This window comes from Apodemus sylvaticus, chromosome 3, assembly GCF_947179515.1.
Source record: "Apodemus sylvaticus chromosome 3, mApoSyl1.1, whole genome shotgun sequence".
Classification (NCBI taxonomy): domain Eukaryota; kingdom Metazoa; phylum Chordata; class Mammalia; order Rodentia; family Muridae; genus Apodemus; species Apodemus sylvaticus.
In genome coordinates, this window is record NC_067474.1 from 138867142 (window position 1) to 139011320 (window position 144179).

Below are 144179 nucleotides of genomic sequence, written 5' to 3' on the forward strand. Positions count from 1 at the left end.
TGAATTTTGGCCCTGAGGATCTCAGCTGGGTGTGGTGGACTCTTCTTGACAGAACCAGGATGCCCGGCCTTGTTTTCTTCCCCCACCCGCTCCTTACCCAGGGTCTGGGGCTGCATGGTGCTTGCTGAGCGTAGCCGGTTCTAATATATACAGGAGAGAAAACAGAGCGGCATAGCCCAAAGATGGGGCAAGTCATGTTCTGATCCTGCGGCGTACTTAGCAGAGTGTGCTCCTGGACAAACTGCCTTTCTCCTCTGGGAGTCTCCTCACCTCAGCACCCATGGGATGCACCCAGCTCTGGAAATCAGTGTTTGGCTGCAAATTGGCTCAGCTGAAGGACATTACAGGAGGAGGGTGTCCACCCAACCTTTGGAAAGGAAGAAGAGGTGCCCTTTCCTGGACTGTCTGCGGCTGCACTTGGGAAGCTAGTGGGGATTTCTGAAGGTGCCCTCTGGCTCAGAGAGACTTTGACACCCACTGTACATTTTGCAGGGTGACAAGCCCTGGTCACATCCACGCTGCAGACTGCCTCTGAAGCTCTTCGCAATGATTCTGTGAAGATCCAGGTCTCAACTCTGACGCAAAATGAATGTGCCGCTCATCTTGCCGGCTCAGAGCGCACCCGGGCCAAACTTCTCGCTTGGCTTTTATGGGGCTAATACATCTGCAGAGTCAGTCGCTGTCGCTCTGCAGACCGAATGTATTATTTCGGGAAAACTTTCTTTTCCCTTTCTCCTCCTGTCCCCCGTGTCCCACCCCCCCCCTCCGCCCAGAAAAACTTATTCCTTCGGCGGAAATGGTTTCATCAACGTCTTTAAAAAAACCACTCAGATCTTCTTGGCAACCCCGACTACCATGAGAGAGTAGCAGAGAGAATGCAAACGAGGCAGAGGGCATTAAAAACCCTCCTGCTCCACAGCTCAAGTGGAGAAGGGCCCGATGATGGATGGTACCTGGTTTTCTGCTGAGCGATTTTGCTCTTTTTACAGCTGCCAATGGCTGATGTATTTCATCTTTTGTTTCCTTTATTGCCACTTAAGCAGCCGCCCTTAGGCGAGGGGTATGTCTCTGGGCACCCACTCATCCCACCCCCCACGGGAGGACTTCAGCCAGCTGTTCTGCAATTGATGCCTGATTGGGGAAGGCTCAGAGTGGCCCAGCTGGACGGGGGTCCCCAGGGAGCACCCCGCCTACACTGCTGAGCTCAGCTGATGCATCTGCTGAGGAGGTGGGAGCACTTGGAGCTTTGGGGGACAGACATCTTAGTTCTTGCACTTGAGTTAAATGAGGCCCATTGTGTGCCAGCTTTTGGGCCATGCATTGTGCTGGGAGCTGTGTAGATATAGAGACTTGGTGTTTCAGTCCTGTCTCCAAGATCTAACCATAGGATGTTAAGATCCGTTACTATCTGTGTGGTGGGAGCCTTCCACAGGCACCCATTCCCGTCCTCACACATGCACACCAGCACACATGGACCCATGCCATGCAGGTGCATGAACCAGCATGCACAGAACAACAACCAAGCCCTACCTACTCTCTAATCTGAGGCTACCCATATTGTGCGCGCGCGCGCACACACACACACACACACACACACACACACACACACACATTTATGAACACCCTGGGGTAAAGAAGCTGAAGAATGAAGCAAAACTGTGTTATCCACAACCAAAATTCATGTGTAGGCAAGAAAGCACCCAGGAGGTGACTGGAGTCCCAATGTTGTCTCCATGAAGTCTCTTACGGCCATGCAACCTTGGCCAAGACTCTTAACCTTGCTGCAACTCAGTTTCCCTGTTTGAAATTGAATTCCAGATATAAGAAGCCATGGTTTTGTGAAATCAAAAATTCAAAAGCCAACGTGGGCTGGAGTGATATTCATGGTAGTACTTAATAATAGTCAACCAAGTATTAAGTACTAGGTCCTATGGGTAACACTATGTTAAGTATTTTGTATATATTATTTCTTTTAATTAATCTTCTCAATAAATTTAAAACTCAAACACTATTATTAACTGTGTTTAGCAACTGAGAAAATGGGGGCTCAGAGAGGCAAAGTTATTAGCCCAAGGTCATAGCAGGTAATGGTGAAGGAAGTCTGTATTTGAGCCCAGCCGGGTTGACTGTGGAACTGAGACTCTGAGCTGCATCACATACATACCAACTTGGCTCGTTGCTGGCACTGGGGATCAGAAAGGGGACCACACACATTTGACCTTGAAGGGCATACTACTCAGTGAGGAGGTCTCTAGGGGCCACACAGTTAGAATGAGCTACTTGACTGACTTGAGAGAGACTTGTGCTCCGTGAACATCATACCCACTAACAGTAACAAAATCAAACAGTTTGGAACTATACAATAACCACTGAAGTCATTAGCTTAGCCCCTTAGCCCAACATCTGAAGATGAGCCAAAGAATCAAGCCAAGGGAACAGGTCTTGAATGCCAAAGAGAGACTTGGAGGTGTTCACCAGGCAGTGTAGGCCTCTGGAGGAAGGAAGCAGAAAGTTAGTCTCTGGTGTATGCGGGTGCATTGGGCATGTAGGCCTGTGTGTCTTGGGCATGCTGGCAGTGTGCGTTGGGTCGGCTGGGGTGGGCAGTGTTCAAGTAGGCCACTGTGGTGCCGGAAGGTGAAGGTATCCTGGGAGGAGATGAGGAAAGTGACTTCAGAATGAGCTGGAGGAACTGTCTGGACCCGTGGACAGCTGGCTGCTGGGGAGAACCCAGAACTGTGAAGGCTTGACCTTGAATTGATGGTAGCAAGGCCATAGCTCTGGAGGCTGTAGATCAGTGGTGTCTGGGAATGTGCCTCAGAAAGAATCAAGTTCCCCGAACTTGTCCTGTCTGGATGAAAAAGCCAGTTCTGTTAGCTTCCATGGGGCATTGAGTCCTCTCAAGACAGTCAAGGGCAGGGTTGAAACTGCTGTTTTGGGACTTGGCCTGCCCTCTCTGATGCTCTCCCACAGGACAAGGGTGCTTCTTCATGCCCCGTTCCCTGGGCAACCCTCTAAGAATTATCTTGCTAGCCTACTACTCAGGACTCCAGAGATTTGGAATTGTGAGACCAACACAAAAACATGGCTGAAGGAAAGGGCTGGGACTAAAGGTCTAACAGATATGTCCAAACTGTGACCCTCAGGACTGCAGGTATCCCGGGCTAGTGACCGTGGCTTTTGTAGATCATTACACAATGATGTCAGAAGGTTGCATGGGCCTGGTAGCTGCTGTCATTTGTAGGAATTCTTTTGTGAATGGTGGGAACGGAAAAAGGATACAACAGCAGCAGCAGCAGCAGCAGCAGCAGCAGCAACAACAACCAACCAAAAGCCTTTAGCCAGCTTCCCTCCATATTGCTGTGGAGGACAGAGGAGAGATGTACTTGGGCAAGGCGCTTGATTTCTGAAGGGGAGAGGCTCTGGGGAAAGGCAGAGGGGTTGGGAACTCTGAGAGATTCCAGGAAAGATCAGGGCTCCTTTTTAATTGCTTTTGGCCACTGGATGGTATCTTTGAATGTAGAATCAAAGTAAGACGGGCCCCATGGGCAGGGAATTCATCTGTGCTGTTCTGGAAAGGCTCCCCAACCCTTTTCTCACCTTTTGTTTGTGGAAACAGGACACATGAGGTATAGATGCACACATTGTTAGTAAATTAATGATGGCATTTAAGATTAATAGAGTCAGAAAGAACGGGAACACAGGCTTCACACTTGGGCTGAAGGGACAGAAATCTGTTCAAAGCTGCGGACGCATAAAGAGGACTTGACTCTAAGAATGTGGGGGTGCTCCTTCCAGGGGAGACTTGAAGTTGCAGCTAGGAAGCCCCCAGTGTCCCTTGTCGCTTGCTCGCTGCCTCTCATGACCCTGTCTTTGCCTCCTCTGCTCCCCTTGTTCTTGCAGCACGGGGGATTTAGCAGTAATGGCGATGCATCTTCCTCCTTTTCTAGTTCTAAGGTTTTGGAAGAGCATCGCGGTGGCAAGTAAGGGTTGGGTAGGCTCAAGGTCCCCAAGCAGGGCGTCCCTAACTCCAGCCAGGATTGTGACAGACTTCAAAGATGCGGGCAGGCAACCTGGTGGTTGTTCAGGGAGATAGCCCTCCTTAGTCGAGTGCTTAAGTACTATGCCAGCCTAAGATCAATAAAATTCTGATTTTCCTTGTCCTTGAAGGCAGAGCCCAGAGCATCCTCTGCCTCAGCCCTGCACTCGGTGTCCCACACAGCCTCCTCTGGCCCAACCTGGGCTCACCAGGAACCTTTGAGTCTCTCTTAGGATCCTCCCACTGCTCCTGGTGGCAAGACTGCAGGGCAGGATGCTGTCCAGAGGGTCCTGTGCTCCGCCCCTCCTTAGTGACTAACTCCTTACCCTGGGGCTCTGTGGATGCTACTCTCCTCTCCATGGGCTCACGGTTTGGTCTTACAGAGGCATGCTGGGATAGCTTTGGACAAGGAATGACCTTGGTTCCTCCCTTGCTCCAAGTATGAACTTAGGACCTAGAAAGGGCAAAACCTTTACCTTCCATGAATGGCCTCTTCCAGATGTTTCTGAACCCCCAAATCCAGAAAGCAGATATTTAAATCTTAAAGAAGGATAATGGGTTGGGTGTGGTGGTGTATACCTTCAGCCCCAGATCTCAGGTTAAGGCTGGAGAACTATGAGTTTGAGGTTAGCCTGGGCTACACAGTAAGACCCTGTTTCACAAAGAAAAGAAAAGAAGAGAAGAGAAAACAAAAGAAAAGGAAAGAAAAGAAAAGTCATAATGGCATTTACTGGGCTTTGGCTCTGCACCAGACTTTGTTCTAAGTATTTGATTTACTCTGTCTCTGTTCCTAGCCACCTTGTGAGAACATACTCTGGCACATTCATGTCCATTTTTAAGATGAGAAAACCGAGGCACAGCACACAGGTGATGTGCCCAAAGCCAGATTTAAATCCAGACAGCTTGGCTCCAGAACCACCGTATATGGCCTTTCTTAGTCCTAAAAGTTTTGTGGAAAAAAAGAATCAGGGGTTGGGGATTTAGCTCAGTGGCAGAGCACTTGCCTAGCAAGTGCAAGGTCCTGGGTTTGATCCTCAGCTCTGAAAAAATAAACAAATCAAATGTTATTTTCATATCATAATGGGGGTAGGATAGCACAGAATGCCTCTGGGGTTTTGTGGGGGAGGGAATCTAAATATCCTACCTTGAACTTACTCATTTTCCTCCTTTTTATTTCTATATGTGTGCCTGTCTGTGTAAATGCCACATGCGTGCAGAAGAGGGTGGCGGAGCCCCTTGTTAGAAGGACCTGAGGATTTTACCTCTGGCTCTCCTCACTGTGCTCTTAGAATATTCTTAATCTGGTTCAAGGTCCCAGGCGGGGGCCTTACACTGTTCTGCCCGGGCCTGGCTGGCCTCCAGGCTTTAGCACTGACAGGATGAACTTCAATCACGCGGTGTCAGAACCTTCTGGGCCTTCCTGGTAGGCGGATGGGGTCAGACACAGCTCCGTTCTCCCACCCTGCCTGCCAGGAGAGGCAACAGCTTCTGGAAAAGAGGATCCCAAAGCCAGCTCACACCGCCTCCCCTGGCTCTGCTCCCTCCTGACGGCCCTTGTGGCGGCGGCGGCAGCAGATGGCTCAGCTTCTCAATTGCAGAGGAGGCGCTGCTGCTGCTGCTGCTACTGCTGGTGCTGGTGCTGGTGCTGCACCAGAAGCAGATTTAACTTTGGATTTCAGAGGCTGAGGCTGAGGGGCAGGTGTCGGTGGGAGGGGCTCCCCGGGAGGGGCCTGTAGTGGGAAGCACGGAAGCCTAAAACAGGGCCGGGTCTGCCTGCTCCAACTCAAGGGGACTTCTGGGGGCGAGCTGTCTCTGGCCTCAATGCCTCATCTGAACAATGGGAACAGCAGTCTTTGTGGATGTGTGAAAATGAGAGCTGGATTCCAGTCTGCATAAGAGTGAAGATTTACTTAATGGTCGCCAGTATTAAACCCAGTGGGAGGAGCTAAAGGCAAACTCAGTGGGAGGAGCTAAGGGCAAACCTAGTGGGAGGAGCTAAGGGCATGTTATCCACTCAACAAACACACATTGTGTCTACACAGTGTATAGTGCTGATTGAGCAAAGCTACATAAAGCTCTTCTAAGCTCTTTCTGTATACAGCAGTCCTCCCTTTTTATGGCTTGATTTCCCTGCACTCTCGCTTCCACGCGGTATCTGGTGTGGCAGCACATTCTGTAATCCCAGCTCTTGGAAGGGTGAGAGTGGCGACGCAGTACTCTGGAAATATCTCTTACATTCTAAGAGACTGGAGCTTTTGCTGGAGTGCCTTGGATTTCACATGCAATCAACTTTTATAACCCAAGCCAACGCAGTGCTGCAATTTTAAAGTGATATACTCTTCCATGTCTCTAACTTGGAGTGATGCACGTGTACTATTTGCTGAAAGTGGCAAATACAGAAGCTGAAAGCAACTGCTTACAGTCTTCCATAAAAGTTGACAGCATCCACTATGGATATCGGTTGGTAAACAATGATGTTTGTTTTCTGGGTCAGTTGGGATCCCTTGGAGCCAGCGACTTAATCCCATGCGAAACTCTGATAAAGATTTCTGTGAAGTATTGATTCCTTCCCCATGTGCTTTCTGTGCAGTTCAAGAAATACTGAGCAAAGCCCTTCATTAGGGACAGACACACCACTCACAGGCTGGACACACACAGCTCACACAACAGACAGAACACAATCACACACACACACACACAATGACACAGAGATAGGCAGATACCACTCACATTTACACAGACATATACCAGACAGACAGACAGACACGTGGGCAAATACTACTCACACAGATAGACACAGCACTAACAGACAGAACACACACACAGATAGATACCACTCACATACATGCAGTCACATCTACCAGGTAGACAGACACATTACACACACACACACACACACACACACACACACACACACACACACACAAGATGGATAGACCTAGCTCCTACAACAAATAGGCAGACACACACAAACTCAGGGACAAGGAGATTCGCAGAACTGCCTCCAGGCAGGCACAGGGTCAGACCCCGGGGAACAGGACAAGAGGACAGAAGACACAGGGATCATGAAATAGAGAATTCAAACCTGGACTCGCTTTAATTTCTTTCCTCAAATGGGACACCTATGATTTATTGTTGACTTAGAATAAATCGCTAATGCACATAGTCTGTGTAGGCAAGGCTGGAAGGTCAGGAACACAGGGTCGGCCTCCTGGGCACAGCAAGTATAAGATGAGCCGGGGCTCATGAGATCCTGTCTCAAAAACAAATCAAAACCAAAACAAAACAAAAAACAACAAACAAACAAAACAAAACAAAACAAACCACCACCACCAACAAAAAACCCCAAACCAACCGCCACTACCAAACCCCACAGCAGCATTTACTAAGAGTTATTTACAGATTTGTGTGTATGTGCATGTGTGTGTGTGTGTGTGTGTGTGTGTGTGTTTATCTATAGAGGCCAGAAGCACTGGATCCCCTGGAGCTGGAGTTACAGGTTACAGCTATGAACTACCTGACATGGGTGCCGGGAACTGAACCTGGGTCCTCCGCCAGAGTAGCACACTCTTCACTACTGAGCTATCTCTTCAGTCCCTGAAGGATTAATTCTAACAAGTTTTAAGGTCTACTTTCTATTTTATAGGTGTCAAAAAAAAGTGAGACCTGGAAGAGATTGAGTAATTTGTACATGGTCACGCCGTTGGTGGACACCTACTTCTGGACCTGAGCGCCTAACTGGGGCTCTGGAATTTGTGTTCTTAAACCTCCCACAATGCACCTGTGATTGAGCCCGACCTAAGAGCCTCACTGTCCACATGGAGGGAGACTGTATCTACTATAGGGCAGGGATGTAGCTCAACTTTCAGAGTGCCTGCCTAGTGGGCACAAAGCGCTAGGTTACATGTTCAGCATGGAACAAAGCAGACATGGTGCCTGTCTATAATCCCAGCACTTAGGAGGTGGAGGTGATTGGGTTAGGAGTTCAAGGTCAGCCTACAGTTTTAAGACCAGCCTGGAGAGGGACCTTATCTCAAAACCCCAAACCCAAACCAACCTGATTACGTATACACATCATTGCACATGTACACGCATATAATGTATTTTAGTTTGCTGTAAGGGCTATCTTGGTAATACACAAATACCCTGGAGCAGAGATTAACTGGGAGAACACTCAGACCACAGGTTATAGTAGTCAGTTCTTATGGGGTAGCCCATTTTCCAGGTGAATATAGTAAGGCTTTGAGAGGTCAAACAGGGAGTCAGTCGGAAAGGACTGGACAAGCTACCTGGATTCAGGGGTCTGATGTCTGTTAGCTGTGACCTTGATCCTGCTCTGAGCCTCACTGGGCTGACTTTGTTCAGGAACTATTCTTCCTGTCTCTCACAGGGCTTAGGGTGTGGTGAATCTCTTCATGGGCCTGACCTGGCTCTTTGTGCTGAAGCATTGGGAGGAAACTGTCTTTGTCTCTGCCTCTCTTCTTAGCAGCCTTCAGAGTCTGGTGTGTGCACAGGTGTAGCATGTGCACCTGTGAGTGTGTGTGTGTGTGTGTGTGCATGTATGTGCTTGTGTGTATGGTGTGCGCATGCTCATTTCCCTGCTCACTCATGTGTGATGGTGTGTCTGCCTCCTCTTCCCTCAGCCTCCTGCTCACATAGATCAACTTGACCTTTCATTGGGTCACTTCATAATTGATGGAAATGTCTCTTAACTCCAGGGTGATTATGACAATTAATGATTATAAGAGAGAGAGAGAGAGAGAGAGAGAGAGAGAGAGAGAGAGAGAAAGAGAGAGAGAGAGAGGAGAGGGGAAGGGGCTGGGGACTGGGGGAGGGGGATTGGGGAATTGCTGGAGAGCCAGGCAGTGCCGTCATTAAGAGACATTGTGTGAGATTGTTCCCCTTCAAAAGGCAGCTGTGAAAGGAGAGAGTGTCTTTTTTTTTTTTTTTTAAAGGCCCATTATGCAGGCAGCACAGGGTGCGGAGTGCTGGCGGGAGGACCGTGGGGTGTAATTAGGGCAGTGACAGCTAGAATTACCCAGTTGTCTCCACTACGGTGGCACCTCTCTTGGGTGGGAGGGGGAGCAGGAACAGGTAATGGCTGCAAAGCCCTGGACCCTTGCCACGAACGCAGGGCCCTTTGGTGAGCCAGGGTGACCTAGGATTGAGCGAGCGGAAGGGACAGGGAAGAGTTAGGGCACCACAGCTCTTCATCTCTAGACCAGGGAGGCGGCCTCTGATTTTCAGAAGTCTTTTACAATGCTCACCGCCCCTTCCAGGCTTTTCCAGCGTTCTCACCCCAACAGGGAGCTGGCAAAGGAAAGCCAATTGTGTGGAAAGAGGAGGCGGATAAATCATTTCAAAGCCTCCCAGCTCAGGGGCCCTGGCTCCTCAGCAGGAGGGGCAGCCTCAGCTTCCTGCTGGTCTATCCTGTCCCTGCCCCTGGCTGGCCAGGCTGGTGTTTATCTACAGTGCCAGTTTCTGCCTCAGTGGTCCATACAACATTGCAGAGTGTTGGCCAGGCAGACAGAAGTAATTGTTACTCCAGTCCTTCCTAATCTACAATAGAGTGACTAGTGACTCAGTTTTGCCCATTTGCTTCTGACTCAGGCCTTCCTTCTGGACCATCCCTAGCCTCTCTTCCTATGCCCTCCCCGTCTCCCAAGCTGTCTGGGATAAAATTCCTGTCATTTAGTGTCAGCTCAAACTTGGAGCTGACTTCTTTGTCCCTTGGTTTGGTTTTCCCACCCGGGGTGAGAGGATTCTAACTGTCCTTGTGCAAACAGACTGTTCTGAGAATTACACAGGTCACTGCACACATGTCTTTTCCCTTCACTTTTGAAGAGGGTTCTCTCTGTGTGGCCCAGGAGGGATGCAGATTGGTGATCCACCTGCCTCAGCTTTAGGAGTGCTAAAGCCACGGTGTCTGCCTCAAAGGAAAATTTTCCTTGAGGTCAGTGCCTCTGAATCTTCTACAAAGATGACACTCTCTTGCAGAGAAGTGGGATTGGGCAGTTTCTCCCAGGACCTCAGCTTGGCTTCCTAGAGTTGCCTGCCTTAGCTTTCTTCACTGTGTGTGTACCCAGTGCCTGCAGCATGCCAGTTGTTACATGGGGCACGGCCTTGTCTGCAGAGCGTTGCAGAGGAAATTCTTGGCGACTTGAGCCTGGTTTGTTCAGAATCTCTGTCTAGAGGTTCTGCTTTGAGAATGCACAGTAGAGAGGGGTTACCTCCCATCCCCCAAGGCATGATCTTCTTTAAGAACAAATGGGGAAAGCTGATATTTGGTAAGGAGTGAATGGCAGGCACCCGAGGGCTGGAACTTTGTTCTCCTTCTGGGAGTAGCCAAATAAGGAGAGAGAGGCTTAGCACCTCAGACCCTGGGTCACTGGTTTGGGAATAAGCAAGCGCTTCCTACCACATCCATGCTCCAGCCCCAAACAAGCTTTAGCCCATAGGCCACCGGGTCACTGCTATCCTTCAGAGCAGACCTTAAAAGCTATTATTACTTAATAATAAATCTTAAACTTTAAACAGGCAGAGCCAGAACCTCAGTTTCCTGGAACCCATTGCGCTGTTGTTTAGATAGGTTTAAATGAGCTGTGATTAAGCTAATTTTGAGGTAATTAACTTGGGGAAGGAATCCTTCACTTCTTAAAATTCTAAGTGACTGTTCGCTGTGAGAGGGAGCCCTCTCCGAGCAGCCTCGTGGCTTTCAGGAGTCCCGCTTAATTAAAACGTAAGGAACTCAGCCACAGAGCAGGAGTTTAACGTCATTAATGAAAAATGAATATTCTTTATCTAATTACACAGCATAATTAATTGGAGTCTCCAACCACAGAGGCGGAGGAGGGCAGGAGAAGTCACAAGAAGGCAGTCTCCTGCTCCCATACACCTCAGGAAGGCTCAGGCCTGCTGCCTGAGTCCTATGAGGTCTCATGGAGAGACAGAGCCTCCCCAGTGGTGCATGGCTGTGCCCAGAGCAACTACATGGTCCTTGAGTGCTCCCAGTCACCTGCGGGTACCTGGGGTCTCTTTGGTGGCAGCTGAAGCCCGTGTCAAGCAGCCCAGTCTTCTCTCTTTGTACATTTAACACATTTATTGAGGACTCTTGTTCTAGATGGAATAAAAGTTTAAGCCTCGTCCTCGGGAAGCAGGCAGGGTTGACTCCTCACTCCAAACCCACTAGCTGTGGTAGATTCTCTACGTCTTCCCTCTTTCATCTGTGAAATGGGATTGACAAGAGCCCTTGTCACGGGCATGAAGGTTTACATGGATGAATGAATATTCAAAAGGCACGTGTGACAGTGCCAGGCATACCTGGAAATTAACTAAGCATTAACTATGGAAATAAATACAAGCGAGACAGGGTAAAGGCATGGGGGAGAATGGGATGTAAGAGGAAGCCTTCTCCAGAGGGCTGGTCTTGGACGTAAGTGTTCAGAGTGGAGGGTGGGGCCAGAGTGGCTGCTTCTGCACCCCCCACCCCTGATCACTGCTGCTCTGAGTGCTGTGGGCTCCACTTTCACATTGATATTCCTCTGGGGGCTTCTTAAGTCATCACTAGTTACTTTCTCACTGGTGAGACAAAATGTCTGACAGGAAGTAACTTAAGGGCTTAAGAGCTGCTGAGGTGACTTCTGTGGGTGGAGGCGCCTCTGTCCTGCCTCAGGATCTCAGCTTGATGCTTGGGATTCAGATGGTGAAAGGAGAGAAGTGACACACACACACACACACACACACACATGCATGTGCATGCATACGCACACATACACTAAAATGTAATGAAAACAATTTTAAAGAAACAATTTTTAAAAAGGAAGGGACTCACTATGGCTAGGAAGGCTCAGAGGAACATTGTCTGATCACATTGTATCCAAAATCCTGAAACAGAGACAGAGCAAACACTTTCCACAGGGATATAAAACCCCACTGATTGGCTCCCTCCTGAAAGTGCCCCAGCCTTCCCAAGCAGGGCCACCATGTGGGGGCCAAGTATTGAAACACTTGAGCCCAACGTGGACATTTCCCGGTCATCCCACAACAATGCTCGTTCTGCATTTTCATTACATTTCCCCCCAGTCAATCCAAATTTTGCTCTAGGCAGGCAGTTAGGTTAAAGCAACATCTACCTGTAGTGAGACTGGTACAGAGTCCGTGTCTCGAGATATATACCTATCAGCTTTCGGTTACTAGGACAGAGTACCAGGAGACACAATTTAAGGGGGAATTTGGGCTTATGGGTTCAGAGAAGTCAGCTGGTGGTGCTAATTGCTTTGGCCTAAGGTGAGGCGGGGCATCGTCACAGCTGGATGAGGAGGGTGCTAGCTTTGTGGCTGCTAAAAGAGAGATAAGTAGATGGATAGAGAAACAGAGACACCCAGAATATGAGGACAAATTATATTCTTAAGGCCACACACCCTCAAGGACACACTCCCTTCAACTCCTCCAGTCCTGTCACCTCCCAGCAGACCACCAAATTATGAACCTGCCAGTGGGTCAATCTACTGATGGTGTCAGATGATACCAGTTCCCCACTTGCTTCTAAACTCTGCCACACTGGGGACTGCTGCACCTTCAATGTGCAAGGCTTTAACATGTGGTGGACACTTCAGATCCAGACCAGAGCAGGACATCTTGGAGATGATTCCTTGAGACCTAGGTTATGACGAGACAGACGCCTGCGCAGTCGTCTCTTCTGATGACTTATGATGAGACACCCAAGGCTCAGAAACACAGGCTTCCCTTCTGGGTCTAGCTTTAGCTTCAGTTCTCTCTCTGGGTCCTCTCAGTTTGCTGGGCTGTCAGCTCGACCCCTGAGACCTGGTGCACTGGCTGGTTTTGAATGTCAACTTGACACAGGCTGGAGTTATCACAGAGAAAGGAGCTTCAGTTGGGGAAATGCCTCCAGGGGGCATTTTCTCAATTAGTGATCAAGTGGGAAGGGCCCCTTGTGGGTGGTGCCATCTCTGGGCTGGTAGTCCTGGGTTCTATAAGAGAGCAAGTTGAACAAGCCAGGGAAGCAAGCCAGTAAGGAACATCCCTCCATGGCCTCTGCCTCAGCTCCTGCTTCCTGACCTGCTTGAGTTCCAGTCCTGACTTCCTTTTGTGATGAACAGCAATGCAGAAGTGTAAGCTGAATAAACCCTTTCCTCCCCAGCTTGCTTCTTGGTCATGATGTTTGTGCAGGAATAGAAGCCCTGACTAAGACACCTGGCCATCTTGAGGGTTTCTTTGTCATGTGCTGAGGGATCTGTACCATCCCATGATTCCATTCCCCACCCCCACCCCTGATTTGGGGGCATGGTAGTGCTGGGAATCAAACAAAACTTTTGGGTACTACTAATGCAGTTTTTAGTCTGACTTCAGGAAGTTCCTCCACCTCTTCCTCCTGTTCATGTCCCCCACCCCCCAATCTGTGTAGAGCTATGCACAGAGGGAATCACTGCAGTTTAAAGACCAAGAAAGCTCCACCCGACCCTGGGCAGATGTGTTCAACCTTGTTGTAGCCTTCTCTCCATCACCAGATCCTCTGGCTTAGCCAGTTCTGAGGCGAAGGAAGGCAAGCAGCTCCGGATGGTGGCCCTGGTCACATCTCAGTCTAGCTGAAGCATCCAACAGGAGAAGGTAGTTGCCAGGACGTCAACCTGGACTGGGCAGGCTGCCTTCTAAGTGTGCACACTGGCTGTCCTAGAAGGACCCTCCACACCTGCTGGAGCTTTGCTGGGGCTGCCCTCAGTGCCTTCCAATGAGGACATGTCTTTGGGGGAGGGGCAGGAAGAGGGGTGGGAGGCTTCCAACTGAGCTAAGCCGATTACACTCCACAAACTGTATCCATTTAATCTCTAAAGTGTTTTGACTTTGTCTTTGGGAAGAGAAAGAAGTGGCCCCGGGCGGGCGTGGGGTGGGGGGTGGGGCAGGCTACTTGTATATGTGTGTGTGTGTGTGTGTGTGTGTAGCATTCGAGAAATGACAACAGATGGTAGTGTGTTGCTGGCTGTCTCCAGAAACCCACTGCTACTAAAGGGTACTTTGGAATGTCCCCAGCATCTTGCAAAAGTCCTTCACTCCTGGAATTTTGGGGACACCAGAACCTTCCCAAGGGACCAGTCTTGAAGGGTCCAAGAGAGGACCAGGGGCAAGGAGTGTGTGTCAAGGGTTCCATGCATAGAAATGTCTGCTGTGCAGCTTAGGTGTGGCTAAGGAGACAGTCATGGTTTCCAATTTCCTTCCTGCATCTGGGTTTCTTCGCTGTTTATTACACAGATCTCTATATTGTCCCCAAAGCCATGGTCATTGTCCTGCAGTGAAAGACAGCATTTTAGCAACAAGGACAGAGTTCACTATGGAAAAGGGGGAGCCTCTGCTCCTGGTTCCAGGAGAACCAGCCTCTTCTGAAGCAGCTACAGAGAGGCTGAGGCTGGGGCTGAGACAGCCTCTCCACTCCCTGTCAGGCCCAATGTCAGGCCTAGCTGTTCTTAATTTGATGTTTCTTGAGATAGCAGGAAGCACCTCAGTCCTGTTTCACCAGCTCCGGTTTTCGTGGAAATCAAATCGACTGCTCTGTTGTCCTTTCAATCACCTGTCTCTGAATGGCTTGGCTTAACTCTCCAGTCAGGATGATGGGGTTTCAATCACTGCTCATCCAAGAAAAAAAGTGCACGTAGGGGTGTGTATGTGTAGAGAGGACGTTCTTCCTCAAAAGCACTTTGCATGTTATTAAATAATAGCAACACTCCCCAATTCACTGGGAGCCTGGGGAGACTCTGAGAAGAGGCACACAACACATCACAAAGCTGTGATTTATCTTGTCAGTTTCTTTCAGATCCGCTTTGCAGCCCAGTTAGTGGAAGGACAAGTGACACTTGACTTTGCAGGTGGCAGGAGAAGGTCCTGGAGGCGGCTGGGGGAAACACTGGTCAGATCCGACAGTGTGATGCTGCATTCCTTCCTTAATAGATACTTTATGGAAACAAGTCCCATCGCTCTAGACCGCCTGCGGGATCTTCCTCTGGGGAGACACAGCTCTGCCCTTGGAATCTGTCAGAGCCGGGTCTGAGTGTTGGCACTGCTGATGTCTGGTTATAGAGGCTGACACGGAGTCACTTTGCCGGATGAGCCTCCGTTTTCTGTATTGTCCAATGGGGAGAACAGTGTCCTGGTGGGATGAATTGAGGCAGAGAGTAGAGTGGAGAAGTCACAGAACACCTTGTGCTGAGGCATTTACCCTGGAGCTGGGACTAGAGATGGTATCCCATGCATGCAGGTGATGTGTAGAGTTGTGTCTAGAGCTACCTGGAACAAAGCATGCAGGGAAGCCTGCACTGTGCAAACGGTACACAGAGCCCTCACTATGCAAATGAGCTCCAAAGCCCTAGCTGGACCACGAGCATCTCCCCCCCCCCTCTTGCTTCCCGGTCCACAGGGATGTGAGCAAGTTGCTGCCACAAGCGCCTGCCCCGCCCCGCCCTGCCCCACCCCAGGATGGGCTACGGCTCCTCAAAACACACTCTGTACCCCCTTGTCGACTCCACAGATGCTGTCAGAATCCAATCTACTGACCTGATGATGGTCAGTAGGGGGCTAGGTTTACTGACACAGCACCCACGTGTGGGCGTAAGGAGGCGGCTGGAGCATGGCTGACAACGGCTTTCTGCTACCAGGGTCCTGTGGTGGGAGGGGTGAAGTGGAACATGCTATCAGATCTGGGGGCAGCTATGCACCCCTTCTTGTCCCTGCTGAGCCATGTTACATGTTGAGCAGGTTACAACCATCTTATATGAATCTGCATTCCTTTCTGAGTCTTACTTTTCTCATCTACAACACAAACTTTTCTTCTTTTCCTTTCCTTTCCTTCCTTTTCCCTTTCCCTTTCCCTTTCCTTTCCCTTCCCTTTCCTTCTTTCTTTCTTTCTTTCTTTCTTTCTTTCTTTCTTTCTTTCTTTCTTTCTCTCTCTCTTTCTCTCTCTCTTTCTCTCTCTCTTTCTCTCTCTCTCTCTCTTTCTCTCTTTCTTTCTCTCTCTCTCTCTTTCTTTCTTTCTTTCTTTCTTTCTTTCTTTCTTTCTTTCTTTCTTTCTTTCTTTCTTTCTTTCTTTCTTTCTTTCTTTCTTTCTTTCTTTCTTGTTTTTCAAGACAGGGTTTTTCTGTGTAGTCCTGGCTGTCCTGTAACTCACTCTGTAGACCAGGCTGGCCTCGAACTCAGAAATCAGCCTGCCTCTGCCTCCCCAAGGGCTGGGATTAAAGGCATTCGCCACCACTGCCTGGCCAAACTTTCTTTATCTATTAAAAAAAAACAATAACAACCATCACCCCCTAACTCTGCCCCGTCAAATCCCACCTCAAACTATAACCTAAGCAAACCTTTGCCGTGTAACAGAACCCCTGCTCCTTTGTACTGTGTTTCCATTCCAACTCAGCCGTGCTCTGCTCCAGCTCACTGACTCCCGTGGAAATACTTTAACAGATTCCCTTGCTTTGTTTTTTTCTATCCACAAGCACACTCGTGTCTCTGCCCAGTTCTCTGTTTCAGGATACAAAGATGCAGCAGTCCTCTGGAGGTGTCCACTTTGTATCTGTGACATCAGATTGCTTCAAGGAATAAGAGGGAAGCCTCAGGTTCAGGAGCTGTCTCCTGCCAGGAGCCTCAGCTGTCTGACTTCCACGTTTGGAAGGTTGTGGGTACATTATCGTTTCTATGTATTGAGTGCCTGGTGCAGATAAGGTATTTACTCATTTGAATACATGAAATTTTTATGAAAAGGAAATTTATACATAGCCTTGAAATTTTACTTCCCTTAGCTCTGTCTGGGACTTGTGAGCTTGAAAAACTGAAAATTGGGACATGGGAACCTTTGGCAGGGGCCAGGGCCAGCGAGAAGAGTCAGCAAGCTTGCGCGCCTGCAAACGTTGGTTAGCAGTGTTTGTGTTGGATCGTGGCCATGGCCAATATCTGCATATGCATGTGTTGTTTGTGTCTGCCCCACCTCCTCCCTGCATCTGGAGCAGTGCTGAGAGACAGCAGCAGAACAAGGCTGCAGATCATGACATATTTACCATCTAATCCTTTATAGAAAAAAGATGGGGGGGGGGGGAGAACAAGGAAGATTCCTCTAGGCAGGTGCCAGGAGAGGAAAGGTGCTTACCACAACCTCAAGAATGGAAAGCCAGGGTGAGTGAAACAAAGAAAGGGAATTCATGAGTCAAGGAGAGTCTGGAGACATGGGGGAGGGGTGAGTACGGACAGTGTTCTTTAGCCTCAGCCACCCTGTCTTAGTGTCATGGTGACCCGAGTGGCCTTTCTACCTCTCATTTTCCCTTAGGCTACAGTTTCAAGACCAGGCCTCAGTAGTAATCCCTACATCCCTGCTTGCTCCTTTGAATCCTGCCAAGGAAACACATCGAGGCTGACCCGCTAGTTCTAAGGCATGGCAAAGAGCCACTGAGGGCCGCATCAGCCTAAATCATCTGGCCAAGCTGACCCGAACACACAGGCAAGCAAGCGTTCTTCTTACTGCTGGCCCACTGGGTTTTGGGGAAGTTTGTTACACAGCCGTAGCTGACTCAGCTGTGTGAAGAACTCTGAATCGGATTTGAAGTGCAATTGGATGTCATGGAAAGGCCTCACCAAAAAGATGTAGAGGTTGTCAGTGATCTCCCTGCATACTGTAAGGAGAGGGAGGGATGTGGAGAAAGTGGGAGGCTCTTCTGGGCTGTGTGCACCAATAATGAGCATGCGCACGGAGCAATAGCACCACTTGTCACACATGGAATGGACTGACCCTTCCCCATGCCTCCAGCATCCTCTAAACATCCTCCTGACCTTGATGTGCCAGGGTCGGTAACCTTTATCCCTAGATGATAGAATTTCCAAGGTCAGGGACTTGACATGACCTTCTCCGTGTCCTCTGGTTCTCCATAGAGCCAGGTTAGCACATTGGTTTATGGTCACCCTGAAATGGATTGCTATAGAAGCTCTTATGGCTGCTGTGCCCGAGCTGGGTTTTCACCTCCGCAGTCATGTACAGACCCACACTCTGAGTGACTTCTGCCAGGTCGCAGCCTGACTATCTTCAGAGCCTTCTCAGCAGACAGGGACCACATGAGAGATTCCCCTTGTCCCAGTGTCCTGAAGAGGACGCTATGGAGCCAGCTGTGCCGAGGCACCGAGGAGACTCTGATGGCAAGGCTGAGGAGCTGGGCAAGGCCTGTAGCCAGAGCTGGGCAAGGCCTGTAGCCAGAGCTGGGCAATGCCTGTAGCCGGAGCTGGGCAAGGCCTGTAGCTGGAGCTGCTTACAGACCCTTCCCAGAAATGAGTGAGGCGACCCACGGCTCCCACCAGGTGACACTCTTTCTGTGCAGAAGATTCCTAACACATTTACCTACAGCATCTCTGGGGAGAAGAAAATCTGTCTGTATGTACACAATCCAATTTAAATCAGGAAGTTGATACGTTTGGGTTAACTCTGTCCGCCCTGGTGCTCACACTATTCACCCAAGAGACTCAGGATATGGAACCAAAACATTTCATAACAAATACTGTGGTTCTGCCCCAGAGGAGCAGGCCCTGGACAGGGCTAGACTCTGGTTTCATTAGTCCCTGGAAATGTCACAGAAAGGGACGAGGGAAAATGGCAGCAGTCCCCAGCCAGCCTCCAGATAGTGGCTCGTTTCAGAAAACAAATTTGAACCAATTCAATAGAGCAGCCTGGTTCAGCAGAATTGGTTGGACAGACACCAAATCAGCACTCCTCTCTGGGCTAGGAGGCGCTAGGCGGCCAAGAACACCATTGTGGAGCCTGGCATAGTAGCCCTTTCCTCTCATTCATTAAAAAAATAAAATTAATGTATTCATTTGTGTATTGGGGTAGTGGCTAGAGTCCCATGACGTGTGTGTGTGTCAGTCAGAGAACAAGTCTTAGGAGTCTGTTCTCTCTCTCCATCATGTGGATCCCAGAGACCGAACTCAGACCGTGAGGCTTGGTAGCAAGCACCTTACCCACCGAGCCATCTCATGACCCTCTCAACCCTTTCTTATTAACGTATATATTTCTTTACAGAGTCTCAATGTATCCTAAGCTGGCTTTGAACTCCTAATCCTTCTACTTCCACTTCCTAAGTCCTCAGATGATGAGTGTGCGCCACCACACCCAGCTTCATTTTATAGTAATGCATATTAATTATACTAAATAATTGGCCTCATTATATTTTCTACATCTCTGTGGTGTACTTTGGTCAGCTCCTCCATAAATCTCTCATTTCCCCCACCACCACCACCACTGCTTCTGGTCCCTCTTCTGGTCCCACCAATAAGCTCTTCACATTTTCATGTCTTTAAAAACAATTTATACTCAGAATACAAGAAAAAATGCAATATTTGTCTTTCTGAGTCTCGCTTATTTCAATATCATGATCTCTGATTCCATTCATTTTTTTTCTATAAACGATACAATTTAGTTCTTCGTTATGGCTTGAATAAACTCCACAGCAAGCATCTACCACACTCTGTTCATCCACTCAGCCACCGATGAGCTCATGACACCGCTTGAAGATTGGGAATGTGGTAAAATCACGTTGAGAGCAATTACTGGATATAAGTCAGCTTCTCTGGCTGGGCTGACTGTAGGCTGTGCTCCCTGCAGCATGCCTGCGTCTCTCTGTAGAGTCTGACCGTTTGACTGTAAGAGCTCACTATAATCTGTTTTACAGTGAGGTCTAATTAGCATAGTAAAATGCAGGTTCAGATGAGTTTTTTTTTTATTCGATATATTTTTTATTTACATTTCAAATGATTTTCCCTTTTCTGGCTCCTCACTCCCTGAAAGTCCCATAAGCCCTCTTCCCTCCTCCTGTTCCCCCATCCACCCCTTCCCACTTCCCTGTTCTGGTATTGCCCTATACTGCTGCACTGAGCCTTTCCAGAACCAGGGGCTACTCCTCAGTTCTTCTTGGACATCATTTGATATGTGGATTATGTCTTGGGCATTCCAAGTTTCTAGGCTAATAGCCACTTATCAGTGAGTGCATACCATGATTGATCTTTTGAGACTGGGTTACCTCACTTAGGATGATGTTCTCCAGCTCCAACCATTTGCCTTTAACACAGGTGTTCCGTATACCTAACACCTTAATCAAGATCCACTGCAGTGTTGCCCCTGTGTGTGTGTGTGTGTGTGCTAGAGAGTGTGCTAAGATCTCATGTAACACAGGCTGACCTTGAATTTGCTGTGTGGCCAAGGATGATGATGATGACCTTCTGATCTTCCTGTCTCCACTTCCCAAGTGCTGGAATTATAGCTGTGTACCACTGAGCCTGGTTTATGTGGTGCTAGTATTGAACCCAGGGCTTCCCGTGTTCTACAAACTGAGTCACATCCACAATTTGCAGTTACATTTGGCTGTCCTCTCATGTCTGAACTATTATCCCTTAAATAGGTAGTCAACATGAAATTTATGACTGAACTAATAGTCTTTTGGTTATCAAGATCTTTGCAAAAGGCTTATATTTTATACTTAAAGCCACATTTTGGTTTAGGCCAGCCATACAGGAATAGCCACTTGCTGCTGTAGGCTCTGCTGTGGAACACCACTGCAGAACAACACGATTAGCTCAGAAAGCACGTCTGCTTGTCCCTTACATCTCCACGCACCCAGATTCAGCCATGCTCAGACTCCTGTCACCACAGCCTCACCCATCTTACCTCTCTAGACCCTCACATGAAGGAACTGCAGCCATATGCAAGTTCCTTTTAGGGTCCTTTCACTCCATGAAATGTCTTTGAAGTCCCGTCTACGTGTTAGTTCTTCAGGCCTTTGTGCGCATGTGTATGTGTGCCTACAGGAATGTGGAGGTCAGAGGTTAACGTCTCCTATCTTTCTCGGTCACTCTCCACTCTGGCTTTTGGACAGGGTGTCTCACTGACGAGGTGAAGCTGCTCAGTAAGCAGTGGGGATCTGCTTGTCCCCAAGGCCTCCCCAGTACTAGGTTTACAGACTCACTACAGGGCCTGGCTTTTTTTTGAGTGGCTACTGAGGATCCACACTCAGATCCCTGTGCTTTCACAGTGAGCACTTTGCGGGCTGAGCCATCTCCTCACCCCCTCCCTGTGACCCTGTTCCATTTCCTTGCCGAGTGGCACTGTATAGCACGCTGAGGTTCTCTGTACATGCGTGTGGTGGATAAACACTTGCTTTTGAGTACCAGTGTAATGTGGTATGGGGCATGAAGACACATCCCCACCATTCTACTCAAGGGCAGGAAGATAACCAGAATTTAAAAGGATGACAGATGGTCTAGGTCAGTGTCCCCAGAAAGGGAACACTTTGGTTGGATAGCCTGGGCTAGAGTCCTGGTGGAGAAGGGAGACAGATGATGGATGATGGGTGATAAGAGTGACTGGGGGACAGGTTTATGGGGTGATAGCCAATGATGGCTGTCTAGCACTGACTCTGAAGGTCATCAATGCTACCGTCAAACAACCTTCTAGAAGCATGACCAGGTGCAGGTCACAACCATAGGTCAGAAAGATCTTCCTAGAAGAGGAGATACTTGGTCTGGGTCTCGAAGGACAGTCTTTCCTCCTGTGTCCCCAGCAAACCTATGTTAAGTCTCTTTGACTTGTGTTGGTCTGTTTCCTTTACCTAGACTCTCCTCTGGCCTTCTTGCACACAACATGGCTTCTCCCTGTCCTTCTTCCTGCCCCAGGGTTAATTGCCTGCCACCCTAGAGTTTCTCAGCTCAATACCTACAGTTTCTCATGCTATACGCCAGCCCAGCCTGTCTCCTGTGGGGAGCCATGCCAGTTGTCACACCTGGCCTGCTGCTGGACAGAGGTCACCTTAGCTAGAGCTGTCTCTAGTGTTCTAGATCCTGTCTATAGAGGGGACAAGGACTCTGGGGACTGCCTGGTCTGGGAACCCCTCACTTTTTTTTTTTTTTTTTGAGACAGGGTTTCTCTGTATAGACCTGGCTGTCCTGGAACTCACTCTGGAGACCAGGCTGGCCTTGAACTCAGAAATCTGCCTGCCTCTGCCTCCCAAGTGCTGGGATTAAAGGCGTGTGTCACCACTACCCAACTGAACCCCTCACTATTATATCTGCATATGTTACAGCCAAGGTGACTTTGTATAGAGGTTTGAACTGTACCATGAAATCTATTACTACATTCCTTCAGTGACTTGAGCTGACCTGGAGTACACTTGGTCTCGTTTCTCTACCAGTGTGGCAGAGATGGTAAAAAAAAAAAAAAAAAAAAAAATCACTTTTTCCAGAAATTGGGAAATCAGCTTCAACTTGTCCTATGGAAAACAGATGGAGGCCCCCTCTGGATCCGAGGTGTCCTGGCCTCGCCCACAAAGCAGGACCCCCACTCCCTGGTAACTTCTCTCCAAGACTTACCTCCTTAGAGGTAACTGATTTCTTTAAACTCGGGAAGAAGAAAAAAAGAAAAAGGGAGACTGTGAAATAGATTTATGACCATGTTAGAAACATTGGATTGAAGAATTGATCCCTACGGCTAAGTCATTTCCCCCTTTCGTGTAAAATATAAATAAATCTGGGTGACTTAGCCTGAGCGATGAGTCGCCTGCCAGCTGGGTGGCGAGACACGCATGCCCTTCAGAGGCCAAACCTCCTTCCCTTGACCCCATCAATTAGCTGTTCTAAATGGCTCTGGCTTTCTCCCTTAGGGGATACTGGCTGTGCCTTTCCCTTCGCTGGCCCACTGGGTAAGTGAACACGTTGATGGGTGCTGAGGACACCTCAGAGGATTCCGTCCTCAACCTTGGTGGACCCGCTGAACTTTAGACTGTAACTGGAGAGCTGGTACAATGACTGCGACTTGGCTCTAGGCTCAAGGTGGCTGAGCAGCTCGAGTGTGTGATTGTACAACCTGCAGCTCCTCTCCCTAAAGGTTTCCCAGATTTCTGGGCTGAGGCAGCCAGCGAAGCGAGTCCTAAATTACTCCGGGAGGGAGGCCACATTCATTGTCCAGGTTCTCACGGTGGTTTAATTTTAGCACACGCCCCTGGGGACCTACTGGGAGGGAGCGTGTTGGCTAACTCCCGCCGCTTCCCCTCTCCCACTAGCGCAGGCTCTGCCCCGCTGCTGTTGGTCAGAGCCCTCTGGGCTTGGCAGCCCGGGAAAGGATTTTGTAAAGTGCAATTTTCCAGAAGAAAGACGTCTTGGCTTCCTCCATGTTTTTCTATCAGTTAAGAACACAGGCATACAGATGGACTGATGCTAAGGGGTGGGAACCTGGGCCCCGGGGCCCCAGGAAGGGGCGGAGTCTGCCTCAGGCTGGGCAGAAATGGCTACATGAGATTCCTCCGTAGGCAAATAAATAAATAAATAAATAAATAAAATAAAAAAAATTTAAAAAGTGCAGTGGCTTCTAGGGTAGGGATGGGAGGCAGGCTGGGTAATTTCTGTCCTCTTACCTGTATTCTGCAACCTCTGTTCTGGATCACCGCAAGACCCGGGGACAGAGGCGACTATGCAGTTTCTCCAGTGATTCTGCCAGGGGCTTTGGCCTTCTGCCTCCACAGGATGCTGGGCTCAGACGGATGCTTGCCTCACTGGCACGCAGAGTTCTTGAGGCTGATAAACTCAACCTTCCAGATCATAATTTTGAGCTTCCCGCTGCTTGTAAGCAGAGGATCTTGATGGGCAGAAATGGGACCAAGGAGCTGGATCGCGTATGACCTGGGTCTACATGTTGGTCTATTTTTGTTACTTAGGTGCTTCGGACTAAAGCTAGATCTTCACCACATGCTTTCCCACTGAGATGTAGTCCAGTTATCCTTGTGGGTCATCAGAACTACATTCCCATGCTTGGAAAGTTCACCAACTTTTGAGTCTTGGGCATGGGGTGGGGTGAGTGGAGTGGGGTGGGGTAGGGGAGGTGAGGGTGGCGGGGGAGGGGTTGGGAAGCCCACAGGCTCAGCAGAATCTAAGACGGGCTTCCTGCCGTGAGAGCAGAGAGAGGGGGGACACACCCAACCTGTACTGTGACCAGGGAGAAAATAGCAGGGACCCACATGATCTGTTTGTGGGAGGGCAGCAGATGCAGGTGACTGAATTTGGTTTCTGTGGGCATTTGGTGGGGGTGTCCCACAGCAGCAGGAGGGAGGTGACTTGTAGACCTGAGGAGGAGACACTCGTGGTGGTGGTAGTGATGAGGACTCTCCTCCATATCCTGGAGCCAGTCAGCATTGGCATCAGTCATGCCCCAAGGCCTGTTTCCCTAGAGATGTGACCCTGTGTCCAACCCAGCCAGACCCCCTGGGGAAGAGTTGGGAAGGTGGCCACAGGAGGAATGGGAGGAGCCTTGAACCCAGCTTTGCAGGGAGGCTGGGAAGCAGATAATCCTACTGCAGGGTCTCTTCTGCAGCTGCTGGTTGTCTGAGGCCCCGGAGAACGAGGCCTCAGAGTGAGCCCAGATGGTCCCAAGAGATCTCTGTCCCAGTTTGCCACTGGGTTTTGTTCCCATGGAGTCTCAGGATCCTATCTCCAGATCCTTTAAAGCTCTTCCAGAGCAGGGTCCCGACAGAACAGAGAAGAGCTCTCCCTTCAGTGTGTGTGTGCACGTGTGACATGTGTCATGGCATGCATGTGGACGGAGGTCAGAAGACAACCTGCAGGAATCAGCTTTCTCCTTCTACCATGTGGGGGCCTGGGGATGAACCCAGGTTGGGAGGCTCTGCGTAAGGGTAAGCAAATGCCTTTGCCTTCTGAGCCATCTCACCAGCCTCCCGTCCTTCCACACCTCCTTCCTTTCCCCAAGCTTTCTCTCTCCTGTCAGGATTTCACCATGTAGTGCTAGCCAGGTCTCAGCCTCGCAGTCTCTGCATTGGTTCCTATGTGCTGGGGTAACAGATACATGTTTTCAGGCCTGGTTTTAAATCTCTGTTCTTAAGACTAGGCTCTGTAGTCAATCCAGTTTGTTTTTCTAACCCCAGATCTCTGGTTATGGTTTAATCAGCACCAAACAGAGCAGGTCTATCACCTTTTGTATGGATGTAATACCTTTAATAATGGGTAACACCTTTAATAAAGTTTCTGAGCACTGTATTAGTTTTGCGAGTTGGTCCATGGAGTTATACAGTCATTACAGACTTAGAACGTTACTGGAATTAACCCTTCTTTTCAAGGGCTGGGAACTCAAGTCTGCTCCTGTGCAGTTTGTCTTTGGAAATGGTAGAGTCTGCCTTCAGGGCTGGTCTCCACCCTGTCTGTTCTCTAGGCTCGCACAGCTTCTCCAGCACAAAGCTGGGTCTCTGTGCTTCATGTCGCTTGCTCTGGCTTTCCATGGGAATATAATTGGAATTTCACAGTCATCAGTTTCTTAAATGATTTTTCTGAGCTGTGCAAGATGGTGAGTCACAAAATATCGTCAGAATATTTTCTGAAAAGCTGCTGACAGAAATGAACCTGCTTTCCGTTAGCCTTTTTGGGGAGCATTTGATAAGCTCCTACTGTGTGTGTGGGGGGGGGTGGGGGAGCACTGTGCTCCACACTGAAGGAGGAGGGGAAGGTATAGGAGACACAGCTGGACTTCATCTTGCTGCAGCCTAGAGGGTGAGATTTGGGTGAACTTGTGTTGAACTTCTAGAAGTGCAGAGCAAAGCCGTGGATAGACCAAGGAGTCAGAGGAGAAGTGGGTGGAGAAGACCCGGGGGCTCCTCCGCTTCATCTGATAGAAAGCAGAGCTTGAGTTTCTAGGCGCCACGTGGAGAGGTGTTTTCTAGGCACTGGATGGCTGCAGGATATTCTGCCTGGAAGTTGAATATGACCCTTCTGAAATCTGACTCTCGCTATTGGTTTTCTCTTAAGTCCGCCCTGCTTCCTTCTCCTTGTGGTGGTCTGCTGCTCAAATGGCCGTGCCTCCTGATGGTCTGGACAGATCCCCTCTGAGCTCGGGCTGTAGGGAGAGCTTCCCACAATGTGACCTTTTGTGATGTGGCCTCCTTGTTTACACCACACAGACAGTTCCGGACCCTTCATCTCTGGGCTTTCCTGACTCCTGTGTACCTGACCTGCTGACTGTGCCACACGGGAGATTAGAGCCGAACCCGGAGCCCGCTATAACCGAGTGATAATGCTGACATTGTAGATCTGTCTCGGTCATACCGTGTGTCCCAGATAAGAGCGGAGGAGTCTGCATGTCACCGCTGTGGTGTGTCCTAGACCCCCAGTCTCAGACTCTTGCTGAGGAAATGCCAGATCAACTCAGAGATTCTGAGAAACATCCTGTAATCAAGCTGACTGCAGCCCTGCTGAAAAACCAGGGTCATGACCGTGAGAAACGGCCGCAGAGTAGCTGAGGCCGGGGCATCAGACCATGAGATGCCACAGGGCTGCTGGGTTACAGTCTGAGCAGAAAAGGACATTCACAGAGAGTCAGGGACAAGTCACGCTGTATCTGTAGTTTAGTAGGGCGTTGCATGTACAGAATTATTACTGTTATTGTTGTTATTATTTGAGATGGGTCTCATGTGACCCAGCTGTGCAGCTGAGGATGACCTTGCCTCCTGATTCTCTTGCCTCTACCTCCCAAGTGCTGGAGTTAGAGCATGTGTCAGCACACCCAATTTTATTTGCAGCTGGAATCTAACCCAGGACTTCATGCATGGTAGGCAAACATTTTACAAGCTGAATGGCATCTCCTTATCATCATCATCATCAATATTTCTCACTGTACAGTGCAAGCTGGCTCAGAACTCACTATATAGCCAAGGCTAGCCTCGGACTTGAGATTCTCCTTGCTCAGCCTCTCATGTTCTGGGACGGCACTCACTGCAACTGTTTCATTTCTTAAATTTTATTTATGGCTACAGAGATGGCTCCATGCTTAAGAGCACTTGGTGCTCTTATCGAATATCTGGGTTCAGTGCCCTGCACACACAGGGCAGTCCACAACTGTTTGTAGCTCCAGTTCTAGGGGATCTGACAGCCTCTTCTGGCCTCTGCCGGGTACTAGGCATGCACATGGTGTGCATGCGTCTGTGCAAGCACACACTCATACACACAAAATAAAATAAGAACATTCATTTGCGTGTGTTTTGGTGTGTATATACCATGGTGTGCCCGTGAAGGTCAGGTGACAACTTGAGGGAATTGGTTCTTTCCATCGCGTGGGTCCTGGCCTTCAAGCTCAGGTCAAGTAGCTTGGTTGTGAATGCTTTTATCTGCTAAGCCAGCCCAATCCAGCTGACTTGTTCCACTTGATGACTTTACATGGGTGGGAGGGCATTGTCTCTGGGAAGCATCCTCTCAGGGAGCACCTTGGGGGGAGCAGGGTCTCAGGGAGCACTATACTGCATTTACATCTTGTCTATAATCAGAGCTTATTCTATAAACTAAAGGCTGGCAAGATGGTTCCGTGGCTAGGCCGTTCTTGCTGCAAAAGCCTAACGACCTGAGAACTCACGGTGGAAAGAGAACGAACTCCAGGAAGGTATCCTGGAGATGCCACCTCCATGAGAGGGCCATGATGCCTGTGCACACCCCCAACAATAAAATAAAACTTGTTCCAAAATAAAAACTTTTAAAGAAGAAAATGAACAGATGTTATAGAAACGTGGCTTCAACTCTGTCCCCCACCCCTAGCTGTGTGGCCTTGGGTAGGATGCTTCAACTTCTGAGTCTCAGTTTCCCAAGACTAATAATGGAGCCATCAGTGGGGCAGAGGCCAGCACAGTGGGGCAGTGAGCCTCCCTGGCACCCAGTCTACAAGGGGTGTGGCCCACAGGAAGCAATCGATAGACTTAGTTGGTGTTATTGTTATTGATGAAGGTGCAAGTGCAGCTTCTAAAGGCTGGGAGGGCTGAGGAATACTCGGGGTGACAGGATTCAATAAGCTTTGAATAATTCAATGTGATTCAAGTAAATGAATGTCTATGGATTTCATTTGTGGCCTGGGTCATGTCCTGGAACCTGGAGAGAGAACTCGGGATTCCACTGTGTGTCTAGGAGTTAGGAGGTGCGGAGGGTGAGGAGGTAGAGTTGGTTAAAGGCATGGTCAGGTGGCTGTGGAGTCACAGGAAGAGCTCAGCTGAGTCTGAGGTTGCAGGAAGGATCCAAGAGGAATTCAGGATGTGGAAGGCCTTGGCTGGAAGTGCTTCATCTTTTAGATTGGGTTTTGACATTTGTATGTTGTGGATCTCCGGGTTCAGGTGAGGAATCCTTCAGTCCACATACCGGGCATCTGTGCTTGGTGCTGGAGTGACCACACATCCTCTGAACAGCTCTACATAGGGCTGGGGAGGCTTTATCCATGGGTTGTGGGTAGCTGCCATGGACTGTCGTCTAGGTGGGGCGTGGCCAGCACCATCTTGACATCAGGATGTCTGGGATTCTTAGAGCTCACAAGGTCCTGATAGGATGAGTCTCTCTAACCTTCCTTTGAAGAAGGAAGCAGAGACAGTCACAAGGTCTTCACCAGAGAGATTCCAGCCACTCACTACTTCCTGAAGCCCTCTGCGAGTTGTGTACAACTCTGTAACAGCCACAGGGGGCCTCAGGAAGTGCTAGCAGGCATGGCCAAACTTTTAACATTATCACTTGATTTACCAAGTTCATGCTTTTTAAAAGTGATGCTAAAAATGTTTTAAGTAAGCTCAGGGTTTTGTGTTGGGCTGTTTCCATAACTACCCTGGGCCAGGTGTGGCTCTCAGCCTATGTGTTGGACACACCCATCAGATCAGTGTGAAAGGCGAGCTGAAGGGGGGGACTCTGTCTGTGCAGCTTTCTGGTCCACTCTGATGCTGAGGTATTGACACAACTGTTTTGTCCACACTCCCATAAGAAACTCCAATAAATATCCAATGAGTGTCTCACTGCTTGTCTAAGCTAGACTTAGGAGGACTCGTTTCTTTGGTCTCTATATTTGCTACCCTATCTTGGGTGAAAAGCCAGCTTTTCATCTCCCTAGGAAGTCATATAACAGCAGAATCTCACAGAGGCACGGGCTCCCTGAATGGCAGAGCACCGGCTGGAAGAATGTGGGTCCCAGCTCAGGCTGATGACTCAGTTCTGGTCATGGTGTACAGGAATAAGGCACTGCAGGCTGAAGGCCCGCGTGCCACCGCATACTGCATTGGGGTGTCTAAATCCTGTGGTGTGACCTAATGTCATTTGTAGTGCGAGAAGAGGGATGGATGGATGGGGAGACAAGTGGGGTGCGGAATGTTGGACTCTACTGTTGTTAGTCCTGGCATTCAGGTGCCATGGCTGCCCTGCAAGTCTGGAGATGGAAGCCTTGGTCGCTAGCTGAAGGCTGTTCTGTGCTCTGTGTAGGGCACTGCTGAGGTCCCCATGCCCCACTGTAAAAGGGACATGGAAAGCCCCATACTGCGGGGCCAGGAGAGCATCCGACAGGGTGGAAACACCTCCCAATAAGATAGAGATGACTCAAGGAACTGCAGGGGACAATGGAGGGTGGAAACACCTTTGATTAAGAGATGGCACAAGGAACTGCAGAGGACCATGGAGGGTGGAAACACCTTTGATTGATTAAGAGATGGCACAAGGAACTGCAGGGGGCCACGGAAAGGCTGGGCTCACATCTCTCCGGTTGCTGGCTTTGGCTCTTATGCTGCCTGCTTTTTTCTCAGAGCCAGGATTCTTTTTAGGCAACCAGCTTTCCACTTCCCCCTTCTCCCTCTCCCTATCTCTCCTCTCCCTCCCTTCTTCCCTCCCTCCCTTTTTCTTCCTCCCTCCCTTTTTCTTCCTCTCTCCGTGGTGTTTCTCTCCTCCTGCCGTGTGTGTGTGTGTGTGTGTGTGTGTTACTGAGGTGAACCCAGGGCCTCACATATGCTAGGTGAGCCCTCTACCACTGAGTTGCATCCTCATCCCCTTTTAACTTTTAAATTCAGAAGCAGGGTTCCATTGAGGCTGACTCTGAGTATCACTCCTCCTGTCTCAGACTCCCAAGCAGCTGGCATCACAGGTGTGCACCAGCCAGTCCCCTTGAACCTCTGTCTGGTCTTTGTCTAAGTGTGCAGAGGCTCCTACCCCTGCCTGATGAGACCCTAGAGATGAGGCTCAGAAGCAGAGACCATGTCCACTCCTCAGGGATTTGTCTTGTGCCTGGACCATGGGGCTGACACTGTTGCAGATCAATAGGAGACCTGTCTTCTAACTGCTTACCTGTTACCCCAGACCCATGTCTACTGTGGGAGCATGGGAGCACCGTGTCCTCGGATGGGAGTTACCCTGATTAGGGCTTCTGTGTGGGTGGATGCTGGTTTCTTTAGGTGGGGGTAATGATGCTAAACTACAAGGAATGCTTGAATTTGGGATTTGCTGGGCTCCGAGTCCTTGGTTGTAACATCTGATGCTCATTACAACACAGGCAGCTGGCTTTGCTCTGAGGATGCTGACCATGTAGACTGAGGCAACTGGTGCCAATGGAGACACATGTTGGAAGCACAGGGCATTGCCACAGTCTCCCCTCCCCATGAGGGACCCATGAGATCTGGTCCTGAATTCTCCATTCACTGAACGAAGGTGGCCACTGGTCACTGCAGCCACTCTCCTTAGTCAATCGCCTCCTCAGCCCCTGACAGAGACAGCTGGCCCCAGAGCTACTCCACACTTTCAGTGTCTCCCCTGTCCTTCCTGCGGAGTCCAGAACTGAGGCGCTCTGTGGGCTCAGGTCTCCTTCCTCCTTGGGTCCTGTTGGCTGTGAGGCATCTCAGCAGCCCCAGGAGCACCCGGTGTTTTGCACAGATCAGGATATCACCAGCCTCTGCATTTGATTTCTATCAGAGTGTTCATGTCAGTCAAAACTCACTAATATTTATGTATTATGTATACAATATGTATGTGTTGTATAGCCAGCATAGGGGAAAATTACCCTTTTCTTTAAGAAAACAAAAACAAACCCACAAAACAGCCCACTTTTCTGCTCTCGGCTCTTCTTACAGCTTCTCCAGCCTTCAGGAAGGGGTGCCTTGAATTATTCAGCCTGCAGCTCGCCTCTCTGGAGAACAGAGCCCGGCGGCCACTTTAATCACTGGATAGGTTTCGAGTCAGTTATAATCAAGCCAAGTCCACGTGGGAAGGCGCTGCTGCGGCTGGAAAACAAGATCAAAAGCAGGCAGAGAGGGAGATGAGATCGGAGGGAGGAAGGGCTGGTTTCTGTCCAGCCTGTCCTTGGGGGTGACTCTTGCTTTCCGAAGGGGCTTCACTGTGTCACTCTCTGACCTTTGCTAATGTCCCTGTGAAAGCAGAGACAGAGCAATGATGGGACTTGTGTCTAGCGGGGATTGGGGAGGGTGATGGACTTTTAAGAATGTGGAGTCGGGGCTGGGGAGACAGTGCAGGTGGTAGGTGCTTACCGTGCAAGTGTAAGGAACTGAGTTCAGAGCCCCAGTGCCCATGGAAAAAGCCAGGTGTAATGGTGTGTACCTGTGATCCCAGGCTGGGGGGGAGATAGGTGGGTCCCTAGAGTGATGGCCAGTCAGCTAACCAGATCTGTCTCAAAAAAATGAGGTGGAGGGAGACAGAGGAAGACAGTCACATCAACTTTTGTCCAAACATGCATACACCACACACACACACACACACATACACACACCACATATACACATACACTCATACAAACATACACATATACACACACACACATACATACACACACACCACATATACACATACACTCATACATACATATACACACCACATATACACATACACACATACATACACACACCACATATACACATACACACATACACACACACCACATATACACATACACACATACACACACACCACATATACACATACACACATACATATATACACACACCACATATACACATACACACACATACATATGTACACACAGACACACACACATACAAGTGATGGAGAAAGGAATGGTGTGTCTTGGGGGCTCTCTCTAGAGTTTACCTGGGGTAGGATATATCTAGACAAGTGCTGGGTCTATACAGGGAATGGAGAGTTGGCTGTAGGGGACCAGGAGAGGAGGCCAGAGCGGAAAAGGAGCCAGAAGAGAGCAATGTGGAGGTTGTTCCTACTTGGTCTCAGGGGAGGGTGATTTGGAGTCCTCATTAATGTTCCCCTTGTGGGAGAGTGGGGATAGGGAGGCATGCAAGAAGCAGCAAGGAAAGGGTGCTTGAAGAACTCTCGCCAAGGTACAAGAGGCTCCAGATTGTATACTGTTGTTGGGCAGTGTGACACAAAGGGCTGGGACTGTGCTCAGCTTGTTGAGGGTACTTCAGGGTGATAGAGCAGAGGATGTGTGGAGGCTCCATGCTGTTCGTTCCATTGATGGAGAGATGGTGACAGACAGGTCTCCACCTGCAACATAGGGGCACCATTGAGACAGGAAAAGACAGTGTAGAGGTTCCTTCATCTTGTATTCTTGCTGAGGCCATTTTTAATTTAATTAGCATTTGATCTCCTTGATGGGAAGGTCTGTGGGAAATTACTTGACTGTATTCTAGGAAGCTGAGGTCAAGATGACCCAGCTAACTTAGCTCAACTTCTGTTAAACTGCTTACTTGCACAAAACCTCTCTCTGTACCAAGATATGTGGGGTTTTTGTCTTTAAAAACCCTTTACTCTAAACCCTTTAGACTTGGGTCCTAAATACCTGAGTGTGGTCTCATCTGGCTGGAATAAAGATTTTTAGTTAGCTGTAGATTGAGTCTGAGTGTTCATTTGGCTCCCATATTGCCAGAGGCTCTCAGGTGCCGCTGTAGGAGTGTGACTTTATTTCTGGTATGTGGGCAGCAGGGCCTTAGTGACAGATCTCACAGACAGGAGCAGATGTCGGGGTGCTAGCTGGGAGGGTGGTCAGGATGCAGGAAGGGCTTTGAATGCCGAGTGGTTAGAAAGCGTATTCAAAGACACAATGAACAGAAAACACTTCTTAATCCTAGAGGACACACATATGCAATATAAGAAAGTCAAAAGTCAGGCTGGGCATGGTGGTAAACCCTTTTAGTGAGGTCAGGTGTCAAAACTTAACAAAATAGCAAAATTACTTAAGGGTAAGTGAAAGTGATACAGTGTGATTGCAACTTTTAAAGACACACATGCATTTGTGAACACACACATACACACACACACACACTCCTGAAATAATTGTGCTAAATGCTAATGATGACCATGTCAGGGTGGTGAGATTGTGAGGTGGTGGTGGTGGGTTGTGCAAAGTTTGCTTCTAATGTGTATTAATGCTTTAGCCAAAGAAAAGAATATTTGTCTTAATGTGGGGAGGGGGAGGTGAGGGTGGAGGAGGTTTGGCAGTTGGAGGACAACTTGCCATATTCTCCCCCTGCCATTGGCTCTAGAAGTCAAACTCAAGTTAATCCATTTTGGCCGTAAGCACCTTTACTGGCTGAACCATCTTGCTGGCCCCAAAATCATAATTTTTAAAGTCTTCTGTAAAAGGGCTTCCTTTCTCAGTGATATCCCCAGAGGCTGTAAAAAGATCATTTTATCTTTTTTATTCTATAAGTCTTTCGGGAACTGCGATGTATGGTAGAGGTGAGAGACAGCAACAGAAATAGACGTAGAAACAGGAAGATGTGTCTGTCACAGTAACAAGAGAGGAAAGATTACCGAACAATGTCAGATTGTGCGGACTGTGATGTCTCGGAAAGTAGAGACAAGGGAGGGGGGCTGGTGGGAGATAAAGGAGAGGAGATACAGAGGAAGGCTGATCCTGAAGTCCTAATAGCCCAGGCTGGCCCCCAGCCCTTGGCAGTGCTCCTCCCACGTGCTGGGCTTGGCTCCTTCGCCCTCCCCTCTCTGGGATCCTCTGTGAGGACAGCTACTTCATTGGGCAATCGGCTCCCTTTGCGGTGTAACTGAGGGGCGACCCTTTTCAAATCTGTGTACCTCGTTGTTTCCAGAAATTGCATTTGGAGGCACAAGTATCTATTTGCATAACATCAGGCGGGCCTTTCTTTTATTTGTCCCGGAAGTGTGTATTCTTGAGCTTCAGAGTGCAGCTTGCTTTTAAAAGTGATCTTTAAAACCTTGTTTACAATGACAGCCAGCACCAGGCAACTGTTAGGTCGCAACCCGAGAACAATTACCAGATCCCTGTAAATTTCTTGGCCTCCTTTTTTTGCCAATTCGGGCAGATGACCTCTATAAACATCCCAAACGAGCAATGATTGAGGTCAGGGAGGGCTAATGCGATTTCCCCAGACGACACTTTGTTGTTTAAAATAAAGTAACTAAGAGAGCGTGTGCTTAATAGGAAAGTCTTCCTAACAACTTGAATTTAAAGAGCCTTTTCTCTTTTCGGAAGGGTAATTGTGGGAAAATCCTCAGGATTTTTTTTTTTTTAAAGACTAGATTAATGGAAGCCTGGCTTTCCGTCTGCTGGCTGTGAACTAATTTATTTAATCATTGCTCTGTTATTGGACAGTTCAATTATACTTTTCCCCAGGTATAAATAACAAGGCACCTCCTGGAACTGGCTGGCACTTCACGGACTCTTCCCTAGGGACAATCTAGGGTCAGATCATGCCTCCTTCTGGTCCGCCATGGGTGATGTAAGGACAAGGGTAGTCATGAAGGTGGCCAGACGTAAAACTGCAGTTTTGCTCCACACATTATGACACGTCTTTGGTTTATTTTGGGAGGTAGGAGGGTGGGGGAGTGGGAGGTTGGGTGAACTCTGTAGGTGATGGCAAGTCATGATGTAATGATAAGGTTGGACATTCCTGGAAAAATCTGGATAGATCCTGTTAAACTTTCCCTCCAAGACCGTGTGCCAACTTCTGTCTCATTGTGAGTGGTGGCGAACTGTAACAGTAAAAGGGGTGTGTCTCTGAAATTCATGGGGGAAATGCTTCTCAGGGACTCAGAAAGAGTGATCCATGTGGAGTTGCCAGAGCTCACCTGTTCCAACCAACTTCCCAGAGGCCTTGGATATCTCCAGCGATGGACAGCTCCCTACCCCAATAGGAGCCCTGGCTAAAACTGGAAGGTTCTGGTTTGAGTTCAAGACCCATCCCCCACAAGACAAATGCTCCCCTTCGGGCGGTTGCAGCGTCAAGCTCAGCCTCACACTTAGCACGGGCGGGCGATCCTTTCATCCTTTCGTAATATGAGTTGCAGGAGGGCTTAGACCGAGCATCCCGTCCCCTCCCCCCTCCCACCCCCGCTTGGGTGGTGGTGGTGATTGTAGAGTGTGGGCACCCGGTCAGGGCCTGAAGAGCCCTCTTCTGTATCCCTATCTTGTCAATGAGTCCTGCTGGCTGTTGGCAGTTGCGTCCATCCTTCTCTTGTGTCTGCCCCAGACCTCTGAGGAAGGAAGACAGCAGGGGATGGATGATAAGGGTGGTCTATGCTGGTCTTCTCTGGCTCTGACAAGCCTAGCCTCATTTCTACTCTGGCCTCCTCATTGAGCACAGAGGGCGGGGGATGACAAATGTTCAAGCTACCAGTAAGATATGTTCTCCATCAGTGGCCTTCTAGGGACCTACCTTTCTCCACATAGACTATGAAGTTTGCAGTTCCGGGACAGGAACAGCACTCTAGTGTCTGTGCTGCACACAGTAGCTTAGTTGTTGAGAACAGGTGATGCTATTTCCTGCCTTGTGCTGAGGCTATGACAAAGGCCGACTCAGGGCAATTGGTTGGCCAATGAATGGGGTCTCTGAGAGTCAGGTGTTCTCTCCTTGACCAATCAGCTGCTTACAGGTCATTCAGTACAGATCATGGCTGATCCCACATGGTGCATTTTGTGAGTGTCAAAAATGATGGAACTGGGTGTTAGTTATTTGTCTCTTTGTTGGGATAAAATGCCGGACAGAAGTAACTGAAGGGAAGAGGCGTCTGTTTTGGCCCACAGGTTCAGGGTACAATCGTGGGTGGGCCGTCAGGGCAACGAGAGCTTGAGGCAGAGCTGGTCATGCTGCATCCTCAGTCCGGAAGCAGAGAGAGATCTGTATGTTGACGAGCTTGTGTTCTCATTCAGGTCCCCAGCCCATGGAATAGTGATGTTCACCGCAGGGTGGGTTTTCCCATCTGAGTTAACATAGTTTAGAAACTCACGCTCAGAGGGTTGTCTACCAGATGATTCTAGATCCTGTCAAGTTGGCAATGTTAACTACATCACGATGTCTTAAAAATGTTATCTTCTGTGTGTGTGTGTGTGTTTTGTTTATTTGTTTTACATGAATGCATGTGGGTACCCCAGGCTCTGGAGAGGTCAGAAGAGGGTGTTGAGTCTCCTGCGACAGGAATTACAGACGCTTGTGAGCTACCATGTGGGTGTTGGGAATTGAACTCAGGACCTTTGGAAGAGCAGTCAGTGCTCTTAACCACTGACCCGCCTCTCTAGCTCCCACCACAATGTCTTTAAATAAAGGAATAAATGCCAAGTAGCGGCCAGTGAGATGCCTCCCCAGAGATCATGCCTGGGTCCTGTTTCTGTTGCTAGGAGATTTATCCAATACTTTTTTGTTGTTTTTGTTTTTGTTTTTTGTTTTGTTTTGTTTTGTTTTGTTTTGTTTTTCAAGACAGGGTTTCTCTGTGTAGCCCTGGCTGTCCTGGAACTCACTCTGTAGACCAGGCTGGCCTCGAACTCAGAAATCCACCTGCCTCTGCCTCCCAAGTGCTGGGATTAAAGGCGTGTGCCACCATCGCCCAGCTTGGTAGGAGATTTATAGAGCTGAGGATCCAACTGTCCTTTGGGAAGGATCAGGAGGAAACCCTCTTTGGCATGGTGGGGTCATGGAGAGATCTTGGGGAATCTCGGCCTCTTTCAAGCCTGCCCAAGGTGCTTTCCGTTGGCCTTGTGCTGAAGCCCCGGTATGTAGAGTATTTCTATCTGCAGCTTGGGTGAGGCTGAGAACCATGGCCGCCCATAGGAGTGTCTGAGCAGAGAAGGAAGCACTGGCCTCTAGGTGGAGCCAGGGATGTGGTAACCACCCAGGAGAGTGGCTCAGCACCCAAGCCCCGCCCACCACCCAGGAGAGTGGCTCAGCACCCAAGCCCCGCCCACCACCCTGGAGAGTGGCTCTGCTCCCAAGCCCCGCCCACATCCTCCTGCTGTCTTCTGTGGGAACAGTGATGCCTGAGGCAGGTAGAACAACCTCTGTTTGCTTATCCAGTACTCCCTCACTTACTCCTGAAGGGGCAGAGGCAGGGGAGGCCTTAGGAGGCTGAACAGGAGCTGCGGGTTGGCTGATGAATCCAGACATCTGGGACTTCGATTCTTCCAGACCTGATTGCTTTGTTTGATTCTCGTGGCTACCTACTGGAACTTTCCCTGCCTTCTGAGGGAGGGGCGTGATGAGTGGGTGCAGTAGAGAAAGCATTGCTCAGAGAAGCAGGGACATGGGTTCAGGTCTCAGATTTCCCAGCTTGCTGTGTGGTCTCAGGAGAGTACCATTCCCCCTAACCCCATCCCTCACACCTGAGCTTCAGGTTTTTACTGGACACTGAGGTGTTGGAGTGACAGAATTCATCAGCATATCCCTGGTTCTTCAGGAATGACCCTCCCAGACCACTGCTGGTGTCTAGTCATCGCTTCCTGATTCTGACCCGTGTTACCTCAACACAGCACGTCACCAGAGAGGAACTGAGAGCTCAGAGGTGGTAGATGACAAGTCCAGAGACATGGAGGCCTGGAAAGATCAGGGCCTGTCTCCTTCCAGAGTTTCGGCAGACCCTTTGCTAGAAAAGAGATGGCAGCTGGTGTGGGGCGGGGAGGCAGTGCTCAGTCTGGAAGACAGATGTCTTTCCAGCTGCTTGTAGGGTCCGGGTGCTGTTCTAGCCACTGGGCACAGAATGGAGCTAGCACATCTGATAATACACCATAGGTGTGGGTCATCTACACCACTGCCGGGTGATGGACAGCCCCGGGCCTGACAGGTCTTTAAGTACCAGAACTGGATTGGTCTCCACTGTCCTTAGTAGGAGGTCCAGTCTGCAGAACTGCAGTCAGATGTCTTCCTAGCAGCTCTCTTCTCAATGCCTCCGACATACCCAGTGGCCCCTTCACGCCCTGCCCACAGCCGGAGAGGTTTGCTCAAATTAAGAATTTGATCCATTCTTTCAGTCCCCCTCCAGGGGTTCCAGAGAGAAGAGGAAACGATGCCTTGTCTAATGTGCAGGTGCAGCTCTGCATTTGGAAGGAGATCTTGACAAGCTTTAGGAAAATAAAACTGTCCCCAGATGACCCTCAGTTCTTGGAGAGAAATACTAACTTGTGTAAATGTCGAAGGGTCTATCATCCCCAGAAGCCCAAAGCCTGCCTACTTGAGGGTCAATGACAAGAGGAAGGACACATGTACGGATGGGGATGCATACGTGTGCGTGCCCATGCATGCACGTGTGCACACACCTGTGTGTGTGCGCGCGCGCGGGTGTTCTGGGTGACCTTGGGGTCTCCTTCACAAGGACAACCCGATGACTCTTCCAGGCTCTGGGGGTCTATCTCCTGTCTTGCCAGGGCAAACCTTGTAGGCTCTTGCCGAAGAGAAGGATGGTGGAGAGGGAAGGGAGGGGCAGTTTTGCCTGGCTTTGAAATGAATGTCCATCAGTACTGGCCACATAGAAAAACGATTTATTCTTTTGGCAAATGAGGTTTAGAATTTTAGATTGCTATGATGGGTTTTATAGGGCACATCTGTGGAGGTCAGAGGACGCTTGTGGGAGTTGGTTCTCTCTTTCTAGCAGGTGGGGCTCGGGGCTCAGACTTAGGGCATCAGGCTTGCAAGTACCTTTCCCTACTGAGTCATCTCTCCTCCTCCTCCCTCCTCCCCTTCTTCTTCCTCCTCTTCCTTCTCATCCTCCTTCTTTTGAGACAGAGCCTCATTCATGTAGCCCAGGCTGGCCTCACTGTGTAGCTAAGGACTCACAGGCATGCACCCCCGCCCCCTTCCCCCCGCCCTTGTGCCCATGCATCTCATTTTGTCATGGTTTCTCTGTCCTGTCCTCTCCCTGCAGGGAGCTGAGTGCTGTCTTGGCTGAGGGACAATGGCTTTTCTACATTTATTTCTATAGATTTCTTCCATTTGTAGAACAATAAATATTTTTACAAATATTTCTCTAACATTTTATTAGACAGATACTGGTTGAGTACTTGGAGAGTTCGAAGCCTGGTCTGGGGATGTAGCCCAATGGTTAGAGCTCTTGTCTAGCATGTCTGACGCTCTGGGTTTGGTCCTCAGCACTGAAAAGAAAAGAGAGAGAGAGAGAGAGAGAGAGAGAGAGAGAGAGAAAGAGAGAGAGAGAGAGAAAGAGAGAGAAAAGAAAAACAGTTCATGGCTTAGTGAACAACAAATAAACAAATAAAAAAATCAAAAAGATATTAACAGCATGATAATTACTGGAATAAACACTGGCACCCAGTGTTTTGAGAACACAGTGACCAGCATTTCCCAGGGTCGCTTGGGGAGCTGCATGGAACAGTGGACACTTGAGGAGGGTATTGAAGATGTACGAGCCTGTCCGACAGGGGAGGCTATGGCGTGACCAGAGCAGCATCAGCAACACCAGACTAGAGCGAGCGGCCTCCTGGGGGAGGGGAAATGGAGTGCCTTAAAGCTGCGGTCAGCTCTGGCTCCTTGCGAGGGGACACAGATGCCGTGCTCAGGAGTTTGAATGCTGTCGTACAGGTGACAGGGCCTTGAGGGTTCTTCTCTGGAAGAGGGACATAGCAGATTGACGTGGCTTGTGTGTATTTGGGTGCACACCATGTTCTAATGCCTCCCACATGGTGTTCATCTGTCTCCCTGGCATGGACCAGCGTTGACAGGATCAGGCCTGTGCTCTGCCTGGGGCTGGCCGCTGTGTGCTGAAGACGTGGTGTGGTTACGGATTCTGGAGGCCAGGAAGTGTCCTAGTATAAAGACGGGCACGCGGCTCTGCAGAGGTCCCGGCTTCCTGTAGGTCCCTTCCAGTCAAGCCCAGATGGGTGCCTGCTCTGCCGTTGCTTGGTTCCCTATGGATGTAATGGCTTGTCCAAATGGTGGCTCTTGGCTTGACATCATCATCTGTCCTGGAGCAGCCTCGATGGGAGTGGGCACCGTGCCTCTTCTCATGGTTTTAAGAAGGATGGAGAGGAACTGGGAAGACAGCTCAATGGGTTAGCGCCCATGCAGTGCAAGCATGAAGACCAGCGTTCAAATCCCCAGCCCCCATGTAAAAAGTCAGCGATTGACACACACAGCTCTAGCCCTGGGGCTGTGGGAGGCAGAGACAGAGGAAGCTTGTTGCCTGCTAGCCTAGCTCGGTCAGCAAGAGATAATAAGGGAGAGAGAGAGAGAGAGAGAGAGAGAGAGAGAGCCTCTTCTAGCTTCTAAACACACTTATGTGTATATACCGGATGCACCTCGCTCTCTCCCTCCCCCTCCCACTCAGAACTTTTCCTCGTCTCTTGTGCAGAAATCCTCTCATGACAAATAGGGTCCTTTCCCTTGCTTGTGAACTCCATTGATTTTCCCTCTGTCAAAATCCCTCAGGCATTGCCAGTGGCCTAATGGCCACCTAAGGGCCACAAGGGGTCTCTGTTGTTAGCACTCTGAGCCACATCACTAGCTAGCTCACTGGTCACATGTAGGCAGCTATGTGAGCTGGCTCCCTTGAGGTCTGCCATACACCGGCCCTGCCTGCCTCCCCCACCTCCCAGCTTCCCTTTGAGATCTGGTTCACAAGGAGACCACTGAGATCCTGAGGCAGGGGAGTTTCTTGGAGCAGCATCAGCAGTGGGAACATGGTTCCTTGTTCTCCACAAAGGCAACATGTCCCCAAGAACCACAACCTGCACTCTGGGTCTTAAAGGACTGTGGCCACACTGGCCACTTGAACAGTGTTTTTCCATGAGGGTCACTCTGAGGATGCGGGGATGGGGGTAGGGGGCAGCTGTGTGTCTGCCTGCTGCTCTGTCTACACAGGGATGAGTAGACATGGGAAGGCAGTCGAGAGGACTGACCCCTAGCCACAGGAGGGCTGGCTTGGGATCTGGAGGAATGATAATGGTCAGATGCCAAGGCTAAGAGTCTGAGATGACAATCAGGGGTCATCTGGCCTGGATCTTAGACATCTCATGAGGGCTGGGAGGGGACACTAGTGTCCCCTCCTTGTCGCCAGTGGAGCAACGCCCCTGCTTCCATGCACACAAGCCAGGCATGCACTTGTCTTTTGATTTAGTTTTCCTTCTCCTTCCTTCCTTCTTCTCTTCCTCCTTTTCTTTCATATGGAAATAGAGCTATTGTTTTTCTGAAGGTAGGAACTCATGCTGTTTGTAAAAAGGAATCAGGCCATACTGTTGTTTAAAAACAAAATTAAGTAGTCTACTACCCAACTGTGCAGAAAAGCACCCCAGGACCATTGGTGGAAGCCCTCAGACCTTTTGTGGATGCAGGAGGCACTCGGATTTGAAGCTCGACTCCCACCCAGGCTCCTGCCTGCAGTGTGTCCCTCCTCTTCATTCCTCCAGTCTTGGTCTGTGATCTGCCAGTCACTCTGTCTGCCGCACTGATTTCTTTGGGCTATACTGGTGTCTATTGATAATTTAATTCCCACTAATACATTTTCTCCTCTGAAGATCAGATGCACACCTCCAGGACCTGGGTGTGGCCACTTCAATGCAGCCCAGCCCCTCTGCCCCACTCCTGGATGGAGAATCCAAGTTCTAGCCGAATGTAGAGAATCAATATCCTCTGAGTAGGCTGTGTGCCAGGAGGCCACCTGTGCAGGAGGTCCGTGCCTTGCTGTGGGATGCTGAGAGGCTTCTGTGGGTAGCAGTGCCGGGATTGGGGCAATGAGCAGAGCTTGTCTGATGACTGGACACTGCCGCTGAAACAAATCCCTAACCCTGAGAGGAGACAGCTGACTTCCATCCATCCGTCTAATCTGCATCTGAGTCCACCTTGTGTGCCAGGCTAGCTGATTCCAACCAGCTTTTAAAGGTCTAGGGCAGGCAGAAGATGCTACCCTCCAGGAATCCCTTTGACCACAAATGTGGAAAGTGGCCAGAGAGAAGAAACTGAAGGCCCCACCCAGGATCTGGAGAGTTGTGGGAGGGGTCAGAGCCAAGGTTCAGCCCTTGCATGGAGACAGGGAGGGTCAGAACATAAGGAACTACTGAGCTGGAGTCTGACTTGGGGACTCGAAGGTAGACGGAAAGGTGTTGGAGAGATGGGAAGATGACTGTCTATCTAACAGAAGAGGCTGCAGAGCTGAGGTCCCCAACCATCCTAATACCGCAACCCTTTAATACAGTTCCTCATGTCGTGGTGATCCCCAGCCAGAAAATTATTTTCATTGATACTTCCTAACTGTAATTTTGCTACTGTTATAAATCGTAATTCAAAATACCTGTGAAAGGGTCATTCAATCCCCAAGGGGTCCCAACCGGCAGGCTGAGAGCCATTCTTCTAGAGGCTGAGGCACAGGGGGTGTGTGGGAGTGGAGAGTAAGGGGCATCAAGAAGGACACAAAGTACCAGGGACCTGCCACTCCACCACCAGGAACGAGGTCAACACCAGGAATGAGGTCAACAGACTACCAGCCTTAGCCTGATTTTTCTTTCTCTCCCCCTTTCCCCTTCTTATCCACCTTAACCCCCTTTTTTCCCCTCCATTCTGTTCCCTTTCTTTCCCTCCCCTGCCTTTTTTTTTTTTTTTTTTAACCTTGAGATAGGATCTTACTATGTAGCCCAGGCTAGCTTTGAACTTAAGAGTCTCCTGCATCAACTCTTGCATGCTTGGGATGACACAGGTGTGTGCTTCCACACCTGGCTGGCTGTTTGATTTTTGTTTCTCATAGACGTGGTGGCAGTGGTGGCAGTGGTGGCGGCGGAGGTGGTGGTGATGGTGGGGACTTATTGATCTCTCCACCTACTCCCTTATTTAATGGATGAGGAAACAGACCCAGGGAGGGACAGCAGGGATGCTGTGGTTCCCAAGATGGGTGGGATTTAGCACACTAGGCACCATGACCAGGTATAGTGACAGCAGTGGATTCCAGAGCTGGATTGACTACCGAGACCCCAAGCCCTGGTGTTTAATTGTTGTCCACATTGGGCAAGAACCCTGAACCCTGTGAGCATACCTCCTCATCTTCCAGGGGTAGGGAGTTCAACACTTTGACAGCATTTTTTTTTAAAGATTTATTTATTATATGTGTAAGTACACTGTAGCTGTCTTCAGACACCCCAGAAGAGGGCATCGGATCTCATTACGGATGGTTGTGAGCCACCATGTGGTTGCTGGAATTTGAACTCAGGACCTCTGGAAGAGCAGGAGGTGCTCTTAACCACTGAGCCATCTCTCCATTTCCCTGACAGCATATTGATAGGGACTGAACAGGATAGGGTTTGAGAGCTGCCTACTGTGTGCCAGGCTCACAGTAGGTGCTTCATTAAGACTGTCTCCTGGCTGCTAAGTTCAGCTGTGAGGTGTCTAGCTTCTCATCTTAATCAAGAGCTTCTGACCTTTCAGAAACAACCAGGTTTCCAGTTATTAAAACTGCACACAAAAATTTCCTTCTTTAAGTTTCTACATTTTAATATTTAAAATAGAGAAAATATCACCTACACCCCAGCACTGTGACCAAGATGTCTCAGGGAAGGCCCCTGCCATCTACCTGGATGGCCCCAGCTTTGCAAATGCCAGCTTTCTCTGATGGTGGCAACATGACCCCAGGAAGTCTCACAGGCCCTGGGGTGCCCTTGGTGGGACATACCTGCCTGGAAAACATTATCAAACTCTGAGCCTGGCATTTCCCAGACCTTCTGGGGTGCCCTGAAGCAGTTTGAAAGGCTCATTTAGGAAGGAAATTCCCTTGCTATATCTCTTTTTCAGCTCATTTTAGTTTGATTTCTCAGCTTGCTGCTACCGTGTACGGATACCTGCCTCTGTGATCTCTACATTAGCAGCTCAGTGTCAGGAGAGGCGGTGCTCATTGGTACGTTTTTTTCTTTCTAACAGTGAAAATAGAACTTTAACAATATTTATTTTTATCATTTCACTTTTGTTCGTGTGTGCCTGTATGTGGGTATATGCACAAGAGAGCAGGTGCCTGAAGAGGCCAGAAGAGGGCGCAGGATCCCCAGGAGCTGGGATTGCAGGCCATTGTGAATTGTCCAACATGGGTGTTGGGACTGAACTGGAGTGCTCTTAACCACCGAGTCATCTCCCGCCCTGAATATAGCGCTTTTTACTTTTATTTGGGCCACTATATTGTTTTTTTTTTCTGGGACCAATAGAATCAGAGGAGACTTTCAGGGTGACTTTGAGCCTCTGGACGCCTAGATTATCATGGACGAACTTGGTGGGAGATATTGATGTCTCCTACTTTGCTTTGGGAAGTGATCAGCACTCCACACAGAATCCAAACTGAACCCTTCAGTCAAGTTCTTTCTCAGCCTTTGCACAGGACATTTCTGCTGCCAGCAATATTTTTCAGTCATAATTCTGCAGCTTGCTCTGGGTAATGATTTTTTAAAATAGTGATCTGAATTATGAGCATTATTTATACATAGTTTATATTTCTTTGTTTTCTAAACAGAGAGGCCTCTCCTTAGCACCTTATTGAAATACTCTTCCCAGCACCCTGTCCTCACTCTGCTGTTTCTCCTCTAGTACGTATTAGATCTGCTATGTCGTTGTGTGCGTCAGTACAGCATTTTCAGAGGCCGGAGGAAGGCATGTGGTCGCTCAGAAGCTTTAGTTACAGGAGATTGCAACTTGCTCAATGTGGGCGTCCTTGGAAAAGTAGGAAGCTCTCTTAACTGCTGTCTCTCTAGCTCCTGTTACTATTATTATTTTGGGGAGACAGTACTGAAGACAGAGTCCAGATTTTGTGCATGCTAGCTGAGTGCTCTTCTGTGGGCTACACTGCCAGCCCTGGCCTCCGAGACCTTCGAATGTAGAGATGGTACCTGGTTTTTACACTCATGATACCATCCCATCTTAGAGTTAGGGGGCTGTGTTCCAGCCCAGCGGTCTAAAAGGTATTGTCTTCTACCTGGCTCTGTGGAAGAGCCTCGGGCTCCTGTGCCTGGAGCTACCCGGGCTCAATGAGAAAGGCTTAGGGCTCAGGGCTTTCTTAGTTTTTCCTACCCAATCCCCAGGCCCTGGAAAGATGGGGAGGCAGTAGACAACTTCTTCTTTGCGATAGATGAAACACAAGGGTTGCTTGGAAGCCAGATATGACAAGAATCAGCTGAAGGGAGTACTGGATCTGAGCTCCCTCCCTTCCGTTCCCATCCACTGATCTTAGATGCTATGGCGCTTGTAGAGCAGGTCTTTGGCTGGCAGCTCTGCCTTCCCTTATCCTCATTTATATAATGAGTCTCGGCATCATTGAAAACAATTGTTCCAGGCTCTTGGCACTGCACTGTGTGGATTAACCCACTTAATCCTCCCAGTGGCCCTCTGAGCCAGGTACAGAGGGTATCTCCATTCACAGATGAGTGAACCAAGTCACAGACCTATAAAGCACATAGCTAGTTGATGGTATAATTGGGATTTGAACTCAGATAGTTCTGGCTGTGGACCAGAAACCTGGCCTTAACCCCTGTGTTAGAGCCAGAGGGAGCAAGAAACCAGCCCTCTTGGGATAATGGGACAGGACTCCTTTCCTGGTTTAAAGCAGGATCTGGATTCCATGACCCCAATCTAGACTCCAGTGTCATCATCCACTGACCATTTAGCCACTGACTCCAGAACTCTGCTGGGCTCAGAGACCTAGAAGCTGAAGCACCTGACCCGGTGTATTAGTCAGAGTTTTACTGCTGAGAAGAGGCACCATGACCAAGACAAGTCTTATAAGGACAATATTTAATTTAATGGGGCTGGCTTACAGGTTCAGAGGTTCAGTCCATTATCATCAAGGTGGGAACATGGCAGCATCTAGACAGGCATGGTGCAGGAGGAGCTGAGAATTCTATACCTTGTTCCAAAGGCAAATAGAAGACTGGCTTCCAGGCAGCTAGGATGAGGGTCTTAAGGCCCAGCCCCACAATGACACACTTCCTCCAAGGCCACACCCACCCCAACAAAGACTCACCTCCTAACAATGCTACTCTCTGGGTTAAGCATATTCAAACCACCACACCCACCACACTTGACCACAGTAGGTACCGAGGAAGCAACAGGGCCACCATATTCCCTGTGACCACCCTTTACTCCTTGAATCTTTCCTAAAAGAACTAGAGACCCTGATACCAGCCTCTCTGCTTTTCTGGGTCTGGGAAATGGCAGCTGATAGTGGCTTAACTAAGAAACACCAGAATGGCAGATGCCTAGGTCTAAGGCTCCAAACTTGAAGCACCTGCTTGCTCAAGAGTTTTGAGGCTGCTAGTTCCAGGTTTGTATCTCCTTGCCCCTGGTGGCTCAGAACACCGGGCAGCACGTCGCTGTGCAATGGGCTTGACACATTAGTACCTGCACGGATACAGGCTCAGCTTGTCAGCTGACTGGAGGCAGGCGGCCCGGCCCCTCTGCAGCCCTGTATCTCCAGCTTTCCAATCATCTTCCTTTTCAAAGGTGAGGATTCTATGCGGCAAAGTAAGTCGGAGCTTCTCAAAGTTTCCCACCAAAGCAAAACCCAACCACAGAAGAGAGTAAACAGGTGCCCTGGGGGCGGGGAGGCGGGGAGGCGGGGGCGGGGGCGAGGCGGGGGTGGGGACGCAGCTTAAAACAACCAGCCACAAGCTCAACATTCATAGAAGTCTCACCACAGCTTAAAAATTCATGGGAATTTTGCATTCAGCTCCATAATGCATCTGCGCTGTTCCTTTTAACGCGGAAGACAGCGTTTCAAGTTGCTCGCCACCGGGTAATCTCAATGCCAGCAGGACCGGCCATGTTTGTCGTGTAGCTCATATATTCTTCAGCGCACCGATCGGAGTCCCCAGGGATGTGTGTATCCAGTTTAAGAAAGATTCGTGTAGGTACAGTGCTCTGGAAGGAGCAAAACACATTAGATAAAGGTCAGGGAGTTTGGATGTGAGCCTTGGCAGTAATGGGAACACATCCATCAGAGAGCGAGATGTATGTATGGAGGACAGAAGAGAAGGGAAGGAGGCACTTGGGAATGGGGAGGCAATAGGAGAGAGGGTGTGGGGAGAAGGAGGGGATGCTGCCCAGAATCCAGCTATCAAGGCAACTTCTACAGAGTGACCCCAACTCAGCACCACTGAGCCCTTGTGAGCCGTGTACTCTTCAGTCCTTCGGCTCAGGGTAGCCCCAGCACCGCGTGTGGGCTGTTCTCTTCCTAGTCCGTCCTTGCTTTTTTTTTTTTTTTTTTTTTTTTTTTTTTTTTTTTTTTTTCAGGCATTTCTGAGCCATCAACGCTTGCTGGAAGCTTCTGCAAGTATCCCAGAATGCCTCAGGTGAGTTTGCAGATGGGACTCCACTGGGACCCGAGCTGTAGACGCAAACCTTTGTCATCTCCTTTCTGCTCTTCTTAAGTATCTTTTTAAAATTGCAAAGCTCCCATGCAGAAACGCGAGCTCTCCATGATATTACCAAATGTCTGAGAGCAAATATTTCCCAAGGACTGTGGGGGTGCGAGCAAACACCCTCTCTTTTTTCCCCCCTCTGTTGTTCCTGGGTGGAAGCAGATAATGAGGTACCCTTTTCACAATCACTGCCTGCTGGATTTTTGGCTACATTATTGGGAGCAAATATAAACAGGGTAAGTTAAAGGCGTGGATTATTGCAAAATAAAATTGGGATACATGAAGCTTAAAAGTCTTAATTTTAAACCACTCCTCACAATAGGCCAGAAACTTGATCCTCTGTAATTCTCCACTAACAGCGTTTGCATTTTATTATTGAATGCGTCTTCTCTCGGCCTGGGATGAGATTTGACTCATGTTTTCGCATAAATATAATAAAAGGATGCTTCCCAGCGAATGTAGATTTAGGAAATAGTGTTTACTTATTTCTCTCAATTCAAAAGAGTGCAAACTGGAATTTTTTTTGCTTGTTTCAGTAATTTTTCTTTTAAACACAAAGGCTATGTATTGTTTCCTCTCAGAGACCACAGCCAATCTGGGGGAGAGTTGTGGTTTTGTCTTTGTTTTTTTTGTATTTCTCTCTAGGGAGTGCATACCATACTGTGAATCTACGAGTCAGCAACTAAGACTCTCTACTGCCTAGCTGTGGGCTGCGGATATTATGAGCAGGTACCCGAGGGTCTGTTCAGGCTCTGGACAGCAGCCAGTCAGTGTCTTCTGGGGCAGGGTCCTACAAGAAGCCCAAAGATAGGATCAAGCCAAAGTCTGAGGCCAGCCGGCTTCTATGGGTTCTCTTGGTGTTTGTGTATGAGCCTTTTCCAGAAGCCCACAGAGATAATAGTCAGGGGCAATTGCTGGCTGACTCCGTTGCTTCCTCTGTTACTTTTCTGCTGTGATGAAATACCAGGACAGAAGCAATTTCGGGGAGAAAGGGCTCATTTTGGCTTACAGTTCCAGGTCATGGAGGATGTAGTGGCTATTCCTGGTTGTCAACTTGACTATATCTGGAATGAACTACAGTCTAGAATTGGAAGGCTCACCTATGATCCTAATTTGGAGGCTCAGAGATATAAGTTTCTGACCTGGATCTTGGTATGGAGATCTTGAAGCATAGTGGCTATGAATTCCAGAAGATTAAGACAAGGAGATCTCCGAGTTCAAGATCATTTGGGATTAAAGTCATGGATGCACATACCTTTAATCTGGGCTACACCCTCTGCTGGAGACCCACACGCCAATAATCTGGGCCACACCCTCTGTTGGAGACCTACAGCCTTTAATCTGGGCTACACCCTCTGCTGGAGATATATAAGGACATTGGAAGAAGGAAGATTCTTTCTCATTCTTCCTTGCCTGCTTGCCTCATGGGACTGAGAAACTGCTAGATCCTTGGACTTCCATCCACAGCTGCTGCTGACCATTGTTGGGGAGTTGGACTATAGACTATAAGTCATCAACAAATTCCCTAACTATATAAAGACTGTCCATATGTTCTGTGACTCTAGAGAACCCAAACTAATACAGAAGTAATCACAATGGAGGGGACTTAAGGGAGCTGGTCGCATTGCACCTGCAGTCTAGAAGAGAGCAAGGAAAGCTTGCCCTCAGCCACCTTTCACCTGTTTGCGTAGTCTGGCAGCCTAAGAAATGCCGCCACCCACAGTGGGCGTGCCTTTTCTCCTCAGCTGACCTAATCAAGTTAAGCCCTGAAGGCGCATGCTCAGAGGCCTGTCTCCTTGGTGATTCTAGATTCTATCAAGTTTGTAACACTAGCTATCATGGTCAGCTCTGGACTTTCTTGCATCGGGATGTAAGAAACAGTGAAGGGCTGGAGCCAAGCCAGAGTCAGTTTTTTTTTTTTTCTTTCTGTCATTCCCGGGCATGGGATATTACCTCTTGGAGCCTCAGTTTCCCCATCTGCAAAATGGGGTAATAATAGGATTTGCTCTGAAAGATTGGTGTGATGACCTGCCAGAGGGAAGGGAAATGCATATTTAGAAAGCCATGGATGTATATGCATATATAGAAAACCTGGCCAGTTAGAAGTTGTTCAGACAGTGACACCCAGGGTTTGGTGGGGCTGGGCTCACTCTCGGACTGCCTTGCATTAGAGCCAGCTCTCAATGTCTTTTGTTTGGAGAATAGTGCTGAGGACTGAACCTAGAACCTCACACAGGTATAATTAATTTTCTTACCCAAGTCCCCCCAAATGTCGTAATTGTAGTTAAAAGCTTTCAGAAAGATTTTCAGCCCAGATCAGATTCTCAAAAACTAAATATCTGTGCCTTAAATTTCACTACATTCGATTTTTTCCACAAGTCAGTTATTTGTGCCACCTGCTGGCTTCCGTTGTATCAAGGCTGTTTCTGCTAGGGCGGGATCCAACTCTCCACACACCTCTCTGAGCCAGCCCTTTCCCCCTTTTAGAATACTCTTCCTGCAATACATGCACATCGCCACCAGGTGGCAATAGACTCCCAGACCTCTTCTGGGAACCTAGCCATAGCAGAGGTATTCTTGTTCCCGGGGAAACAGTTGAAAATGGATTTCTATTTATTAAACCAGTTCAATGAGATTAACCTACTTACCACCCCAACTTTAAGCATGGCAAGCGTCTCTGCGGCTAATGAGACAAAATACAAAGTGTTTGGTACACTCAATTATCTCTTCTTAAGTAATCCCTAAAGAACGGCTAATCCGTGCTCCTTCCCCAGGGAAGGCTCCCTCTCCTGTGTCTCCCCCGCTCCCTAGAGCTTCCTTCTGCTCCAATGCACAGTCGCTCATTCAGTCCCGCTTATGGTGCCTGCACTCTGGGCAGCCCTACACTGGGGAAAGTTTAGCCAGAGAGGGGAAAGGTGGAGTTCTAGAAACAGCAATGGGTCCCAGAGCCAAAAGGCAGGATAATGGGGATGCATGTACCAGGCTGAGAAAGAACTGGAAGAGGGTCTGAGGAATCTGAAGACTTAGGGCTTCACCTAAAGAGGTCACAGGTGTGCAGTTTATTAGGAGTCATGTGACCTGGCATTGGCAAGTTTTTGTATTCTTTAAGATACATTAAATATATAGATTAAACACACACACACACACACACACCCTGACTTGAAAATCTGGACCAGATTTGGCTCTGGATGAGTTTGAGGCTGTGAAAGAGGGGTAGGCAGGAAAGGGCTTAGCAGATATGCAGGACAGCGGGTTTTGTCCACAGACTCTGGGAACCCATAGGAGGGGGCCCCAACTCTGACAGATAAATCCCTCCGTCATCATCCACTCAGTAAATATTCACTCTACTCCTGCTGGGCAGAGCTCTGTTCTGAGTGCTGGCCATCTGTAGGTGGTAAACAGCTTCCAGCTCCACGGAATGCTGTGCAGCCTGACCAGAGAGACAGACGCCACGCCCCGTGGCATTGTTTGGTTGTGGGTTGGTTATAGAGTACCTGACAGTTACGTCCTCAGTGCCTTTGAGATGTGGGTCAGAGAGGGCTTCCCCAAGGAAGCCGTGATTGGCCTGGCGTCTGAGGGGTTAATGGTAGTTTAACTTGCCCACTTGCTAGGCCATCCACCCCTTTTCTAGAGGTCACTGGGTGCCCAGTGGGGAGGGTCTAGCTCAGACAAAGTTGTGAGCTAGAGAAGGAGTTATTGATGGTCAGTCAGGACGGAGCCCCAAGGGTTGGAGTCTTTCATCTGTGCTTCTCCTGTCCCCAAAGGGCCATGTGTATCAGCTGCAGCAGCAACAACAGTTGCCCAGGCTGGCAAAGGCGAGGCCTTGGGAAGAGTCAGGCAAATGGTGGCCTCAGATGAAGGCTCCCAGCCAGCATTTTGGGAAAGATGCTTTGGGTAGCTGGTGGCACAGACTCCTGGTTCTCCCCTGGCCCCAGACATCCCAGTCTCCTTTTATTTTTTGGCCTTGAACTTACGATTCCCCTGTTTGAGCTTCTTGAGTGTCTGGTTCTTGGGTCCCATTAAAAATTTTCAATTGCTTGTTGATTGTGAGACAAGGTCTCATGGATCCCAGGTGGGCTCTGCAGACAACCGTGAACACCTAATCCTCCTGCCTCTGCCTCCCAAGTGCTGGGATTACAGCCATGTGCCACCACACCTGGCTTCTGCCTCTGCCTTTGAAAGTCTGAAATTACAGGAACACACTACCACAATCAGTTTGTTCTGGGCTTGGGGATCAAATCCAGGGCCTTGTGCGTGATAGACAAACACTTTACCAACTGAGCTACATCCCCGGCCCATTCTGGGTGTGATATCTCAGGATGAGGAGTGAGGCTCAAGATGGAACTGAAAGCCAAAGTCCCTAAGCACAAAGGAAGGGATCAGGGGCCAGAGTTAAATGAGGAGGCTGTGCAGGCTAGTTTTATGTCAACTTGACGTAGCCAAAGTCTTCTGAGAAAAGGGAACATCAATTGAGAAAATCCCTTTATAAGGTCAGGCTGGAGGCAAGCCTGTAGGGCATTTCCTTAATTAGTTACTGATAGGGGAGGAGGACCCAGCTCGTTGTGGGTGGGGCTATCCTTGAGCTAGTGGCCCTGGGTTCTATAAGAAAGCAAGCTGAGCAAGCCATGGGGAGCAAACCAGTAAGCAGCATCCCTCCGTGTCCTCTCCATCAGCTCCTGCCTCCAGGTTCCTGCCCTGTGTGAGTTCCTGTGCTGGCTTCCTTCAGTGGTGGACTACAGTGTGGAAGTATGAGTCTAATAAACCCTTTCCTCTCTGACTTACTTTTTGGTCAAGGTGTTTTGTCACAGCAATAGAAACCCTCACTAGGACAGAGAGCTTAGGAGTCAAGACCATAGTTTCTCAGTGTCTAATCAGTGGGGGCAAAAGCCCCAGGTCTGTTCCATATTCCTCCTGTCCCCCACCCCTGAGAAGAGGAGCTGTGTGATCTTCATACACAGCTTAGCCCTGAGCCTGGACGTCCTCATGAACTGGAAATGCTGGGTTTGCCTGATGGAATCGGGTGATGGAGCAGTGGCTAAGACCAGGAGCCCAGCACTCTGCCTGGCCTACTGGCAGTGCTCCCTTCTGCTGTCCCCTCTCCTTCTCAGGCCTCAGCCGTGCTCCCTCCGGCCAACCCCAGGGTGCCTTGCCTTTGCTTAAGGCCACTGGACCTTGTTGGTGGCCACATCCCTCAACTCCTGTCTTGACTGGTCCTCGTGCTGGCCAGCTCTTTAAAAAGAAGTTCCTAAATATCTGACAGAAGACACAACCACACATTTTCCAGAATACCCTCATGGGGACTGAGAAAAATAAGTCACTGTCAGCCCCTGCAGTGAATCTTTGAGGTAAGTGTCTAGTGCTTGAGGCTTGGGTTGGATGCTGGCTCTGAGAACTCCTCTCTGGGTGACCTTGAACATGACAATACAGATGAGAGTCAGAGAAGTCACAGATACTACTATTTTTATTTTGTTGAATGTTTGGGGGCAGCAGGGACTTTTCTGGCTACTTTACTACCCACTCCACCCCCCACACCCTGTTTAAGTGGAGGATTTGGCATTTTGCACCGAGCTGGCTGTTTAATTAATTTCGTGTGTTCTCCATCCATCAGTGCGCCAGCGCTGCCTTTGGCTTACTGGGCTTCAGGCTCCAGGGCTAGAAGCAGGCACAGGAGCTAATCTTACCAGCACCTTCCTTCCAGGGGCCTCCTGGAGATCAGCCTGCTCAATTCTGCTTATTGGTTGAGGGACCCAGGGCGTTTGGCTGCGTAGGTCTGAGTCTTTTTCTCTGCGGAGGATTTGGTGCTACTATCAATGTAAAGGTTTCATAGGGCTTCAGGAAATAGCAGCTGATCATGATGACTATAAATGAGATCATGTGTGAATCACATATATGGGCTTTACTCAGAGTAAGGGATCTATTGATCCCTGGCTGCCGTTTCTCATAATCATGGTCATAATCATGATAAGAATGCCCACACGGGGGCTGAAGAGGTGGCCCAGCAGTTTAAAAAGGCCCATGGTGCTTGTGCAGAGAACCAAGTTCAGTGTTCAGTATCCTCCGTTGACAGCTCGCCACCGCCTGTAACTCCAGCTCCCTGGCATCTGACATTCTCTCTTAGCCTTCAACCCCTCTGCACTCAGATGCACACACACACACACACACACACACACACAATTAAAAAGAAAACAAATACCTTAAAAATTCACATACGAATGCTTTGCTAGCCGCGAATGCTATCTTTCCCATTTCTAGCTCCTAGCGAGCCCCTGCATGCCTCTAAGGGGTCAGAGTCACAAGTGTCAACCAAAGCCATAGAAGTCTGCGCTCTTCTGTTCATCTTCCAAGAGGTCTTGAGGAATTGTGGGAGAACCCACCCTGTCCCTTCTCAGTCATATTTGTGAGCACACTATCGTCCAGGATTCTTCCTGCCTGTGTCTCCATACTTAAGAATTCAAGCATGCCCCACAGCCAGGCCTTTGTTCGAATACGCTTGTGTTTCTTCAAGTACACCTACGTCCAGGGACACATACGTGCTCAGGTGCCGGCACACACAGCCTCACCTCCCCTATGCAGAGGCAGGCAGATAGCTGCTTGTAGCTTGGTCGCCCCTGCGTTCCGCAGCTACCCTGGCAATCTGGTCACAGTGAGGGTCTGAGCACAGCCTCCCACAGCCTCTGCCTTCCATACTCCCCAAGTGCTACAGCCCCTTCCCCTCTTGTTCTATACAGACCCCCCTCTTAGCTCTTCCCAAGGACAGACTTAGGAAGGTGAACCCCACACAACGCACACCCCCACAACGCACCCACCTGACTGCAGCTCTGGACTCGTCCAGGTCTCTCTTAACACTCTGTCATCCTGTCCACACTTGCCGGCCCCTCGCTTAGGAGCTTCAGAGACAGGTTTTGGAAAACAGTCTTGGCTGTGATGGAGTGTTTCCTCCGGGCCTCCTCGGCTTGTAACAGATTAAGGTGAACAGGCATTTGTCACGGGGAAGTGTACCCAGTTGTGCAGGAAAATGGACTTTTCGATGAGCGTGAGAGTTTGAACCTGTCACAGAGGGGAGAGTCTGTGTTATTGCAGCCTGCCGGGCTGCTGTGGCCGTCGCCGGCTTATCGGCTGTGGCAGGCATCACCTCCAACTGAAAGGATCCCATTACGGTAAGTAATGGCTTAATCACAGCCAGTTTGTAATGGAGATGACCTCTCTGAGTCCCGCTGGCCTGCTCGGATGGATCGTGCCTCTTCTCACCGTGACTAACAGCTCTGGTTCTCCGCTCTTCTCCTGAGAAAGGTCCATGGGCCACCAGACTAGGAATCGGACATCTTGGGGGAGAGCTGCAGTGAGCAGGCAAGGGCAGCAAGAGGAGGAAGAGCCCAGGTACACCCCTGACTCACCATCCTGTCAGCAGGGAACCTTGGGCTGGAGAGGGCAAGAGGTCATATGTCCTATGGGGTTACCACACCTTTACACAGAGCTTGGATGGACTTGGCAAGCCTCTCATTTCCTCTCTCTCTGTGTGTGTGTGTGTGTGTGTGTGTGCTATCATGCCAGCTCTGGCACTAGTACTCCAGCATCCTTATGCTATGTCAGAGGAGACTGTAATTCAGAGGCTTAAAGGACCAAGGTCGGAAGCAACACTAGGTCCTGACCTTCCAGCGTGGGAACCTCTGAACTCAGTGTCTATGCCTTTCTATCCAGAGATATTCCCATCCACCCTCTCCTCTTTTCTAAGCAGACCACGGCCAAGCTTCCTCCACAGTTGTGCCCCTCGGCAGGGCAGGCAGCGACTCTGTGTATGCCACAAATTTTAGCATCTGGCTGCAGCAGCCCCTGGGAGGGACGAAGGTCACTTCAGCCTCAGCTCAAGGTTGGGAGTTCCTAGGTGCAAACAGGAATCCTGTGGACCGCTGCCCAGTGCATGTGTCTGCCCAGTGCATGTGTCCCTGCGGCTGACTTGGGGACCTGGGCTCTGAGCGAATGGCACTGTCCCCTTTCCTCCGTGCTGGCTTGCTCCCACTGCTGGCCCTGGGAGGGACACTGGCGGTCTAGGAGGGAATAGGACTGTTCTTTCTCTGCCTTCCCCTCCCTTCAGCACTCTCAGTCAGGGTTTCCATTGCTGTGAAGAGACACCAGGACCAATAAGGGAAAACTTTTAATTGGGGCTGGCTTACAGTTTAGAGGTTCAGTCCATTATCATCGTGGTGGGAAGCACGGCAGCGTCCACACAGACATGGTGCTGGAGAAGGAGCTGAGCGGACTACATCTTGATCCAATACCAGGAAAAAGGAACTGTCCTTTCTGTGCTGGGTGGAGCTTGAGCATAGGACCTCAAAGCCATACTCCCATACGGTACACACTTGTTCCAACAAGTCCACACTTATTTCAACAAGGCCACACCTCCTAATAGTGTCATTTCCTGTGGGCCAAGCATTCAAAACATGAGTCTATGGGGGCCAAACCTATTCAAACCACTACATTGTATTTCCTGCCCCCCCCCCGCTTGTTCAAACATCAGTCTGCGGGGGGCCATCCCTAGCTATAGCATAATGAAAAATACATTTGTCTAACTTCAAAAGTCCCCATAGTCTATAGCAATCTCAGCAATGCTAAAAGTTCAAAGTTCAAAGTCCCTACTGAGATTCATTCAATCAGTGATCTGCAATCCTCTATAAAATCAAAATAAAAAGCAGATCATGTACTTCCAAAATCAGAGGATATACATTACCATTCCAAAACGTCACAGTGAGGAAATACTGGAGCAAAGCAAGACAGAAAACCAGCTGGACAAGCTCTAAACTCTGCCTATCCTTGTCTGATGTCCAAGCGCTCTTCAGATCTTCAACTCTTTACATCTTTGCTGACTGCAACACACTTCTTTCTCTTGGGCTGGTTCTACTTCCTGTTAGCTGCTTTCCTCAGCTCTGGCATCTCTAACATGTTGGGGTATGCAAGGCAACTTCAACTTCACAGCTTCTTAATCCAGTGTCTGGGATCGACACATGATCTTCTGGGCTCCTCCATAGGGCTTGGGTCATGTCTCCAGATATGTCTTCTGTAGCATGCTGGGCTCTGGTTGATTCTACTCCATTGCTGCTGCTGTTCTTGGGGGTCATCCCATGGTAGTAGCATCTCCAATACGCCAGGGTCTTCTGCTATAACTAGGCCTCACCAATTGCCTCTCATAGGCCCCCTTCATGGTAGCAAGCCTCAACTTTTTTGTATGGCGCCCTTGGCTCTGGGCCATCAACTGCAATTGAGGCTGCACCTTCACTAATGGCCTTTCCTGGCCTTTCACAGTGCCAAGCCTCAGTTGCTCTTCATGACCCCTTCATGCCTTCAAAACCAGTACCATCTGGGTGACTCTTACACATTACCAAGTCCAGCTGGAAGTACAACCTTGGTTATCTCTGGAATACAGCTTCTTTGTGCTCTCAGAAAACACTTCCCAGAAGATTTCACCTCAGTGATGCTGGTCTCTTCTTAATCACTGCTAATTTCTTAGTTCTAACTAACCAGTATCAATTGTTCCAGTAACCCCTTCTATTCTTGATTCTAAAGCCAGAGCCACATGGCTGAAGCTGCCATGTTCTGCTGCTTGCTGGGGCTGGAACATGGCCCCCCTTGTTCTATTTCATCGTCACCAGCTTTCTGTTTTCTCATTCCTTCACTGCCTAAGCTTGGCTGTCCTGAAACTTGCTCTGTAGATCGACCTCGAGCTCAGAGACCTCATGGCTCTGCCTCCTGAATTCTGGGATTAAAGGTGTGGCTCATTATGCCTGGACCTAAGCTTTTCTCTGGGACTTTCTCTGTACCAGCCTGGTTCAGAGCTCAGAGATTTGCTTGTCTCTGTCTCCTGGGATTAAAAGCATGTGCTATCATGGCTGGGCCTAAACTTCTAATGGCCAATGTGCCTCAAGATGCAGATGAAAAGCCCGTGTCTTCCAGCCTCAAGATCTGGATCATAGGTGTGCCTTCCATTTCTGGATTGTCGTTCACTCTAGATTAAAAGTCCAAATGAAAACAATAATCAGGTAATAATAACACCTAACAGGATATAACTATCCCTTGTTCAATTGCAAACAATTAAGCTTCTCTGAGTGGGATCCGCCCTGAGGTCACCACTCCCTTAATCTGCTTTTCTCCTTGAACACAGGATTCGGTTCTATCCCACCTCTTGGTGTCCCTTGAATACATGAACCACACATTATGTAGTTGTCCTATCTCAGCATGCTATGCTTGATCAAAACACTCCTCGTAAGAGTGACCCACAGGACAGAGTCCAAACTCCATCCGGAGACTTTGTCAATGCAATTAATTTGAATCTCTTCACCTTAGCCTCAGGCAGACTCTTTGAACAAGGGCAAAAAGCAGCTACATTCTTCACCAAAATATCACAAGAAGATTCTCTAGGCCACATGCTAAAATTCTTTTCCTCTGAAATATCTAGAGCCAGGACCCCACAGTTCAAATTATCTTCAAGAACAATGTCTTCCATGTCCTTCTAGGATGGCCCATTAAGCCCCACTTCAGCATTCCACTGTCTTCCAAATCCAAAGTTCCCAAATCCACATCTTCCAAACAAAAGCATGGTCAGGTCTATCACAGCAATGCCCCAGTCCCTAGTACCAACTTTTGTCTTAGAGTTTCCACTGCTGTGAAAAGAGACTATGACCAAGGTGACTCTTTAAAAGGACATATTTCATTGGGGCTGGCTTACAGTTTCAGAGGCTCAGTCCAATGGTAGAAAGCATGGCAGCGTGCGGGCAGACATGGTGCTGGAGAAAGAGCTGAGTGTTCTACATCTTGATCCAATGGCAGGCAGAAGGAGACTGTGCCTTCTGCACTGGGTGGAGCTTGAGCATAGGACCTCAAAGCCATACCCTGACACAGTACACACTTCCTCCAACAAGACAGCCCCAATTCCAACAAGGCCACACCTCCTAATAGTGTCACTCCTTGTGGGCCAAGAAACATTCAACCACATCTGACATGGGCACCAGGAAGAGGCTGTTGGAGTCCTGGTTCACTGTCATCTAGTAGACATCCTTGAACCTCCCAGCGCCTGCCTGGAGATTCCTCCCCTGCATGCCGCCTTCCTCCTACTAATCAATGTGAGGTCAAGATGGCCTTGAGTGAAGGGCACAAGAGAGCTCATACCTGGTTGGCACTCAGAGGTGACAAACTCATAGCAGGGCTTGGAGGAAGGGCCCAGGATCCTGCTCATACTATCTAACTAAAAAGTGGGATTCTCAGAAACTGACCCAGACTGCTGCCCTAACCGATGTACATGTCCGTTTGTGGTTCCTAGGGCACAGTGCTCTAGCTTTGGACAGGAACTGGGGCCATGAGGACAGTCATTGAGCCTGTCCTGTTTCAGGAAGGCCTTAGAGAAGAGGTGGAAGGCCCTGGATCTGTAGACGCTCACTAAATAGGGCATCAAAGAAGGCTGGGGTGGGAAAGCCCAGCAAAGATGGGGTCTTGCAGGGCATCATGGGTATGCTGGGGTTGGCAGACTGACCTCTGTCACGCTGCTGAATTGCAAGGCTCCCAGGACTCGCTCGGACGCTGCTCATGAGAGTAGAGAGGGAAGTAAGCTCAGGTTTTAATTACTCAGCAGAACACCTTCCGTAAACATTTATTAAGTGGCTGTGTACCGGACCTGCCAAGATACCATGAGTTTCACTCACCTGATCATATTTATTCAACAGACAGTACCCACTATCTGATACGGGTAGGGCCAGGCACTAATGGTTCTGTGGTAAGCATGACAGACCTCGTGGTTAGCCCAGGAGACAGATAAATCTGAGAGGCATTATGGAATATGCTGATGGAGGATGCACTTTGGCTGGACAGGTTTGTCCCTGCATGTCACCGTCTTGACAATGACATCTCCACAAAGAAGCATCACGGGGATGCCCATTTCCAACGAGGAGGAAATCAGAGAGTTTCCATCATTTGCCTGAGGCTGCACAGCTGGGAAGAGATACCTCCAAGCCTGAACCCAGATCTGTGCAAGCCTGTGTGTTTCTCAGCAGGGCTCTGATGTCTTCTCTACTGGGAATACCCTGCAGATCTGGGAGCGGGGAGCAGTGTGCACCCCTGCCTTCTCTGCCCCGGGGTGGCTTTCTGACTTTGATCCCTCCCACCTCCACCCTCACAGCTACCCCAGCCCCCAGTGTCTGGGCCTTACCTCCTCTGCACTTGGGGAGAGCGTATTCTCATGCTAATTGCAAAACTAATTGTTCTTATTGCAAAATCCATTATATAGTATATTTATATTGCAGATAATGAGCTGTTTGGATTAAATAGCTCACTAAAAGTCAATAAAAAGAAATTTGCTTCACTGTTCCTCCCCTCATTTTTCACAGGCACTGTTAACATGATGTCGTTGTCCCTGAAGGCTGGAATTCATTAAAGAGCCTGGAGCTGCATGGGGTGCGGCTATGTGCTGCTTCTCTCCCCTTCAAGGTGCTCAGCGGAGGGAGGGGCTGGAGGCAAGAGGCAGGGTCCTCCCCCTGCATTTATTGAGGCAGGGATGACTAATTGAGAAAAGAGAGCTTAAATCTAATGGAAGTGAAGATCAGGGCTCTTGAGAACAGAACCCAGGGCCAGGCAGAATGGAGCAGGTTAGGGGTGGGGACTGAAGGTGACAGCCACTGCCTCCCTCAGCAGGAGAGAGAAGCAGAGACCTCAGAGCTGCGTCCTCTGCTCCTGAAAGAGCTGAAGGATGTGGGGATTATAGAGAAGGGAAAATGAAGGCCACCATAGGCTTTGGGTCTCCAAGTAGGAGCCAGGCAGAGAGTGGATAGTGCAGGCCATGCCTCAGGAGAGGGAGGGTTGAGTTGGGAGTGAGGGGTCTGGTTCCAGGCTTGGGCTTCTTCTAGCACAACTTCTCTTGTGGGCTTTCAGGATCTTTCAGATTTAGCCAGTGCCCTGGTTCTAAAGCTGAAGGTGTCATGTTTAAGCTGAGGTCTTCCAAGAGTGTGGGTCTGTGGAGTCCCAGGATGGTTCAGGCCCTCTGAGATCATAATGCCTCAGGAAGAGTCACAACCAAGCGAGAGCCCCAGGGAATGGCCTTCAGTGGCGTGCTGAGCACTGGGAGTAGGGGACAGAGAGGAGGGACCTGACTCTTGTAACTCTTTCTTATGGCCACCTCCACTTTCTGTCTACTCAGTGAATTAGGAGTTGGGGTAGGGCCAGCGAGATGGTTCAGTGGGTAAAGGCACTTGCTGTAAAGACTGATGACTTGTGTGTGTTAATCCCACGGGCCTGCATGGTGGAAGGAATGAACACGTGTACACCAGGACAGGTACATATCCTCCTCCCCAAATAAATAAACCCAAACTGCTAAACTAAAAGTAGGGGTGGGTAGCAGTGAGTTTGGGTACATTGTTTCAGCTCCCAGTGGATTGCATATGAGCACCCACCCAGGAGCTATCTGGATTTGTGAATGGATCACACACACACACATGCCAGTTATTTTAAAATGCCTTGGCTACCTCAAAGGCTGAATTCATCTAAATTCTGATGTTGGCTTTTCTTTTTTTTGTAAGAGACAGGGTCTCATGTGGTCCAGGCTCATCTTAAATGATATTTAGCCAAGGGTGTGTGTCACAATAGTACAGCATTCCATCACTGCAAATGCTGTTGGAGCTACTGGAGACTTAATACACAGTAAGAAGTGGCAGGCTTTATACTCATTTGCATATTTATTATTTTTTGATCATTCTTTGTTTACTCTTGTCAGTTTCATACTTCTTGGTTCCACACACCCTTAACCGTCCCGCCCTATCTCCCTTCGACATCCTTTAACATGTCCTCTTCTTGTTCTCGTTGGTTTTGTGACCCATGGAGTCCAGCTGGTGCCGTCTGCGGGAGTGTTGACTGATCTCATGCTTGCTTTTGATCAGAGCATCATAACTGCATGGCGAGCAACCATGTCATGTCCAGAAGACAACACTTCCCGGCACCGGTCTTCATTCTTTGGCTCTTGCATTTTTTTATGCTCCCCGTGTGAGCCTTGAGTCTCAAGAGGCATGATATAGGTGCTCCGTTTGGACCTAGAACTCAACAGTCACTGATTTTTAGCGTGTTTGGTTATGAGTCTGTGTTAACCACTACTCACTGCAGAAGAAGCTTTTCTAGCCAGCCTTGAGAGCAGCATTATTCTTTGGATACAGACGTAAATATTTAGAAGACAGTTTGGCAACATATCCACATAGTATAACAATAGTAGTAGATTCCCCCAGGGGTTTATGACCTCCTTGTCCATGGGATTTTAACTAGGTTTGCAGCACCAGACACAAATTCCTTCCTGCATAGGAGGCATCAAGCCCAATTAGAAAGTGGCTGGTTACCACCATAATGGTCACACCACTATTACATCAGCGAAACATCTTAGCCAGCAGGTCAGGATTATAGCATTCGGTGTTCACTATTAATTAATACCCAGAGATGGCTACTCTTCCCCTCAGTATGGCCTGCGTAGCACCTTTGGCACTACAGAAGTTAGCCATTAGGAAGGAAGTTTTTGGGTCAGTTTCAACTTGTCTGCAGTCAAAATTTGTTGTGTGTTCAGCAACTGGGTTTTACCATCCTGTTAGGGTGGGACCAAGAACAGTGGCTGTGCTGCTTTTTGGGAGGGAGGGTCCTAAGGTCTCTATGACCTGATTTGTGTTTTGAAATGGCCGTTCTGGTTGCCAGCAGCACGTTAAGAGAGTGCTTGTAGACTGAAGCTGCTGAGATGGATGGCAGAGCCTTACAGAGCCAAGAGGGAGAACGGAGGCGGGATGAGTTGTACTAGGAAGGGAGGACTGCAGCTGCCCAGCTTCCCATTCAGTGCTGCAGAGTAGACAGAGTATCATTTGTGCGGGTGCGTGGTGTGGGGCGTGGCGTGGCGTGGCGTGGCAGGGCATGGCAGGGCGTGGCGGGGGCAATTGGGAGGGCTCAGCTGCTGTGGAGCAGCAGCGGACTTCAGCACCATGGGGAGTTCCCCACACTGGTCTTAATTCCCCCTTTCTTACACAGGGCTAGCATCTCAGTTGTGTCTCCTAGGACGCCTAACTCCATTCTTTAGGGCCAGTAAAGTTACTCCAGAGCCCATCTCATGGGAGCAGGGCACACAGAGATTCTCCTGCACAGAATCCCAGGGCCTGTGGGAGGGAGAAGTCTGGTGTGGGCTTTAGGGATCTACAAATGGAGCCCACAGGCTAAAGGCAAAAGGGGAGGGGCCTGAGAAAGCCCCTCTCCACTCCAGGCGGCTGAAATGGCTGTAATCTACAGTCATCTCTATTCACAGACTTCAAAGGGAGATGGGAAGGACCGACGTATCTGCATGCTGGAGCAACTTGAGTACAGACGAGATCAAAGGAAAAGGAATGTGGCTTCTTGGCCGATAGATACTAGTGTGGAGGGGCTGTCCAGGGTGGGATCAGAGTCCGGTAGAGCACAAGAAGCCCATTCCCTACCAGCGTTGATTCTTCTGGGTAAAGCTGAGATGTTCAGAGTCCCTTTCTTCCTGTGTACCTGAAACTACCGAGGCAGATAATCAAGGACTTCTGTAAGGAAGTCATGGCCTCCCTAGGCTCAGTGCACCCAGAGGTTAACTTACAGTTCTTTAGTGTGGGAGTATGTTTGTGGCATCTGAGTGGGGAGCTGAAGTCCTGGCTCTTAAGCTGTGTGTCTGTATGGTCAGGAGCTGCCCTTCATGCACACTTCAGAGATCTGCTTTGCTCAGGAGCAGGCCACAGACCAGAGCGTCGCCTTGTGGCAAGTTCTTTATAAGCCTTGATGGGATTGAGGTCTGGTTGGGGTCATTGCCTGTTAACCTGCAACCAGCAATAACACGGGTTCTGTTTGGAACTGCTTATCAGCCCTTAGATTCAGTTCTCTGATGAATGTCTGGGTCTTCATGAGTGGCTAACTCCACAGAGCAACTCCTTGGTGGAGGTATCATTCATTCTTTTGGAGATAGCCCAGAAAGGTCAGTCATTAGTGAGTTAGTGGACAATGACTCACAAACACGATCAGGTTCCTGCAGGTACATCTTGGGAGAGGGACTGGGCAGGGACATGGTTCTTATTTTGGAGGGGGTGGCATATTTGAGTATAGCTTTCAAAGCCTGGTGGTCAGGATGGAGACTTGGGGGTGGGGAGCAGAAGGTCTTGTTATTTACAATATGAAGCAAAATGTCAGGGTTTCTGTAGATAACTGGATGGCAAGTATAGGGAAAGGAGGGTTAGGAGGTCCTGGGAGAGCAAACAGGGCCAACTGAGTCATAAAGGGGCAGCGAATAGCAGCTCCAAGTGCCCCCCAAAGATTCACAAAACACAGGCCACTCACATGGTCTCACACATGCAGATAGAAGACTGTGCAAGGGTGTGTATGTGTGTACACACATATGCATGAACATGTGTGTGTGCTTGTGCATGTATGTTTGAATCCCAGATCTATAACTGGCAGAGCTGCATGAAGTCTCTGGGCCCTGGGTTCCAGTAGGCATTTGTGTGCATGTGATAGGGGAGTCTTTGGGCAGTATTACCAAAGGTTGGAATAAAGGCCATGGATCAAAGAGGTAGGAGCTGTCTCAGGTACCTGGGAGGCAGAGTAGGCACCCCCAGCAGGGTAGGTGTGGTGTTTAGGGGATTAGGAGGAAAAAGGTGTCTCTAGACTCTTAACCTTCCCAGCTCTGACTAAAGTGGCTAGCCAGGAAGTGGCTGAGGCTGTGGGCTCTTGCTTCTGCTGGGGAGAAGAGGATCTGCCTATGGTCCTTGTCTCCTTGGCAATCCTGTCACACCCAAGTTCACGTGCATGCGCTGTCATGTGTGCCCAGCTGCTGGGGCCCAGAAACAGCCAGCAGCTTCCCTCTAAGCTCACCTGGACTGTCCCTGTGGTTCACCTGGGACTTGGGGACTCTGCACAAGCAAGGAACAAGGCACCTCTGGGTTAGGGGGCCGCTTCTCAGTTTTCTAAAAGGAGACTCACCATGGCCGAGAAGCCAGAGGTGGTCATTTTCTCCCTAGAGAGATGGGTGAGTGCTCGGGTACCCTGTCTTAATTCTGGAGGGACTTGGAAATTAGGGATGACTTAAGGCAAGAAGAGATCTGTGAGTATTGGGGGGGGGTCAGAAGTAAGTGCACATCCTGCCTCCCCCCCCCCCGCCCGTGTGTGTGTGTGTGTGTGTGTGTGTGTGTGTGTTAAGGAAGCTGGAAACAGAGACTTGATGAATTTGAATCCCTATCTGCATGCTTGTGACTTCTGTGCCATGCAGACTTGCTGGTGGTGTCCCTGCATGCATCTGTGACGATGTCCCTGTGTGTTTAGTGTCTGGCCCTGATGCATGCTCCAAGGGCAGTATGAGTAGCACTTCTTGGGAAGTGTGTGTGTGTGTGTGTGTGTGTGTGTTTGTGGTGAACTTGGGGAGGGAGGGAGGGAGGGAGGGAGGGAGGGAGGGAGGGAGAGAGGGTGAAAGCGTGCCAGCGGCAGGCATGACAAATGGTTAATCTATAGAAATCTATATTCTATTCTTCCATGCGTCCACTCCGCCCTTCTCACGCTCCCATGCATCACCTCTGCAAATCCATCACCAGCTCCCAGCCAAGGACAGGCGGCGAGGAGCGCGCCTGCCTTATTGATGGACTTGTGGCTGCTTTTTCCACGTTTGGAATGCGAAGAGGGAAAGCCCCCGCTCATTGGTCCATCCACTCATTCCATCATTCGTCTAGCTGGTGGCTCTTGAGTGCCTACTGTGTGCCGGATGGGGCTGCGTGCTCAGGATTAGATTACGAACGGGCAGCTGCAATCCTTTTACTTTGAGTGAGAGTTGCCCATGGAGTTGGCCATTTTGGTGGAATGTCAGGCCGGAGGTGCCATGGGTTTGGCAAGAATTGGGATGGGTGGGAAATGAATGTGGCAGGAAGGGAGTGAGTCACAAAAGCCACCAGAAGAGGGGAAGACACGGGGTGGGGTGGGGGCTGGGGGTGGAGCTAAAGTGACAGATTCTGGGATAAGAAGAGAATGAATCACCAGGCAATGGGAACAGTATGGACAGGCCAAGACATCAACCAGTTTCACTCAAGGAAGAGCTGGGGACTCGGGGTGGGGAGAGAGGCAGTGGGGAGGCAGCGGGGAGGCAGTGGGGAGTAGAGAAAGATGGTGTTCAGTCCCAGGGGCTGGATTTCAGCCAGTGTCAAAGGGCAGCCGCAGGAGGCTTTAAGTGAAGGTCACAGGATGGCGCGTGCATTTTAGCTTGCTCCTTGATGACCCAGATCTAGCCTGGACAGAGACACAGGTGAGAGATCTGCCCAGCAATTCCAGGGAGGGGCGGTGGTGGCTTAGGTTACGATGGTGGCCCTGGTGTAGAGCACTGGACGCTGTGGTGAGTATGCTAGCATGACATGGTTTCTGGGTAAGTGACCTCACTGAGGGTCTGTTTCCATCTCTAACATCTAATGCTGTGTCCAGGTGCCGTTCAGTGACAAAGGACTTTTCTAGCAAGCATGAGGGCCAGGATTCCATCTCCCAGGTATTTTCCACAAGAAATAAAGTCATAAATAAGAAACAGTTTGCTCCCCATATCTGACCACCCTGAGTCTGCTTGGGGACTCTTGGGAAGTGTGTGTGTGTGTGTGTGTGTGTGTGTGTTCCTCTCTCCCATGGGGTGAGCCACCTCCAGATCTGTTTTCTGGGCATTTGGGCAGACTTGAGTTTAAGTTTTAGGGAACGTTCCAGAAGCCAGCTACTTTTAGTCTGGACACCTGGAGGCAGGGCTTCCTCCCTGTTGCACAGAGAAGGAAAAGTTGTTCCTGAGGTTACCTGGCATGCCACTTACTTTTGAGACTGCATGAGACCACAGCTCACCCCGGACCCACTCCAGCTGTCGGGATTAAGGCTCTTGGTCTATAAAGCAGCGTATCTGTTTCCAGGTGTCATCAGAACCACAATGCTCACTCGCCCACAGCCTGTTTTCCTAGGATCTTCAGGGGGAAAGGCCTCTGGCTTTGGCCCCAAAGAGGTTCCTGAGTTGCTAAGTTTACACCTGGTCCTATGTGGCCAAAGGAAAGACCAGAGAGGTGTGTGTTGACTCTCATCCTGCCTGCTTCAGCTAAACTTCAGATCTCTGAAACTCTTTGGATCCGTCTCCCTTACCTTCTGATGCTGCTCCACTCCACAAAAACATTTTCAGATGCAGGGATGATTGATACTTGTCCAAAGTTTGCCCTTCTTCCCTGGTCTTTCCAAGCTAGACTCATACCGACCCCATGAAGTTGTGCAGAGGAGCCTTCTGGGGTGTGAAAGACCTGGTGTCCTGTGGGTGGGCAGGAAGGTGACCTGAGGAAACAGTCCCCCCAGGGGTTGTGGTGCTCCGCCTGCATATCCAGCTGAGGCACACCACGCTCTTCCAAGATCGAGAAGCGCCAAGGAGAAGACCCTGCATACTTAGGATATTTTCAGATTGAGTGGCAGCGGGCACAGGATGGGGGAGACGGTGTGTGTTTCTTTGGAGCATTCAGTCACAATTCATCATTATCCAATTTTTTCCCCCTTGGGTTTTCTCTCGCACGCGTTTTTTTATCCCAATCTGACAGCTAAATGAGGAATCACACAGCCTACGTTACCTGTTTTGTTCAGGAATTAATCCGTCCTTAAACAGCAACTGCCAAGTAGTCTGTGTGAGCAGAGACAGGCTGAGTAGGCCCCAGACAGCTTGGGTAGGGTCTGAGGGGCCCTCTAGATGGTCACCTCTTTGGGGACCCTGGGATACAGAGGCATTTGACATGCCTTGAGTGTAAACATGGTGCTCCAGGCTTCTCCACTAGATGCTCTGAGCTAGCCCAGCTGGTTACCTGACCAAGTTCATGAGGTCACTGGCAATGAGGTTGTTCTGGCCCTCCCTCTGACTCTGGAAAAGAGAGGCCTGGACCTCTGACTCCAGAATTAAATGCTGGGAGCACCAAACCCTCTGGGAGTAAGTGCCTTTGTTTTATCATCTAGGTTGGGCCCGTGGACCAAGGACACACCCAGCCCACAGCGGTTGGAGTGCAGAGACTCTGGGCGGGGCATTGGATGTTTCTAAAGTGGCCACAAATCTTCCCTTTCTCTCTCTTCTTTATTCTCTCCCCTCCCCCCAGTTTACCCTCCTTCCTTTTGTCCTTCCCTCCCTCCCTGTCTTCCTTTCCTCCCCCTCTTTTTGTTCTCTGCTTCATTCATGATTGTGCAGTAGTGTCTGAGACAGACCTGGAGGCTGTAAGTCACTCAGCAATGGGCTGAATTCTCTCTGGGAGAAGCGGGGCTTATATAGAGTGTGTGACAGGCAGGTGCTCCAAGTGCAGGGCAAGCTGCAGGAGGCTGGCGATGGGCGGGGCAAAGTGAAGTGAGCCCAGGCAGGGGTGCACTGTCTTAGCACCTTGGCTCTGTCTGCTGGCACTCTTGCCCAGGGACAGAGTGGTGAGTGACAGGAACCAGGCCTGGCTGGGTTCCAACTGGGGATCTAGCTCTGACTGCAGATCTGCCGGAGAGAGCCAGTGTGGACTAGCTTGAGATGCACCTGGGTGGCGAGGCAAAGGGGAGAGAACACAGGCCACATCAGGTGTCCCCAAGCTCTGAAATAGCCACTGCTTGCTGTAACTGATGCTTCCAAATGATCACTGTCTGCAAATGTCATCTTGAGCAGCCCCCAGCCAGTATAGGGCACAAGAGAGTCACTGTGTGGCAGGGGAGGTGGTAGCCAAACAGATAAAGTGCACATACCTGTAGCCCTGTGACCCTGACAATGCTAGGTGTCATTACTCCTGTCTGTGACAAATTTCTGATTCTATATAGTCTCAGTCCCCGCCAGCCCTGTGTAAGATTATATGATAAGGAATGCTATCTTAGAGAGGGAAGGGGATAAATGACAGGGTAGCCAGCGCTGGATGCATGTCTGCCTGAGAGGCCTGCTCCCACAGACAGCTGCAGAACCGCTAGGCCCTCTCTGACTGTGGCCCCAGTGACTGCCTGTCCTTGCCTGTCTCGGGCCAGCACGATGACCTCCATGTCCTGCGTCCTCTGCTTCCTTCCAGCTTGCCTAGGTGGCATTCAGGAAAGAAGTAGATGGCACCTGGGGCCTGAGTGTGATGGTGCTTACACCGCGGAAGGGTGATAAGTTATGCTGCTCAGCTGAGGGTTGGAAGGAGGGATGGATTTCTTCTAGAAGGCAAGGCTGGGGTTGGAGGCCTCCCCTCTTCTGATCTCTAGCAAAGGATTGGTTTTTGTTCTGCAAGGCTGGGAGCTTCCTTGGGCCAGGACCTTTAGAGGAATGGGGCATGGGAAGTGGGCTGTGTATACAGCCGCTGGAGAGAAAGCCCGAGGTAGCTGGACCCCAGGTCTGTGCAGGAGAGATGCAGGCTCGCCAATGGGGATCTCTGTCTCCAGCCTGGCTGGGGTATGGACCCAGCTTGCAAGTGCCCTTCCTGCTCATTCTTCTTGCTGTCTCCCTCATGAATGGAGCATGGCTTCTAATCGGTGGGGAGAAAGATGTAAAACTAATCCCCACTCTAATAAAAACAGTCTCCCGATTAAATATGTATGAACACATATTGATTTGGGGATTAAACAGAAAAGAAAATTGAGCCTGTAATTGAGCCAGGGAACATGGAGGGTGAAGCTTGGGAGGTTCATCTTCAAACACACCTGCTGGGGCTGCTGGGAGGGCATGGGGCTGTGGGTGCCCCACACTCCACGTTAGTGTGCAGTGGGAGTGGTCTGTGCCTGCTGTGGGAGGAGCCTGTGCCTGCGGGGGAGTGGTCTGTTCCTGCTGTGGGCAAGGCCTGTGCCTGCGGTGGGAGTGGTCTGTGCCTGCTGTGGGAGGGGCTTGTGCCTGCTGTGGGAGGAGCCTGTGCCTGCGGGGGAGTGGTCTGTTCCTGCTGTGGGCGAGGCCTGTGCCTGCGATGGGAGGGGTCTGTGCCTGCTATGGGAGGGGCCTTGCTTACTGTGGGCAGAACCTCTGCTTTCTTCCTAATTTGGTGAACTCACAATGGAGGGGCTGTGCTTTTTCTATGGTTGTTGGTACTGAGGGCCTTTGGAGAAGAACAGCTGTCTCAGGTGTCCTGTGCCTTTTCAGCACTCACTTCCCAGACACCGGTCCCAAGAAAACAGAAGACCTGAGATGGGTCTGTCTCACAGCATTACAGTTTATAAAGTTGTGTCTACTTCTGGCCAGGGCTGGTACTTCAATCACACCAGAATGATCTATCTAGGAAGGAAGTGGCTTACTGTGCTTGTCTGAGGTTCTACATCTATTCATACAGTCAGAAGGAGGGAGGGTACAAATAGTCTCACAGTAGTTGTACCCCTCTGGGGTCTGATCCTGTACTTAGCAGTCTTATACAGACTATGGGCAGCCTTTTAGATTCCCAAGAACACTGTATCATGGATCTGATGATGTCTATGTGACAGCCTTGTCGATACCAGGACCTATTGTAACAGTGGATGGTGTTTACACCACCTACAGACTGAGCACTTTACAAATGTTATTGCCTCGCCTGACATTGACTTGGTAGAGTAGATATTTATCAGGTCCATTGTATGGAGAGGAAACTGAGGCTGAGAGAGTTCACAAGGTGGCCAGTGTGGCACACAGCCCTGTCACAGAGAGCCCGTTACTTCCTGCTTTATCCTGGGGAGGTGTGGGATCCTGATGCCCTAGAGCAGTGTCCCATATTCCAGCAGAGTGCCCACCTTCCTGAATCACTGCCCTTCCTCTGGGTGCTAGCTCCTCCTTACCTGGAGTCTACAGGGACCCCCTTCCCAGATTCCCAGACCTTGCTCCTCCCCTATATTTGCTGCTCCCTGGTTGAGATCTGCCCTGAAGCTTCTGGAACCCGCCTTCCTCTTGGCTCCTGAGTCCTTTGATGAGCCCTATACTTTGTAGAGTATTATCTACAGACCTTTGTCATCTCGCTGAAGGTTCACAGTGACCTAACATCCCAATGACAGGAGACTCTGAGGCACAGACAAGTGGGGTAATTTGGCTCAAATTGCAGAGCCAGCGAGTGACAATGGCAGCTACTTCCTTCCAGGTGAGATTACACCTGGCCCTTTGCACAGGACCCACAAAAGACACCATGGCCACGTGATGAAGTGGCCAAGATGAAGAGTTGGGTGTGAGCTTTGGATGGAGTTGAATTCGAGTCCTCATGCTTTTTCTAGCTGGCTACATAGCTCTCAGGGGGGTCATATAAACTCTCTGAGGTATGATTCCCTTCCCCCTCCCCCAGTTTAGCTTGGCTTTCCCTCTGAGGATGAAGTCAGAACCTAGAAGAGCCCTAGGGCCCAGGGTCGGCCCACAGAGGCCAGAGTTGAAAGATGAAACTGCTAGGCTGGCTGCCCTCTGGGGAAGGGGGAGAACAAAGGCATGAGGACACGGAATTTTGGACAGGAGTGCCTGGTGTTCTGAGGCGCTGCTTAGTTCAGAACTCACCAGGGATGCTGACAGGCTGGTCCCTGGAAGTACCGCCTCCTCCCCATGGTTATTAAAGCAATAATTTAATTCTAATGAGGGCATGCATGTTCTCTGTGTCGCTGGGACGCCACTCCATTCTGTTCAGAGGATGCAGAAAGTAGGATCCTGCCTCTGCCTGGTGAGCCTAGAAGTAGAGCAAGGAGTGGGAGTGGGGGGCTCCAAGTGACCCAAGCTCTTTGGAGGGCCTTCCAAGGCCACACAGGGAACTCAAGCTTTGTAGGCAGAGGGGGTCGATGGCTCTAGAGTCCTGGGCTTGCCTCCTGACTCCACTGTGATCAGGGCAAGGCTGGGGTTTTTAATTGTACTTCTTTTTTTTTTTTTTCAGGGCAGAAGATGGGAGTTAATGGGGTAGTGGAGGCAGAGAGAGGCAGAGAGAGGCAGAGAGAGGGAGAGAGTAGAGAAGTGGAGGCTGGCTATGACCACGTGGAGGGAGTGGGGAAGGGAGGAGAGCCCAAGAGGGGCCATACTTCTATGAGCCTCAGTTTCTTCTTCTTCTTCCATGAAGGGGATAAAACCTGACTCAGGCTAACGCAAGACACCCATGAAAGCAGATGCCAGGCCCATGCACAGAGCCTGTGCTGTCAGCCCAGGCAGCCCTTCTCCCTTGTGCTTTAAGCAGCATCCCTGTGCCCACGAAGAGACAAACTCTGTCTCAACTTGGGTCGGCTTTGTGAGCACAACTGTGGGACCCTGCTCTGGGAGGTCTGTTCCTCCCCCTTGGCAGAGATACTCGGTGCCCCAAGCTTGTTAGTGCCAGGCAGCCGGTTGCCATGGTGTGCCCTCCACTTTCTGTTGTCTGCCAGGCGACCCCACGGAATGCTCTGGGGGAGGAGTCTGAGCCAAGATGTCCTACCACTTTCCTCTCTTTCAAAAGCTCAGGTCACCCAGAGCTCAGGTCACCATGCAATGAGGTCATGTAAAATTCCTGATCTCCACCCTGCTGCACTACAGTGGAATCTTGTTCAAACATGAGGCTCCAGTCTGGAGAGGTGCAGCCTGGCACCATTCTGTCCTGGGGTGCCTGCCTTCAGCCCCCTCCAACCTAAGCCCAAAGGAAAACGTTGATGGTTCCAGGAGTCCTCTGCAGGAAGTAGCAGGCTTGCACCCAGAGCCCAGGGCTATCCCATTCTGTGGAGCATAAATATCTGCCCTGTTGCCAGCCCATATTCACCACTAGAGACAGCAAGGGACCAAGCCACCAAGGTCCCACCCAGATGGCACTGACAGTCTAGTAGAGAAGAAAGCCAAGACATGGTCAAGCCAGTAGATAAATTGGGCTGTTTTGGAAAGGGAGATAAAACAAACAAACAGAAACAACAACCACTACAACACAAAACTGGACCTTTCCGTTTCCACCTTTGACATCACACGCTCATTCTTTCCCCTCTGATCTACCCTGTGTCAGTTGACCCACAGAGCATGCCTCAGGGATGCCCTGCCAGACAGCCTCTAGCTGAGATGAATCATGGGAGTCCCAAGTAGAAACCAGAGCCCGGGACCTGAGAGAAGCGGGCACTCTCTCTTCCCCTGCTCCCACCTGACTCTGTCTCCCAGGTTCCAGTCCCAGTTGTGACTGTAGCTCCAGCTCTCAGTGGCCTCTTGGAGCCTTCCCTGCTGTGTCATTTAGAGCTAGACCATGACATCCACACCCAGGAAACAGAAAGTGGAGGTTGCTTGCTATGGCTCAGTTTCCTTTCTCCATGTTGTGTCACCCAAGATCCCCGCCCAGGGAACAGACCTGTCCACAATTAAAACTGCTTTTCCCGCATCTGTTACAGCAGTCAAGATAATCTTCCAAAAGCAAGCCCGGAGGCCCATCTTGCACGTGACGATAGACTCTGGCAAGCTGACCATCAGCTCTACCCACCACACCTCCCAAAACCTGGAGCAGAGTGAGCGGTGGAACCCAGATGCTTTGAGGAATGTGGAACTGGTCCAGCCCTCGGGCCACGGCAAGGGCCACCGATCTGCCACTGAGCACTGTGGAACAAGAGGGAAGGACCCTTTACCTCTGCTCAGGGCAGGGAGATGGTAGGCTCATGAGACCTAGGCCTGAGTGACACAGCAGGGAAGGCTCCGAGAGGCCACTGAGAGCTGGAGCTACAGTCACAACTGGGACTGGAACCTGGGAGACAGAGTCAGGTGGGAGCAGGGGAAGAGAGAGCGCCTGCTTCTTTCAGGTCCCGGGCTCTGGTTTCTACTTGGGACTCCCATGATTCATCTCAGCTAGAGGCTGTCTGGCAGGGCATCCCTGGGGCATGCTCTGTGGGTCAACTGACACAGGGTAGATCAGAGGGGAAAGAATGAGCGTGTGATGTCAAAGGTGGAAACGGAAAGGCCCAGTTTTGTGTTGTAGTGGTTGTTGTTTCTGTTTGTTTGTTTTATCTGCCTTTCCAAAACAGCCCAATTTATCTGCTGGCTTGGCCATGTCTTGGCTTTCTTCTCTACTAGACTGTCAGTGCCATCTGGGTGGGACCTTGGTGGCTTGGTCCCTTGCTGTCTCTAGTGGTGAATATGGGCTGGCAACAGGGCAGATATTTATGCTCCACAGAATGGGATAGCCCTGGGCTCTGGGTGCAAGCCTGCTACTTCCTGCAGAGGACTCCTGGAACCATCAACGTTTTCCTTTGGGCTTAGGTTGGAGGGGGCTGAAGGCAGGCACCCCAGGACAGAATGGTGCCAGGCTGCACCTCTCCAGACTGGAGCCTCATGTTTGAACAAGATTCCACTGTAGTGCAGCAGGGTGGAACTTTACATGACCTCATTGCATGGTGACCTGAGCTCTGGGTGATCTGAGGTTTTGACAGAGAGGAAAGCGAGCAGTAGAGTTCAGAGAAGGTGGACTCGGCAAGGTGGCAGGAGTTGGGGGACCATTAAGAAGTATTGGGGCTTTATCTGGGCCATCACCATCATATCCTTAGGGTCCACTGTTGTGATGGAGAAGTTCTAGCAGGAGTCAATAATAGCATCAAACCCATCAATTGGTTTTGTTTGGTACAGGATGTGTTCTTCACTTCCTTTAGCCAAATACTCATTAAGCACCTACTGTGTGCTCAACCCTGGAGATAACCATGCAAGGTGTGGGCCTACCAATTTGCACATGGCCCATAGCTATATAAAGACAGAAGTATTGCGTCTGTCCTGAGTCCTTCAGATACAGACAGGCACTCACTGATGTCAAACTCACAGTGGCGCTCTGGACCAGCCCTTTCTGTGGGCATTCCCCACTTTGCTTGGCTAGTGCTTTCTTGTGCAAACCCACCTCTGGTGGTGTGCAGGGTACTCTCTATGAATCCCAGTGTGTCATTATATATCTTATTGTAGTCACTTCTGCTGGCCTGGCCCTGGCCTTCCCTGGGCGTGTTCATCACCCCAGCTCTGACCATACAAGCTCTCCATGACTTGGAGCCTACCCTGAGAAAGTGGTTATGCTCACTCCAACCTTGAGCAATTTCACAAGCCTATGGGAAAATATTGCCAGTGTCTGCTAATGGCGATGTCGGGGGACAATGCAGAGGGTAGGAGCTGGAGCAGAAAAGACAAAAGCCAAAGCCCAGTTGCTCTTGGAGCAGGAAGAGCTCCTTGCAAATGATGTATGAAACGAGGAGCATATGCTGCGAGCGATTCGTGCACAGGAGCTTGGCTTGGATCCCCAGCCTCTGGCACCGCAGTGGCTCCGTGCTCCCGGCTCTGCAGTACTCCAGAGTGCTCCTAGGGTAGCTTCATCTCCCTCTTCTGGTCTCTTCCTATCAGGACATGCTGCACACTGTCGGCAATCTGCTTCACCTCCCTTGGTTTCCCAAAGCAAGGCAGGAGGGTTGGCAGCAGCAGTCAGGCCTGCAGGGATTCTCCCAAGGTCACATGGGACAAGTGTCTTCTGGTGTCCTGTTCATCAGGAGTTCATCCTGATGCAAAGGGGCTTTGTGTGCTTCTAGATCAAGCTTGGTGCCAGCATCGCGCTAGCCTCACATACCCTGTGAACACTGTGGAGTAGGAGGCTGAGGAACCTGCAGTCTAGTCCCTGTTTGTCCTGTGCCCCTGCTTGTCCTGTACCCCTGTGCCACGGCCCTTCACCTGCTGCTGCAGGGACATGGGACATCACCACTTCAGTGCTCTGGGAACATACTCTGGATGGTGCCAGGTTGGCCCTTGGGGTCACAATGGCTGCTGAAATGAGGGTTAGAGATTTCTGAGGAAGTACAGAAATATCCTTTCTGGGAACCAACTCAAAGGGGAAGGGGAGAACTGACTCCAGAAAGTTGTCCCCTGACCTCCACATTCATCCTGTGGCACTTGTATCCTTCCAGCATCACACACACACACACACACACACACACACACACACATTCGTGCACACACACATACTCATGCACACACACATTCATGCACACACATACTCATGCACACACACATTCATGCACACACACATACTCATGCACACCCACATTCATGCACACACACGCATACACACACATTCATGCACACACACACTCATACATATACACATTCATGCACACACACATGCACACACACATGCACACACACATTCATGCACATACATATGCACATGCATGTATACATATGTATACACACACTAAATTTTCAAACATTAAAGAAAGAAATGTTTTTCCCCCCCAGGACCTCCCATGGCCCTTGACAGGCCTGTGGCTCCCTTACCTGTAGATAGCATCAAAATCCAAAACAGCTTCCCTTTGGCGCCAACTCCCTATTTATTTTTCTCTTTGACCTGCAAAGCCAGGGGCATCGCCCAGTCTTTGGTCCCTCCCTGCTTCCCCCAAGTGGGCAGCCTGCTTCAGACATGCCTTCTGTCCCTGACAACATCCATGTGATGCCTGCCGTGAAATGAGATACTCCTGCCTCCCAGAGCTGGGTCGTAAAGAAAGGTGGCAAGGAGCTCAGAGTCGTAGGTCATGCTGATATTCTCATATTTGTGCTCTATTCTTCTTACGTCGTGATGGGTGGAGAGGGGATTTTATCATGAGCTCACTCCTGCCTTAAACTGCTAATTCATGTCCTCGCTTCCATTTTGTGTTTCTGCACCCCGTCAAGCTGATGGCTGAGGAGTTGAGTGCGCAGCTGTGGGGAGGGCTTAGGTGGAGGCGGGAGAGGGGGACGCATTAGCAAGCAGGGCGGTTAAGAGAACAGTCCCAGCAAGCCGTCTGTGATGAAAGCCCTTTGTCACCTGGCAGTGGGGCCTGGGGCCGCTGGTGTGCAGTGACAAATAGGCATAGCGACAATAGCTTACACTCAGTGTGGTGCTTTTAATTTTTCAGAGTGATTTATTCAAAATTTTAAAATAAAATATTGATTTTAGTGTGTGTGCCTGCACTCCCATGCACACGCACACTTGCACACGCACACACACATACATGCAGACACATGCACATATGCACATGTGCGCTCATGCAAGAACTTGAGCTAACACACACACACTCTCACATACACACACACAAATGCCACAGTACAATACCCAAGTGGAGGTAGGAAGCAAAGTTGTGGAAGTCAGCTCTCTCTCTCTGCCACATGGGTTTTAGGTGTGGAGTTCATTATTGCCAGGCATTGCAGGAAGCACCTTTACCTACTGGGCTATTTTGCCTCCCCAGCCCGCCTGGCTTTTGTGACATGAGCTCTGGGGATTGAACTCAGGTGTATGTATTTACACAGCGAGGGTTTTTCCAACGGAGTTGTCCCCAGACCCATACATGATTTTATTTAAATGCCTTCCAGTAGGCCTGTAAGATGGGGAACATATTATTCCTGGCCTATTGATGAAGCAACTGAGACTTGTTGAATGCAAGTGACGTATGTCAATCCCTTCCAACCTAGAATGTGCAGACGAATCTCCAGTAGGGCCGATGCTCAGCCCTTATCCCATCCCTAGAGTCCCTAGAGGTCACACACTTTGTGTAGTATGGATTGGGTGACATTGTGGATGGGCCAAGGTATTGAGTCAATGGCTTCATCTGCCCACAGCCTACTATGCCAGGCAAAGCACCCAGGAATAGAGACTCCCAGTCCACACCACAGTCCATCCTCGTGGGCCTTACCTAAGCACAGGAATAGTCAGGTGACTCAGGGACCCTTTGTAGACTCTGTGGCTTCCTGCCTGTTTGGTTTTTTGAAATAGGGGATCATTATATAGTCTAGGCTGGCCTGGGCCTCACAAGGTGTAGCTCAGCCTTGTCTGGAACTCACAATCCTGCTGTAGTCTCTACCACTGGGATTCCAAAGTCCATTTGTGGCTTCCTGGCAACCTTCCTCCCTGACTGTTCTCTTCAGAAGCTAGACCTTGCCACTCATGTTCATAGCTCTCACCTCTTGGGTCATGGGTCATTGGTTCTCCCCATCCACTTCAGCTCTGCCCTTAGCAGAGGCTACCCCATAGGAAGGCTCACTGCAGCCCTGTATACAAATCCATGTACATGCCTGGCTTCCAGCTATCCTCCCAAAATGCTCGCTGTCTTCTTCCCTCTCCCTTGGCATTTGAGTCCTCGTGGGTTTGTGTGTCCTGCAGGCAGTAGGAGGCCAGGAGCTATGCAAGAACTGGAAGGAGCTCTTCAAATCGGGAAACAAAGTTGAAGCAGAGATCCAGAAACCCCGGGCCTGCATTTAGCCAAGTGCCTGGCAGTCAAGAAGGGATGCGCGTGTGGCAGCTGTTAGTAGGTGCATTTTTTATTCATGAGTAGCTGCTATCTGCCAAGCCTTAGAGCCACAGGGAAGAGCACAGTCAGCGTGCCCATTACCCTAGAGTTCACTGTGACATGAGAGAGAAAAAGAGGTAAACAAAACCGCTAGCTCTTCACAAAGCACTTCAACCATCTGTGTAGCTCATCGCCTCGGAGCCCCGCCCCCCAGCCCCAGCACACCTGAAGAAACTGAGACTCAAGATTTTCAGTGACTTTGCTGAAGGCATCAAGCCACTCTGGATAGAGCCCGAACTTGAAGCTGGGTCCTCTGTTCTCAAGTCCATCACTTCCTGGACCTTTGGTGAACACCAGGGCATCCGTAGGCAGCTTTTCCTGGGGCTGTTTAGATGCATCTTATATCATAAATCCTGTCAGCAGTCACTAGTGCCACCTGTAGCTGCTCCCTGGCAGCATGGGGCCTGCACTGGGAGTTCCATGGATGATATCTAAGGTGGATAAAGAGCTCAAGGTTGGGGTGCAGGACCCCAGCTCACAGGCCCTGCACTCGGCCTCCCTCCAGCCTCCCAGCTTACTCCAGCATGCTGTCTTCTTCTCAATAGCTTTCCCTCAGTGGCCGCCCTCTCAGGCTCTCTGTTTCTCTCCCTCTTTCGGGGAGAATAAAAATGACTGGACTTGGCATTATCTGCTGGTTTCCATGGTAATAAAATCTGTTTCCGATAATGGCCCCTTCCCTGGCTGTGGTTAGTTTTGGTAATTTTAGCAACACTGTTGCACAGGCCACCTGCATTTCAATGCCACGCAGGCTGGATGCAACAGAAGCTTTCAGGTTGAATAGAAATAAGAAAAAGTGCTTGCTCTCCGATTTCTGGGCTGGCTACAGGCTGCAGAGGAAAAAAAGGGAAAGTTACGTAAAACCCCCCCCCCCCAGGCTTGAGGCTGCGCTCATCTTAACAGGGCATGTCAGCTTCTGCACTCCTCGGTCTCTGCCCTTAACCCCTTCTGCTACCTGGCTCTCATCATCTGTCCTGTCTTCTCTCTGGTCCTCTCGGTGGCCTTTGAGGGTCTCATGTACCTACCGTGCTTTCTACTCTGACGGCCTGGGAGTGACTCCTATGTCTTCAAGTCTCCCGAAGCCCGGTGCCCATACCGCCTTTCTCTCCAGCCTCGCAGCAGGCATCTCATTGCACAGGTGTGCTTGTTTATTTGTCTGTCTTTCACTCTCATATCACAGAGAACTCTTGGATAACATGGACACTTGACTATGTTCTTCGTGACTCCCGGGCCTGGCATACAGTGCGTACTCATGAATAATAAAAAATACACGTTAAGAGTAGCTCTTGTGAGTTCCTCTCTGTGTGTACCATCTCTCTATGGCTTCTCAGCGCCCTGCCAGGCTGTCGTGACTACTGTCCCCAAATAATAGACAAGGACACCGAGGCTCAGAGCGGTCAGGATGCTAGGGTGCAGAGCTGGCCCATGAGCAGACAGAAACTGGACAACTGTGCAGATGAATAAACTCGGGACGGACTGGAGGGCTGGCACCTGTGCACGATTGATTTCCTTTTGGCTCCTTGAGAACATTTTCTTGGAAATCTTTAGAGGAAGTGGTGAGGATTTTGGCTGCAGGCAGAAGCCCTTCTTTTCCCTCTGGTGAAGCTGAGGGGAAGGGGCACCATAAGGCTAGAGGGAGGGGGCAAAGGTAACCACGTGAGTGGCTTCTAACTCAAGCGTGCTCGGGCTGTAATCTTCTAGAGACAGCACCTAGCCAGAAAAGAGCCAATGGACCATCGTGCCAGCGTGGCTCCTTGAGAGCGGTGGAGATGGCGTGCTGTGGACCCAGCATCGAACCCACAAGTCCAGCCGGCACTATTCCGATGCTCAGGAAGGCAGGGAGATAAGGGCCAGGGAAGAACCAGAGAGGGGTCACTCAGCCCCTGCTGAAGACGGTACCTTGACTTGTATGCAGTCTCCCGAAGTCAGGCTCTGGGCACCTGTGGCCCTTCCCTTCCAGGCCCATCGGACGGTAGTAAGAGTGAGCCTGCAGCAAGGCAGAGTCCTTATCTTCCCCTCTGGCTCAGTGTTAGCTGGGTTAGGGTCTGCTGAGCCCTTTCGTAGGCTTCTCCCCCTGCAACTCCCATCAGAGTGAACTCTTGGATAGCAGGGATACTGACTGTCTTTTCCATGGCTCCCAGGCCTGGCATGGAACATACACTCCTCATAAGTAAAAAAACATGCCTCAGGGGAGCTGTCGTGAGTTTTGCTTCGTGATGGTGAGACTGGAGCCAGACCCGGGCTCCCCAGCCTTTGGGAGGCACTCAGAATTGTGAAGGCTGTGTGTGCATGCACTCGTGCACAGTCCCACGCTTCCCTCTTCCACTACACGTGAGATTGGGCGAACCGTTCCCTGAGGCTGAGCAGGGACTATCGCAGGGGGCAGTTATTAATAACAATAGCCGACATGTATGCAGCTTTTTATCACCATTGTGCAGTCAGATTCATATTTATGTACCGTTGAGAAAACTGACGCTTAATAGAAAGAAACAGCCACGGAAGCAGGGTAGTTACTCATTCTGGCCCCTACTATAGCGATGGGGTAGCAAGAGAGGTTAACGGACCCAGCCACCCAGGAGGCCAACATGCGTTGTGTGAGCCTTGGAACAGCTACAGATGCCAGGGCTGAATGGTGAGCCGCAGCTGGTTTTGGGAATCACAGACCTGGGCTCCACTCTTCCTTTGTCCTGGCTACATGGTCTAGGGAAGGGTCTAGACCTGCCATGCCTATCCCTTAGAGATGGGGCTCTGCCTTGTTCAGGTAGGAAGCACACATTTCACATTGGATTTCCAGCAGGCCGGCTGCCATGCCCATGGGTAATAAATAATTCAATGCTTTACAAAGATCTCCCCAGGGGTGAGGGTGTTTTAGACACGTAGGTTCTAGAAGGAGTAGCCTATCTCCCCTCGGGGGCGTGTCAGGGCCACACTCTGTTGCGGAGTTTGTCCCTCTGCTTCAGGTGACCTCTTTTCTGGTTGTGCCATGCACATAGCACTTTCTGAATTATCTGATGGTGAGGTGTGAGCTTGGAGGTTGGCCTATGGTGGGAGTGGCCTCTGGGCGCCACAGCCAGATGGGGCTTCTCGATTTAGACGTATGTCAGTATACTCTGGTATCAGTAGAACTCTGGTATTAACATGAAATTCACCGAGTCTCTTTGCTCCACTCCCAGTTTTTAGAAAGTAAAACCAGGGGGCTTGGAAAACAGAGGTAAGCCGAGAGCATTCCACTTGCAATGTGATGGGCTCACTCCTGATTCTGACGAAGATTCCACTTTAACTGGGGCAGGAGCTGACTCTGTTTAGGCGCGACCCTCGGATCAGTCCAAGGATAAAGTATAGAGACCATCTCTCAAGTCATCAGACCCTTCTTCTCTGGGCCTTGCCTTCTCTCTGTGAGTACAGGATCTCTGCTGGGCAGATCCTCTGATGTGCTTTCTCAAGTCTTCTCCCAGAATAAGACCTCCCACCCCAACCCCGGACAACAGAGGTCTGAGCTGGGAGGGCTTAGTGTCCCCTAAACTTCTGTCTCTACAACTTTTTTAGTCGACACTTCTGGAAGGACTGGGGCTTCCTAATTCCCCCTCTTCCTGTCAGGCAACAACCGTCTTGTTTAAACTGTTTCTAGGATTAGTCAAACAATTGGAGATCACAGCTAACAGCCGCCCTGTTCTCTCATTACTGGGTGCCTATAATTAATATTTATAAACCAAGGGGGTGATTGTCTTTTTTTTTTTTCTGCACTGAAAATGAATTCAGGATTTGCAGCCGGTGGCGGCAAACATACAGCCTCTTGTTACCCATCATGGAGAAAGAGCATGCTGTCTTCGGCAGACGTGCTTGTAATTGTTGCTGGCAGTCAATAGACTGGCTTTATAGGGAGGAAAGTGGAAGGAATCCTCAAGGGAGGGCATGGGCAATGGTGGAAGGGGGTGGGCAGAGAGAGTGGGGCAGTCGCAGGAATATTATGACATAGAAGGAAAGAAATGTGGAAATGAACAAGAGAAAGATTGCAGCAAGCAAGAGAAATAGGAGTTCATGAACAGAGAGAAAGGGGAAGAAGGGAGAGATGGGGGCAAGAACAAAAGAAGAGAGAGAGAGGGGGGGGAGGAGCCAAGTGACTGGCAAAGGACACAGGTGACAGGGTCCTTTGATACCCCCATCTAGCATAAAGCACTATCGTCATTTCCTAACTTGGTACCCAGTTGTTATGCCAAATGCTCGCCCAGCATAACCCGGATATGTATGCTCAAACTGAGACCTCACATCCAGCAGCTGTCCCGCTGGACTTTAGTAGGTGTTCCTGCCTTGAGATAGGCAAGCAATGGTTTCCCGGCCACCAGCAGGGGGCAGTAGATTGTGCCCTGGGCTGGGGTTGAGAAATCTCTTTAGCTCTGTTGCTGCACTGAGACCCTTTCCTCAGTTCCTCCAGGTTAGGTGACCAGTGGCTTTGAATTTCTCTCTAGTTCTAGAACTCCGAGCCTTCAGATCCCCACTTTCTCTGCCTGTCATCCTGCTCAAGTGGGCTCTGGGGGCAAGGAATCCTGCCAAGGACAGGAGCTTCCAAGGGCCAGCAGAGGCTCTCAGATTTGCACATCAGAAGTGGAGGAGAGCTTTTAGCTGCTCATGCCCCCGGGCCGTGGTGAAGTAGCTGGAGAAGAGGAAGCATTGCCAAGAGGTGGCCTTAAAAGTGGGGCTCTTGGGAGCTGTGAGCTTGACCCTGCAAAAGAGGCTGCTGTATGGTTATGTATGAGGACAGAGCATGTGGCAAGGAGAAGCTGGGCTTTGGGGGTGGGGTGGGGGTGGGTGGGGTGGAGAGGTAAGAGGCAGGAAGGGGAGGTTAGGAGACCTACGGTTAAAGAAAAGCCAATAGCCTGAAAGAAGATATTAAAGCCAGCCCAGAATCCCCATTTAGTTTAGGGAAACACACAGTCTGATAAACCAAACCCCAAAATCAGTGTCTAAAATAGCCCCCTTTCTCTTCCTCCTCTCCATGTATTTATTTTTCTGTTCCTCCACCTCCTAAAACCAGTGAGTTATCCTAGTCATATCTTATACCCCGGGCAGAGGCATAAGAGAGCAGGCAGGACCACACTGGGTTTCCTTAGGTATAGGCTGGAGCTGGCACACCTCACTCTGTAGCCAGTAACATGGCCCCACTAAAGTTAAGAGTGTGTGTGTGTGTGTGTGTGTGATGGGAAGGGGTGGGAAATACACCAGCCATAGTGAGGCTGCTAAGTTTGTGATGGCGGGTGCAGAAGTAAAGGTTAGGCACTGAGGCCAGTGGGGTAGTCACCCAGAGCGCCTGACATGTGTTAGGAACTGTGCCCAGAAATAGGGCTTCATAGGAACCAGGAAGGACAATGTCACTGCCCTCCCGGAGCTTAAAATAACATTAAAAAATAGTCATAGGCCATGATGTTGAGGAAAGAAAGCCCAGTGGGAGAAACTGAGGTATGCCGTTGGAGCGGGCCATCTCTCTGAGGAGGTGGTCTCAGGTCAGAACCGAGGGTGAGCGTACTAGGGAGGAGGAGGAGCATGCTGGGAGAGCGAGCTGTGGTGAGGACTCAGAGATGACTCTCTCTCTATGCCCCACTGTCTCCTGAGGAAAGGACCTCGGGTCTTAGGCTTCTTCCTCATCTTCCGTCATTAGCCACTGACCTCGTTATGGTGACCGGTGACCGATGTGTCCAGTTCCCCCTTGTTGTCTTTTCCCTTTCAGGGGCTCCACCCCGCTCCCCATCAGTCTCGCCCATCAAACACCAGGCCCACCCTGCCCTTTCTAAAGCCGTGTAGGTTGTGAGCTCTGCAGTTTCATCTGCCCGGTGTGCCTGGCTTCCTTCTCCACCGCCAGCCCTCTCGCATCCCAGCCTTCTCTGCTTGGATCTGTTTCTCTACACCGTACCTCCATCATGCCGCTCCGTCTCATGCATCCACTTGACTTCTCAAATGACAGCCTCCTACGCCGTCTTCCGATTCCTTCTGGAATATCCACACTCCTCAGACTACTGCTCTAGCCTGCTGTGGACACTGCATGGAATACTTGCCACTTTGGGCTGCATCCAGAGACAGTGCTCAAATCCAATCTCATTTCTGTCATAGTGCACTGATGCAGCCAGAGGACTCAAGTCCCAGCTCCAGGAGTCCCAAGGGCTCTGGAATCTACCACTCACCCCAATACACCAGTTAAAGAAATAAGTAATGGCGACAAACAGAAAAAGGAGTGTGCGCACGTGCGTGTATGTGTGTGTGTGTGTTCACATGCTGGGAGCAGATAAAGGAGTCTGCTGACACCAGGTTCATCTTTAGGGTACTGACATAAACGGTATGCGGTCTAGTTGGCCACTCTCAATCCTGGTTCTTCAAGATGGTTCAAAGAAGTCTTTATCACCCAAGGGACAATCTAGTTCCCATGATCTCTCCTGCTCGGGGGTGCATGGGAGATGCTTGCTAGAGGGACATGGTCTTCCTGGAATTCAAGGTGATTGTAGTTTAGGGTTAATGACAAGGGCCTTCTAGATACCTATGGGGGTCTGGACCAGGGCATTAGGATTCATTTGTATGAGTGTGTGTATGTATGTGTGTGTGTGTGTGTGTGTGTGTGTGTGTGTGTGTTCCAACAAGCTTTTCCAGATGAACAGCACAATGCTACGGAGCAGCACTCTAGCACCCGTGTGCTCGACCTCCAACATCTGTGCACACAGCTCTCTGTGTGACTTGTCTTACAAAATACGTTTTCCGAGTGTTTGCCTTTTACCCCCTATTCTTTTCTTCTTTGTTCATGTCTTTTCTTTTTGGGGGAAGACAGAGTCTTGCTGTATAGCTGAAGCTGACCTCAAACTCTCAATCCCCAGGAGATTATGATACAAACATGCCTTCAAAACTAGATTGTCATTTAAAAATGCAATGCTCGAGCCAGCAAGATGGCTCAGAGGGAAAGATGCCCATGGCCAGGCCTGATGACCTGAGTTTGTCACCAGGCCCCACATGGTGGAAGGAGAGAACCTATTCCTGCAAGTCATCCTCTGACCTCCACATGGCCACCTGGGCGCATGCACGCACCCGAACACACACACACACACACACACACACACACACACACGCATACACACACACACAGAGTATAAAATTATATTTAAAAATCCAATTACACTAAAAAAATAAAAAGCAATGCTTTTGTGACTAGCACCCAAAAATTGCTTGTGGCAAATGCTAACCGAGAGAGATAATGTATATAATACAATGTCTGAACAGTGACTTAAAAAAAAACAACAAAAAAAAAAAACCCAAAACAAACGGACACAGAGAGAGGTGGGGGGGAGACTGCGGGGGGGGGGGAGTTGGGAGGGGAGCGGCTGAGCTGTAATTGCTGCGTCTCCCCAGGGAGAGACTGTGGGTTAGCATTATCTTTGCCTCACTGATACGCTGCCTTGTAAATATGGCTTTTAGAGTTAGAAAAATAGTCAACTTTTTTTCCTAATTACTAAGACTATTAAGCTGGACTGAAATTAAACTTTCACAAATATAACCACTGGCTTAACAGAAACTCGTCCTTACATACCCACCATCTCCAGGCACAATTTCCTTAGCCTTGAATGTCTTCCAGACACTTTCCTGAGAGGAAGTGGCTTTGTTTAACCCACTTATTGCAAAAGCACTTGTGCATCTGGATTCTGGTGAGGTCTTCATCAAAGCAGGCCGGGGGTGGCTGAGGTGTGTCAGGTCCTCTGTGCAGCTTAGGGATAGGACACACTGAGCAGGCAGATTCACCAGCACGTGCATTTCTGATCTCAGACCAAATGATGTAAAAGCCAAAAACCCCATGAGACGAGGGGCCTCAGGTAGGTCCCAGTCAGGGATACATTCCTGATGTCGATTTTGTTGAAATGGCGATTGAATGACTTAAGCTATAAAGGTCTAACAACCCCTTGTGTACTCAGTGCTCCATCACAGAGTCATGCCCCACCATGAAAAATACAGAGAGTTCTCCCAAGAACACTATGACGCAGTAAAACATCAGTAATGTTCTGCTGTGAGATTGCTTCCAGAGCTAATAGTATCCAGAATTGTTCTGAGGATGGTCACCAGGAAGAGCACGGAAGACCCCCCCAGAGGGTGGTGAGCAGGAAGACAAATGGGGACTGTAAGCCCCTTGCACACTGAGGAGAAACCAGGCCTGTGATGACTTGACACAGAGCTGCGGAGTTGAGAACACTAACAAGGGAGCCCGTGAGGTAGTTGAGTCGGCAATGTGTTAGCTGTGCAGGCGTGAGCGCCTGAGCTCCACCCCAAAGCCCAGATGAAAAGGCAGGTGTGCTAGTGGGCGCTAGTGGGTGTTCGTGATCCCTGCACCGGGAAGACTTTTCTGCTGGGTATTCTGAAGATGTTGGAATCCAATCCTCTGGCCACAAACACTCACCTCTGAGGTGCCAAGGGTAACACATGTGGGACAACATTGTGACCTGGGCTAGGAGCAAGTATTAGCACAGTCACCCCACAGGGAGCCACCTTGAACCTGTTCTTGGGCTTTCCTGAGTCAGAAGGCCATCTCTCCTTTGTCCAGAAAGTTAGTGCAGACTCCGGACTCTGGGAATAGGGCATCAGAGGCACCCCTTTTTTTCTTTCTTTCTTTTTTTTTTTAATTTTTTTTTATTCGATATAATTTATTTACATTTCAAATGATTTCCCCTTTACTAGCCCCCCACTCCCCGAAAGTCCCGTAAGCCCCCTTCTCTTCCCCTGTCCTCCCACCCACAAAAAGAAAGGAAAGGAATGTTGAGGTATCAACAGGTTGCCCTGCAGAGAGCATCTGTCAACTTCCACTACATCTTTGGCAGAACTGAGCACTGGGGTTTTAGGAGGCACTTAGGAAGTGGGTGAGCTCGCCTTTGACACTACCTGCAGAGCCTGTCAAGCTTGCCTGGGCTGCACCACTGTGAAGGCTGGACAGAATCAGGCCCGTAAGCGGTTACTATAGTGGCCTTGGAATCAGTAAGCACCTGAAGCTAGGTTTAGAGGATCAAGGGTGGGGATGGCATGTAGGAGTCAACAGAGGGGCCCCAAGAAACAGAAGGTGGGCAGCTGGAATACAGCTGTCCCCCCAGAGCAGGCCAAGCAGAGTCCTCTGGAAAATCTTCTGGATATTGAAGATAAACCCCCACTGCGAAAGAAGTCTGCCCAAGGTCTGATTGTTGCCTCCCTAGAGGCCCAGACTTTTCTGAACACACACACACATACACACACACACACACACACACACACACGCACACAAACTCATATGCATATATGTGCATATGAATGGTGGGGGGCATGGGTGTGCCACAGCACATGTGTGGAGGTGGGGTCTCTCCTTCCTTCATGTGGGATGTCAGGATTGAACTCAGATTGTCTCCTTGGCAGCCAACACTGGCTTTATCTACTGAGCCATCTCACCGATTCAAATTCTTTCTAATTTTAAATATTAGACTACAGAGCAGTGGGTCTCATTACGGTATTGTAACAAATGTTACAATATATCCTTATATCCTTATATCCTTTCTCATGTTCAGCCCCATGAGAAACCCTCTCCTGCTGCCTCCTTACTCTTCCTGCATTACCCCTCCCCCCATTCTAGATTCCACGTATTCGAGGGATCACTTCTTTCTAAATCTGGCTTGTCTCACTTAACATGATCTCCAGTTCCATCCACTTTTCTACAGAATGTGATTTCTTCTTTATGGATGAATAGGATTTCGTTGTGAATAGGTGGCACATTTCCTTCGTCCATTCATTTCTAGATGGGCGTCTGGGGTGGCCTTTATGCTTCAGAGACTGGGGTAGTGTAGCAATGAACAGGGATGTGTGCGGCATCCCTGTGAGCGTGCATTTTCCAGCCTTGTTCATCAACACAGCCTGTGGTTGTTGATCCTGGTGTTTCTTTGACTACAGATGAGGAAGCATCTTCCTGCCTCCATTTACTGCCCATTTCTACCTCCATTTCTTAAAGCTCTCTCCGAGGGTTCTATTTGGTTCCTCTACCTCAGGGCTCTCTCTCTCTCTCTCTCTCTCTCTCTCTCTCTCTCACACACACACATACACACACACACAGATACACACACACACACACAGACACACAGACACACAGACACACACACACACACACACACACACACACACACACACACGGACTGGTCCCTTGAGACCAAAAACTGCCTGTTGCTAGGTGGAGCTGAGGTTGCTGTTGCCTCGCAGGTCCTGAACCATCAGTGTGCACGGAAGTGTTTGGTTGTTGATGTAGCACTTGGCATTTTTTTGTCTCCGAGAGCTTTCCCTGGAAGCTGTGTCAGCCGGCAATTAGCTCCCTCAATCAGGAAAGCAGCTCGCGTGAGCAGAGGCGCATCTTGGGGCTGATTGCTGGGAGCTGCGGCTGCAAGCAAGAGACTCTGCTCAGGCTCTTTCTGGGTCTCTGTTCCTTTTTCCATTTTAAATAACCGCTTGATTGTAAAGAGGGATGATTCACGACTCGAGCTGTCTGCAGGAACTTTGTGGGGAGGTTAAGAGCGAAGGACCACCTCCCACTCCCCCCTCTCCCTTCACAGAGACCAGAATCTCACCTGTACCACTTGCTCCTACGGAAAGGGAAAGGGAAGGGAGCAGACCAGGTGGGGGAGGCTTTTCATTGCTAACAAATGCAGGTGGCCTTCTCTTCTTCACTGGACGACCCTTGACCCTGACTTTTGAGCTGAGAACCCACTTCCTAGAGTAAACCACCCCTACCTCCAACTGGCTCCTGTTGTTGGGCCCCTGGTGAAAAAAGTGCTTCCTTCTGTCTAACTGAGAGCTCTCTCTAAATTTATCTTAATTTAACCTAGCTCCCCAGCAGCCCCCTTCACCAGGCTCTCACTGGTCTTCCCTCCATCCCCACCTCCTTTCCTTTCTCCCCTCCTTCTTCTTCCTTCTCTTTTTCCAACAAATACTTACAGACAAATACTGAGGTCCTAAGACGTTGTGAACAAACGTCAAAAACTAGACCTGGTCCCTGGCCACTTCAGTTCAGAGCGGCAACAACATATCAATCTCTGTCATCGGCAGAGACCAGTAGTACTTAATTCAAGAGTCAGGCACCAGGTACAAGCTGCCATCCCAGCTTAGAAGCTGAGGCAGGAGGATGACGAGGTGAAAGCCTGCCTGGATCATCTCAAGAGAACCCTGTCTTAGAATGGAAAAGAAAGGAACACTGGTTACAAGCACGCTGGGGATGTAGCTCAGGGGTAGAGTGCTCAACCAGCAGGTCAAACTTCAAACCAAGAGGCAGGGCAGGGACAGACGCTGTTTGGTGGTTGGTACCTGGGGGCCAGGGGGAGGACTGCACAGCTGGGGGAGGCAGCAGATGCAAAAGCATAGGGAGTGGGTGGTCAGAGAGGGTCACCCAGGTCAGTTGGGCCATGTGGAACACTTCCGTTTCCTCCTAAAAATCAATGGGAAACCACTTGACCATTTCTGAGTGTGGGAGCCATTCGAGCAATTACCATTTTGAGTGCTCTGACTTGGGATTTCCAAATTTCCTTTGGCTGCTCATCTGATTAGAGGACTGAGAGGGCCAGAGTGGAAGCAAGGAAATTACCCAAGTAGGCCTCTTTGTCTGGGGGAGCCCTCCCAGCAGCAGGGAGGGAGCTGGGCTGGCACTCTGCTCTCCATGGCTGTGCAGAAAGGCACAGCCCAACACCTTCAAGGTACCATTCCTCTCATCCACAGAGCACAAACTGTAAAGTTCGGCCCAGAAAGTCATTCTTTATATAAGCATTTACTGATTTTCCCCCTCCTTTTCTTTCAGATGTTTTGTTGATTGAATTATATTCTTGACATGTTGGGGACCTTCTGTGTTTTCCCAAGTGCCACCTAAGGGTGGCAGAGTGCGATTAAGGCTCATTTGCTGGCAAAAATAATGCGAAGAATGTGTCAGTTTCACAAAGGAACTGTCTGCAACATCTTTGCAGTTTTGTTGTTTCCTCTACTGAAGCCTTTGTTACTGCTCTTCCTGCTTGGCTGGGAGAGGTGGGGGAGGTGGGGGATGGGAGGGAAGGTGAAAATGAGAGGTGGTGGGGATCTTTGGAGCAAAACATCCAGAGCCTCTTCTTCCCCACAATGCATGCTCTTTGTGATGTTGGGCACCTGACACTGCCTCGCTAAGCCTCAGTCTCCCCATCTGTGCATTGGGTATAGTGCTACTTATTACTTGCACATTTGGATGGTGGAGGAGTCAGTCACACCTAAATTATTGCCTGGAAGATTTGTGTCTCCTGTTGTTTAGTATTAAGTTTGTATCTGAGGGGCTTGAAAGCAACAACGGCAGCTGCTTGTTTTGTCTCCCCTAAGTCTGAAAGGGTTGGGGTTTAAATGGGAAATGTCACTCTCATAGGCTCTGTGCTTGAACATTAGGTCCCCAGTTCCTGGTACTGTTTGGGGAGACTGTGGACTAGCTGGCTGATGCCAGCTATTGGAGGATTATAGCATGGCCCTGTTTCCCCCACCCCAGGTTTGTTGCTATCTGGTAACAGTTGCTGCATGTTCTCACTGCACAAATGAGTTGCCATGCTCTGCCCCTGGCTAAGCCTCCCCTCTCTTAAGTTGCTTGGGTTGACTATTTGGTTACAACAACGGGGGTGTGAAGAGTTTGTTCCAGTGTTATCCTATTAACTCTTCAGGGACTCAGGCTTCTTTTAGCTTCTTTACCTAAAATATCAACTAAAGTTCCATCCATAACACCAACTGTCCAGATTGCAGGTGGAGGAGCGGAGGCAAAGAAGAGGCCGAGGGCGCTGGCCTGCTGCCTTTAAGACTCCTCAGTGCTATCACAGGGTGCGTACACTCATCATCTAGACGTCAGGCACAAGGTCAGATCTAGCTGCAAGGGATGCTGGGAAATGGAGTCTTAATCTCGGGATGTGTGTTTGTCCATTTGAAGATGGAGGATTTGAACACAATGGAAGTCAGGGTGACTGTCTGACTGTCCCCTCTCACAGGTGGTCCTACTGGAAGGAGAGGACAGGCAGGAAGCAGTAGAATCAACATCCTTCCAGACATCCCCTGCTAGGCAGCCATTGTTTCTTTCTCTGTCCACCATAGCCAGTCAACTACCATGTCTTAGAAGCTGACCATCCCCTGTCCTCCCAGTTTCCATGGAAACAGCCCCAGCCCAGACTGACTATTAACTCACTAGGATCTTTGAAGACACTGCCATCTTTCCCCCCAACTTTATACTAGTCTGTAATGGAGATCCAGTGAGGCCCTCCCTGCCTCGTAGGATGGAGCACCCCCATTTGACTGCAGCTTGAGTTCAAAGCCCTCCAGGACGGCTCCCAATGTCTTGTTCATTCTGCTTACCTCCTTTTCCAAGCAGACTGTCTGGGTGTGCCCTGGCTTCTCATGTTCTAGTTTTTCCTGCTTGGAAAACTCCTGATCATGCCTCAAAACCCATATCAAATTCCCCTCCTCTGAGTTGTGCTAGGACTCATTCCTCAGTGGCTCACTCAGATCCCTTCCTCATTCATCCTCTCCTCCATTCTGTTTCTGGTGTGTGTGTGTGTGTGTGTGTGTAAGGTTGACTCCTGCAGGCTATACCCTCAGAAGTTCATGAAGGGCTCTTATGAGAGGTCTGGTCACAAGGAGGCAACTGACAAGGGTCTGGAGGGATGGAAGGAGGGAGACACCGGGGCACTTTTTCCTGCTTTTGTCTGGGACCATCTCTGAAGAAGCTTTACCTCTGAGGCTACCTTGCGTGGTAGCCAGGCAGCCTTCCCCAGTTCCCTGCAAAATTGCCCCGGGTTGTGGGCTTCGGGACCCTCAGCTTAGGTTCCCGAGCTCCCTGGCCACCTCCTCCCATGGTGTGCTCTGTCATGGTGTGCTCTGTCATGGTGTGCTCTCTGTCATGGTGTGCTCTGTGCTTTTCTCCCTTGGGACATGGCTGGGAACCCTGACACCAGCCACCTTGCACCTTGGGTAATGTGGCTTTGTGGCTGGGGGCTGGGCAGAAGTGTGTGTGGGGAAACAGACCAGAGCAGGGACAGTGACTCCCCTCTGTCTCCTTGCCTCTCTTATTCTAAACCCAGAACCTTGTTTCTGGGGTCAGGCAAGGATTTATGAGTGTGTTTAGATGGTGACACGAGGGGACTGCAGCGAGAAATGTTCTCTGTCACGCTCTGACGGCCTTTGCAAGGAGGCAGCTGGAACCATGAGAGGGGAGATTTTTCCTTAGCTGATGGAAGCTTGCAGCCTGAGCTCTACAGCCTCTGTAAATGCTACCTAGAGATGCTCTGTGAGGTGGGGCTTGTCAGGGGGAGCACCTGAAGTGCTCCCAACTTTGTCTGATCTGAAGGCAGATTAGGATGAGAGGTTTAAACAGAGGTGAGATGGATTTGAGCTAGATGCTGGAAAGGACTTCTGTCTCATCCACAAGGGTGAGCTATGGAGGCTCTCAAGAACATTGTCTCCACAGATTTCCTCAGCCTCAGCTCTATTTGCTGCACCTGTTGACTACACCTCAGGGCCTTTGCACCGCTGTTTCCTCTGCCTCCTTGCTCTTTGCCATTTTTATCAGACCCTTCTCACCCTTCACACCTCACAGTTCAGGCCTTGCCTCCTTGTGAGGCCTTTCCACTGCCTGGCTTTGTTTTATTACCCCATGGGTTGGCGTCTGCCACATATCTCTTTATTCCACACCTGGTCATTATCTCTCTACACCCACTAGATTACCAGTCCATCAGTTTTAGGAATTCTTTCTAGAAATTATCCTACCAGTTCCTGACACACCAACATGGACTCTGAGAGCACACCAGTTGTTTTAGGGGCCCCATAGATGACCAGTTAACAGGGCCCAGAGTGGCCCTGGCTGTGCCTAGTTAGGGAATGAATGTCTGGAAAGTTCTGCTGGGTTGTAGGAAAATGACAATGATCCCTTAATAATACGTGTTCTTCAAGGTGCCACTTAAAACAATTAGGTGAGCACCAGGCCTGGTGCACAGCGCTAGGCTGAGTCCACGGCACTTATATCAATCCTTCCGGATGCTGAGCCGCCGTCTAGGCTAGCCTGGGCTGCATGCGAGCTGCCGAGGTGGTACATTCAGGTTGTCTGAGAAGGAAGGCCTCAAAGTGGAGGCTTCAGGGCTTTGGGCACCAGGAGATGGATAGCTCCTGCACCAGGCAAGACTGGCTGTGTTAGGGCTGCCAAGAATCTCCTAGACCATGATATCATATCATATATCATATATCATATATCATATACCATATACCATATATCATATACCATACACCATACATCATACATCATATACCATATACCATATATCATATACCATACATCATACCTCATACCTCATACCTCATACACCATACATCATACACCATACACCATACACTATATACCATATACCATACACCATACACCATACACTATATACCATATACCATACACCATACACCATACATCATATATCATATTGTAGACACGATATGGATAGTGAGGCGTAGACTACGGAGCCAGGCACTGGGATTCCAATCTGCAGTATATAAAGGGCAGGTTAGCTCACTCTTTTGTTCCCCACTTTCCTCATTTATAGAGTTGAGACCAGACTAGCACCTTCTTCAAGCTTCTGTTGCAATCTGAAGGATGTAAAAGAGCCCTTAGGAAGCCTGCAGCCCCTCCCTTCAGGAAAGTTAGCTTCATCCTTTACTGGTATGAGGTAACAGCTACTGGTAAACCCAATGGCTGTTACCTCATCTCTAGGTCTTATGCCTGATTCCCCCCTCCCCCATTGAATAAACCAGAATTCCAGTCTCTAGTGTGTCAGAGTGAGGCTCTCTTTTCAGATAGGGTCTTTAGTGTGTGAACGTTGGGGGCAGGGGTCCTAATCCAATTGGACTGGCATTATTAAAAGAAGGAATTAGGGCACTGGTGGGGGGTCATGTAGGCAGAGGAAAGGCTATATAAGCACACAGAGAAGCGGGCCACCTGCAAGGCAAGGGTGGAGGCTTCTCCGGAAGCAAGCCTACGTCTTGTTCTTGGATAGCATCCTCACAGCTGTGGGATGATGGAGTCTAGAAATTAAACTGCTTGTTCTGAGGTATTAGGTGGTGGCATCCACCACAGCCCAAGACTCTGGATTAAGAGCTCAGAAGGCTGAGCTGGGTGTGTCTCACTGAACACAGTGCTGTTTGCAAGTGTGAGGGCCCAGGTAACTGATGTACTCCTGAAAATACTGGAAACCAGAGTGTGTGTCTGCCTTCCCAGCACTCCTGTGGTAAAGGGGGGTGGGGCAGAGGCACAACCCCCAGAAGCTGCTGGCCCACCAGTTTAGTGTGTGCAGCAGTTAACGAAAAGAGATACTGTCTTTTAAAAATCAGAAGTTGAGGACTAATACTTGAGATTGTCCTCTCTCACATGCACACATGTGGACACACACGGCAGTCACGCATGTGTGCGTGCACATATACACAAATTAACAAGAAGACACACAAAGAAGAAATAAAGGTATCTCAGGCTCAGAACTCTGGCCTGTGTCATCCTCCTCATCCTAGCCCCAGAGCAGTTCAGGTCCCTCTCTGTCCCTGCCCCCCCCCTGCTCCCAGCAGGTGTCCCAGTGCCTTCTGAGGTCACTGTCTGGATTTGCTCAGAGGGCAGAGCTGAGTAAGGAGGCTGGCATGGTTTTGGTGACAGGAAACCAAACAAGCAAGGTGGCGCCTTGCTTGGGCACAAGCCAGCCCGTGGTCCTGGGCTCAAGCCTGGCTCTTTCCAAGTACAGCCCCAGTGGTCTGTCACTTCAGCCACAGGAGGCAGTGAGGGGACAGGGTGGGCGAGTGTGGCTGCCTCTTCACAGCCTTCTGGCTGAAGCTCTGTTCTTATCTGGGTGATGCTGCCGGACAGTCAAGACACCAATGGAAACAGCTTTGTTTCACAGATGGGGAAACTGAGACGGTAGAATGTCAAGTTGGTTTCCGTTAACTGGATACTCAGGACTGTCAAGTGTCCTTCTGCAAAAGAGACTACTTCATCCTTCCTCCCTCTGGTTCCCAGAACCAACACTGAGAGCCATATATACTCCAAGGTGAGAGCCAATCCGAGAGAAGAAGGAGAGAGTGCGCTCAGTTGATTGGAGCAAAGCAAGTCTAAGGCGGAGCTAAGCAGCTGATTGATGGCAGGGGCAGCGAGGGCCCAGGGCCAGCGCGGAGGCTGCAGGCGAGCCAGGCCCTGGCTGGAGGGCAGGGAGTGCGGAGGCTCGGGAGCAGCTGGTCAGCCCGAGGCCTTTGGCAGCGGCAGTGGCTCCGCTCAGCTGGTGAAGTGATGTTCTCTTCTGATTGAGCTAATTATGCTGATTGAATTTCCTCCCTCTCCCTTCGGAGCCTCGGCTGCCGCCTCCTCTCCTGTCTCTCCCCACCGCTCCCGGTAGAGAAAGAAAGGGAAGGTTTCCTTAATGTGACTGGTAATTGTTATGCACACAGTGTCAGATGTTAATGTTGGCCCTGATTGACAGCTAATCAGCCCATCAGCTGTACAAAAAGAGTGAATAACTCGGTAATTTGATTTCCCCTGATTCCCCTGCGTGGGACGGCAGGGAAGTCTAAATTAGCAATCAGGGAGGCTGTGGCAGATCCTGGAGGGCGTCGAGGATGATGAGGATCCAGGGGCTGGGGTGCAGCTGCGGCTGGGGGTCGTTTCCATTGTGGGGAGCCCCGCTGGTGTTGAGTAGCTCATAGCTGTGCCCAGATCGTGGGCGAGGTTCCCATTCCAGGGCATCCTTTCTTGAAGCGAGCATCTGAGAGGGAGCATTTGGGGGCGCTGTCCTCTGGAACCCCACATCGACTAGAGGGAGTTTCCTTAGGTGGTAGTAGCAGCTCAACTCACCCCAAGGCTTTGGAGGGTGGTTGCCAGGGTTTCTGTAGGGTGACCCAAATTCTTCCCATTCTTGGGAATAGGAGTCCCCTAGCTCAGCTTCTGGCAGGGTCCATTCAGGTAAAACGGAACATGTGGGGATGAAGTGGTCTTAAGTGATGCTCCTCCCTGTCAGGTGAAAGAACTAGATCCCAGCATCTACTGAGGAGTCATGGTGGCCCAGGGACTGTGCCAAGCATTGCCATTGCCTAGAGACTAAGAGACAACACTTCCTGGTTGTGTTTCACGGTAAGAAAGTGGACAGCTAGGACTCAAACCCAGGGCGGCTCCAGCTTATCTGGTGGGTTGCTGAGCAGGTGTTTCTACCGTGACCTGTCCCAGGTGGTCACTGCCTGCCTACACCTTCTGAACACTGCTGTGAAGTCTGAACCCAAGCCAGCTCCTCCCCCCATAAAGCACAAATGTGACTGTAGCCACACAAATGTACATCTGTACATTTGTCCTTTTACAGTTGGGGAAACTGAGGCTGAGGAGTATAGGCATTTGTCTGAGATCACATTAGGAGCTGTAGTTCTAACCCAGACCCTCCCACTCTGCTCCTCCTACTCTGGCAGAGGAACTGCCAAGGTGCCTTGAGTTGGCATTGACAACAACATCTCAGCCTGGAGATGCCTAGAACTCCAGGTGGTGGCAGCAGCTCAGGGCTTCCGAGGGGAGCATGAGGAGGAGGAGCCTTAGGTTTGCCTTATTGGGTATTCCAGGAACATGGTGGCTCTGACCTGGGGGCTCATTCCTGTTGTGCCACAGGCCCCAGCAATCCAAGGCTTAGGACTTCTCCATCCCTCAGACATCACATCCCTTGGAGCTCTCTGTCACCACTCCTAAAAGAGCTGTGCATGCTGGCTGTGAACCCTGGCCCTGATGTGTGCAGAGTCAACTGGTGCACAGTCTGGGCACAGCTGGGAGGCAGGGAAGACCAGGGTTGCAAGGCTGAGACTTTGGGGAGTTGGATCCATGAGGCACAGTTGAGAGCTCATTCAGTTTCAGTGGCCGGCGCATGGAGGTATTTAGGTCCATCCCACAGATGGTGAAACTGAGGTTCAGGTTTAAAAAAAAAGCCATCCAAGTCTCACTCCTACAGAGAGGGAGGCTTCTGGTTCTGCTTTGGGCTATTTCAGTCTTGTCGGTGGCACAGCAGGGATTGAGGCAGGGATAGGACAGGGAGATGTGAGAAAGGCTCAGATGAAGAACAAGGCTGGGGCCTCGAGTTCTAGGAAAGTGCGGAGTGGCCTTCAGGAGAGCAAGGGAGGCTTCGAGGCTTCATCCCAGTGAAGAAGGGCTGGGTGGGGGAGGGCTGGTGGGGTGGGAGGAGATGAGAGGGTGTAGGGACAAGTGTGACCAGAATGTATTATTATTATTATTATTTTGGTTTTTTTCGAAACAGGGTTTCTCTGTGTAGCCCTGGCTGTCCTGGAACTCACTCTGTAGACCAGGCTGGCTTCAAACTCAGAAATCCTCCTGCCTCTGCCTCCCAGAGTGCTGGGATTACAGGCGTGCGCCACCACCACCCAGCCAGAATGTATTATATACATGTAAACTATCAAAGAACAAATTAACAAAAACGGAAAAGTCCAAGCCTTAGTCAGGGTTGTTTTTGCTGGGATGGGACACCATGACCAAAAGCAAGTTGAAGGGATAGGGTTTGTCTGGCTTAGGCTTCTACATTGTGGTATGTCGCTGGAGGACTTCAGGACAGGAGCCAAACAGGGCAGGGACCTGGAGGCAGGAGCTGATACAGAAGCTATGGAGGGGTGCTGCTTACCGGCTTGCTCAGTCTGCCTTCTTATAGAGCTTAGACCACCAGCCCAGGGGTGGTGCCATCCACAATGCGCTGGGCCCTCCCCATCAATCACTGATGAAGAAAATGCTCTACAGGCTTGCCTGAAGTGTGATCTTATGGACACGGGTTCTCAGTTTTCTCCCTCCTCTCTCATGATTCGAGCGTGTGTCAAGTTGACATAAAACTAACCAGGACAGTCCAAGAAACTGCCAGAGCCAGAAAGAACTTGAGAAGACATGAGAATCGAATGAGTAAATGTGATTTTGAAGGAAAAATGGAACATTAGGGGAAACCAAGGAAACTGAAATAAGCTGTGGATGGGTGTTCTTTAATAATAGTTTGTCGATCAGTCCAGTGGCTAACAATGTACCAATGGATTACATAACTGGATTAACCCAGTATGCAGAACATGGGAACATAGCCTATCTTTGCTATTTTCCCATAAATCTAAGACTGTTATAAAAGGGGCTGGGGGAGGGGCTAGAGATGTTGCTCAGTTGATAGAGTGCCTAGATGCTCTAAGTGTGCTCCCCAGAACTACTTACCAAAGTAAGTGCCAAGCAGGGTGCTCAGCTCCCTCAGGGCACCCCCGGACAGATCCTTGCTCCCATGAAGCTCACTGTGACATGTGTCTGTCTGTCTGTCTGTCTGTCTGTCTGTGGTGACATCACAACAGCTCTTGCATGACAGTGGTGATTACTGCTATCAAGGACTGAGCTCCGCCTTTGGACCTGGCTCTGATTTAAGGACTTCAGTTTGATAACCTTGTACAGTTCTCTTGGCTGGCCATCCAAAGGGGGCACCCCTGATTCTCCCAGAGGCCACTCACCTGAGAAGCAGTGGGGCTGACCCTGCACCTGGACTGTTTTCAGTAGCCACATGAATATGTCCTTCTGAATGGTACTGAGGCCATGGAGGGAACCAAGACCTGCTGAAGTGGCCAGCAGTGGGGGACTCACAGAGAACACTTCCCTCCCCCATATCATGTTCCACGAGGAACCAGACAGGGAGCCAGTTAGGACCCCAACTCCCAGCCAAAGCCAATGCAACTCTCAGGATGTCATAGCCACTGAGGCCCAGAGCTGCCATCTTGAGTGGTACTGCCACTCCCAAAGTGGCATAGGTGCCAGTTCTGAGCCCTGAGACTCTTCAGTCCTACCCTTACCTTCAGCCCTTAGTAGGAGATGCAGACCCTGAAGGACCTTCACTCTGACATCTCTGAGTAACACTTCCCTAGTCTGGCTGTGTGGGTCCATGAGTAGTTTCTAAAATGCCTTGCCATACCAGATGGGATAGCTCAGCTGAAGGTCTGGACCAAGAAAGGGCCCCTCCCATATCTTTCCCTCTCTGTCAGCTTCTGCCTCCATCAGCCACTAAAGGAGCTGGCTGGGGTCTATGCCTCTGCCCATGTTTTCTTGGAGACGCCTGCCCCATTGAGGAGCAGGATATGGCACTTCAGGCCTATGGGACCCCTCTCTACATCTCGCATCCCTCCAGTGGCCCGATCACCAACTCTTCAGGCTCCTTTTTCATCAGGGCAGCATCTGAGGAGACCCTGCTGACCCACCGACACTGTCCATGGCTGTTCCCACAGCCTCACCAGAAGCTGGTCCCACACACCCAGTGCATGCATGAGTGCCTGACACTGGAGAATGGTGGGTGACTGTCACTCCATGGAAACCTGGTGAGAAGCAGATCTGTCAGTACTAGGTGTGGGGCCAGGGTGGAGGCAGGAGGAATCGGGAGGCCAGGGCTACTTGAGTTGGAGGCCAGCCTGAACTACATGAGAAGCGTGGCTACACTTTAGAGTCCTGAGCTCAGATTAGGAACATCTGCTGCCCTATGGTCTCATAGCCCTGTCCCTTCTCTCTCTTTGGTTGGCTGAAATCTCCATCACAGGGTCAAGCTCTTGCTGAGGACACAGTCACACTTGTGTCACCAACAAGCCTGGATTTTGGTGCTAGCAGTGCAGGGCTTGAGGTACTTAGGATAAACTGAGGATGGGGTCAGGTACATAGGAATGGAGCTGGGGGAGGGCTAAGCCACCAGAGGTCAAAGGTACAGAGAGAATAAGGGTTGTCCAGCCTAGCGATGGGCTTGGAGGCTTGGAAGTGTGGCTAGAGTGCTCTTAAGGGGGCCAGAGTTGGGGGGGGAGGGTGAAGGAGAGGATGGTGTCAGTAAACTCAGTCCTCATTCTTCTCCTGTCTTGTGGGACACAATGCCTTGTGGGCCAATTGAGGTCACACAAGTAAAGGTGACCAGTTAGAAGCAACCCCATGTTCACCCCCTCCACTCCCGCCTCCTCCCCAAGTCCCAGCTCAGCCACGTATAATCTTCCCTTCCAGGTTAGCCAAGGCCTCTGTCTTAGTCAGGGTTTCTATTCCTGCTCAAACACCATGATCAAGAAGCAAGTTGGGGAGGAAAGGGTTTATTCAGCTTACACTTCCACACTGCTGTTTATCTCCAACGGAAGTCAGGACTGGAACTCAAGCAGGTCAGGAAGCAGGAGCTGATGCAGGGGTCATGGAGGGATGTTATTTACAGGCTTGCTTCCCCTGGCTTGCTCAGCCTGCTCTCCTATAGAACCCAAAAATACCAGCCCAGGGATGGCACCACCCACAAGGGGCCCTCCCACCCTTGATCACTAATTGAGAAAATGCCCCATAGCCGGATCTCATGGAGGCATTTCCTCAACCGAAGCTCCTTTCTCTGTGATAACTCCAGCCTGTGTGAAGTTGACACACAAAACCAGCAGGTACAGCCTCTGTCCTTCAAGGCAGAAGCCTCCCAGAGCAGGAAGGCAAAGCCATTGGCATTAGTGAGAGTGGTCAGGAGGACTGACCCTAGATGCCTGCAGAAAGATTTCTGTATCCAACCGTGCTCTCGGGAAGAGAGCCAGCCCGAGGTTCTGTGCCTACTTGTCCTTTCTATGTAGCGTGGACATTGTATGAAGGTTTTACTTGATGGTTGTGCTCCCTCTACAGCCTCCATCTTAAGGAGCATCCTGGGCTTCTTACAAGCATGCTTGTCCACTTAGGAGTCTATATTCCACTCCCCACCCATGAACCTCGACTCCCCTTCCTGGGGTGCTGGATCTGACACTGTAGGCACTCAATTTTCATGTTCCAAATATGAAGCCCAGACTTTCCCACTCTGGTGGCCTTGGCCTCCCTCTATGTGGAGCAGCGCTTCCTACCCACAGGTCTCATTAAGATGTGCCTCTGAGCTTTCAGGGCTGGGAGTCGAGACAGTTTTTAGCTGGTTTCCAGGCTATGGAAGCTACTGATGGTGGAGTCACTCCGAGTTGCATGTTTCCGAGGCTGGGCTGCCATTTTTCAAACTGCCATAGACCACAGGTCTTGACTCCTTCACTTAGGACAACAGGACTAGCCACCTCTTTAGCAAAGAAGTCCTGTCTTCATGGACAGTGCCATGCAATGGGAGTCAGCCAAGAATGCAAATGAAGCAGGAAGGGAGGCGGGCAGAGGTGGGCTTGTCCGTGCAGTAGGATTGCTAGGCACCCATTGGGCTGCCCACGATGCTTGGACGCCATCTTGACTGTGTGTCCCTAAGCAAGTCATAAGCCTCAGTCACTCAACCTCCTGGGTAGCAATAAAGTATCTACACAGTGTTTCCTCTCAGAGGAGGAGGTCTCAAGAGTTCACTCTGCAGAGGCAACGTTTAGGACTGGTTAGGAACCAGTGGGCACAGATACAAAGGCGTGCGCAGGTGCAAAGACCCTGTGACAGAAAGGTTGGCTTTCGGGTGGGCTGGGCAGGGTTGGGAAAGGCCACAGTGGTTGGAGAAGTGAGTGGAAGATGAGGTCAGAGACATGGCGAGGGGTAGGGGCTGCCAGGTAGAAGTCACGATCACTGTTCAAATGCTAAACTAAGGCCAGTGGGCATTGCTGTGGGTGGGGGTAGGGAGGCAATCTGACCTGCCTCTTCAGGACCCAGCGTGCAGAGTACAGGACTGGCTTGTAAGGAGGCAAGAGGAAGAGTTGGAGCTCCGTCACTAGGTTGGCCTTGAGCCAGGCTCATAAACCCAGCCTGGAACTCCAGCCAATAAGAATAGGGGGAGAAGTGCCTCCCCACTGTTCCAGAAGCTTCTTAATCCACCAGGGCCTCAAGGAAAAAGCAGAGATGCCCAGAGGGGAGCTTTTGAGGGATGCTATTTTGCATCTTAATTGCATGCTAAGCAGGCCCGTGGGCAGGGCCAGCTGCAGAACATTAGTTGCCACCAAACCGCGGTGACTCAGGCCATGGGGCCTTAAAATATTCATTTTTCCTCTGCCTGTGGAATTCAGAGCCCGTGAGGCAGGATGCAGCTCTAGGAAGTACAAATAGGGACCTGTTGGAAGTGGCCAGGTAGAAGGCAGAAATGATGGACAGAGGTTCCAGTTCTCAGTCTGTTCCCTGGCTCAATTCCATCCCAGCCCCAGGTGGGTCCTACCTACATCCTCCTAAGTCTTTGCCACTTGGGCTCAGAGCCTGCTGTCTGAGGCTCCTGTCCCTTCTGGGTCCACCTGAGGACAGAATTTGGTTTCAAGTTAGGGCACAGGAGTGTGGGAATTCTAGAAGTGCTTCCTAAGATGGGGTGGGGACACATTGGGAGAGTGATCTGGAAGCCAGTAGGGATCTGTCGAATCCACCCCTTTCAGGCAGCTTTGGAAGCTCTCTGTCCTTCATAGAAAGAATCTGGCCTTGTCCCTGCTGCTCAGAGCATCGCGATGCTTACTGGAAGTGGCTCTTACCCTGCACTCGCCCAATACCAACTTCTGGATGCTCCAGGCAGATGTAGCAGTTATTGATGCCCTCTATGGGACACGTGACCCAGGGGAAGTTGGCTGAGGACCCCCAGGCTCTAGAATACAGAAAGGGCTGGGACTGAGGAGAGATAGGGAAGTCGGGATATGCAGTCTTCTCCTCCCAACCCATGGCTTCTGGTTGCAGGGAAGGACCTAACTGATGGGTGACTCAGGTCTAGCGACTTTATCACCAGGTGAAAGGCAGTGGATGCTGTTTCCAGCTGGGCTGCTTGCCCCGGCTCTTCTGAGCAGCCCAGCGGGCTGGGGTAGAACGCCTAGGAAGTTGGACAGATGCTTAAACTTAGTGTCTGTCTTGCCTGAGGGATCCACGGCTCTAAACCCAAAGCTGGGCTGTCTTTGCTTCTCTAACCCTCCCAGATGCCCTGGAGACAAGAAGGGCTGACCAGCCACCTCTAATCACCCTACTGCTTTGCCCAAGCCAAGGATTCTGCAGCTGAAGAACACAAGGCCGATCTTGGAAAAAACTTCCTGAAGGAATGTCTGAGGCAGGGAGGCCTGCCACAGGAGGGGTGAACCAGGATACGCTGCTCCTCCCACATGGAGAATGGGCTAGGGCAGACTGAGGGCAGCAGAGGAGCCCACAGTTTTTGAAAGCCTCCCAGCCCTGATGAGGATAGGAGTCGGATGAAGTTCTCAGGAGAGAGGGCTTGGAACTGGCTAGGATCCCAGGGAGCCTGGCTTCTTTATCGCGGATGTGGTCTTTAGCTCTCTGCCTTCCTCCCTGCCTCAGTTTCATTGTGTTTTGTATGCTGCCTTCTTTTCCAGGCAAGGAAGAAGGCCATGTCCCCATCCACAGTGGCTTAGGTGTCACCAGAATCCCTGGGTTTTCCTGGCTCTTGTTAGGAGCCACAGAAGTCTCAGAATCCAGCAAAGCCCCAGCCTGGAGCAGGAGCAGGAGCAGACAGACATGCAGGACAGAAGGTAGAACCTTGAAGCATCACTCCCCATCATCTTCACCGTTAGCCCCGGAAGTGAGTCAGGGTACTCAGTGTACAAGAAGGAGGTCTTGGACAGGTTAGACACGCTTCGCTGCTGCCCTGGGCTCCTCAACTGCTCCTTGTGTGCCTGTACAGGCAAGCATGGGGACTTCTGGGTTCCCTCATCTACAACCTGAGTGAGAATCATACGGCTTATGTAATGTTGAAGAATAAACTCCTTAGCACTTAGCAGCTAAACATGTGTGTGTGTGTGTGTGTGTGTGTGTGTGTCTGTGTGTCTGTGTGTCTGTGTGTGTGTGCATGCACACACAGACACACAGTGGTTACCTTAACCCCTGTGAACTGGTGTTTCTGCTCAACTCAGGCAGCTTCCCCCCTCCCACACCCCAAGAATCTCACAGAGCTGCCATCTCAGTGGAAGGCCACACTGGAGAACAGTCCACTTCCAAACTGGTGTGTGGTGTTGGCAGGATTCAGTTTCTCAGAGGCTGTGAGGTGGATCCTGCTGTGGTGGCCAGGACTGCCTTCAGTTTCTGGTGACACAGACCTTTCCAGCCAGCCCTGACAGAACAAGAGTAGGAACTATTAGTTAGAGAAATAGGGGAGGGAAGTAGGAGGAGGGGAGGAAGAAGAGGAGGAGGGGAGGGAAGGGAAGGGGAGGGAGGGACGGGGGGGTGGAGAGAGAGAGAGAGAGAGAGAGAGAGAGAGAGAGAGAGAGAGAGAGAGAGAGACTTCCACATGTAAACATGTAAATAGAACAGACATGCAGCCTTTTATAATCTAGTCATGGAAGTGACAAGCAGACTCCTTTGCCCTCTTCTCATCAGACACAAGCCATCATGCCCAGTCACTCAGAGGACCCAGGAGAGGAATGCAGGACATGAGGATCCCTGGCAGCCAGAATACAGTGCAATTGGTTGTGTAGGAAACTGCTGAAGGTTGCCCAAGGACTTAGCCTGATGCTGGTGCCTGCTCCATCCACTGATGTTCTCTCTGTGGATGTATGGATGTGGTATTCTCAGAGCCAAGATGGATCAAGACAACATAGAACCAAGATTCCCTTCGTCTTGTTTTCGGCACCCCTGGGAGAGTCACGTACCACATCCCTATCTCAAAAGTAGCCCACCCCTCCCCTCCCTAGAACCCCGCTGAACATCATCTTGTTCTCTTACCCTAGGCACATCTACAGTATTTGAAGTTTACATATTTCTTAGAAATGGGAATGAAAGGTATGTATGTGATATATATATATATATATATACATATATATATATATATTGAAAAGAAAAAATGTGGTTTACCTCTCTGGCAAATAAACAGAGCTGTGACTGGTGTTTCAGGATTGACACAGTTCTTTTATGTACTTTTGACAGTTCTAGCTTGTTCCTGACAGCTACAAGCTTTCTCTCTCTCTCCCCCCCAAAAATGTCGGGGGAGGGAGTCATGTGACACCTTCCTACACAGAGTGCATGGCTCATGTTAAAGATGAGTAGATTATGATTCAGGGTAGCTAGGGCTCTGGTCCAAGGTCACAGAAATTGTGGAGCCAGGATGTGAGAACCTGTGCATGATCTGTACAATTCATTCATTCATTCATTCATTCATTCATTCACATTAGAGACATAGCTTTCAATCTCTGTGATGGGCCAGACTCTGAAACTGGGTACTGGGGCCACAGCAATGAGCAATACCTTGAATCTGCCCTGAAGACCTTTAACATCCACTGTCTTTTCCATCTCCCAACAGATTGTGATTTTCTCTAAATCAAAGTCTACTTTCCAAGCATCTCTTCTCCCTTCCTGCTTCTGTTGCTAGGCATGGGGCTGTATCTAGGGGGAGGTTCTGGAACCACTGATTTGAATGGAAGGTGATAGAAGTGACCTGAGATTCCAGGAGAGATGAAACTGATAAGATACGATAGCTGGGCAGTGAGTGGGTAGATAAATAGCTTCTGTGGGAAATGGGGACCCTTCCCCCTGGAGTACTTCCCCACTTGGCCAGAACCCACACTCTTCTCTCCATGGTCCTTCAGGAGTTAAACCCAGGTTGCTTCCTTTCTGCCCAGTGAGCCAGGTGATGGGATTGTGCTTAATGGTAATTTGCAAGAGTTTGGTCAACTAGAAATACATAAGGAGATGGAAATATGAAGATGCCCTGGGAGTTTGTACAATTGATATATTGTAGCTCAGCCATCTGTTAACTCCACGGCAGAAGAGATGGCAGAAAGAATTATAACCAGCCTTGCATTTGTGGTCTAAACCCTTGCACAGGAGAAGCTGAGGGAGTAAGCTGTGTCTCTAGAATATCCCATACTGCACTGCCCAGGGCGATCCTTTAGCTTAGGACATTCATGTTCAGGTGCTCTGCAAACACTGGACACAGGGGACTGAGTCTCCATCCTAGAAGTTCCCTGTAGAGCCCATGAGTACTCAAGCCTGGGAAGGAGACACAGTGGGGAGGAAAGGACGCAGTAGAGGACTGGGCCCAAAGAGGAGAGCCAGCTTAGGGGATTCGAGAGGAACAATTGGTGCCTTAACTTGTAGAGAAGTTTTAATCCAGAAACTTGGCTGCTCTGGCAAGGGATCACATCCAAAGACCTTCTAGGTCTGTGTGATCTGCCTGGAACGCTGACACACCTTTAATCCTTAACAATGAAAAAAAAAAAAAGGTTAGTTTCTAGAAGGTAGCAGCCATATTTGAAAGTGAAGTCTAACTGAGGGGCAGACAAAGTGATGAATCAGAGAAAGATTTGACAGAATGGGCCAGAGATAGGATACACCAACTCTAAGGAGAACACACAGGAAGGAGAGGCTACTTTAGAGTAGCGCAGAGAAGTGCTGTGTGTATGTGGCAGTTTTACCAGGACAGGTTTACAGACAGGTAACAGAGGAAAGAAGCTGGACATAGATGAAGACAGAACAAACCAGAGAACGAGAAGGAGCCAGATTAGAACATACTGCCAAAGTTAGTACAAGGCCAAGCAAAGTACATCAGTCAGAAGCTGAGAGAAGTCAGATTTGAATATGTCAGCTTAGAAGATGAGATTATAGGGAGGCTAGAAGCTTCCAGGTCTAGGCCTAGGGATGCTTAGAACAGAGAAACACTCTGGGCTCAGCCCAAGCCGTGTGTTTATACAGCTTGGGTACAGCTCTCATCTCATCCCTTCTTCTGAGGAAATAAAAGTAGGTCTATGAGTCATCCATCCCTCTGATCTACCACATCCCATTCCACTTAGTAGCTGAGTATCATTGGGAAAATTACCTAACTGCTCTGAGCTTCTACTGTCTCACCTACAAAGGGGGACTAACCATCTCTGCCACAGGATTGTGTGAGGTAAAGTGCATCAAAGTTCCTTGTCCACTGTAGAATGCTCTATGTATGCAAAATGTTGTGACCGCATCAGGAGCATGCTGTATCCATTCCCTTTCTTCTTTATGTGGCAAATTAGGATCAAACATCTTTGTGATTCGAGGGCATCCCACTTACAGTTTCCCATCACAGCCAAACACGGGGAGATGGTGGCCCTAGTGGAAAAGGGCCGTAACATTTGGAGAAAAATTGAATGGAACTTAGAAATGTCAGCAGGAAGTAGACATGCTGTGACTCACTGGTTGTGTGCTAATGAGTGAGTTCATGGGGAGGAGACTCGGAATCCACTATAAAGGTCCTGGCCTCAGCTGGTGTCAGGGTTTAAATGAGAATGGCCTCCCACAGGTGCATATGTTTAAACCCTTGGTCCCCAGTTGGTGGCATTATTTGGGAAGGATTAAGAGGTGTGGTCTTGTTGGAGGAGGTGTGTTATGGCAGGGCAGGCTTTGAAATGTTGAAAGACTTAGGCCTTTCTCTGAGAGCTCTCCGCCTCCTGGTTGTGGCTCAAGATGTGAGCTCCCACCTGGTGCTCCGTATGCCTGCCTTTATGGACCCTAATCCACTAACCCTGTAGACCCCAAATAAACTCTTTCTTTATGGAGCTGGAGAGATGGCTCAGTGGTTAAGAGCACTGTCTATTCTTCCAGAGGTCTTGAGTTCAATTCCCAGTAACCACTTGGTGACTCACAACCATCTATAATGGGATCTGGTGCCCTCTTCTGGCACACAGGTGCACATGCAGACAGAGCACTGATATACATAAAATAAAATAAATCTTTTGAGGGGCTGGAGAGATGGCTCAGTGGTTAAGAGCACTGACTGCAGTTCTGAAGGTCCTGAGTTCAAACCCCAGCAACCACATGGTGGTTAAAACGATCCATAATGAGATCTGGCGCCCTCTTCTGGTGTGAAGACAGCTACAGTGTACTTAACATATAACAATAAATAAATCTTAAAAAAAAAACCTCTTTCTTTATAAGTTGCCTTGGGTTTGGTCTTATCACAGCAACAGAGAAGTAATGTATACAGCAGGCTTCAGGGTCCACCCGCTTCTTTCTCCCTCAAGGATCACTATGCATTTCCAGGCAGAGGGGAATATTCCAGAACAAAAACCCAATTCTGGCTCTCAGCCTTGATCCTGCAGGTGATCCCCCTCCTGGCAAGGTTCCTCCAAACTCCTCCCCATGAGTGCTCTTTCCAGTGTTCCTTCCTGGTGGGACATTGCCTCTCTCAGGCACCTGGCAACTGGCCTTGGTATATTCAGGAGAGGTTGTCCTGGAGACTCTGTATCTTCCCTTCTGCAGGGAGGGTCCTGGAATTATAGGGGATTCCTCTGTGTTTTTTTAATAAGTGTCAGCAAACAAATGAGGTTGCTTGAAAACTGTTTCCACTCCTGAGGGTCTCCTGGCTACCCTGCCTCTTGGCATCTCTGCATCTCTTCTGTCAAGGTCTCCACAGAGGAGTAGACTCCTGGCCCATGCTATCCCTCCAGCTCACCCCAGCCCTTCTGATAGACCACCAGCAGCAGGCCGCAGCTGTATCCTGGTCTCCATAGTCACATGACATGAGCACACCCCTTCCTCCCCGTAGCATGCTCCCATGCCTGGATCTTCATTTCTTTTTACCCTATAACCCTAGAGTTTCTAGAGAACACTGATGCCTGCCCCCGGGAATAGGTAGGTAAAGCTCCTCAGATGATTCAAGAAGTGCTGAGGCCCAGCAGCCCTTGCTTCGGAGAAAGAACACGGCTCAGCCTTGCCTCCCCAGCCTTCCCAGCCCTTGGTTTTCCCCTAGTGAGGTTCAGTTCGCTGGCTTCTCTCCACTCTTGTCACTGTGCACTTCACATTCCCAGCTGGTCAATGTCACTCTGGAAATATGACTTCAATGTCACTCTGGAAATATGACTTCTCCACTGACCTGGGCTGTCTAGGTCAGAAGATCAGCTCCTCCTCTGTTCAAGGTGTACATCGGGTAACACAATTACAAATCAAATAAGTCCTTTCTAGTCACAGCTGTCATATTTAAGGCCAACCATCCGGTTCCATTCAATAACACCTCCATTTTCCTACTTTGCCTCCAGTAACCTACCAAGGCCCATCTAGGAAGGCTGAAAAGTTACTTCAATGGACCATTCATTAGATCCCTGACGGACTCTGAGCAAGATTCTTTAAAGTTCTGAATTATTACCGACTCTTCTGTCTCAACAGGTCTGTCCTGAGGTTATCTGCTTCCTTCATTCCTGCTTTGGGATGCTTATAACAGGCCTCTGACTCCTAGTCACTGACACCGGCTTCTCTTAAACATAAATATCAGATTCCATTAGAAGAGCATTAGCATGGGGCAGTTGCAATTAATTTTTTCTTGGGAGAATGAATAGTTCAGAAGGCATGCAGCCGAGCAGGGCCTCACACATAGCTCAGTTCATTTATCCTAATTGGTTTATATAAGAGTCATGGGGGGGTGCATTGGGACTTGCACCCACTGACCCAAGGTGGGAGCATCACGTGGGCCCCTGGAGTTGGGGAAAGGCATCAGGATGGAGAGCTGGAGCTGAGGCCACAAACAACATAATGGACCAGTCTCAGAGGTGGGCTGGCCCTGGAAGCTTTTAGAGGCTCTCAGCAGCCCTTGTAGTGCACCCAGATTACACACCGAGCTATTTCCCATCATTAAAACCCTCCCATCTCATCCCCCCATACCACACAAGCTCTCAGCAGCAGGCTGAGCTTCAAAGCAACTGCTTTGCCAAAGCAGGTGTAGCCACTGCAGCAAGCCGACCCTGGGGTGCTGGGATACATTTGCCGGCTGTTTATTTACTTGCTGGCCTCACAGCCACGGGAGAACTCACATCTGCTGAGTCTGTTTACCTTCCTGGTGTTGTTAGGTTGGAGGCTGGGGGTTGGCACCACGCGGTTCCCAGACACCCCTCCACCCCCAGAGACTCTGCCACAGTCTCCCTGCCCTCTGCTCTCCCTCAAATCCATGCTTCCTCATCTGCCTGCCATCCACGGGCTTTAGGAATGGTCCCCACAGTGCTGGACCAGCCTGACAGTGTTTGGCCCCGCATATATTTTTGTCTTGAAGCAGGAACTAGGTACCCACAAAGCAAAACAGATATCAGGGACAGACTCTGGACCCGAGACGCTACCTTTGATCTCTTGCCTTTCTGGTCAATGCTGTATGCCAATGATGATCCTTTCTTGGGTATTCATTCATTCATTAATTTGGCAACAGGATCTCTCATTTAGCCTGGGTTAGCTTTGAAGTTGCTATGTAGCTAAGGATGACCCTGAACATCTGGTCCTCCTGCCTCTTCCTCCTGAGTGCTGGGATTACAGGTGTGTACCCCACAACTGGTTTATGTGTGACTGGGGATCAACCTAGGGCTTTTGTATGCCAGGCAAGCACTCTACCAACTGACACATATTCTCCAGCTCTCATCTCCTAAGTTCCTGCCTGAAACCCTGCCTGATGTTCCTGCTTCTCCCTCTGAACCCCTACTGTCCGGGACCTGTACCTCACCTCCTTTACCCTCCAGACCGTACAGGCCTCTGTTTTCCCACCCTCATTCCTACTTCCTCCCTGAACCTGTTGCTGGCTGGCTGGAGCTGGGACCAAGCCAGTTCAGTCAGTCAACAGGTTCTTCAGGGCAGGAGCAAGAATTAAAAAGAAAAAGGACAATTAGACAACATTGTAGCATGACCCCAGCCAGTTCTGAGGCTGAGGTAAGTTTATTTTTTCCCAATCTGCTTTTATACCATTTTAATTGCATGCAAATAATAAGGTCAGTTCTAGGTTAAGGAATAAGCAAGACAATAAACAGAAATAGTCCAGGAATAAGCAAGGCAATACACAAAGTCTGTGATTACTCCCATGATCACTGTTTCTAAGGGCCTGTCAGGATGACCAAGATATATGAGCCTACTTCTCTGTCCTAGCCCAAAGTCATATTTTTGCCCAAAGCCTATTTCTTTGTTCTAGCCCCAAATTAGATTCCTGCCTGAATGTACTTCCTTGTCCTGGCCCAATGTCAGATTCTTGCCAAGTGGCCCCCAAAGCTCTCCCCACAGCTGGGTAAAGCCTGGCCTGAAGTTCCCACATAGACCCCTGTCTCATGCCTGCAGGGGTCCTGGTTGCTCTGCCAGGACCTGGTTGGAAACAGTTCCCATCTGTTCTGCTCATTGTCAGTCCAGAGCACTTCTGCACTCAGTCCTCATCCAGTGCTTGCAAGCTGTGTGCCTGTCCTTGGGGCTGAATCCTGTTCCCTGTGCTCATGGCAAAAGCTTATGAACAAAAGAAGTCACGATGTGTTCCATCCTCTGGGTGTGACAGACTCTTGGGTGGTACAACAAAGCCCCTACTCTGGGAACCTGGAAATACTGCATTCTGTTTTTGTCCCTCCCTCTTCTCTCTGCCGCAGTCCTAACTTCCAGTAAACCTACAGCATGGGGCATTTCTTTAGGTTCCATAGCTTGTACCTGTGTGGCTTCGGGTAACTAACTCCCTTCCATTCTCTGAATTTCCCATTCCTTATCTGGGAGACAAGGGGGTCGAGGATAATGATTCCCAGGGGTCCACTTACCTTAGAAATAAAATGGAAAACAAGAGGCCTTGAAGATAAGGGGGATTATTATGGTGGCCCAATCAAGTTAGGCCTTCTATCCCTTCTGCCCAGGGCTGCCACAGCATTGCAGGGCTTGGCACTAGAGTCACAGAAAACTCTCAGCGCAAGGGCCCTGGGCTCTCACCTTTGGAAAACGGTGCAATTTAATGGTAATGCAATTACAGATGTGCTGAGATTGAAACGGCCCATCTTATCTCAAACTCATCTTCCCCACCAAGTATCAGGGCAGGTGCTGATCCCTAATAGCTACTGAAATGAATTCACCAGGCAGATGGGGGCTCCTGGAGAGGAGAGGAAAGGAGGGGGAGGCAGCTGGAAGGAAGGAGGAAGAAAGCAGGGAGAGAGAGAAACTATAAGAGAGAGGAAACAGAGGGCAGGGACCAGAAAGAAATGGCTAGATGAGAGAGAGAGAGAGAGAGAAAGAGAGAGAGAGAGAGAATAGAGATAGCTTCATTTCTAAAATTTCAATAAATGGGGTGATAGAGGAAGGTGGAGGAATAAGGAACCAGAAAGGTGAAGAGGAAGAAAGAAAAACTAGGGAGAAGGGAGCCTGTGAGAAAAGACAAGAAAATGGAGAAGGAGAAAAGAGTGGGAGAGGAAGAGGGGACAGAGACAGAATGGGCAGATGGAAAAGACGAGGGAGGCTGGAGACAGATGGAAGGGAGGAAGGACAGAGAGAGGAGGTAGGCAGGGGTACTGGAGAGATGGGGACGGTGGGAGGATACTGCAGGGGAGAGAGCAAGGGAGGATGGGAGAATGAGGGGAGGGGGAGGGAAAGAAGGAGAGGGAGAGAGGGGAGGGAAAGAAGGAGAGGGAGAGAGGGGAGGGAAAGAAGGAGAGGGGGAGAGGGGAGGGAAAGAAGGAGAGGGAGAGAGGGGAGGGAAGGAGGTTTGGAAGCATGCTCAGTGAGTCAAATGCTCACCGTGCAACCACAAACAGATTGCTGGTTCCTATGTAGAGCCAGGTGCCATGTGTGTGTGTGCCTGTGTATGTGTGCACATGTGTGTGTGTGCGCTTGTGTGTGTGCCTGTGTGTGTGTGCATAGGTGTGTGTGTATACATCTGTGTGTGTGTGTGTGTGTGTGCATGCACGTGCCTGTGTGCGTGTGATTCCAGTGCTATGAGGTGGAGACAGGAAGATCCCCAGGTTTACTGGGGTGTGTCTGGCCAATGTGTAAGGACCAGGTCCAGTGAGAACAGGACCCTGCCTCAACAAAAAAAGAAGGTGAGGGAAATAGAGGAAAAAATACCAGGTCTACCCCTGGCCTACACACACACACACACTCACACACTCACACACATCCACAGACAAAACAGGAGGAAGGCATGTGAGAGGCAGAAAGGGCTAGACAAGGGTAGAAGGAAAGGAGGAGGGATTAAAGGAATGGGGGTGGGGAAGGAGAAACCAGGTAAACATGTCAGGAAGGGATGTAGAGTAGGTGTGTGGGGAGCAAGGGCTGGCGGGAAGTGGAGGTTACTGGGGAGAGAGAAAGGCAGATGAGGAGCAAGGGGGAGAGGGAAAAAGAGGAGGGGCAGGGAGGGGGGAGAAGGGAAGATGGAGAGAGGGAGGGAGGGAGAGAAATATTGGAGGTCTTTATTTCTGAGATCTTGTCTTCTTTGGCCCACCCACTTGAGGAAGAGACCAACAGTGAGCTTCCCAGGATGAAGCGAGCATGAGAGGAGGCGCTTGGAAAATCTGACTGAACTAAGAAGGTGTAGGGAATCCTTGAGAGAAGACCTGCAAGTATCAGAAACCCAGACATAGGCCCAGCTGCCGGCGTCCCGGGCCTCTGTAGCTTCAGGACGGCGGACAGAGCCTCGCGGGCCCGGGTCTCCTATCCTCTAGTAACAGCACCGCGGAGAGCGCTCTTCAGCACCGCGGACAGCAGCCCTGCTGGGGTCAGAGCCTCCACCCAGCCTCGGCCTGGAAATGGCTCTTTGGGGGCAGATGGAATGCAGGCCCGCGAGCGGCTGAATAGATCAATTATTTTTCAGAACATGGTTTTGATCCCGATGTTACTTCTCAGGATCACTGAGTGGAAAGGGCTCGCGGAGAAAATGGCAATTTTTATCACCCTGGCAAAATGCTCCCGCACTGATGAGATGAGGCGCCCGGCGAGCGCGCGCGCACACATGTGATACATAACCAACCAGAAGCATAATCTTCTAAATTGAAAGCCATAATGTTTGCTGTTGGAGCTAAATATTAACAGGGCGTTGTCTCCCCCAACGACCCTCGGGAGACAGCTGGCTTAGCGGGAGGCTGGCGTCATATTCAAGCAACTTGATTAAATTCCTTTCTGCCATCAGAATTAAGAAATGAATAGTTTTATGAGAGTCATGCCACAGAGGACAGGAAAATGAAATGTTCAGGAAAGAGAGCAGGCGGGTTGCCTGCTCTGTGTTCCTGGAGGGAGTGCTGTCAATCTACCTAAAAGGGGTGGGCTCAGAATTGTGTATGATAGGCCGTCTTGACTCCTCTCTGGTCATAAGACACACTCCTTGGGAGATTTCTCAGTTGTTCATGGGAGAGGCAGCAAACTATGTGACTGACTTCATGATCTCCATATTTAGAATCACTATTCAAAACCCATTGTTATTCAACGTTGCTGTGTGATCTTAGGCCAATTATTTAACCTTTCTGTGCCAAAGCTTTTCTAGCTTTAATAAAATGACTCTATCTCAGTACTTAACCTGCAGAGAGTCTGTGGGGATTTATTGAGTCCCGGGACTCTTAGGACTGCTTTTAATTCAGTAAAGAATATACAGACATACTAGCGTTATCATTAGTATTAGAAACAGATCATACTATATAAAATTGTTGTTTGGTAAGTAGAAGAAAATCACATTACGAGCAACTTAATGTGATATATGCATAATGTTATTTGTGCAGCAAGATTTTTGTCTGTTGTGACCACTCTTTCCCACTGATATGATTCCTCTGTTCTCAGAAAAGATGAAAGCATGCTTTTTCATCTGCAAAGTGGATCTGGCAGCCACCTCACAGGATTATTGAGAACGTTAGGACAACTCAAAATTGTCATAAAGCTGACAGGGCTCGGAAGGTAGGAGAGCTTGTCTGGAAATCAGATCCGGAAATATACTTTGTACCGGAAAAGCAACGGTCACAGAGGAATGAGACGATCCGAGATAAAGTCAAGTGGGGTGGCACATTCCTGTAACCCCAGTACTCAGGAGCCTGAGGCAGGAGGACCAGGAGTTTAAGGCCAGCCTGGGCTACAGAGCAAGGCCCAGTCACAAATAACACCCACACAGGTAGACAGAGGAACACCATTAGTCTCAGACTCAGCAAGTCTCCTTTTGGAAGAGGAACGCAAAAAGAACAAATTCTTGATGAGTCACCTTAAGGTTAGCCAGCTGCAGTGTTGACCTGTGAAATCTACTCAGTGCTTTCAAGAATTCTGAGGAGCTGGGGATATGGCTAGTGTAGAGTGCCTGCTGAGCACAGAGGAAGCCCTGGTCCCCTGAAGAGCAGGAGGTGGAGGCAGGAGGATTAAGAGTTCAAGGCTATCCCTGCTTACAGAGTGAGTCTGAGACCAGCCTGGGATACACGAGACCCTGTCTATAGGTTGAAATGTATCCTGTGAGGTGAAACACGAACCTTGGATTATAGATGAAGAGACTGGGGCTCAGGAAGGCTGAATGATTTTTGAGAATCACAGCCAGCGAGAGGCAGCACAAGTGCTCCAACTGCTGCCTTGCTCTGGAGAGAGGTCGGGTTGAAGTGCTCGGCTGGTGAGTCCTGGCTGTGCTCCTCCATCCGTCCGTCCTCCCTACCATCTTCCCTCCTGTTCTCCACACAGGCCTGTCTTTCATCTTGTGAAGTCACAGAAGCACAAGACTAAAGCAGCAGCCCTGCTGAGTCTAGATTTTACAAACTGTCCTAGGAGGAACCGTTCTAAATGCCTGGCCTCCCATTTCTGGGGCGGCTGCTCCTATAAATAAGGTACTCGACATAGTAAATAGTCCAGAAAATAGTAGCAGGGCGTGGGCATGAGAAACTGAGTGGGCTGGTGGGAGGGGAGAGCGAGGAAATAGCTGCCCGAGACATCGTTTGTTCTAGAAAAGAGACAGTCACAGGAGGACAGGAGCAAACGCATGAAATTCTATTTCCTTCTTTCTTACTTTGAGTCCATTTGAGGCCTAGAGAGAAACGTTGGCAGGGCATTAATGACCCAGAGAGCCTGGCAGGGAGACCGGTGCCCATTTCTCACAAGAGGGTGGGGGATGTCCGAAAAAGACAGGTGCCCCGCAGAGCTTCTGTGTAGGGGGACAAAGTGGAGGTCCAGTGCTCCCCAGTCTCTGGCAGGCATAGGGCCTTGGGGAAAAACTCATGGGGTCACAGTGGAAGTGGCAGTTAAAGTACCTAAGAGTAGATGGAAGAGATGGCTCAGTCAGTACAGTGCCTGCAGAAAAAGCCTGAAGACCCAAGTTTGCATCCCAGGCACCCATGTGAAAAATGGATGTGGTGGCATGCATCTGCAACCCTAGAGCTGGAGGGGCAGAGATGGGTGGATGCACAGGAGCTCACTGGACTGCCAGTCTAGCCAGTCGGTGAGTGCCAGGCTCAGTGAGACCCTGTCTCAGAAAATAAGGTAAAGTGATAAAGTGTTACAGAGGAAGACTCCCCCCAATGTTGACCTTTGTCTTCCAACTGTGTAAACACACAAGTACACACACGTGTACACACGCACACACACACACACACAGGGGGGAGAGAGATGGAGACAGAGACATAGAGACATGGAGACAGAGAGAGACAGAGACAGAAAGAAAGAGAGAAACAGAGATAGGGACACACACACACACAGAGGGGGAGAGATGGAGACAGAGACATAGAGACATAGAGACAGAGAGAGACAGAGACAGAAAGAAAGAAACAGAGATAGGGACACACACACACACACACACACACACACACACACACACACACAGAGAGAGAGAGAGAGAGAGAGAGAGAGAGAGAGAGAGAGAGAGAGAGAGAGAGAAAGAGAGAGATGTTAAGGATATACCACTGCCCAGGACAGCTCACAGCTCTGCAGTGACAAGACGACAAGACTTGGTATAGGGGACTGATTGACTGTTTGCCAGCAGCTCCTGTAGAAAAGACCAGTTTCTTGCTGAGCTGTCTTCTCGCGCCCTCACACAGCGGGGAATGAGGGGAACTCTCTGGGGTCACCTTTCTAAGGTCGTGGATTCTATTTACATCCCAGACCTTTCTGAAGGAGCCTGATGTATTTGCTACATTTATCATTATTACTATGACAAAAATACCTGGGAGTATAGAGTCTAGGGAGGTCACTGTATTTGGAGAGGGACCTTGACTCTACCCTTGGGGACACTAGAAGGTAGTCAAACCAGCAGAATGGGCAGAATTGGGGCAGTTCCTTCTCCTGGGGCTGGGTGTGTTGACAGGTGACAGGATATTCCTTCCCATCTCTGGGACAAACACTGTTACAGCGGCGACTGCTCCATTATGGGAATTTGAGGAGATAGATATCACTGAGAGCTTCTTTTGTTGGGTGACAGGCCATGTGGACACTGAGCGGCCACCAAGCCTGTGGATGATCTGGTGTAGCCTGGCAGACCTCAGTTGAGCCACCCATGTGTGCACTGGACTTGGATGGACTCCAGCAGCCACTACACACCTGCTGGAGGCTGAGCTGCTGGTCTGGGTGGGAAGCGTGATAGGGCCATACATGCATCCCATCCCCCACCAGGCTGGCTCCAGCTCACCCACATGCCATTTGACAGAGCTCGAGGACAGGGTTAACAGCTCTCAGGCAGCAAACTATGCAAACTGTTGTTGGTGACCTGTATCTGAGAAGATTCCATCGGTGAAGACAAGTCATAAAGCTAAGCCAGTGTCAGTGTGCAGTGGCCAAGGTGCAGCGGGGTACATGCCGATCTGGCTGTCACTGCTTTGCATTGGCGTGCACGCCTGTGGCTTGAGCTGTATAACTCAACACAGAGGCTTTGGAAGAGCATCTTTATAGGCTCAGAACTGGAAGGTCTAGCCTCTCACTCTGGACTATTCCTAAATGCCCAGACTTCAATTCCCGTGCCTGGGAAGAAACTCAATCAAGACAATGCTTGTGGCTTTGGAAGCAGTAAAGCCATAGGCTTTCTAGTTGTATCCTACTGACCCAGCAGGGATGTGGGCCCTGTACTCATTTCTTACCAGAAATTATCCAATTGATAGTAAAACCTGGGCCTCCGGTGCAATTTAACCCCATCCCCCGCCCACTGTGGGAGCAGCCTGGCTCAACATCGAAAGCCAAGGAGTGCAAAATCACTTTAATATTGGCTGGAGACAGCGTAATTAGGAAGGTAAATCTGCTGAGGAAAAGAATCATATTATGCAAATGTGATTAGCAGTGACTTTTGGGTTCTTTGTGGCTAGAGGATTCTCCTCTTGGGATGAATATGGTGCTGGCTGCTGGGGTTCTGGGGGCTTCTTCGTAGATGCAGGCAGAATGGGGCTCTGGACTGAGACGTAGGGAAAAGGGACCTTCGACCCTGGAGCCTGGACTTTGGGAAGGGACTCTTCCATCTGTCCCAAAGGAGGGTATGAGAATCCCTCAAAGCCCCGAGCTGATTTACACACAGGAATCCTCTGGGACGCTCCAGACAGCTTTCATTCAGTCTGGTACTGAACATGGATGAAGAAACTGAGATGGTCCAGGGGCACCCGGTTCCAGAACTGTGATTTCTGCTTTAAGAGATGCTGCTCACCCAGACTGGAGCAGGGAAGGCCAGCTTCCAGGACCTTCCGAAGAAACCTGACGTATTTGCTACATTTATCATTATTACTATGACAAACAAACAAACAAACCAACAAACCTTGGGAGTATAGAGTCTAGGGAGGTCACTGTATTTGGAGAGGGACCTTGAGTCTGTGGGGGGTGGGGGGGGGGGACGGACACTAGAAGGTAGTCAGACCAGCAGAATGGGCAGAAGTGGGACAGTTTCTTCTCTTATGATTGGGTGTGTTGACAGGTAACAGGATGTTCCTTTCCATCTCTGGGACAAACACTGGTTTTAGCTAGATTTAGGAGTTTTCATCTGGAGACAGCCTGGCTTTTGTGGCTCCTTTTAGCATGGTGACATGGTTACAAAAATAATATACATGAGCCACCCACCTTGTGAATGCTTGAATGCTTATTAAACTCCAAATGCTGTAAACGTTCACTCAGCGTTCCCAACAGCTACGTAGGGTGGGCGTTGTTGTAATTGCTGTCATTCAGAGGAAGGCACTGAGGCATGGGGATTTTCCCTGAGGTCACTGCTATTGGTAGCCATTTTCTCAAGGTAGCACTGTCATGATTCGAACTCATGACCCCTGATTTTGAATCTGAGCCAGGAGTTAGCAAGCTACAGAGGTCTACGCCTCTTTTCTCTGCAGGGCACAGCTCCGCTGTGTCCCTGGTCACTTTCTGTGGCTACGACACCCCAGTTTTGCTTAAACATACCCTTGGCCACACTTGGGAGATGTGACAGTTGATTGTCATTGGTAACCTGGCTGGTTTTAGAGTCATCTACTCTCTTCCTGGTCTTCTAGAAATGAGCAGCCCTATTTGACCACACTCTGCCCACTATGATGAGCAGAACCCTCTGAAATCATGCACTGAAATGAATTTCTTCCTTTGCATTGTTCTCACTGGTGTTTTGGTCACAGTGATGACAAAAGCAGCAGGGGCTGAAGGGCTCAGCTCCTTTTCAGAGGGCCTGAGTTCTGTTTCCAGTACCATGTTGGGTGGCTCATAATAGCCTGTAACTCTAGCTCCAGGGGTTCCAGTGTCCTTTCTGGACTCTGAGGGCATCTGTGTGCGCACATGTGCAAGATATTGTTCTCTGGCACTCTCTCTCTCTCTCTCTCTCTCTCTCTCTCTCTCTCTCTCTCTCACACACACACACACACACACACACACACACACAAATACACACACAAAAATAAATCTTTTTTTTTTAAGTAGCAAATACAGCCAGAAGGTGGCCCTCCCTACTCCAATCTGGATGAATGGCCCTATCTGAACCCTGCAGTGGTTCTATGCATTAGTCACAGTCCATCTCTTTGGGCCATTGGGGCAGCTGAGTCTGGAGTGGGTGAGGGTCCTGAGGTGGCTTTGGGGGCCCCTGAGGTTCAGAGGAGCTCACAGCCACTCCAGCCTGGCTCACATCCCTAGATTTCTAACAACCAAGAATTCCCTAAGGGGCCCCTATTTTCCTCAGTCCTTTGGAGGCCTGAAGACATGGTGTATTCCCCTCACTGACTTGAGTAAATTCTGCAAAGCTCAGAGAGGTGTCAAGAGAAGCAAACCCTTATTCCTGCCCAGGCTGTGCTAGGACAAGCTAGGGAAGACATGTAGGGAAATCAGCTCTGCCTCTTAGAGCCAGGGAGCATGGGGTGTTAGTTCTGGGAACACTGAGCTATTGTTCAAGGTCCCCAGTGAAGTCCAGCAAAGCCCCCTAGACACTGGTCCTGGACCGGCTCAGGGCTACCCTCTTCCCTGAGCATCTTCAGGCAACTTCAAAGTGGCTGTGTCTACAGTTCTCCTTTTCCTGTTCATGCGTGGCCTCTATCAACAGTCCTTATCTAAGAGTGACACCATAATTCCTCCAGCTCCCCACTTATCATCAGCTATGCCCTCCTGCACTGAGCAGTTGTCGAATGTCTGCCAGCTTGTCCTGCTTCTTCTGTCCCCCAGGTTCCCTCCCTGCCTCCTTCTTGTATTATTCTAGAGACCCTCCTGGCTCCAGTGTCACCCAGTGTCTGCTATAACTGCTACCTGGTTATCCTCTAACACAAACTACTGTCTGGCTCCCATTGCCTGAGTATCCAAGGCCTGCTGTGAGAAGCCTTCACCTCTGCATCCTATCTCACCAGGGACCTCTCAGCACCCAGGGTACCATCCTGTTCCCCCCCCCCCCCATCATGGGCTCCCTGTGTCTTCCTGCCTCTCCACACCCCCACCCCAACCTCCCGACCTCCTGAGAGACTTATCCTGGCTACTTTTGCCATGTTTGTTGGCTCTTGAGGTAACATGTTGGTTCCTCCTCCTCCCTCAGCCTCCAACACTCTGTCACTTCCAGGTTACAGCCTTGTCTGGCTCCTCCAGAGCAGAAACCCTGGCTATTTATTGCTGAATTCCCAGCAAAAGACCCAGAACATAGTAGGTACTCAGTCAGTATTGGTTGAATGGAGTTTCCTCACAGCTAAATGGGCTGGTTTCATTCCGCAGTGACACTGATCCACAGAATTGAGATTTGCCTCTCCCAGGGATGACCGAGGACAAGTCCCCTATCCACTGGCTATTCCTTTGGAAGAAAATGGCTCACTGGTCTATATGTGACTGAGCCTGAAGCCCATGTTGTTTGTGTGGCGGGACTGAGCCTGCAGCCCATGTTGTCTGTGTGCACTGAGCCCGCAGCTCACAGGGGGAGGGCAGGAAGTGGGAACGCTGCCAGCTTGGTATTTTTCAGGGAAGGTGTGTGAGGCCAAGCCCCTCCCCCATTCTGGGCTGGAGGTGAAAGCCAGTGTATTACTTTCCATAATGGAGCCAGAGGCTAAAAGAAGCCTTTCTCCTCCTTCGTGGTTGACAAAGAGGGGGGAATAAATTACCCAGGCACTAAAAGTTGCATTAGGCAAATAAACATTTCGACAAGAATTATATGTGACATTCAAGAGAAAGCAAATAAAGCCTAAGTTATGGGGACCTGTCACCGCTCGAGGAGAATTAAGTAACTAAAAATCGTTAGGAGCAACTTGGACAGGCTACTAAACCCTCCCGCCTCCGCCCCTGCTCCAGGGCGCCCAGGGAGAGAGACCACGCGCTCCTGCTGTGAGGCTGGAAATGAGCAGGTTCAAGACTTTGGATCTTGAGAGATACCAGACCGGGCTTTCACCACTGTCCCTTGGAGCCCAGACTGCTGCAGGAGCCCCTTGCGGTTTGTGGGGAGTGGAAGGTGAACCCCTAGTCTCGATGGGCCTCCCCATCAATCTCATGGGGCTTACTGCTTTAGCTTAAGAAACTCACTCTTACGGAGTACCTATCCCCTCTGGGCTCTGCAAGTGTGGCTTAGCTTTCATGTGGGTCCAGAACATGGGAACAGGGATGTGGGGTGTCGGGTGGGAGGGGGAAGGAGCTATTCTAAAAGCTGTCACTTGTGTGTGGGATATGTCCTACTAGCTAGGCTGCCTTGTCTGGTCTCATTGGGAGAGGAAGCACCTAGCCTTGCAGAGACTAGAAGTGCCAGGGTGGAGGGGGATACCCAGGAGGGCCCCCACCAGCTCAGAGGAGAAGGGGAGGGGAGATGAGGGAAGGATTGTGGGAGGGGGTGACAGGAGGGGGGCAGTGAGCAGAATATAAAGTGAATAAATTAAAAAATAAAATTAAATAAAAAAATATATTCACTCTTGTGGAAGGGACCTACCACAAGGCTGTAGGACTGGGGATAAACCAAGCTGATAGAGAACTCTCCTTTAAGGCTGGTGTGGGTGTAGTGGGATGGGATGTGGGGAGTGAGGGGTGGGCTGCTTTGCTAATGTGAGGGCCTGAGTTCCACCCCCAGAAACCAGGCAACAGTATCAGATGTAGTAGCACCGGCTTGTAATCTCAGAGGGCAAGGTGTGAGTGACAGGCAGATGCCTGCGACCTGTCAACCCGACTTACTCCGCAGAGTTCCAGGCCAATGGGCCACCCAGTCTCAAAGGGTGAGCTCCGTGCACATGCGCACACAGCCCTCCTCCGCCATGTTGGATTCCTCCATCGATGGGAGCTTACTCCAGGCCTTTGCAGCAGACCTGTTGTCTCTGTGGGAGGGTCTCGCCCAGGAATCCTGTGCCAGAGGATTTGAATCTGACTCTTCTACTCGCTCACTGTTGAACTGTGGGTCCGGCACTGAAAGTCCTGTCTCGGTTTTCCCCAGCGTGCAAAGGAGAGACCATGTGTTAGTTCCTAGTTGCTGATGTAACAAACAGCAACAGGCTTACTGGCTTAAGCGACACTCAGGTTTATTATCTTCTCTTTCTGGAGGTCAGAATTCCAAGTCGATCTTTAAAAGCACACACTTACATGTATACACACATACAGACATCTATTATAAATAATTTTAAATCTTGGTTTCATATATAAAAGAGCACATGGATATTTGTCCTTTGGAGTCTGGCTTATCTTACTTAGCATATGATTTCCCATTTTCCTGTAAATGCCATGATTTCGCTATTCTTTCCAGACGAATAAAATCCCATTGTGTATATATACCAACTCTTAAATTGTATTTATTTAGTTTTTGAGACAGGGTCTCATTATGTAGCCCGGCTAACCTGAGCTTGCTGTGTTGACCGAGCTGACTTCAGACTTGCCATGATCCCTCCCTCTGTCTCCCAAGTACTCGGCTTTCAAGCGTGCACCAGCATACGGGGCTTTACCATGTTTTCTTTACCTGTGTGTTCACTGGTGGGCACCTAGGCTGGTGTGCAGGTGTCTCTATATTGACCTGGAGTGCTTCGGGTAAACTCCTAGGAGGGTCATACGGTGATTCTATTTTTAATTTGTTGAGAATCCTCCATATTGATTTCCATAGCAACTGTGTAAGTTTACATTCCTACCAGCAGTGTGTAAGGCTCTCTCTCTATATCAAAGTGAGTTTAAACAGCCAAAATTAAGGTGTTGTGAGGAGCACATTTTCTCTGTGGCTCTGAGGAAGCCCTTGACGGCTTAGAGGCCACCTGCATTCCTTGGCTTCCACTCTCTCAATCTTCAAACTCTACTGCCCTGGTCCTACCTCCGACTCTTCCTGACTCCCTCTCAAAAAGACCTTTGTGATGAACTGCATTCCCAGATGACTGTTCTAGCTTAGGATACTTAACGTATTAATATTTGCAGTGTCCCTTGCCAGAGGTCAGGATGTGGTGACACCTGAGGCAGTGATACTATAGTACAGATGCTGAGAAGGCTGAATGTGGAGGGGGCTCCGTGAGTACGGTGCAAATCTCTCCTGTGTGGTCCTTCCAGTTCCTGCCTCCTGCAGCCTCCCTGAAGCTTCAGGACAAACAAATGTTCTCAAGACGAGCACGTCTGTGTGGACAGGTGATGGCAAGATGAGGCTTGGATTGGAGCAGAGCCAGGGAGCCGGGTCTCAATTCAAGGCAGGATTGAGAGCACTTAGCCACTAACCTGAAGCCTGGCCGAGTGAGCCAGGATGGATCCTGGAGGGTCTGGTGGGGCTCAGGTTGGCTGTGTGGGTGGGGCTCGGATTGGCTGTGTGGGTGGGGCTTGGGTTGGCTGTGTGGGTGGGGCTTGGGTTGGCTGTGTGTGGGGGGCTTCGGTTGGCTGTGTGGGTGGAGCTCCGGTTGCTGTGTGGGTGGGGCTTCGGTTGGCTGTGTGGGTGGGGCTCAGGTTGGCTCTGTGGGTGGAGCTCAGGTTGTCTGTGTGGGTGGAGCTCCGGTTGGCTGTGTAGGTGGGTCTCTGGATGGCTGTGGTGAGTTGGTGAGGGAGCTCCGGCTGGCTGTGGGGACGCACTGACCTCCTTGAAGAAGATGAATTGCAGAAGGTGCAGATTCGAGGAGGACAGTGGGTTTAGACTACGGACTGCTGGGTAGGCACACTGAGTGTGATGATCTAGACAGGGTGTCTGTGAGGACGTTGGATGGAAGGTGGATGTCTGATGGAAACTTGGCGAGAGAGCTAGGAGGCCAGAGGTGGGACTTTGGGGGCAAGCTCTGAGCCTAGATGTGGAAAGTGCGACATGTGATAAGGACCTTGTATGTTGATCACGGGCTGCAGGGTGAGAAAGAGGATGGGGGATGGATCCCTGGACACTGGTCTTCCTGGGAGCAGCGCCTGAGAGCACAGCTCCTGCCCCTTTTCTTCCCACACAGCCAGACCTAGCCAGATCTGCCAGTGAGAGTCACCTCTCTGTGCCCCGGGATAATAGCAGCTCAATGATCAATTAAGCTGGTTTGAGGGCACTGAGAGAGCTGTCTGGTTTCATTCGTGTCCCCATCCTGTTCGGTAGGAACAGTTCTGTTTGCTGTGTGTCAGAGTGATGTTGTTTTGCACCTGGGCAGTGGGGGTGAGTGTGGGCTTGTCCCCAGGGCCTGGAGCACAGCAGTCACGTGCCCCATCACTGGACACTCTCTCAGCTCCTTCTGCCTTCAAGTTAAGGCTGTTGGGGCTGAGAGGGGCCTTGAGCTTGAGGAGGGCAGCTGAGAGGATCTAAGCAGGGCATGCACTCGGGTGTCCTTGCTCTTGGAGCCCTGAGCTTCCCCATAGACCATCTGTCTGGAGGTCATGGCCCCGCACAGTGTGATGGTGTGCCTTACCTGGCTGACCCTAAGATTCAGATCCTCCTTGGGGGACTCAGAAGATAGTTGGAAAGTCCCATGGGCTCTTCGTAACTGGAGGTTGGAGCAGACAGGGTGGGATTTACAACTTAAGATCAAAGACTACTTCCCTTCTGGGAGGACAGGAGGTCCTGTGTTTCTCTGATGTTTTATCAAAGGGGCTCCAACAAGAGGGGCCGTAAGGTGCAGGTCGTGGTCTGGACTGGCCTTCATACTCCTCAGACTCTCATCTGACTGGGTCTCCTTCTTCCAGGGCCTGCTGTGTGATGAGGAGATATTAGGAAACAGAATTGGGGCCCCAGATCGCTTGTTGTTCCACCATCTATGACAGGGAAAGGTACGGCCTGGTGGAGCCCAGGGGTCCCTGTGGCAGGTGGTGAGCTGGGGTGGGGTGGTAGCAGACAGGGTGATCTTCCCCCAGTAGCCTTCCTTGGACTCGCCTTCCCTTGACGTAATGAAGGCCACAGTGTGCCCAGGGAGTAGGCAGCTACCTTCCTCCCTTGCAGCTTTGTCAGGACACAGGAACAGTGGTGACCACAAGGCAGCTTCAACCAGACAGCTCTGGAGCTAGGACTTAGTTCTATGAGACCCTCTTGTCCAGGCCAGTTCTGAACTTTAAGTTCCTTACTCACCAGCTGAACCGTCCTCCCTCCCAAGACTAAAGTAATGGTGGTCCTTCCTTCCTCTCACGTCCCAACTGTCTGGGCACTGGCTCCAGCTGTTTCTGTGGGTCCATCCAGCAGCCCTGAGAATCTAGTACTCTGGTCCAGACCGGTAAAAATACAGACTTGACAGATAAAAACTTTCCTGAGGACATTGCACTTCCGGTCTATGAGCTTGGACCCAAGGTAGAGTCTCTCCACAATACTGGTCATCACAAGTTTGGGTTTCCAGCTCAACACCCATGGGTGTCTGTCCCTTAGGAAGAGTATTTTTGTCCCTTTAGAGAAAGCGCACCAGATAAGCAAGGCAAAAACTTCCTAGAGTCCAGAAGACTGCACAGGCAGGGATGGGGTGTGACCTCAGCTCCCCTCCCAGTTGCACTTCTGCAGCCCCTGCCCTGAAACCTCAGGTTCTAAAGAGGATCTTTGTCAGCACCACGTGAATCCTCAGCCCCCCGCAGCAGGGGTCTAAATTTAGACCCCACACTCTGTGAACAGAAGTGAATAATGATAATTAGCATAACAATTCTTCCTGTAATTAGCCGGGGAGGGGGAGAGGGGGCGGTGGGAGTCCAAGAGGAAATTACAGAGGGAGCCTGGCTTTTTCTAAGACCTCACTGGAGGTGTCTGCTTGGGCGAGGCTTCTTTTTGGATGGCTGGATCCAGAGAAAGCAGATTGGGGCGGATGAAGGAGTGTCTACCTCTAACCTCATTGTGATGTGTTACTGGTGCGTGTGGCTAGGAACTCTGGGAATGAATGAGTTGCGTGAAGGAGCTCTTCTTACCTGCTCCCAAAGCGCTGAGAAAATCAGAAGCTGCAGCAGCCCGGAGACCACAAGTTACTGCTTATTCCCCCAAGTAAGCAGCTGAAAATGTAAAGCTGGACTCTGGTTTGATTTATTTACGGATGTCTAATTACCCGGACCAACCCATTGCTTGAGCCTGCCAAACAGTACGTGGTCTGCCTCTGGGTTCAGGTGACTTCTCGGTTCCCCAGTCATCAGTGTGGGTCTGGAGACACTACCTGCTGCTTCAGGACTTCCCTGGGGCATGCTAAGAGGTCTGTTCTCTCCATTGGATGGGACATAGTGAGGTAGCCAGGGTGCCCTGGGCTGGGGAGAATGGTGGAGTTGTGAAGGGGCCCTAGAGAGAAGGTGTCAGGTTCCCTCCACCCCTCTACTTCTTAGAGACTCTGAGGTTCCTCTCTAGTCTTGAATGCTGCCATGACTCATGTGTATTTTAGACTCTATTTCCTCTCTGGTTTCCATCATCTGGCTTTCTTCTCGAGCAACACAGAATAGAGCCCGTCTCCCATCTCCATTGCCCTGGTTACCATACCTCTATTGATACAGCTTAACTAAGGTCCTTTTTTGGTAACTGGCCGTATAACTCTTCTGACTTGTAGGAGCTTAAGGGTCATTAAAGCAATGAAGATGTGAATTCACTCACTTTCCACGTGTCTCAGGCATCGTTTGGGGGTGGGGATGAGAGGTGCAGCTGCCTGGGCCAGCCAGGGAGAGAGAATGGGGTTTCCCAGGACAGGATTACCAGGGAGAACCGGGGAAGGTGAGAGGCTGACTAGGGCTGCCCCTAGGAGGTAAAGGAAGATCTGGGCTTGGAAGACTGTGTAGGTGTCTGACAGCTCACATTCACAAGAATGGCCAGTTCAGGTCCCTCCACATTGTGTCCTTGGGTCCATGCATTTGAAAGGAGGAACAAGATGTTAGGCTTATTGTAATCAAGCAACTGTCTTGGAGTGGAGGTTGAGTTCAGTAGTTGAGCACAGTTCTATACAATGAATGAGGCCTGGGGTTTGGTCTCCAGAATTAGAGAGAGGGAGAAGGGAAGGGAGCAGAGGGAGGAAGGGAGGGAAAGATGGCCGTGCACAGTGGTGGTAGAGCTGATGGGTTCTGGTGATGTCACTGAAACCCACGAACTCTTCTTTTTGGAGCCATCACAGACTTGACCCCTGTCTTAGTTAGGGTTTCTATTGCTGTGAAGAGACCATGGCAACTCTTAGAAAGGGATACATTTCATCAGGGGCTATCTTACGGAGCAGAGATGTGGTCTATTAAGGCAGGAAGCACGGTGGCACATTGGCAGACGTGGTTGATGCTGGAGAGGAGCTGACAGTTCTGCATCTAGATCTTCAGGCAGCAGGAAAGAAGAGTGGTAGCCAGGCAGTGGTGGCGCACACCTGTAATCCCAGTACTCTGGGAGGCAGAGGCAGGTGGATTTCTGAGTTTGAGGCCAGCCTGGTCTACAGAGTGAGCTCCAGGACAGTCAGGGCTATACAAAGAAACCCTGCCTCAAAAAAACGAAAACCAAAACCAAAATAAATAAATAAATAAATAAATAAATAAATAAATAAATAAATAAATAAAATAAAAATAATAATAATAAAAAAAGAAAGAGTGAGCCACCGGGTCTAGGTTGAGTTTCTGAGACCTCAACGTGCTTCCTCCTAATAGGCCACACCTCCTGTCCCTATGTATGGGGGCCGTTTTCATTCAAAATGCTACAAGCCTCTTGTGCTCTGTTCTCTGCTCCCGTGTGGGGTGAGGTGGGGAGGAGATGGGGTCGGGGAAGGGCTGCGGACCTCTCTCTCCCAGCTGTCTGCTGTTTGTTTGTCTGTCCTGCAATGTTTGGGGTTTATCTGTGACACATATTGTGCGCCTCTTGTCACATCTCTGGGAGGGCCTGGCACAGTGTAGCTCCTGCAGGGATGGGCATGGCTAGCTCCACTTTTCAGAGAAGGGGATAAATGGAGGCTCTGACAGAATCAAGTCAGTCACTGGAGCTCTGGGGTTAAGAAGCAGGAGAGCTGAGATACAGTACTGCAGGCCATACTTAGTTAGCATCAGGGATCTTGGAACTGCCCTGTCACTGGGACAGAGTTCCAGTGTAGAGCCTCTAGTTGCCCAGTCAGTTCACTGGCTTGAACTTCTTGATGCCAAGTGGGTTCTCAGTTGCCTGACACTTGTCTGAGCTATGTCTCACGGGATGACCAGACCTGCGGTCTGATGATGTTCTGACTCAGGGCCAAGCGGGCTGCCATGTGACCTGCTGTTTGACTGACACTTGATAGGGCTGTAATCTATCCTGTGCCTTATAGTGTGGATAAAGGGACACAGTGGAGATATCAAACTATCCCAGGAGCCTCGCTCAAGTGGTTGTTCCCAAGAACTGAAGCCAAGACAGACCAGAGATGAAAGACCATACAGCATCCCTCTCCGTGTGGTGCTCTGGGTGGGTAGATGGCATTCACATGTGCCCGAGTGCACACACACACACACACACACACACACATGCACATGCTCACGCACGCACACACTTCTCTAAGGCTGGTACCTTCATGTGATGTCTCTTCCCCTCCATAGCCCTCTGGTGCTAGCTACTGGCTCTCTGATGACAGATGCACCTCCACGTGGTTCTCAGCTCCCCCTTCCCCCACACTCTGCACATGGGATTTGCTGGCTCAGTATCCAGCTCCACCCGGCTGCCTGGCAGGAATGGTGGATGGATGGGGGTGGGAGGAGGCAGGAGAGGAGCCATTTGTCTGGGACACTGGGAGAGTTGGCCACTTACAGTGGTGATGGATGGCAATTCTGCTCTGCCATCTGTCGGGCTGGCAGGCTGCTTAGCACAGCCCTGCACACCTGGCTGGGGCGTCCCCTGTGGAGCTAGCCTGCTCTTCCTGTGGCTTGGGGACCAGCTCCTAGCACCACGAGACAGGAGGCTGGCAAAAGGAGCTAAGCCATGCACCCACAGCCCCAGGGAGGGAAGAGCTGCGTATGGCCCTCCAGGGGACTCTGAGGGCAGGCCCTGGCCCTTGGCTGTCGTCTTATTCAGCAGCCAGGTCCTCTGTGAAACCGGGAGAAGCCAGCATAACTTCACTGCCTGCTCCCTTGGAATCTGGCACACCTGTGCTCTGTGCAAGCGAAGCAAACTGGGTCTCTCTGTCATCCCCAGCCTGCTCCTGGAGACACCGCCAAGGTCATTGGGTTGTCTGAGTGGGGGATGGGAAGTAGGGAATATTAGATCTTCCCCTCATCCACGCATGCCCACCCTTAGCATTCAAGAAGGCTCACCACAAGGACCTTCAAAAGCTGCCTTCTCAAAGTCGTTAACTTTCTGCGGGCGGCTGAGGTCCTGAGAACTGGTTCTCTCTGTCCTCACCTCTCTCCCCAGTGTATTCTGGAACGTGGCCCGTGTGACTAGTCCCTACCTTAGTGTATGTAGGCCCCATCCCGTCAGGTCTTGGTGTGTTCGGATGTGTGAAGCCATCTTGTTGTCGGGTCATGGATCCCTAAGCTATCGGCTCTGGACTCTGCTTGTCTAGGGCAGAGCTCTAGTCAGGGAATGAGAACAGGGCCAGTTTAAGTCTCCTCCAGGCAGATCCCTGGAGCTGTGGATCAGCTCAGAATTTGTCCCTGGTGTCCAGGTCACCCTTCAGAGATGAATCTAGGAAAACAAGGAGAAGGACACTTTCCACACCCCCAAGTCTGTAGCTGTGGGCTTGGAGCTGGGCCAGGGAGTGGGACCTCTGCATCCTGGGGTGGGGTTAGCATGCTTTGGCCAGGCGAGATGGGACAAGTGGAAGTGTGGGAGCCAGGACTGGAAAAATCTACAGTAGCTCTGTCTCTGCTATTATGGTACTACAGTGTTGGCAGTACACTACTAACAGATAGTCCCACAATGAGAGAGAGAGAGACAGAGAGGAGAGACGAATCAAGAAGGAAAGAGATGATGTTAGTGCATCAACATCAATCTTGGAGGGTTTCTTGGAGGAGGTGGCATTTTTAAAACTCCCAGGTCTTTCTGGGACTTCCTTCCCTATCCTGTAAGTCCTGGAGGAATTAGATGAAAGAAAGGATGGACACATCCTAGGGACTCTTGGCAGGAACAGAGGGGCGTGCTCACGTAGGGTAAGATGAGCCTGGTTTATTAAGGTCCGTGCAGTGTGCAGGTCGGAGCCTTGCAGCAGGCAGTGTACTGGGACTGCTGATAGCTATGCTGCCATCAACTCAAATGAGGAAAGGGGGGCGGGGTTCCCGTCCATGGTGAACAGAGGACCACCTCGAAAAGAACCTTCCACGGAGAGATACACAGCAGGAGAGACTCCCTCTGTCACATCCAACAGAACTAACGGAGACAAGGATACTCAGAGGCTACTTAGGGCAGTACACAGGGACAAGGACAGGCAGGAGAGGACACGCCAGGCAGAGTGACTGCTCTCCATGGCCCCCTCCCTAGGGCTCAGACAATCTGGAAGCTTCTGAACAATAAACATAACACAAAGCAGACCAGCTGGCTGCAGCTCACTGGGTACAGGGCGGATAGGGAGGGGCACTCTGTGTCCCTCCTCACCACACTCTGGCTACTCGTACCTTACTAATTCCATCTTGGGACCAAAGCAAAGAAGGTGAAGTCATTCTCTCTGGGCCTCCTAACCAGGGGAAGAGACAGTACAAGATGCCCAGGCAGAGCTGCTTGGCTCCCAAGGCAGTGAGTGCTTTTCAGAACCATTAATGCCCTGCAGGAGGCCTGGCCCCTGCGGGGTTGGTAAGGCTGCCTGGGAAGGATGCGCCCCGCGGGTGGCACTGGCTGCTGAGGTGAACCAGCTCTACCAAGCCTGCTTCTAAACGCGACAGCTGGCCATTGTTTGCCAGGCAGATGTGAGCTGCAGTTCCCACAAACTGGGGACAACTTAAAAAGCCGGGCCCGTCTTAATCAATCCACAAATGTACTGAGGAATTGAGGTAATTTCTCTAAATTTTACCCGTATTCAAATTTCAGAGGTAAGCATACAGGAAGAGCCAGCCTGTGCTCGCACACTGGAAACAGAGAGAAGGCTGCCATTTTATGTTATTTTTACCCTGGGCATCGGGGAGGGAGACTCACCATGAATACCTCATTACTTGGATTTTGAATATTTCTCTCGAGTTGAGCACAAAAGGAAACTTGAAAAAAAAAAAAAGAACACTCTCACATGCTGGAACCATCTCTCCTTTTGAATGTGTGACTCACACCGGCCTAGTTAGGTTTTAATAGCACAATTGTAAGAATCAATCAGTCCTCCGTAGATGTGAGTACTCAGAAGCGCTGAGGAAAGAGGCCATTCCCAAGAGCATTCCAATCTCAAGACACTGAAATTATCTTTACCAAGGGACATTAGCTGCAATCACTAATGTTTGGTTTTTCTGTTTTGCTCACCTGAGCCCCAAGGTCAGGTCATAGGGGAGACTGAGGAAGTGTTTGAGATGGAAGTGTTAAGAGAGTTCTAGAAAGAGCCCCTTCTTGAAGTCCTTTTCTGCCGCCACATGAAATATGGCTGCCAAGCAGTGTGGAGCGCAAACTCAAGCCATGGGTTTTGTCACCAAATAGACCTAAGTCAAAAATCCCTGCATTAACTGTTCCACTTCCATCGGGTCAGACTGCTCCCTTTATCCCTACAATGCAGGTCTTTTGGAGGCAGGCGGGGATGTGGACTACTTGACTTTGGATGTTGAGCTTGGCCCATTGCCTTATTCCAGCAGATCTCATAATGTGAGTCTTGGATCAAGTGAAGTTTGAGTCCCACGCAGGTCCAGCAGAGTCCTCCTTCTTAGCCGCTTTAGTGGCTGTGCACCTCCTTTTAGGCTTACCTTCAAATATGTCCCAATCAGAACCTCAGTCTCCTCGTGTTCCAAGGGCTTCCTTCACGAGCATGTGAGCACAGCATTCCCATCCTAGAGAGCATACCTCCCTGGGTGCCCTTCCTCTTCCTCCACACACAGTGAGTGTTCGTGGTCACCTTCACTTCCCTTGACCTTTGCGTGTACAGGTTGTGCTTCTAAACCCAGGAGAACTCCCGGCATGAGAGAGTGATACCTAGCTTCTAAAGGTGGGTGTGGAGGCCCGGCCTAGATGCATTGCAAGCCAGGAGCAGCAGAAGCCAGGGCCAGCAGAAGGCAAGCCTATAATTAATCCCCAGCATCCTCCCCACTATTGTCTCTTCCCCATTGAGAGCAGCCAATTAGCAGTTCTGCATTTCTCTGCGTGGCAGCCGCTTATTAGTGAAGACAAAGGCAGCATTGATTCCAATTTGTCCTGCGTTTGGCTGTCTCTGAAGTTAAAGATTGCGTTTAGGGAGCAGCAGTGGAGAAGCCATGGAGGGGGCAACAGTGAGGGAGCACCTAAAGTTAGTTGAAATAATTTTAGCTCTATTGTGAATGGCTAAACTAAATATAAACAGAAGAGAGAAGAAAAATCTCCGTAATGTTAATTACCATAAGCATTAAGGACCCAAAAATGAGGCGTACAATTTGTTGGGTGACACTCTGATAATTAAATCATTTTCTCTCACGGAAGCTCCTTGCAGGTTTGCATGGAGCCTGGCTCCTTCTGGGTGGCTTCTCTGGCCCCAAAGATCTCCAGATTCTCCTTCTGAGTTCCTGAGACTGTGGTTTCTCCCTTGCCCAGGTGAGTTGTGCTGTCACTGTTCACTTGAATGATGCCCAGGGTTGTGTGCAGCCTCAGGGAGGGAGATAGGTTAAGGTCTAGGCTGAAATGAGTGAGCACCAAGAGGGCTCACTGCTCAACCATCTCTCCATCTTTCCTTCCTTCCATCCATCCATCCATCCATCCATCCATCCATCCATCATCCATCCATCCACCCACCTGTTCGTCCATCCATCCACCTGTTCATCCATGCATCCATCCATCTATCCATCCACCTATTTATCCATCCACCTGTCCATCCATCTGTCCGTCCGTCCTTCCATCCATCCATCCATCCATCCATCCATCCATCCATCCATCCATCCATACATCCATACATCCATTTGTCCATCCATCCATTTATCCACGTGTCTGTGCTTTTTCATTAATGCATTATGATTTACTGATAAAGAAATTCTATCTTGGGCTGGAGAGAGGGCTTAGTGATTAAGAGCACTGGCTGATTTTTGTAGAGGATCCAGGTTCAGTTCCTAGCACCCACATTGGGGTATCTTACATTCGGCTCTAAATCCAGTTCAAGGTTTGATAAATCATAAATGAATGATTGGTGGGTAGATGGATGAATAAATGGGTGAGTAGATGCAGGGACGGATAGTGGTTGGTGGGTGTGTATATGGACAGACAGATGCACAGATGCATAGAAACATGAATGGGTGGATGGATCAAGAGGTAGGTAGGTGAATGGGTAGATAGTGATAGATGAATCGATAGGCAGATGGCTGGGCACTGAGCCATTTTGATGCCCACCTTAGCCCAGACCTTAAGCTTCCAAGATGGAAGGTTGTATCTCTGAAGAAATTGTTATACTACACTATTCTACCAGAGAAGAAGCAAAGGAACAAGTTATGGCATTCCCCAGGGAGCCAGCAGTCTTGGATGATGGTGAGGCAGCCAAGCAGGAATCGAGGAATAGAGGAGGCAGATATGGAAGAGACAAGCAAAGGTTAAGCACTTTCTTTGTACCCACACTGTGTGCCCTGTCTTATCTGTTATCTCCTTTGTTCTCCACCCCAAGCCCCACCCTGAGATTATTATCCCTGTTTCTACATATGGGGCTTCTGAGTCTCAGGGATGTGTCCAGCTGGGAAGGCCTGTCTGATGACTCACTGTGGGCTCTCAGTAAAGGAAAACAAACTCTCTCCCAGCATCTTTCCTCCCATTTCTTTGTAAAACACACCCACCCCGTGTCCTTGGGAAGAAGACCATGAGGTTGGGGGAAAGTGTCATTCTGACACTTCTCCCCATTTTCCTGGATGGTAGCTCTATAGTAGAGCTCTTGTAGAACACACAGGGTCCTGGGTTCCATGCCTAGGACAGGGGAAAAAGGAAACAAAAAGAAATCCCAGTTTTTCCCGCTCCTCTGGAACTATGATGAGAATGACCAGCAGGACCTGACAGGACAGAGTCGGTTGTGTGGGGGAAGTTCCATCTCCTAAGGAGACCCTGGGACTCCTCCAGTGTCCACCTTTGCTCCCTCCCATGGCAAAACACCTTGAGGGAGTCGCTGTGGTTTCAGTTCTGTACTCTCTGCTTGGCTTTGAACCTCGGGAATCAGCTTTGACTGTTCGCCAGTTCATGAATGCCCACAGGGCTCATACTGTACCCTTACCTAGTTCCTCCCAGGATCCTCAGCGGCAGCAGGAAGCCTTCTCTTCCTGGACCCCAGGGCATTAGGAATGAGCACTTCCTGCTGTCTCTCAGTCCCTCTTCCTGGATTGCAGCCTTTTTTTTTTCTCCCAGCATCCTCAGCTTCATGATTCTTTAAGATTGCTTGTTCCAGCCACAGCTTGGCCTCCTGTTTCCCACAGATTGGGCTCCATTTTCCATTCTAACCACAACGTGCACTATGCAGTTTATTTTGTATTCTTTCCAGTTGACCACCTCTATGTACAACTGAAACAAAAGTTCCACAGAACAATGCATTAATATTTTCTGGGTGCAGGGTGCTATCACAGCTTAGTTTATTCTTTTCTGCTTCAGCCTCATTTTCAAAATGCCAGGCAGGCACGTGGAGACCCAGTTCTAGCTCTGCTCCTGTGGCCCAGGTTCTAGCCCAGCCTTGAAGGATATGAGTGGTCTACTGTGCTCTCCACATTCTAGCAGACCTAGTGATTAGCACACTCTGTAGACACTGGTGCTTGGAAGGCTCATACGAGCTGCAGACTTGCCTCAGTGCTAGGTTGGCTCTGACAGCCCCAGGCCCCAGAACACATGGAGAAAACCCAGTCTAAAGGCCAATACCCACAGAGCCAGGCACAGAGCTAGATTCTAGATAGGTTCACACCGGCATGTGCTCTACTGGAGCCAGGGTCTGGGCCTCTTCCAGTAAACCTCAGTGTATGACCAGTTGCCTGACCATATATGACTCAGTATATGAGACTCAGGCTTCAGACCCAGTCACACCCATGGGCTCAGTCTCCACGTCAGCACCAGACCATCACCGGTGTATCCTCCAGACAGCCCCTACAGGTTCAGGTTTCTGGCTACTCCTGTGGATCTAGATGCCATGATTATTCAGTGCTAGTCTAATTCAGTCTCCACAGACTATACACTCAAGGTCTGCCTCAGCTCTATGCTATCCCTAGTGGACAGAGTCAAAGTCTATTCCTATAACCCAAGCAGCCGGGATGACCCCATACTCGTAATTAACTACTTCTGCATAGGTCCTCATCCAGGCCTTGAGGCTCACCTCTGAGGACCTAGGTTCTAGACCAGTCTCCCTGGGTGCAGGCTCCAGGACCCCGACTTACTGACCAGATAGATGGCTTACCCAGATTCTTTGGGCTGGCTGTTATGTGAAGGACTGTTTTACCACAAGGAGAACACAAAAGCTGGAAGAGGTGGCAACTTCTAATTGGAAGACAGGAATACATGGCCACAGGATCGTGAACAACCAGGGACTTATGGTACCAACAAAGAAACCAAATGAACTTCAGCAGTGGATCCTAAAGAAATAGGAAGTTATGGATTACCTGAAAAGAATTCGAATGATCATCTTTGTGGTAGTTATTGTTGCCAATGTTGACATGGGAGATAGGCCTCTGGGAGTTTATCTTGATTGTGTTAATTGAGGTAGGAAGAGCTGCCCACTGTGGGCGGTGCCATTTCCTAGACTGGGGTCCTGGATGCTGCAGAAAATCTTGTGAGCTTAGCATAAGCATTCATTGTCCTTGCTTCCTGATTGGGGTTGTAATGTCCCCAGCTGTCTCAAGCGTCAGGTCCTCTGATTTCCTGCCTGACAGACTTTTCCTTGAACTACGAGCCCAGACAAACCTTTCCTTCCTTCAGGAAAAGAAACTAAGATGACCTTAAAGATCTCAGTGAATTACAAGAGAACGCAGACAACTCAGGAACAGAACAACATCAACAAAGATACGGGAGTCAGAAAAGGACCTAAAAAAGTCAGAAGAGCAAGTCCAACAGCTACAAAGCAGGCAAAATACTTAGTAGTAAGTTAAACTAAGAGAAAAACCTGTACACTAAAACTTCAAATCTTTGATGAAAGAAATTAAAGAAACACAAGCAGAAAGATTGTCAGCATTTGCATATTATTTTTCCAGGGTGTGTGTGTGTGTGTGTGTATGTGTGTGTGTGTGTGAAAGAGAGAGAAAGGGTGAGAGAGAGAATGAGCATGTGTGTTTTCACATTTGTGGGTGCACATGGAGATCTAGGGTTGATGCAGGAAATCACCTTTGATCACTCATCCACCTCACACACTGAGGCAGGCTTTCTCAGTCACACTCAGAGTTCTCTGATGTGGCTGTGCTCAGTAGCCATCTGACTCTAAGGACTAATGCCCACCTGGCATTGATGTGGGTGCTGGAGATCCGAACTCTGGTCCTCATGCGTTCACCATGGACTTTATGTGTTTAGCTATCTCTCCAGATTGGGAATTACAGCTTTAGAATGCTATAAATTCAAGCAACTTATAGATTCAATGTGATCCTTCTTAAAACCTTCAATGATACTTTTCAAAGAATGGCAAAAAATATTCACATACAATCCCAACCTTTGTGTGTATGACATCCCAAAAGACTGAACAATGCAAATAATCTTGAATGAACAAAGCTGCAGACATTACACTTCCTGATTTCAAACTATGCTGCAAAGTTATAGGAATAAAACAGCATGGCAGTGGCATAAAAGTGGGCAGGTAGGCCAACGGGCAGAGCTGAGAGCTGAGATCCATTCAGAAATGGATCTGGTCACTTATGCACACAGGTGCCAGGATGGACAGCTGTGGGGGAAGTGTCTTCAGTGAACACTGCTGGGGAAACAGGATCCCCGTCGGCAAAGACTGAAGAAGGACCTTATCTTTTGCCACACAGAAAAATTAATTCAGAGTGGTTTAAAGACTAAGCACTAGAAGACGATGGGGAAGCTTACCTGCCTTTTTCTAGGCAAGAATCCTTTGTATTCAATCTTAAAACAAAATCGAAGTGGAAGGAGATACAGGGAAGAGCATCAAACTAAAGAGCTTCCCCCAGCAAAAGAAACAATCAGCTAGAAAACAATCTAAGGAGTAGAGGAAGGACATACAAACCACACCTCAGTAAGGAGGCTGAACTGATATCCTGACCTGCAACCAACACTAAAAATAGTATTCAAATGGTTACCAATCATATGCAAATAAACATCTCCGGTGGAGGTGGGATGTGCCTGTTAGAATGGCCATTATTCAAAGCACAAAGATAACAGGGGCTATCTGAAGGAGAGGGGATGCTTGAAGGCTGTTGTTTAAAGAGTTTAATTGATACTGCTCTTACAGAAAAAACATTAAAGACAGAACTGTGGTATTATCCAGCAATACCATTTATAGGTATATACTCAAAGGAATGAGCTAAGCCTAGCGAAGAGATCACTGTGTGTTCCTACGCTCCCGGTGGCCAGCACAGACTCAACGGAAGCGTTCACTGGCCAGTGAACAGATAAAGAAAATGTGAACTGGGAGCAGTAGTCTCTCTTCCCCTCCCTCTCCCCTCCCTCTCCCCTTCCTCTCCCCTCCTGCTCCCCACCCTCTCCCCTCCCGCTCCCCTCCCCCTCCCCTCCCTCTCATCTCCCCCTCCCTCTCCCCTCCCCCTCCTGCTCCCTCTCATCTCCCCCTCCCTCCCCCCTCCCTCTCATCTCTCCTCCCCCTCTTCTCCCCTCCCCCTCCTGCTCCCTCTCATCTCCCTCCCCCTCCCTCTCCCTTTCCTCTGCCCTTCCCCCTCTGGAATACTATTCAGCCTTAAAAAGGAAATGTGCAGTTTTAGCAACATGGACAGAGTTACAAGTGAAACGAGCCAGTCACAGAAATTCAACATCGCATGAGCTCACATCTGTGGGGGTGGAGCTTTGATTGCACAGAAGGGCTAAGTTCTGCAGACAGGCTGTGCAGAAATGGCAGTGAGGGGAGACGGTAAGAACTTACTGCGTGCTCCCTTGAAAACGGCTGAAGTAAACTGCAGATCTGAGCGATGAGGAGCACTCTCGCTCTGATTGTTTCGTGGTGTTTAAACACACCCAAGTCTTACTGGGCACACTCTGAATGGATTCAAATGTTTTGTCCAAGAAAAAAATTAAAGAAAATAAGAATTTTGTTTTCTACAAACAAACATAGTGATCTTGATTAAACTTACCTTGCAGACCGTTGACCGTCCCAAGTAGATCCTTTGAGAACCATTCCTGGTGTGGCAGGCTTTCTCTACCCACCATCTTTCCCATCATGCACTGTTTTAAATCCTGGAAGCTCCTCAGAGGCTTCCTTCCTGTCTTTCAAGTTTTAATTCAGACATCCCTTCTGCAAACCATATTTCCTTCAGTTCCCCAAGTACAAGCTCAGCAGACCTCCTCACTCCCTGACCACCGTCACCTTCCATTCTCTCCTTGAAACCACCCTGTTCTTGCTAGGCAGAGCTCTCCAGCCCTCCGCTCTCCTGGAGAGAACTTGCTTTGTTCACAGATGGAGCCTCAAAGCCTTGGGCTGGTCAGGCAAACAGTAGGTGCTCAGTAAGTGCTGGTCAGCTCTAGATAACATCACCAACTCTTCCCGCAGCTACATCAAACTCTGGGTTATCATTCCAGGGGATACCATGTCTGTTGCTCAGTCAGTCTGCATGGTCGCCCCCTTCCCCCTCTCCATCTCTTTCCCAGGAAGGCTTGTAGCAACCTGCGCAGATGGTAGAGTGCAGAATAATAGAAAATGAAGACTCAGAGAGAAGAGCCGGAGAAGGCAGAGGAGTGGGCAACAGCCACCGTGCAGACTCCATCCCGGGTCTGAGGGACCAGACTGGGTTTTCTCAAGGGTTGCAACAAGTAGTCTAACTTCTTACCTGGCAACTCGGGGTCACAAAATAAGTCAGGGGGCTTGTCACAGACATCACTTCTCTGAGGGAGCTTTTGGTGCAGAAGAGGGTGGCAGAGGGCTCCAGGCTATGTTCTTGGGAAAGAACTTGTCACGTGGGGTTTCCTTCCGGTATTTGTGTGTTTTGACATTTAACAGAGCAGGTGACATATTGTTACAATAAACATTGAGGATCCTGGCTGGTACCTGTACCTGCTTAGGTGTCACCGTCATGGGAACTGTCACACTCACTACTTGTTAAGTGGAAATCACTTCCTTCCCGCCTTCTCTTTCCTTTCTCCCCCCTCCTCCCTATTTGTCTTTTTCTTACACCCCCTCCTTCCACTTCCCCTGTGTCTTCCTCCTCCTCTTCCTCTTTCTTCTCAGCTGTTAAGGCAGTTGGCATCAAGCTCACAAGGGCTGGGATCATAGGTGTGCACCGTCAGGCTTGCCTTGCACAATGGATATTTCAAGGGCACATTAGGATTTTATACCTGCCTGGTTGGCCATGTCCCAGCATGTATGTATGTGTGTGTGTTTGAATCACCAATGGGACCTGAGGCCATATCAAAGGTTCTTCCTCCTTGGTGGAGTGGCTCCAAAGATGGCTCCTACAAGTTCAGCCTTCCTCCTGTTCTTGGATGGCTCCCTCCTGGGCAGTCTGGGCTGGCTTGTGACTCCGTTTATAAAGAAGAACAGAGAAGTATTGCAATGCCAGTTCTAAGCTGGGCTTTAGGAAAATCTGAAAGCTTCTTCTTTTGGGACCCTAACCTGTCAGGTACAAAGCCAGACTTCCACCCCACGTCCTACGGCAGACCACACAAAAAGATCACGGGTAGTGGGAACTTCACAGGAATGGAGAAAGAACCCCAACCCTTCTGCCATCCTTTAAAGCATGAGACACACGAAGAAACGAAGTGGGACCTCCCAGCCTGGTCCAGCTGTGTTCCCAGATGCTACTGCATGGAACAGAAGAGGCACCCGGCTGAGCCTTGTGGTTCTCTGCTCAGTCAACTCTCAAAAGATGGGTCGATATTAATCTTCTAAGTTTGGAGTGATTTGTCGGTCCATGATGGTGAACAGAAAAACACTGGAGTACCATAGACACCCCTACCTCTGTGGCTCTCCATGGGGTGGATGGCCTGGGATGTGGGGGAGGGGATGAAGTGAGGATGTCCTGCTCTTCCTTCCCTCCCTCCCTCCCTTCCTCCCTCCCTCCCTCCTTCTTTCCCTCCCTCCACTGTCCTATCCCCCCCCCCCCCATTATTTCTCCCACATCTTAGGCAGAGATTCTCTAAGACTTTGCTCCAAGTGTGTGGTTAGTGAGTCTGGAATCTGGCTTGGAAACCCCCTTAGAATGAGTCAGGGGCCTTTTGGAATTCCAGCAGCATGTCACCTGGCAGACAGGCACCTGTTTAAGTGGCTAATTCAGTCAAGGAGTCGAGACTTGCAGCACCGTGCCTGGAATCCTAACAGACTGAAGTGGAGATCATCAGACCCAGAGGCATGCTGACCCAGCCCCAGGCAACTTGGGCTGAGGTTTCCCTCAGGATTCAGAGCCTTCAGGACTGGAGCCAGAAAAAAAAAAAAAAAAACCCAAAAAAACCCAAACCACTGGGGTCTGCTTACCCAGCATCCTAACAGCTTCCTGGAAAAACTTATCTAAGAAAGAAGACAGTAACATCATTTATAGGCTGTGGGAAGGGCTGGGGATCTGTGCTAAGGGTAGGATTTCTCTAGAGATATGGATCCCAGCCCAACTTCAGCTGAGGGCAGAGGGCAGGAGGCTGCCGCTGGAGAGAAAATAAATGTCTCTGTTTTACGCTGGAACACACAGGGAGAAGGAATCCAGATGACATGAAGCTGGAATTGCTGGCAAAAGTGGAGAACCCTTGTGAGCACAGGCATCAGAGGCCAGTGGCCTGAGTGTACCCAGGACTCCCCTGGGCGCCTCTGGAGGGTTGCAGAAATGGGGATAGGGTGTCTAAGGAGGAGCGTGTATAAAGGCTGCAGGAGGAAGTTTCTTTGGGGTTGATAGAGGGCTCCTATTTTCATCTTTGTTCAGTTGAAAATATTTTCTTATTTGCATCGTGATTTCCTCTCTGACCTGAGGGTTGTATAGTCATGTATTCCTTGGCATTGTCTCAGACTCGCAGCCTGCTCCTTGCAAATGTCTTCTTGCCCAGAGAAGATGCCAATTCATCCCTGTTTCTATGACCTTGTTCCTAAAGGCAAGTTAAGTGGTTTGGAAAACAGGTAACATCAATATTCAACACACTTTCCCTTGCCTGATATGCTTGATCCACCTACCGGTCCCTCACTGGGCAGAGGTTATCTGTTTCTACCACATGGAGCAGGCTGAGGGCCAGAGGGGCCAGGCCACTCCCTCAATAGTCACGGCATCTTAGAGTGAAGAAGAGAAAGATCTAGTTCTGCTTCTTTTCTGTGTCCATGGAGAACCAAAGCCAGGAAGCCCAAGGGCATCCCAAAGGCGGTATGGTCAGCTAAATGCTGGAAACCAATTCCACAGACTCTCTGATTTCCAACCCTCTGTATCACAGAGCCCAGGTGACACTTGGCCAGTTCACCCTGGATTTCCAGACTCGTGATGAGCCCTTCCCCATCCTGGGTTGGCAGTATGTAGTCCCAACTCCCAGCCCACTTCATCCCTAGCACCAGAGTGCCTCTTTGATTGTAGCCAATGCAGAGCAGCTCCTGTAGAGCCTGCTGCTGTTCCTCCTGAGAGGGAAACTTTTCATCTTGTTCCCTGGTAGCCCCCAAGGTCACTCCTCACTTTGACAAAGAACAGAAGGACAAAGCTCAGACAGGTGGCAGCAGGAAGGACCTACAGCCGGGGACATCTGTCTTGACCTTCCCAAACCCCAGGTGCCCCACCAGGCAGCCACAGTGCTGTTGAAACTGGAGTCTGTGCTTCTGCTCATTAAAAAAGGGGGAGGGGTTACTCTTGGCTCAGTGAGATGGACACAGGAAGCACTTTGTCTTGCTTGCTGTGGCCCAGGGCCTCGGCCACCCTTGCACCTCACACTCAAGGCCCCCGTGCTAGGCGAGCATCTGCCACCAGCAGCCTCTAAGGATACATCAGCAGCTAAAAGACATTTGTAAGGAGCAGGCTGTGGGTCTGAGGCGATGCCAAGGAATACATGACTACACAACCCTCAGGTCAGAGAGGAAATCACGATGCAAATAAGATATTTTCAACTGAACAAAGATGAAAATAGGAGCCCATTAAAACTCATGGGATGTGGTGAGACTGTTCCGAGCTGATGTTCTTCACCTGCGGCGAGGAGTCAGGGACCCTGTGAGTTTGGCAGGAAAAAAAAAAGATATGTGTTCACATTTACACACACACACACACACACACACACACACACACAAGCAAAACAACTTGGAGCAGAAATTTAGCACTTCCTTCAATCAGGGACACAGGCAGTGTAGTGTCTGTCTGTCATGGTCGTGGTAGTGTGTGTTGCCAGGTATCACATATATTACTTCAGCCCTGCCTATCCACATAGAATCGAGGCTGTTTATTTCTCAGCTACAGCCTCTCTGCCTCTCAGTGTGCACTTGGGCTTGCACCAGCACATATACACCGTGGCAACAGATTTTGGTTGGAAGATGCCTCCTAATCTGCCAGAGCATCCCCCAAAGCAATGAGGCACACTCACCCATAATCACATGATAGTTGAAAAGGACCACTATCAGGGTCATAACATTTTCAGTCCATCCATCCATCCATCCATCCATCCATCCATCCATCCATCCATCCATCCACCCATCCACCCACCCACCCACCCATCCATCCATCCATCCATCCATCCATCCATCCATCCATCCACCCACCCACCCACCCATCCATCCATCCATCCATCCATCCATCCATCCATCCATCCATCCATCCATCCATCTATCTATCTATCTATCTATCTATCTATCTATCTATCTATCTATCTATCTATCTATCTATTATTGTTTTTCACTTTACATCCCAATCACAGCCCCTATCCCTCCCAGTCTCCGCTCACACAGTTCTTCCCCCTTCCCTTTTCCTCTGAGAAGGGGGATATTCCTCCTGGGTACCAATCCACCTTGGCACATCAAGTCACTGCAGGACTAGGCACATCCTCTCCCATTGAGACCAAACTCCTTCTTGTGGAGTTCCTATCCCCTTCAGGGCCCTCAATCCTTCCCCCAACTCTTTCATAAGACTCCCCAAGCTCCATCTAATATTTGGCTGTGGGTCTCTGCATCTTTTTCCACTGGCTGCTGGGTGGAGTTTCTCAGAGGACAGCTATGCTAGATTTCTGTCTGAAAGCATAATAGCGTATCATTAATAGTGTCCAGGACTGGTTCTTGCCCATGGGATGGGTCTTAAGTTGGGCCAGTCATTGGTTGGCTATCCCCTCAGTCTCTGCTGGTTCATTTATCTGGGATAAGAGCCCAGGAGCAGAAACACAAGAATTGCATACTTCAGAATGTGTTTAGCTTTTAAGTAAACCTCTCTACTAGTTTTAAGAGGACAGTACTGTCTTACATCCAGGGGACATCTGGCTTCTCTGTATTGTCACCAGCACTTGGTATAGCCACTAACTGGAATGGCGTTGTAGGGTCTCATGTAACTGTGGCTAGCTTCCGACTCATTGTGTAGCCAAAGCTAGCCTTGAATTCTTGATTCTCCTGCTTCTAGCCCTCCTCCCCCAGTACTGGAATGACAAGCCTGCGCGACTGTGCCAGGAATCTCTGTAGCTTGGATCTGCATTGCCCAGTGGTTAGAAATGTTGAAGGTTATGGGCTTAATTGCTACTTTTCTATTACCTTTGGTAAAATATGTGTTCATGTCTTCTACCTTCTCATTGGCTGAGCTTTTCTAAAAATTATAGTAAAAGGTACACAACAAAAATTACCATTAATTTTTTTATGTACAATATAATATGTCTGTGTATACATGTGTTTGTGTGGCCACACATGTGGCAGCTGAGGACAACCTCAGGCATGGCTTTTTACCTCTGCCTTGTTTGAGGCAGCATCTCTCATTGTTCATTGCAGGATCTTGGCATTAGCTTCTGGGAATTCGTCCGTCTCTACCTCCCATCTCCTGAAAGGGACATTGGGATTTTAGAGATTATAGATGCTACTGTATCCAGCTTTTATGTGAGTTCTGGGCATGGAAAATGC